Source organism: Bos indicus x Bos taurus, chromosome 5, assembly GCF_003369695.1.
Source record: "Bos indicus x Bos taurus breed Angus x Brahman F1 hybrid chromosome 5, Bos_hybrid_MaternalHap_v2.0, whole genome shotgun sequence".
Classification (NCBI taxonomy): Eukaryota; Metazoa; Chordata; class Mammalia; order Artiodactyla; family Bovidae; genus Bos; species Bos indicus x Bos taurus.
Genome location: NC_040080.1, coordinates 22,971,584 through 23,115,762, shown reverse-complemented (window position 1 = coordinate 23,115,762; position 144,179 = coordinate 22,971,584). Strand labels below are relative to the sequence as shown.

Genomic DNA, 144,179 nt, shown 5'->3' with positions numbered 1-144,179 from the left:
CCTAAGAAGCACTAGTTAGGACTTTCTAGAAGCACTGCTATTGAGCTGAAACTTGAGAGTGGAACAGAAGTGGTTATTTGCATAGAAGTTAGGAGGGAGAGGAGAGCAAGCTAAGGGAACAGAATGGACAAAGGTGTGGTACGGCATTTAGGATGCTTTAGGCAGTTTTCTCGGAGAAGGCAATGGCACCCCACTCCAGTACTCTTGCCTGGAAAATCCCATGGACGGAGGAGCCTGATAGGCTGCAGTCCATGGGGTCGCTAGGAGTCGGACACGACTGAGCAACTTCACTTTCTCTTTTCACTTTCATGCATTGGAGAAGGAAATGGCAACCCACTCCAGTGTTCTTGCCTGGAGAATCCCAGGGACGGGGCTGCCGTCTATGGGGTCGCACAGAGTCGGACACGACTGAAGTGACTTAGCATAGCATAGCATAGGCACTTTTCTATGGCTGAGCATAAAGTGGATGCTGTGGGTGTCCAGGAATGAGGCTGAAGGGATACACAGGAGGCAAGTCACCTGAAATTTATTTATTTTGGGGGGAATCAAATCATTTTATTGAGGGGTTTCAGGGGAGGGTTGAAAGGCTGGGAAGACAATGAGATCTGACATCTGTCTGCTGGCCAGGACCTCCCCAGCTTCACAGCCGCTGAAAGAGGAATTTGTTACAGTGCATGGTGGGAGTTGGGGCTTCCCTGGTGACTCAGATGGTAAAGAATCTGCCTGCGATGCAAGAGACCCAGGGTTCAATCCCTGGGTTGGGAAGATCCCCTGGGAGAAGGGAATGGCAACCCACTCCAGTATTCTTGCCTGGAGAATTCCATGGACAGAGGGGCCTGACAAGCAATGCAGTTCATGGGGTTGCAAAGAGTTGGACACAACTGAGTGACTAACACTTTCACTTTTAAGATGAGAGTTAAGCTCATTTTTTTCCAGATTAATCCCTTTTAAAATAGTAATATGTTTTTCTTTTTTAATTAAAAATTTTTTTAATTAATTAATTAATTTTACTTTACAATATTGTATTGGTTTTGCCATACATTGACTTGAATCCACCATGTACATGTGTTCCCCATCCTGAACCCCTCTCCCGCCTCCATCCCCACCCCATCCCTCCGGGTCACCCCAGTGCACCAGCCCCGAGCACCCTGTATCATGCATCGAACCTGGACTGGCAATTCGTTTCATATATGATAATTTACATGTTTCAATGCCATTCTCCCATCCTGCCCTTGCCCTCTCCCACAGAGTCTAAAAGACTGTTCAATACATTTGTGTCTATTTTTCTGTCTCACATACAGGGTTATCGTTACCATCTTTCTAAATTCCATATATATGCCTTAGTATACAGTATTGGTGTTTTTCTTTCTGGCTTACTTCACTCTGTATAATAGGCTCCAGCTTCATCCACCTCATTAGAACTGATTCAAATGTATTCTTTTTAATGGCTGAGTAATATTCCATATTACACAGGAACACACAGGAATACATTCCTGTGTATATGTACCACAGCTTTCTTATACATTCATCTGCTGATGGACATCTAGGTTGCTTCCAAGTCCTGGCTACTATAAACAGTGCTGCGATGAACATCGGGGTACACATGTCTCTTTCATTTCTGGTTTCCTTGGTGTGTATGCCCAGCAGTGGGATTGTTGGGTCATATGGAAGTTCTATTTCCAGTTTTTTAAGGAAATCCCCACACTGTTCTCGGAGAAGGCAATGGCAACCCACTCCAGTGTTCTTGTCTGGAGAATCCCAGGGATGGTGGAGCCTGGTGGGCTGCCATCTATGGGGTCGCACAGAGTCGGACACAATTGAATCGACTTAGCAGCAGCAGCAGCCACACTGTTCTCCATAGTGGCTGTATTAGTTTGCATTCCCACCAACAGTGTAAGAAGGTTCCCTTTTCTCCACACCCTCTTCAGCATTTATTGCTTGTAGACTTTTGGATAGCAGCCATTCTTATTGGCGTGAAATGGTACCTCATTGTGGTTTTGATTTGCATTTCTCTGATAATGAGTGATGTTGAGCATCTTTTCATGTGTTTGTTAGCCAGTAATATGCTTTTCTATAGATGAGTTATTGCTCTGTGTCTTTTTCTTTCCTTGATCTGTTACTGTTGTTTACATCTACTTCTAGAAACTCTATTCTATTTTACTTATCAATTTACCTTTTTAAATTCAAGATAATATTATTTTGAAAATCATTGCCTCATAGTAACATTTTTATTTTTAAAGGAAGAATCTATCATAATCACATTTTCCTGGAAAATTTTACTTGCTTGTTCTTCTGGACAAATCTGACAATGGGAGCTCGTTGGCTGCTGTAACCTTGCTAATATGATCAACTGAAGCTGATTTAAGTTTGTTCCACTTCCTCCTTCACAGGTGTGCACACTTGCACAGAACACCTGGGATCATGTGGGTGAAACATTCATTACATCATTCACATAGAAGCATTGGCCCCACAGGCTCTATTATAGTATAACTTCTTTACCATATGCCTTTTCCTCTGGTGCCACAAAGACTACAGCTGAGTCTACATCCCTTTGGTAACCTAAAGCTTCTCTTATCTCCCGGGACACGGGCAAACTATTACCTTGGTCTCTTCCTTTCCCAGACTTAGTCATTTTCTCCCAAGTTCTCAGGCATTCATAACAATCATTGCAACCTGGATCCTAACCCCTGCTTGTTCTGTATGTAGAGAGGCATCAGAAATCTTCAGGGCTCCCTCAAATCTCAGATATTTGAATAGTTTCATTTTTAGCATGTGTCTTACAGGCGAGAGAATGTTAGATATTGGTCTTCCTTTTTAACTTTGTTTAAAGCCTATGTTTAATAAGAAGAATTCAGTCATTTCACATCAGACATTACAGTGAAGCAAGAGTGTATGCTGCTATACTCTGAAAGTTGATTGTTTTTGTTCTAGTTATTTGCTTTTTAAAAAATAAATGGTTACTATTGAGGGTTTTCAACTTTATTTGCTTTTGAATTAGATGAGAAAATAACTTTTTTGTAGTCTACTTTTCCCCCTAAATTTAGCACTTTAAAAATTATTTCTGGGACTTCCCTGGTGGTCCAGTGGCTAAGACTCCGTGCTCCCAATGCAGGAGGCCCAGGTTCTATCCCTGGTCAGGGAACTAGATCCCATATGCTGCAACAAAAGATCCTGTGTGCTCCAAACAAGACTTGGTGCAGCCAAATAAATAAACAAAATATTATTGTAATATTAAAAAAGCATTTCTGCCTTTACTTTCTTTTTTAAGTTAAAATTTTTATTCTGAGAAAAATATACATTCACATGTAAGGAAGAACACAGAGAAATTCACTATCCTTCACAGTTTCCCTTAATGGTAAAACTTTGCAAAACTATAATAGAATACCACCAGAATCGATGTCAGTACAACCCACCCATTTTTTTTTTTTTTTAAATTTGAACAAAATCTGTATTTTAGTCAGTAGTACTGTATTACATGTTAATTTCCTGTGTTTGTTTTTACAACAGAGTATTTCTTTATATTCTCAGAATTAGATTAGAAGTTTTTCAAGTCTCATTCAGGTTTTTCTATGCTAAAAAAAAAAAAGTTAAACCACCTTTGAAAAATAGGGAAAACAGATTCTATAAGGTAGACCTCTGTGTATACAGTGATAACGTGGGGCTTGAATCCTGAGTCTACATCTCCTGTGTGGTGTTAGGCAAATCACTGAACCTCTCTGAGACCTTACAAAGTTTTCTTGATTAAATTAGAAAATGAACATTGAATCCTTTTGAGATCTAGGAATTTGGGTACAAACCTGAGTTATTGGTACCTTTTTCCAAACCAGTGACTACTTGTGATTTCTGATGACTTTTAAATAGTTCAACTGTTTATACTTTATTATTTTGATAGTATATTATTTATCAGCTGATTTTTTTAATTAGCATATTATCATAGACTTTCTAAGGCTCTCTCATAAATATTTGTATTTTTCAGCTATGGGGCCATTCAAAAGTGATTTTTAACTTATCAACTTATAATGTTCTTGCCCTTTTTGCAACTGTCTTAGATAGCTTGAGTATTCTTGTCTAGCAAATCCTATGGACAGAGGAGCCTGGTGGGTCCATGGGGAACCTAGTCCATGGAGTCACACACAGTGTGACACATCTGACGTGACTTAGCACACACACTCGCAGAGCAGAGAAAGTTTGTTTGCTGAGGAAAAGAAATAAAGAGACAAGACCTGAAAGGCAAACAGAAAGAAAGTCTAAATTTTTATTTCTTGCCGTCCTTCTGTTCCATGAGTCATCCTATATCCTTATTTTTTAACTCCCCTTTTATTATTCAAATGATCTTGATTTGCTTTCTGATCTTTGCAACAGAGAACTCAACTAACCAACACTACAGCATATAAATTTGACTCTTTAACATTAAAAAATAATAACAGACTTTTGGAGGTGTTTATGCAGTACCAGCCAGTAAAGATTCTGCCTGCAATGCAGGAGACCTGGGTTCCATCCCTGGGGTGGGAAGATTCCCTGGAGAAGAAAATGGCAACTCACTCCAGTATTCTTGCCTGGAGAATCCCATGGACAGAGGAGCCTGGAAGGCTACAGTCCATGGGGTTGAAAAAAGTTGGACAGGACTGAGTGACTAACACTTTCACTTTAAGTGAATTAACTGTTTCATAGCCATTTAGGGGTTCTTGGCTGGAGAAGCCCAGGCACGGGGGAGCCTGGTGGGCTGCCGTCCATGAGGTCGCACAGAGTCGGACACGGCTGAATCGACTTAGCAGCAGCAGTAGGGTTCCTCTACCTTTGTCTTCATCTTAGGCATAACAGCACTTTCTTTTCATGGAACATGTACTTTATTTTCCTCATCACAAAAGAAATACTTCTTGTAATAAATTCACATAGTATAAGAACATAGAAAGTTAGGTTTTCCCTCTCCATTTGTTTTCACTCTCCAGAAGTGGCACCAAGGTTTACAGTTTCCTATGCATTCTTCATAATGTTCACAATTATATAAATATGTGGTTATGATTTTCTTTTACAAAATAACTTAGTGTTTCTGGATTGCTAGGCAACATTTTTTCCACTGAAAAAATACGATATAAATATCGTGCTAGTCACTCCCTATCTCCATATATTAGTTTTTGCCCTTTCTCTCTGCCTGCTCTGTGCCCCAGCAGGTTGCCCTACTCACGCTCCATCACATCTGACTGTGTCCAACCCATGGGGAGGTACCAGCAAGAGATGGGAGCCTAATGGGAAAGAAGTAGATCAGAGTATTCCTTCCCTGCTTTCCCTCGCTTCAGCTCTGTCTTTTACAGTACAGGCAGCCCCTCCATACCCACAGGTTCCTCATCCCTGTGAATACAGAGAACCAGCTGTAAACGACAAGACCATCTGCAGATTTTGGTAACCTTAGGGGGTCCTGAGACCAATCCCCCTTGGATACGGAGGGACAACTGTCACAGATTCCCTCATGGGCTATAGTTTCACTGCGTGGCCCTGCCTCTATGTTCCAAATTTCACCACACTCCTTTTATTATTTTTTATTTTAGTTTTTAATCAAAGTATAGTTGATTTAGGGCTTCCCTGGTGGCTCAGACAGTAAAGACTCTGCCTCCAATTCAGGAAACCCGAGTTCAATCCCTGGGTCAGGAAGAGTCCCTGGAAGAGGGCACGGCAACCCACTCCAGTATTCTTGCCTAGAAAATCCCATGGACAGAGGAGCCTGGTGGGCTACACTCCATGGGGTCGCAAAGCACTGGACATGACTGACACTTTCACTTTCATAGTTGTTTACAATGTTGTGCCTATCTCTGTTGTACAGCAAAGTGACTCACTCATACATATTAGGCATTCTTTTTTTTTTTTTGGCTGTAACCTGTGTCATGGTGGTGGTGGGGGGAGTCTTAGTTCCCCAACCAGGGATGGAACCCATGGCCCCTGTATTGGCAGCTGAGTCTTAACCACTGGACCACCAGAGAAGTCCTCTCATTTTTTATACTCTCCATTATGGTTTATCACAGGATTTTGACTATAGTTCCCTGTGCTACACAGTAGGACTCGTTGTTTAATCTATCCTATATGTAATAGTTTGTTCGTGCTCAGTCACTCAGTCACGTCTGACTCTTTGGGACCCGATCTCTGTCATGTCCAGCGCTTTGGGACCCCATGCAGCGTAGCCCGCCAGCCTCCTCTGTTCATGGGATTCTCCAGGCAAGAATACTGGAGTGGGTTGCCATTTCCTCCTCCAGGGGATCTTCCTGACCCAGGGATCAAACCCACCTCTCCTGGGTCTCCTGAACAGCAGGCTGATTCTTTACTGCTTAGCCACCTAAGAAACCCACATGTAATAGTTTACATCCATTAATCCCAAACCCCTAGCCCTTTCCTCCCCCTCCCCACTTGGCAGTCCTTAGTCCTCAGTCAGTTGCTTAGTCGCGTCCAACTCTTAGAGACCCCATGGACTGTAGCCCACCAGGCTCCTCTGTCCGTGGGATTTTTCAGGCAAGAATACTGGAGTGGGTTGCCATTTCTTCCTCCAGGGGATCTTCCTGACCCAGGGATCGAAACCTCATCTCCCAAGTGCCCTGCATTGACAGGCAGATCTTTACCACTGAGCCACCTGGGAAGCCCAATGTATAATAGTTTACATCTGCTAATCCCAAACTCCTAGCCCTTTCCTCCCCCACTCCCTCCCCCTTGGCAACCGCAAGTCTGTTCTCTATGACTGTTTCTGGGAGAATGTTCTCTCCCTTGTGCCTTAAGCCCTAGAATGTAGTAACTTTCCACTGTTGCTAGTCTGTAGGTTTGTCCTCCTCCCTTTGTTTGTTTAACACTGCCCAACCTTTGTAAGTAAACTCTTCCTTAAAAGCTCTTCACTGAACCATCTAGGCTGAGTCCTGTTTCCTTCTGGGACCCTCTCTTACACAAATGTTTTGCTAAGGTGATACATGTAGCCGTCACTCATCCTATGGACAAGTCATGATTTATTTAACCCTTCCTTTATTGATGGACATTTATCACATTTTCTTTCTTTAATATTTATTTATTTTTGGCTGTGCTGGGTCTTCGTTGCTGCGCACAGGCTTTCTCTAGTTGCCGTGAGCAGGGGCTACTCTTCATTGTGATACACGGGCTTCTTGTTGCAGTGGCTTCTCTTGTCGGGCACGGGCTCCAGGCACATGGGCTCCAGTAGTTCAGCACACAGGCTCATTAATTGTGGCATTCGGGCTTGGTTGCCCCACAGCATGTGGAATTTTCCTGAACCAGGGATTGGACTTGTGTCTTCCACATTGGCAGGTGGATTCTTATCCACTGTGCCACCAGGGAAGTCCCTGTCATATTTTCAATTGCACTGTTTACTACAAACAATGGTGCAGTGACCATCCTTGTGTGTGGGTATGTGTATATGTGTGTGGGTATGTGTATATGTGTGTGGGTATGTGTATATGAGTGTGGGTATGTGTATATGAGTGTGGGTATGTGTATATGTGTGTGGGTATGTGTATATTTGTGTGGGTATGTGTATATGTGTGTGGGTATGTGTATATGTGTGTGGGTATGTGTATATGTGTGTGGGTATTTGTATATGTGTGGGTATGTGTATATGTGTGTATACCCTTGGTGAGTATGTTTGTAAGAGAGATTCCTAAAATTGGAATTACTGCAACAAAAGACATACTAACTTTAAACTTGATAAATATTTTCTCTCCCTCCTGGGCAGAGAGTCAACAATTTCCTCTCCCTAGAGCATACTTATATTTAATGAGCAACAAACAAGCGATAGCTATGATGAATGAAAAAGTAAGGCTCTGGTAAAACATGCATGTTTAGGTCGTTAGTCCAAAAGAAATCGTGGATATTTTTAAACCTAAAAATAAAGTAAGTCTTTGTAAAGGAGTTTCTGAATCCTACAGCTATTCAGACAATGTAATCCTTCAATCAGCTTTATTTCAAGGAAAGAGAACAATTTCTGACTGTTTGAACTAATCTGACCAGAAAAAGTTCCAGTAGTCTCTAAGTGTATTAGATTAAGCACATGATTAAGAATAAAATCCAAAGAACATTCTGATGGTAAGTTTCAGAGTACATTCACATAATGTGCTACTTCCATTTGGAGCCCAGATAACAAGGTGTTTGCTGCTACATTCTAGGTTTAAGTTTACAAGATTTACTATCTCAGAAGCAGACATAGATTCAAGAAGTCAAGACAGTCATTGAGCACTGTATGTAATAAGCTAAAAATAATCTAAATTTCCACCAGTCTGGAAATGGTTAAATGTCAGTACATCCATACTATACAATTTTATGCTGCAGTTTTAAGATACACTTCCTCAGGAGGGGGGTTTGGGAGAGAATGTATACATGTATATTTATATGTATGGCTGAGTCCCTCTTCTGTTTACTTGAAACTATCACACAGCTGTACCCAATGCAAAATAAAAAGTTCAAAAATAGAAACATAAAACACTTCCCTGATTATGAGCAAACTGAGCACCTTTCATATATTTAAGGTGACTTTTGTTTTGGTTTCCAACCCCCCCATATACTCCTGTATGGATTATCTGCTCATTATTTCCTTTGTGTATGGGCTTCCCTGGTGGCTCAGACGGTAAAGAATCCACCTGAAATACAAGACACCTGGGTTTGATCCCTGGGTCAGGAAGATCCCCTGGGAAGGGAACTGCTATCCACTCCAGCATTCTTCCCTGGAGAATTCCATGGACAGAGGAGCCTTGCAGGCTATATCCCATGGGGTGGCAAAGCATCAGACATGACTGAGCAACTGAGCACACACACACACTCACATGATCTCTTAAGTAATAGCAATAAATAAGCCACAGTTCAAAATTAATTTTGAAAGGAGATTTTTAAAAAGAGGTCTCTAGTTCAGTAGATGGTTTGACTGAAAGCTGACTCAGCCTGAAAGAGAAGCCACTGTCAGAATAAACAGACAGTGGAGTGACATAGGACATGGGGGAATAAAGGGAAGCAAACATTTGGTGGATGGGTCTTTCTCCTTGCTGCTGAAGCATGTGGTAGGCCAGGGGGAAATCCTTTAGTGAGAAGGATTCTGGAAGGTCCATGCATGCTTTCTGGAGAAGCAAAAGGAAGAAGTCCCCTTGAATCCCTTGACAACAAAGGTCCATGAATTAATGAATGAGGGATGTGATGGTTAGTTTTATGGGTCAACCTGGCTAGGTTCTGGTGCCCAGTTGTTTGGTCAAACCAGTCTAAATGTTGATATGAAACTGTTTCAGATGTGATTTATATTTAAATTGATAGACTTTAAGTAAAGCAGATTACTCTCCATAATGTTATAGAATTGTGATTCTTACAATACTGTTTTTGTAAACAAAGTTGATTTAAATTAAAAAAAATTTTTTTAAAGGTTGTTGGTTTACTGCCCACTGCCAGAACTGTGCCTTGCAGGTAATAGGAGCTCAATAAACATCTGTTGAATGAATCTGTTAACATAGTAAATTAGTCACATTCTCACTAAGACTTTTTTTGCATCTATTCAGTCATGATGCATTATTCATTCAGAATACATCTAAATTAAATCTATTTCTTGAGTGAGTGATTTTTCTGAGTTCCATAAGTGATTGGGTCTGTTTCTTTTCTTATGCTGTCCTTGTCCTCGCTGGTATCAGAGTTAAGTTGGGCTGATGAAATGAATCACATAGCTTTCCATTTCATTCTGTGCTCTGGAAAGGCTTAGAGAGCATGGGAATTATGTTCCTAGACTATGGGCTTCTGTCTATGGGGTCGCAGAGTCGGACACAACTGAAGCGACTTAGCAGCAGCAGCAGCAGACTATTTGGGAGAACTCATTGTAAAACATTTAGGCTGTGTGCCTTTTTGGTGGGTAGTTCTTAGACAACCATTCCATTTCTTCTGTGGTTATTAGCCTGGTCAGGTTTTCTACTTCTCGCGGATTTGGTTTTAAAAATTTAGGTAGTCTTCAATAATTGTTCACTTTATTAAATGTGTTACTATACAGAACACAGACATAGCATGCACGCACATTCACAGCCTCCTCTGCTATCAACATCCACCAGATATAGTGGTATTACAATGGTCCACCTACATTGACACATTGTGTAGTCACTGAGTCCTGTCCAACTATTTTGTGATATGATGGATTATAGCCCGCCAGGCTCCTCTGTCCATGGAATTTTCCAGGCAAGAATACTGGAGTGGGTTGCCATTTCCTACTCCAGGGGATCTTCCCAACCCAGGGATTGATCCTGATCGTTCCGTTTAATCATAATCTAATCAGATTATTTTGTAGTAGTCTTTTATTAAGAGACTCCAAGTTAAATACTTATTTTCCTATTGATGAATATTTCTAATATGTTTCTGATTTTTTTTGCTTTTACTATGCTGTTCTGAATCCACCTGCAATGGGGGAGACCTGGGTTTGATCCCTGGGTTGGGAAGATCCCCTGGAGAAGAGTGTGGCAACTCACTCCAGTATTCTTGCCTGGAGAATCCCACGGGCAGAGGAGCCTGGCAGGCTACAATCCACAGGGTCACAAAGAGTCGGACACGACTGAGCAACTAAGCACACGCTGCTGTGAACATTCTTGTCCAAGTCTTGTTGACTTACTACGCTAAGAGTTTCTTCAAAGTACATGCCTCTGAGTGGAATCCTAGGCCCTAGATTATGTGCATTAAAAACCCTTCTATTTTTTTAATTGATTTTTTAAGAACCCTTCTAGACATTACCAAATTGCTCTCTAAAGTAGATGTATCAGGACTTCCCTGGTGGTCCAGTGGGTAAGATGCCATGCTCCCAATGCAGGCGGCCAGGGTTTAATCCCTGGTCAGGAAACTAGATCCCACATGATGTAACTAAAGAGGCTACATGTTGCAACTAAGACCTGACACAGCCAAATAAATATTTTTTAAAAAGAAGTCATAATACCAATTTATATTCTTTCCAGGGGGTACATAATAGTTCCAACTGTAATTCCATACACTCACCAGCAATTGGTTTCTTCACTTTTATTTTTGCCAAACTGGCTGAAAAATTGAATCACTTGTTTTTATTTTCCTTTTTATGATTCCTAATAAAGTTCATCATCCTATGATTTGTTATTTGGTTTTTCTTTTTTGTGAATTTTTTTTATTTTTTGCCTCTTTTTCTGCAATAGGTTATTTGTATTTTATTGATTTGTAGTTTATAAAATCTGGATACTAATCCTTATGTTATAAATGTCTCCTTCCACATTTTAACTTGTTACAATCAATTTTTATGATGTCTTTTAATAAACAGACTTTTTTTCATTCTACTGTAGTTGAAATGATCAACTTCTTCCTTCGTAGTTTGGGTTTTGGGCTTTCTCTCACCTTAAAAGGCATAATCATAAAAATTTTGTTTTTTTCTTCTAAAACTTGCTTTTCATTTTGGATTCTTATCTGGAATTCATTTTGAGTATATGATCTGAGCTAGAGGTCTAATTATGTATAGAGCTGTCCCAGCATCGCTGATATTTCATCTTTTCCCTATAGATCATGCGTATCAGTTTTATGTAAGTCATTGTTTTCACAGAGAGATTCTGCCTGACCAAGATATCACCTCACTCTGATCCAGCTACTGGGGAATGTAGCTTAGCACAAAAGCCAAATGAGTTTACTAATACTGAACCACAGAATTATATAACCTCAACCATCCAGGTCCAGCCGCACCATGCGGACAGGTTTTATCACATGGATGGCATCCTATCTTGCAAGAAATAGAACTGTGCTTTCTTGAGCTGACTGGCTCCCAAAGAGGAAGGAGAATGAAGCCAATGATGCCCTATTTATTATTCCAGAATTTACCAATCAGATTAAGTCACCCTCTCCAAAAACACAGGAGAGGTACTAAACGTCTTCCCACCTAAGATGTATTCATGCCCTAGTGTCACCGTAACAAACTACCACAAACACAGACTTATTCTCTTATAGCTCTGGAGGTCAAAAGTCCAAAATCCATTTCACAGAGCTAGAGTCAAGGCGTTGGTTGGGCTGGCTCCTTGTGGAGGCCCTCAGGGGAGAATTTGTTTTCTTGCCTTTTTCAGCTTCTATGACCCCTCTTTTTCTTGACTCATGGCTTCTTCCTCCATCTCCAAAGCTCATTATTCCCATCTGCGCTTCTGTCATCGCATCACCTTCTTCTCTCACTCTGAGCCCTCTTGTACCCATCTATCTTATAAGGACCCCTGTGATTACCTTGGGATAACCAGGTAACCCAGAATAACCTCCCTACCTCAGGATCCTTAACTTAAGCACATCTAGAATGTCCTTTTTTGCTGTATAAGGTAACATATTCACAGGTGTGGGGGTCAGGATGTGGACATGTTTTGTTGTTGTTTAGTCGCTAAGTTGTGTCTGACTCTTTCGATCCCATGGACTCCAGTCCACCAGGCTCCTATGCCCTTGGGATTTCCCAGGCAAGGAGACTGGAGTGGGGAGCCATTTCCTACTCCAGTGGACATGTTTGGGAACCATTATTCAGTCTGTGACAGAAGTTTCATTGCCCTCTTATGCCAACTGTTTGCTCCCAGGGACACTGGTAGGAAAGAGATTTTGCTCATGAAGAGTTCCAAAAGAGTTCCCTATTAATTAAATTAATGGTTTAATGCCATTCAGTATCCAAGGCTAAGTTTTCATTCATTTTTCTGTTACTTTTTATTATGCCTATCAATGTAGTCCATATAGCATATCAGAGGATTATCAATGAGATTAAATAACAAACTTATACTAGTCAAATAATAACATGCAAAAGGAAACTTGGAAATAATCATCAGGGAAATGCAATCAAAACCACAATGAAATATCACCTCACACCTGTTAGAACAGCTTTTACCAAACAGACAAGAAGCAACAAGCATTGATGAGGATATAGAAGAATTCAAACCCTTATGCATTCACTGTTGGTATGAATGTAAACTGGTACAGCCACTGTGGGAAACAGTATGGAAGTTCCTCAAAAAATTAAATATAAAGCTAGCATATGATCCAGGAATTTCATCCAGGTATTTATCTGAAGGAAACAAAACACTAACCTGAAAAGATATATGCACTTCATGTTTACTGCAATATTATTGACAAGAGCCAAGACATGGGAGCGACCTAAGGGTCCACCAACAGATGAATGAATTTTTAAAGTGGGAGATAAATAGACTATTACGCTAAGTGAAATAAGTCAGACAAACACCATATGATCTCACTCACATGTAGAATTGTTTTTAATGAATTTATAGACAGAAGAGCCTGGTGGTTGCCAAGGTAGGGGTTGAGTAAAATGGGTGAAGACAGTCAAAGATACAATCTTCCAAAGCTAAGTCTTAAGGGTGTGTATATGACACAGTGACTATAGTTAATAATTGTTGTTGCTGTTTAGTTGATAGGTTGTACCCAATTCCTTTGCCACCCCATGGACTGTAGCCTGCCAGGCTCCTCTGTCTGTGGGATTTCCCCGGCAAGAATACTGGAGTGGGTTGCCTTCTCCAGGGGATCTTCTTGATCCAGGGATTGAACTCATGTCTCCTGCATTTTCAGGCGGATTCTTTACCACTGAGTTGCCAGGGAAACCCATAGTTAACACTGTATTGCATATTTGAAAGTTGCTAAGAGAATAGATCTTAAATTTTTTCATCATAAGAAAAAAAATTTTGCAACTACATGTGGCAATGGATGTTAGCTAGACTTATTGTGGTGTTCATTTCACAATGTCTACAAGTATCACATCATTAGGTTGTACATCTGAAACTAATATGTTAATTATACCTCAATAAAATAAGAACATCAAAGTTTTTCTTATAACCATGTTTTTCATAGTCTTTCTGTTGAGGGGAAAAAAATTTTAACATAAACCTCTTCCCTTTACTAAATTTCTAGGAAGAAATTAACATCCAAAAAATGAGATCAAAATCATGAGATATTAAAGTTCAAAGAAAGTAAAGCTCAATATATAACTTTCTTTCTTTTATGAGTTAAAATTCAAAGAAATTAAAGTCCAAAATTCATCCCCCCCATCTTGCTGTTCTGCTCTCAGCTGGAGAGGATTTCAATGCCTGAGTGGAGTCAGAGATCATCTAGCAATTTAACAATTCATTGACCAGAGACGTATTAATACCTTAATGTTTCAATATTCACTTACATAACAAATACCAGCCAAAAACACAAAGGTGTTCGTTTCTGCAAAAAATCCCCCAGTCAATAATGTGTTAAGCTGCATCTCTTTGGAATGGGGATAGTTCTTACAGGACCTCCCAGTTATAAAATAATAATACCAGCCGAGTCTGTGATGTACCTTTTTTCCCTAAAGATAGATTTAGTAGAACATACAGAAGGACCCAGGTGGTGCTAGTGGTAGAGGATCCGCCTGCCAACTGCCAATGAAGGAGGTGTAAGAGACATAGGTTTGATCCCTGGGTCGGGAAGCTCCCCTGGAGGAGGGCATGGCAACCCACTCCAGTATTCTTGCCTGGAGAATCCCATGGACAGAGAGTCTGGCACACTACAGTCCATGGGGTCACAAAGAGTCAGACACGATGGAGTGACTGCACAGGTAAACCATTACCTGGGGAGGATTTCTCTATTGTATCTAAATAACTAGTTTCTAGTAGCCTTGAGGACAAAAATAGAGGGAATAATTCTTGGGCCACAGGAATTCAAACTAGGTCCATCCACCCTGCCCTCTTTTGCCCTTGAAGATGGTTCAAAACAACATAAAAGCAGAATTTAAAGTAGAGTTGTTTGTTTATCTTTCCTACCTAGGCCTAGCACTAGCACACTGAAAAGTAATCCCTCACTAATGCTCTGTAGTCCAGAGAGAACCCAGCTGCCCCACAGTTTAAAAAATGGCAAATATTTTCCCACTCCTTTAATATCTAAAAGGAGAGTGTATGAAGGGACTGTTTCTTTCTCTTTATAATTGAATCCTTGCCCCAGCTGTAACTGCTTATTAAGGCCTCTTCAGCTCGCTGGCCCCTGCTAAGTTCCTCTCCTGGTTCCTGTGCCCCTGCCAAGGCCACTTACAACCTCTGAGTGGCTTTTCCAAGGTCTTTTTCCCCAGCCACAGCTCTTAAAAGCCAACTGCACCATCATAAAAAAAACAACGACCTGGTCCAATACATGCCTACACAAAGTGCCAAGAGCAAAATGTCCTTGGAGAACAGACTAGTGACTGCCAAGGGTGAGGGGGCTGGGGGAAGGACGGAGAAGGTTAGGGTTAGCAGATGTAAGCTTTTATATATATATAGAGAGAGAGAGAGAGAGAAAATGGAATGGAAAAACAACAAGGTCCTGCTGCATAGCACAGGGAACTATATTCAGTATCCTGTGATAAACCACAATGGAAAAGAATATAAAGAAAGAATGTATAGGGACTTCCCTGGCAGTCCAGTGGTTAAGACTTTGCCTTCCAATGAAGGAAGTTTGGGTTCTATCCCTCGTAGAGGAGTGAAGATTCCACATGCCTCACAGCAAAAAAGGAAAACATAAAACAGAAGCAATATTGTAACAAATTCAATAAAGACTTTAAAAATATGGCCCATATAAAAAATCTTATGTACATATATATATGTATACATATTTGTTGCTGTTGTTCGGTTGCTAAGTCAGGTCCGACTCTTTGGGACCCCATGGACTGCAGGACTCCAGGCTTCCCTGTCCTTCACTGTCTCCTGGAGTTTGCTCAAACTTATGTCCATTGAGTCAGTGATGCCGTCCAAGCATTTCATCCTCTGTCACCTCCTTCTCATACCACCTTCAATCTTTCCCAGCATAAGGGTCTTTTCCAGTGAGTCGGCTCTTCACATCAGGTGACCAAGGTGTGTGTGCATAACTGAATCATTTTGCTGTACAGAGGTAACGAAACAGAACACTGTAAATCAATGTTCAATTAAAACAAACAATCATGATGTCCTGCACACACTCAAGAACGAGACCCCAGGACCAACACCCATCTTTAGCCACTCCAGAAGCCTTGATCACTCCACGTGTTTTCATTTGCTTCTCCCTGACTGTTCTTATTTCTCACTTAGCAGTTTTCTAGTCAGTGCCTCAAACGTGGGAACACTGAAGAAGGGTCCAGTAGAAAGCACCCTTCCTCCTTTTCTGAGTTCAATGCAAATTAAAAAATGAGATAACAGAATGGAAGAAGAAAACCAAATGACCACTTAATTCCTGATAAAGTTGGGTTGCAGGATTCGGTTTACTATGAGAGAAGAGCTTCCTGACACCAAGTCCTAGAATAGGATCTAGCAACTCTGATTAAAGTACACTTGTCTTGATGGGGATGGGAGAGTCAGCTGCTCCCAGAGCAGACCTCATGCTGGCTGGTGCCAAAGAGGGAAGGGGACAAGAATGAGCTGAGCAAGCTCACTTTACTCCCCACAAATCTGCCAATTAAACCATGCTCTCCTTCAGTTCAGGGCAGAGTTAAGAAAGGGCCCCCCAAAAAGCCAAGTGTCACACTAATGCAACTCCCTTCACCCACAACGCTGTGTTTACATTTTCTTTTAAAGAGTAAAATGTAAGTATGTATGACTTGGGTGGAAAAAAAAAAAACAAGACGGTAGAAGCTGCTACCTGGTGGGCTGGGGATGCTACAGTTATAATCTGGAAGTCTAAAGTTTAGATTTCTCTGGCAGCACAAGGAAATGATTTCCTACTCTTTCCAATAGTTTTCTGTGCCTTTATGAAAACACTTGCACTTAAAAACACAATTCACAATTTGTAGCAACATTTAAACACAAGTTTTGCAACCCAATGTTCATGGCAGCACTATTCACAACAGCCAGGAGGACATGGGAGAAGCCTAAATGTCCACCAGCAGAGGAATGGATAAAGATGTGGTACATATATACAGTGGAAGACTACTCAGACATAAAAAGGAATGAAATTGGGTCCTTTGTAGAGACATGGGTGGACCTAGAGACTGTCAGACAAAGTGAAGAAAGAAAGAAAAACATATTGTATACTAATGCGTATATGTGGAATCTAGAAAAATGGTATTCAGTTCAGTTCAGTCCCTCAGTCGTGTCCAACTCTTTACACCCCACGGACCACAGCATGCCAGGCTTCTCTGTCCATCACCAACTCCTGGAGCCTACTCAAATTCATGGCCATTGAGTCGGTGATGCCATCCAACCATCTCGTCCTCTGTCATCCCCTTCTCCTGCCACCTTCAATCTCTCCCAGCATCAGGGTCTTTTCAAATGAGTCAGTTTTTCCTATCAGGTGGCCAAAGTATTGGGGTTTCAGCTTCAGCATCAGTCCTTCCAATGAATATTCAGAACTAATTTCCTTTAGGATGGACTAGTTGGATCTCCTTGCTGTCCAAGGGATTCTCAAGAGTCTTCAACAGCACACTTCAAAAGCATCAATTTTTCGGTGCTCAGTTTTCTTTAGAGTCCAACTCGTACATCCATACACAAAAAATGGTATAGATGATCTTATTTGCAAAGTAGAAATAGAGACAAAGTCATTGAGAACAAACATATGGACACTAAGGGATGAAGGGGATGGGATGAATTGGGAGATTGGGACTGACATACATACACTGCTATGTATAAAACTGAGAACTAAATAGAACCTGCTATATAGCACAGGGAGCTCTACTCGGTGCTCTGTGGTGACCTAAATGGGAAGAAAATTTAAAAAGAGGGGCTATATGTATACTTATAGCTGATTCATTTTGCCATACAGCAGGAAAAAAAAATTGTAAAGCAACTACAATCCAAAACAAATTAATTTTAAGAAAGATTTAAATACAACTTTTTCTCAGTTACAGACACAAATGTTTTTAGCCTTCTCAGCGTCCCTCCATTACCCGTCCTCTCCTTTCTTTTTGCACCCACCACAAGGCGATGAGGGTGTACTGCAAAGCCTACTTTGACAAAACCAACTAGAGTCACTCCCCACTTCCAGATTTGAATGAAGTGGCCACACCACATGGTGTGAAGTTAATTTCCCAAATGGTCACAGAGTGGCCAGATTCTGCCACCTGGGAGATCAGAGGACTTAGGTCTTCCTAGGGTGAACTTTGGCCAAGGGAAAGGGAAATGGGAGGAAGCGGGCTAACAGATGCCCTCTCCTTGCTCTTTATCTTGGACTCCCCCGAGGAGTAGCTTCTTCCTGCAACCTTTCTGAAGAATTCTTGAGTCCTGAGCAAACACCCGAATGAAAGACCTGCTATTCAGACTGCTTTGCATCCTCCCATCCCTTTCCCTCACTCTGACCACCTGAAACCACTCGGGCTATTTAGGGTCATCTTGCTCTTGCCCTTGCCCAGAGGTCTAGCCTCAGCTTCCTGCAACCAGTCTGCCACAGATCCAGTGCTTACTGAGTGTTCCTTAGGGAAGCAAAGAGAAGACTGTTGCTGCTGTTGTTTAGCCGTTCAGTCATGTCCAACTCTTTGCAATCCCATGGACTGTAGCCCACCAGGCTCCTCTGTTCATGGGATTTCCCAGGCAAGAATACTGGAGTGGGTTGCCATTTCCTTCTCCAAGGAATCTTCCCAGCTCAGGGATTGAACTCACATCTCCTGCATTGCAGGGGAATTCTTTACCACAGAGCCACCTGGGAAGCCCTAAAGAGATGACATTACATGTTACAGAGAAAACCTTCCTTTGAAATATTCCTTGAGTTTCTTTCCTCAAAAGCTCCACAGCTTAGAGTTCACCCATCTCTACTTCCTCTTCTCTTAAGATACTAATAATATTTTCTTCCTCATTCTCTGGTGGGTAAAACAATTCGGTCTCCTCTCAGCATTTTAATTCTCCTCACTGCCAATCACCCTGCTTATTTCAACAAAGGCCCTCTAGTGAGCGGAGTGCACAAAGCATTCATTCTTCCTTGCAGACAAGAAGGGAGGTATTGCCAGGACACCCTTTTAAAACATTTTCCCCATGTCACACAGGCATAAAGCAAAATTCCAAGCCAGCAAAGAGCGGAGGGAAGATAAATCTATGTCAGAGTGAAGCCAGCATGGGTCTAGGTAGGGACCAGTTTGCAGTGGTATCTGGTGAAAGGAAAACTTCAGATCAGGAGCATCACTCTTGATGCAGAGCACACGTGACCTAAAACTGGGTTCAAGTGAGGCCACACCACCTGTGAACAGGAGGAGGGAAACGATTTTCAGTAATATTACTGGCAATGGGCACGGTTTAATTTAATACTCAGTAAATCTTAAACTCAATAAACATCACGGGACTTCCCTAGTGAGAATTCGCCTGCAATGCAGGGGACACAGGTTCAATTCCTGGTCTGAGAGGATTCCACACGCCGAGGGGCAACTACGTTCACGAGCCACAACCACTGAGCCCATGTCCTGCAACTACTGAAGCCCGTGCACCCTAGAGCCACGCTCTGCAACAAGAGAAGCCACCACAATGGGAACCACGCCCATGACGAGAGAGCAGCCCCAACTTGCCGCTACTAGAAAATGCCTGCTCCCAGCAATGAAGACCCAGCGCAGCCACAAATAAATAAACTACAAAAATAAACATCCTGTTAAGTTTGCAGCCCTAGAACTGATCCCAGTGGCAATGATTCTGAAAGTGGACAAACAGATACCCTGCCCACAGTTGAAGGTCAAGGGACCAGGAAACCAAGTAGTTCCCTACCCAATATTTTCTCATTATGCTTAAGAAAAATACATTTTCTACTGCCCCTGTAACAAATTACCACAAACTTGGTGGCTGGAAACAACACAAACTTAGTCTCTTGTTAGGAGTCTGACACCCATCTCCTTGGGCCGACATCAAGGTGTGGAATGGGGAAATTCTCATTTTTAAAAATAAAATAAATCATTATTTATTTAACTTGGCTGCACCAGGTCTTAGTTGCAGCATGCAAACTCTTAGTTGAGGCATGTGGGATCTAATTCTGAGACCAGGAATGGAACCTGGGCCCCCTGTATTGGGAGCGTGGAGTCTTAGCCACTGGACCACTAGGGAAGTCCTGAGAATTCTTCTCCTTGCCTTTTCCAGCTTCCAGAGACTGCTGCATTCCTTGGCTCATGACCCTTCCCCATCCTCACAGCCAACGAGAGCAAACTGAATCCTCTCATCACTTCACTCTGACTTCGTCTGCCTTCCTCTTCCACATTTCGGGACCCTTGTGATTACACTGGGTCCACCTGGATCACCCAAAATAATCTTCCTACTTGAAGGTCAGCAAAATAGCAAACTTAATTCCATCTGCAACCTGATCTCCCTTTTGCCATGTGACGAAACATTAGCACAGAATCTGGGGGTTAGGATGTGTGCATCTTTGGGGAGTCATCACTCTACCTACCACGTGGTGAGGAGTACTGTGGAGAAAAACAGAGCAAGGATGCGAAAGAGGGAGGGACCACTCTTTCACTGTCATGTCAACCTCTGACCACAGCTGAAAAGGTTCTCTGTTTTTCCTTTAAGGATTCATTTGATCATATTGAGCGCACCTGCATAATCCAAGCTCTTCTCCCCATCTCAAGATCCACAACACTAATCATGAAACATGAAGACCCTTTCATCACTTATGGTAACATGTTTATAGGTTCCAAGGATTAGAATATAGACATATTTTCATGCATGCCAAGTCACTTCAGTCGCAACTCTGCGACCCGATGGACTGTAGTCTGACAGGCTCCATCCATGGGATTCTCCAGTCATGAATACTGGAATAGTTGCCATGCCCTCCTCCAGAGGGTATTCCCAACCCAGGGATTGAACCCAAGTCTCTTATGTCTCCTGCAGGCAGGTTCTTTACCACTAGCACCACCTGGGAAACCCATAGACCAACCATTATTCTCCATGCCACATCTTATCTGTGATGGAATTTTCTAGGTTTGTCAATGACTCTGAAATTTCCAACTTATGCTGCAAGAGGTCAAAAGACCTTGGAGAGAAGTCAATGGGTAGGTACGACTATTTCAATATAATCAAAAAACAGAAGTTAAAATTTTTTACTATTAGCTCCCTAGACTGCAAAAATGTGTGCATCTTTTCTCTTGACTCAGAAGTGAAGGAGCAGTATGCCTCCATCGATACCAAGGTACAAAAGAGTTGTGTTAGCTCAAGGAATCTCCTAGTGTTGCCTCTGTGTAGCCAGAACATCTTGTCATACCAAGCCCCTAGCAACAACTGATCCATCTCTTTATTTCTGCTTTCTGAGGAAGTTGCCTAAATGGAACCATATGATCTGCAGATCATATTTGGATCTGGCTCCTTGCCCATAGCAAAATGCATTTGAGATTCACCCATGTTATTGTATCTATCAATAGTTTTTCCATTTTTATTGCTGAGTAGTATTTCATTGTATACATGTGCCACAGTGTATCCATTCAATGGTTGATGGACATTTGGGTTTCCAGTTTGGGTGATTATGAATGAAGCTGCAATAAACAATCATGTACAGTCTTTTTGTGTGAACTTAAGTGTTCATTTCACTTGGGTGAACACCTAGGATTACTGGGTTATTTGCTAAGTGTATGTTCACCTTTATAAGAAACTGCCAAATTCTTTCCCAAAGTGACTGTACTATTTGGCACTCCTACCAGGAACAGGAATATATGAGAGTTCCAGTTGTTCAATACCCTTGCCAGCATGTAGTTTTTTGATTTGTTTCAGTTTGATTTGGGTTGGGTTATAGCCATTCTAACAGCCGTGTGGTATTATTTCACTGTGGTTTTAATTTACAATTTCATAATTACTAATGATGTTGAGAATATGTGCATACATTTATTCACCATTCATGAAGTACCTGTTCGAAATCTTTTGCCCAGTTTTAAGTGGGTTGTTTTCCTATAGGAAGTTTTAAAAGTTCTCATATATTATACACGTAAGTCTTCTGTCAGGTATGTGATTTGAAAATATTTCTATTAGCCTGTGGTTTGTCTTTTCATTCTCTTAACAGTGTCTTTGACACAATAAACGTTGTTAATTTTTATGAAGTTCAACTGTGGATTTTTTCCTTCATGGATCATTCCTTCAGTGTCATATTTAAGAATTCTTTCCCTCATCCAAAGTCACAGTGATTTTTCACCTATGTTTTCTTTAGAAGTTTTATAGTTTTAAATTTTACATTTAGATCTGTGATCCATTTTGAGGTGATTTTTGCACAAGATAAAAGGTATTATTGGTTGTGGGTTTTTTTTTTCCCTCCTCCTTCTCTACTTCCTCTTCCTCCTTCCCGATTTCCTTCCCCCTCCTCATTTTTTTCCCATACGGTTGTTACTTGTTTCAACACCATTTATTGCAAAGACCATCCTTCCTACATTAAATTGGATTTGCTTTTTGGTTAAAAACAGGTTGACAATATAGGGATGATCTCTTTGTGGACTGTGTATTCTGTCCCATTGGTCTTCGTGTCTATCCTTTCAATATACATCACTCTCCCAATTACTCTAGCTTTGGTTAACAGGTAAATCTATTTTTTTAATCCAAAAATCTCCATCACTTGAAACATGTCATCTTGAGCAAGTTACACAACTTCTCAGAACCACAGTTTTCTTAACTGTAAAAACAGGATCTTCGCAGGAGCTCTGTGAAACTGACAAGGCATGGTGGGCAAGGTGGTAGATGTTGCTCCTTTTGTTTGTCCAGCTCTCCTCCTTTCTTCCAGGGTCAGCCCCTCCCTCTTTTATGGAACAGCTCTTCCTACTCACTTTAGAACACATACACCAAGCATCGTAACACCAGCCTATGCATCATGTTTCCCAATCATCTTCCTCCATGCCTTCGTGCCTCTGTGGATTCTGTTCAGCCCTGTGGACTATCCTTCTACATTTTTGTTTGTTGGGTTTTGACCAGGCCAATTCCTACCAATCCTCCAATACTTAAAATCACATTTCCTCAGCCAAACCTTTGCAGAGTTATCTTTTCCCGTTGCATACTCTCACAGCAGGTTGTTCAAATCTATTTTGGTGTTCATAACTCATTATACTGTGATTTCACACACACACACACACACACACACACAAAACCACACACCTCTGAGTTCCTAGAAGGCTTAAATAATGTGCATGTGTATTTTTTTACCTAATGCCTAGCATACAGTAGGTGCTCAATACATTTTTTTTTTAAAGATTTATGTATTTATTTATAGCTGTGCTGGGTCTTTGTTGCTGTGTGTGGGCTTTCTCTAGTTGTAGTGAATGGGGGCTACTCTCTGGCTGTGGTGTGCAGGCTTCTCATTGCAGTGATTTCTCTTGTTGCAGAGCACAGGCTTTAGGGTGCATGGGCTCCAGTACTTGCAATGCGTGGGCTTAACAGCTGTGGCTCGTGGGCTCTAGAGCACTGGCTACATAGTTGTGGCCCACAGGTCTAGCTGTCCCACGGCATGCGCAATCCTCCCAGACTAGGGATGGAACCTGTGTCTCCGGCATTGGCAGGCGGGTTCTCTACCACTGAGTCACCAGGGGAGCCCTCAATACGTTTTTATTGAAACCTAAAAGAAAAGGGAAAAAAGAAAACTGACATGACAAAACTTCTCAGATAGATATTTGCCTGAACTTTGTACAAATGGGCCTCCTTGCACCATGTACGGGCTTCCCTGGTGGCTCAGACGGTAAAGCGTCTGCCTGCAACGCGGGAGACCCGGGTGCACCATGTATGAGCACCATGGACATGTTATTTTAGCTCTCTTAATGACTTGGTCATATGACCACAGAATAGATTATGCCAAGCACTAATGCAGCTATATCACACCAGCATGGCCTGGTTCTCATGGTGGCTCAGCCGGTTAAGAATCCGCCTGCAATGCAGGAGACCTGGGTTTGACCCCTGGGTTGGGAAGATCCCCTGGAAAAAGGAATGGCAACCCACTCCAGTATCCTTGCCTGGAGAATCCCATGGAGAGAGGAGCTTGGTGGGCTATAGCCCACGGGGTGGCAAAGAGTTGGACACGACTGAGGGACCCGACTGAAGCACTTTCATTGTGCTCAGAATGAGGCACTGGCCCTAGGAAGCAGGTCTAACACACCAGCCATGAAGAAAACATGCTTCGAATTATGAGCATGGGCCACATTGTATCAGATTATTAAGCAGTGTTACAATACGCCCTCCTCATTTTCGAATTGTTCTCTGTGTTCCTCAAGTAAAGAATAATGTGTAGCCTCCAACCTGAACAGAACCACCAAGGAAAACAAATACAATGCTCCAGCTGCTAAAACTGAATGGAGGGATGTCTATGAATATACTATGCAAAGTAAGAGAGAGAGCAAGGACTGATGGGAATAGATGTGGAGGCATAACAGTGAACAGGTAGGGATATATTTTGAAAAGTTGCCACCCACTCTTTGGGACCCCATGGACTATACAGTCCATGGAATTCTCCAGGCCAGAAAACTAGAGTGGGTAGCCATTCCCTTCTCCAGGGCACCTTCCCAACCCAGGGATAGAACCCAGGTCTCCTGAATTGCACATAAATTCTTTAACAGCTGAGCCAACTGTGTGACCAGACGGTTGGAACTTTCAGTCGCACTCCCCTGACCTATGGGGGAGGGGAGAGGCTCTCCTCTACCCCTCCAACCCCAGACTGAATCAATCACCAATGGCCAATCATGTAATCAATTATGCCCTTGTAATGAGGTCTCCATAAAACCCCCAAAAGATAGGATTCAGAGAGCATCCAGGTTGGTGAACACATGGAAATTTGGGGAGAGGAGCATGCTGGCAGAGGGTATGGAAGCTCCACCCCCTTTCCCCGACCTTGTTCCATCTCTTCCATTCGGCTGATACTGAGTTACATCCTTTTAAAATAAACAGACAACCTGGTAAGTGAAATGTTTCCCTGAGTTCTGTGAGCGGCTCTAGCAAATTAATGGAACCCAAGATGGGGTAGGAGGAGAAGAGGACAACAGAGGATGAGATGGTTGGACGGCATCACTGACTCGATGGACATGAGTTTGGGTAAACTCCGGGAACTGGTGATGGACAGGGAGGCCTGGCGTGCTGCGGTCCGTGGGGTCGTAAAGTCGGACATGACTGAGCAACTGAACTGAACTAAAAATGGGGTAAGATAGATGTCCTCTCCTTGATCTTTTTCCTGGACTCTCCTGAGGAGTAGCTTCTTCCTGCATCCCTTCTGAAGAATTCCTGAGTCCTGAGCAAACCACTCCTAGTGAAAGACCTGCTCTTCAGAGACTGCTTTGCATCCTCCCATTCCTTTCCCCTCACTCTGACCACCTGAAACCACTCAGGCTGTTTAGGGTTATCTTGCTCTTGCCTTTGCCCAGAGGACCAGCCTCAGGGCTTCCTGCAACCAGTCTGCCACAGATCCAGTACTTACTGAGTGTTCCTTAGGGAAGCAAAGAGAAGACTGTTGTTGCTGTTGTTTAGTCACTAAGTTGTGTCCAGTTCTTTGCAATCCCATGGACTGCAGCCCACCAGACTCCTCTATCCATGGGATTTTCCAGGCAAGAATACTGGAGTGGGTTGCCATTTCCTTCTCCAGGCGATCTTCCCAACTCAGGAATGGAAACTGTGTCTCCTGCATTGGCAGGCAGATTCTTTACCACTGAGTCACCAGAGAAGCCCTTAATAATATTAATCATTATATTATTACACGATGTTATAATAATATAATGTCATTAAATTGTTATATACAATGCATAATAATATGTTGTACACTATATATTTAAATCAGAGTGAAAGTGTGTCCAACTCTTTATGACCCCATGGGCTGTAGTCCGCCAGGCTCCTCTGTTCATGGGATTTCCCAGACAAGAATACTGGAGTGGGTTGCTATTTCCTCCTCTGGGGAATTTTCCCGACCCAGGGATCAAACCTACATCTCCTGCATTGGCAGGCAGATTCTTTACCAATGAGCCACCTGGGAAGCTCAGAGGCAGGCCCATAGTAAAAGTCCTTCCTATCTCAAGTCAATCAATCAAGCAGCCAACCAATCTCCTTGTTTGGGCCTTCTCTGGTTCTCCTGCCTTCATCCCTTAAGAAGTGGCTTCCAAATTTTAAAATGTCCAGTGGTAGGCGTAGCCTGCCCCCCAAAGTGTCTACTAATCATAGCCAAGCAGCATCCCTGGTTTTCCTTCTTCCCAAAGCCACTTTCTAAAGTGATACCGTTCCTTCCATCTTGCCGGAGGAAAGACAGGTACAGAGAAACAGCGGTTTTCCTGTAGACATTCCAAGCTTTGTTTCTGTGTCCAGTGAAACAATTATCAAGGATTCGGGAATATCATTTTTCCGTAGGCAGCAAGATATTGCTGGCCAGAAATATTTAATCACAAGACCGTCTTCCAATCTGGCAGAAAGTGAAAGAGAATGATTGGGGATCACGTGTCACCCTGAGCCAGTTGGCCTTGTTCATATTGAGATTATTTACAAGAACAACAAAACACCCTCTAAAGACAGCCTGAGAGTCAGCAGGACCTAAATTTGAGCCTTTTTCAGCGGTTTAATGTGACCTGGAGCCATAGCTCCCAGAATCCGCTTTCTCATCGATAAAGCTACTTCTCAGAATTTCATCAGGATTAAAAGAAATCACGTAGACAAGTGCCTTAACACACACTGCTTCATAAATGTTGGCCAGTTATTATTTACCTGTAGGGAGAAAACCTCTGCTTATCAGACTACTCAGGGCTTTCTCCTGCATGCAGGCTGTAGCAAAATGCACCCAGGCACTTCAGGGAGGTGTGAATCAAAACCCAACATTTGGACTCGTTTTTAATATTTCTTCCCACTGTGAACCGGGAATAATCCTATGTGACTATTATAGTTGAGTTGGTAGAAAGAAGTATGGAAGTTCGCAACCGATGGTCCAGGCTATAGCCTAATATCTATTCAGTTGCTTGCATTTTAGGTGTATTTTTTCCAAAAGAGGGGAAAGAGTGGTAAGACATAATTCATGAGCAAGGATTTTCAGGTAATACTGGGCACACCAGCCCTTCACATGCGGGGGGAGAAAGGCTGAAGGCCACTGCCTTAAGGGACCTTGGCATTTGCGTTATGACTTCTAATTCCCTGTTCACGTCAGATTTAGAAGGAACTTTGGAAATGCCAACCCATTTTTAAGGAAACAGAGATTGTGATGTTGTTAGCACGTCTGGTTCAGAGGAAAGCTGTGTTATTATATAGCTATATTATCATGTTTATAACCCATGTAAACAATAGTTAAACGTCCTCTAATCTAAGAGGTGTGAAATTACCTACCTAACCTCAAGGCGAAAAGTTTACATGATGAGGCAGCCGCTACTGTGTAATTACATGAAGCTCAGAGTAAGTTAACAAAATATAAATTTCCCCCTTTAGAAATTTTTAGCACATAAAATTATCTTTTCTCAGCAAAGTACTCTAAGATGTATTTTTAAAATATTGTTTACAGTTGCTATCCAGTAGTGGATACATTTTGAATCCTGGTTAGACAATCACATGTAACAAAAGTTCCCTTCCTTGAAAATGTCTGCAGGAGTTCTGAAAAGGTGGTCTAACTTCACTTTACTGTAACACTGATACTGTTTTTCCATTCCAGTTTCACTTGTTTCTTTTTAAGACACGGAATAGTACCCATCTTCTCAATCTCCCAAGCTTTCAGGCTACTGGACAAGAGCAGAATGCAAATGACTCAATAACTACCTAATTAAATAACAACTATATAACTGGAGTTGAGCAGAGGTGTCCTGGGAAAAAAGCAAAATCAATGATCCTGTGTAAGATCAATGTGTATTCTCCTCATTCAGAGGCTCTCCCCACAATCTGTCCCCACCTGCCAAGCCAACTTTTATCTCTTTGTATGCCCCGGAACCCCCGCCTCCCCAATCCATCTCTCTCATAGCTACCAATCAGAATCGATTCCTTCCTCAAAACTCCTCAAGGACTTCTGTATCAGTTAAGCTTTGCATTTGGCAGCTAGTAACGGAGCCCAGAAATAAGAGTGGCTTAAGCAAGATAAAAGTTTCTTTTCTTTTAAAGGAATTCTGGAGATAAGCGAAGCAGAGCTGGCATGGCATCGCCTAGAGTGCCTGTATCTTTCTGCTCCACAATGCACCTTCTATCCTCAGGAACAAAGGATGCCTCCTCAAGTTGCATCCATCATATCCACCTTCTAGGCAGCCAGAAGGCGACAGATAGGCACACGTCAAACTTCTTTTCAAACACCTTCGGGGCCTAACACAGTCCAGCATACTTCATGAGCCCTCTTTAAATAACTGCCCGATCCACAAATGAATTAATTTGGCAGCAGTACGGAAGTAGGGCGATTTATCGGTTACAAAACTTCAGTAGATTGTAACAGTATACCCAGGGCATCACATTAGAAACTATAAGGTATAATTGTAACTCTTTAAAATCTCTCTATAACTGGTTTACCACAGTACCTAAAATCCCCAGGTAGAGAATTATTCTGGGTTTTTCCTAATTTTTGTAATTGAAATATAGTTCATTTACAGTGTTATGTTAGTTTCAAGTCAACAGCAAAGTGATTCAGATAAATATGTTTCTGTTGTTGTTTAGTCACCAAGTCGTGTCTCTTCTGCAACCCATGGACTGTAGCCCACCAGGCTCCTGTGTCCGTGGGATTCTCCAGCCAAGAATACTGAAGTAGGCTGCCATTTCTTTCTCTAGGGGATCATCCCAACCCACAGATCGAAGCCAGGTCTCCTGCACTGTAGGCAGAATCTTTACTATCTGAGCCACCAGGGAAGCTCAATATATGTAGAGGGAGAGAGAGAGAGAGATTTATACTGTTGCTGCTGCTGCTAAGTTGCTTCAGTCGTGTCCAACTCTGTGCGACCCCATAGACGGCAGCCCACCAGGCCCCGCCATCCCTGGGATTCTCCAGGCAAGAACACTGGAGTGGGTTGCCATTTCCTCCTCCAGTGCATGAAAGTGAAAAGTGAAAGTGAAGTCACTCAGTCGTGTCCGACTCTTCTCGACCCCATGGACTGCAGCCTACCTGGCTCCTCCATCCATGGGATTTTCCAGGCAAGAGTACTGGAGTGGGGTGCCATTGCCTTCTCAAGAGACTATAATTCCAGTAAAGGCTACTGTATTATGCTGAGGGAGCTGGGAGAGTTCAAAGAAGTAAAAGTCAACTTCTAACATGGGCTTCCCAGGTGGCGCTAGTGGTAAAGAACCTGCATGCCAACATAGGCGACATAAAAGATGGGGGTTTGATCCTTGGGTTGGGAAGATCCCCTGGAGGAGGGCATGGCAACCCACTCCAGTATTCATGCCTGGAGAATCCCATGGACAGAGGAGCCTAGTGGGCTACGGGCCATAGCGTTGTAAAGAGTCAGACGTGACTGAATCGACTTAGCACACACGTACTATGAAAACTTACAGCATGCACACACACAAAGAAGCACTCAACACTACCCAGCATCCTAGAAATGCCAAGGTCAGGAGACATTTCCGAGAAGGATAAAAGCCTACAAACACCTTTTGGTAAATTTGTGACTCAAGTGATTTGTTAGTGCCCTAAAAAGGCCAGAGCAGCTGAGGAAAAGGAGAAAGCCTGCCCCAGAGCTGGTCAGAGAAGTTGCCTGGTGACTGTGCTGAAGGGCCCAGGTTCCCTGAGTGCAGCAGGGGAGACTGGGGGGGGCCAGAAAACCGGGTGACAGGCAACCCCAGAGAGGAGCAGGAAGTACAAGTAAAAATCATCTTTTGCACACTGCAGACCAAGGATAGTGCAGGTATTATACAGGAAGGGCTGAATCCAGGAGCTCTGGGTTTCAGCCCTGCCTCAGTCACCAGCTGACCGGGTAAACTTGGACCACTGACAACCTCTCTGGACCTCAGTTTTCTCAGAGGAGAAGTATGGGCTAGACGAGCTAAGCATTAATGAGCATTAAAATGATCATTACTTGATATTAACATTAGCATATTATGATAATAATATAACTTGATACTGACACTTGTGCTTCAGTCAATCCAGAAGAGGTTATTTAAAGTATGAGAATGGGGATTTCCCTGGTGATCCAGTGGCTAAGACTGTGCATCCAAGGCAGGAAGCCTGGGAAAAAAGATTCTGCATGCTACAACTAGAGATACCACATGCTACAATGAAGATTGAAGATTCTGTATGCCACAGCTAAGACCCGGTGCAGCCAAATAAATATTTTTTTAAAGAAAGTACAAGAATGAATAAAGGAGTGAGAGTAGGTTAGACCTGGGAAAACAGGAGATAGGGGCCACTGTGCAGAGGAAATGTGGCACACCAGAGGCACCTCTTCTGCTCTGCTCCAAAGAGCTGGAGATGTTGTTCTAGAGGTGAGCTTAGAGCATACTCTAGTGAGCACAGGAAGGCCTTCTCTCATGTGCAAGGCTTGTAGCATTATAGAATAATGTAGAATAATAATGTAATAATGTAGAATAATAGCACTGTAGAATAATGCTTGTAGCCTTATTCCAGAGTAAAAATATAATCCTAAAATAGCAAACATACACACAGAGATTATTTTTATGTGGGCCTTGTACTAAGTCCTTCGTTTATATTTTTTTTCATAGAAAGGTGTTAAAATCATCGATAGAGAGGAAAAGCAAGAAACAGAATAAGGTACATCACCGGCTTGGCTCAGGGCCTGGCACTCAGCAGGTACAAATCATGGTTTGCACTGTTGACAGACAAAAGGTCTTACGGAGACAGTCCCCTTTCTTCTACCACGTAACTCCACTCTACATTCTGCAGCATCCTTGGTCTCCATTCACACACAACTCATGTTCCCACGGTTGCACGTTTCCATCGGAAGATGCTAATGGGATTCACAGCTCTTCTCAGGTATATAACCCCAACCCTGGGCCCCAGGCCTCTAGAGCCAGGGAAGGATGAGCTAGAGATAAGAGTTTTGTTCCCTCCTTCTCACTTTCCATCAGCAGTTCTCTCTTTTGAGTGAAGATGTGTTTTATTTTATTTTACTGGCAGAGAGGAGGAAGAGAGGTGAAAGGCAGAAGAGAGGAAGGAAACAGAAGACAAGATGTGGGAGGTATTTCAGGTCTGGGTTTTGGCTGCAGCTGACACTTAGGGCTATTATTTTTCAGAAATATGGAAGCCTAACACCGAAGACAGAAGCAGAAACGACTGTGACTGGGGCTGTTACTTAGATTAGTTCCAAAAGAACCCAAGTTGGGAGCTGAGATAATGAATAAACTGTGCGGAATCCATTTGCTAATACCTGTGAAAGCTTAATGGCCACAGACCAATGCTAGGTTATTATACCAGTTTAACCAGCAGAGGTCTCTGTTTTACTGATCTTCATTGAAGGCAGGGTGGGGGAAACCCGGGAGTTGCCCATTTTTATTATCCCTCTTTTGAAGTCTCTTTTCAAAAACAAACATGTAAATAAGGAATCACTTGGCCAAAGTATTTGTGAACACTGGATCTGGTTGCTCAGTCCAGATGAGCAACAAGATAAATAAATAAAATGCTGGAATATGGAATCATCTCTTCAATGATTTCATATTCATCCCTAGCTGTTCACTAGCTTAGAAGCTTCACACCAACTGTACCAGCAGAGGGTAAAACATGGATTGGCCCATAAAACACATACAACTCATCATGACAATGAAGAGAATGCAAGCTGAACCCCCAGAAGGTGGAGTGGAAGGGGTCAGTTAGTTGATCACCCAACACCAGGCCATAGCACTTGCTTGGGTCCTCCTTCAAAACCAGAAATAAATCAGTTGTGACCAGCACGTGCTCTGATGGTACGAGGACTTCACATCTCTTTTACTTACTGAGAGCAAAGCTTTAAAAAGTTGTTTACACTGTGTATGTTGAGCAGTGGGATTCCCCAGTGGCTCAGTGGTAAACAATCTGCCTGCAGTACAGGAGACCTGGGTTCGATCCCTGGGTCCAGAAGATCCCCTGGAAGCGGGCATGGCAACCTACTCCAGTACTCCTGCCTGGAGAATTCCATGGATAGAGGAGTCTGGTGGGCTACGGTCTGCAGGGTCGCAAAGAGTCAGTCAGACGTGACTGAAGTGACTTAGCAAGCATGCTGAACACCCTCTCAAATAAATACAAAGGTGTGAGCCTGCAATTTTTTCCCCCACACCTATTGGAATGATCCCAGTATGAGACTAAGGGTTTTGACTAGAATGAGACAAAAGGAGGAAGTAAGAGAGTTTCACTGAAGCTTAATTGAAGTCTCTCTTCTGTTATCCAATGGTTCTCCATCGCTTTTGATGTAAAGTCCAAAATTAAAAGGCCATCACCATGTAGACTTGCCCATCACTCCAGTCCAAGCACTTAGCCCTGCTGGCTACATACCTGCCACAAACACCTTCTTTCACATCATCAAAAGCCTTCCTGGATTTGGGGCCTTGGGCAGGGCTCTGCCTGGACCACTCTTCTTTCAACTGGCCCCCACCACTACGTGAGACCCTGTGTTCCAAACAGCATCCTACAGGGCAGCCCCTACGACACAGGGGGCTGCAGAAGCACACACAGAAAGATGGATTTTTAAAGGCTTGTTTCTTTTTGGCAAATACAAGGCGGCCTGGGGCAAGTGTGTGGACTTCTGCTTCCAGTCTGATCCCTCAACTGGACACCTCTGTGTGGAGCACAGAGCAGAAGCTCTGAGGTCCCTTCATTGCACTTATTGTTCAGAACACTCACAGGTAACTGTGGTTGGGATTCCTTGTCCTAGCTTCCTCTAGCTTCATGAGGGCGAGGCTCCTATCTGTCATGTTGAAGACACAAAGCTTGGCCCTTAGAAGAGGCTCCATGATATTCAGGCAGCAGTGAAGCAGTGTTTAGAACCACCAAGCAACCATTACATTGTACCTTCACATGCCTTTTTCTGGTAAAATAATAAATGTTCAGTGTTCAGGGGACTTCCAGTGCAGGGGAAGCAGGTTCGATCTCGGGTAGAGGAACTAAGATCCTGCATGCTGTACCACAACGAAGACCAGATGCAGCCAAATAAATTAACTAATTTAAAAAATACTCTCAAAAAAAAAAATAAAATAAAAAATACTCTCCTCTTTTGCTATATTTAAAATGGATAACCAAGAAGGACCTACTGTAGAGCACGTGGAACTCTGCTCGATGTTATGTGGCAGCCTGGATGGGAGGGGAGTTTGGAGGAGAATGGATTACATGTATATGTGTGGCTGAGGCCCTTCACTATTCTCCTAAAACTATCACAACCTTGTTTGTTAATCGGCTATACCCCAATACAAAATAAAAAGGTTAAATAAATAAATAAATAAATGTTCAGTGTTCAGGCTGCACTCTTGAACTGCTATTTTCCTTCGACTCTGGTGAATATGTGGTTTGTGGCCAAAAAATCAAGAACCTAGCTTCCTGGAAAATAACCTGATCCACAGGGATGGAAAGCGTGATCTGGACTAGGAAACAGGAATCTCTGAATTGTAAGCCAGAAGGAACCTATAAATCATCATGTTTAACTTTTCCACTTTACAGGAAATCATGGATTCAAATGTCCTCATCTGTCGGATGAAGACGGAACTTGGTGATCTCCCATCCCGGGCATTGTGAGATTTCTAAGTTCTGCCCCAGGTCAGTCCCATGGAGAATGACAGCTCAAGACTGGTCTACTCACTTGAAATTTAAAACATCTCCCCAGCACTAGGTGCTAAGTAAGTAAACTACAGCAGGGAGTTGATTTGTTGAATTTCAGACAGAATCCATAACTGTGCCAAAGTTCAAGGAATGTGAGGTTTGGGATAATATTACCAATGGGATCCCATGTGGCAAAAAGATGGAATAGGCTCAATTTTCCATGGCTTGTTAGGTTACCCCTGAGTTAATAGGAATGATATTTATACCTCGCTGATGTGCCCTGGAAGCAAAATCATATACCCAAACTCACACACTTCTCATAACTCATTCACGGATTTAACAATACCTGAAACTAAATAGAAAAATGGAGAGGACATGAATCTAGAAATGCCTTGTTCCCTCCTAATGTCTGAAAAGAGACTGTATGAGACAAAGAGAAACTTTTTTTTTTACAAACTTACTCTGCATTTAAGAATTATAAGGATAGTTTTTTTTCAAATTTGAAATCTCTTCATGTTTTTTCTCTTGTTAAAATCCATTCTAAAAAATACAACCAATAATGAAATGTCTACAGCGAAATCGCTTCATAATCTCATTCTCAAACACGGAAGAGGTAATCTTTCATAGACATGGGTCTATGCACGTGTGCATGTCTGTGTGTTAGTGGCTCAGTTGTGTCTGACTCTTTGCAACCCCATTGACTGTACCCCGCCAGGCTCCTCTGTCCATGGGGATTCTCCAGGCAAGAATACTTGAGTGGGTTGCCATTCGCTTCTCCAGGGGATCTTCCCAACCCAGGGATCAAACCCTGGTCTCCTGCATTACAGGCAGATTCTTTACTGTCTGAGCTACCAGGTATTTAAAAAATATTTTTACAAAAATGGGATCATACTATAAATATTGTTCTGTGCCAGGTTTAATATTATAAACTTTCCCTATTCATACCAATAAAGCTACCTGGGGTGTTTTAGTAGCTGTCATCTGTGTCTTTTTTGTATATTCTATAGTTGGTCCAATCAAATAATCAATCTTGCAATCCTATATCAAAGGGGAGGTTGTTTGGTTGTTTACTTTTTTTGTTTCCTTTTGAAGTTTAATATATAACTTAACAACAATCATTCTGGTAAATATATATTTAGGCACACGCAGCATGTGTGCTAAGTCGCTTCAGTCATGTCCCGCTCTTTGTGACCCTATGGACTGTAGCCCACCAGGCTCCTCTGTCCATGGGATTCTCCAGGCAAGAACACTGGAATGGGTTGCCATGCCCTCCTCCATGGGATCTTCCCTGACCCAGGGATCGAACCCAAGTCTCTTATGTCACCTACATTGGCAGGCAGGTTCCTTACCACTGCACCACCTGGGAAGCCCACATTTAGTCACACATACGATTATTTCTATAAAGTAAATTGTAGAACTGCTGAATCCAAGACTAAACCTACAGTAGATAACATAAAATGCGATATGTATGTGTGTATATGTGTGTGTAGGAGGGATTTAACCCTTTATTCACATGATTAGCTAAAACCTAGTATTTATTCCATAATATTCTCTACTGATGGCGCTAGTGGTAAAGAACCCGTCTGCCAATGCAGGAGACATAAGAGATATGGGTTCAATCCCTGGGTTGGGAAGGTCCCCTGGAGAAGGGCATGGCAACCCACTCCAGGATTCTTGCCTGGAGAATCCATGGACAGAGGAGCCTGGCAGGCTACAGTCCATAGCGTCGCACAGAGTCAGACACGACTGAAGTGATTTAGCACAGCACAGCACATTCTCTTCTTATTTAACATTTCATATTTATCATATAATAAATTCTGCTTGAACCTTTTTACAACAATAGAGAAAGTAAAGGGAAAGCCAGAATAAGGCAACAATTTTTAAGAAACTCAGATTATCCAATGATATACAGCCATTAAAACCAGGAATGAGGAATTCCCTGGTGGTTTAATGATTAGGACTCTGTGCTCTCACTGCCCAGGGCCCAGGTTCAGTGTCTAGTTGGGGAACTAAGATCCTGCAAGCTACATGGTGGTGTGGCAAAAAAAAAAAAATCAAGAATGAATGAAACATGTTGACAAAGGTCGTTGCACCTACTTCTATGGGCAAGGTAAGGTGATGCCAAAAGCCAAAAATTAGATGGTTTGGATGAGAGGGATTTCTCCTCAACTTGAAAGGTGGTCATGGCTTTCACAAATGCAAATTCCTTGCTTCTTGATCTTCAGTGAAGCTGGGGAAAAAACCACTCAGCTTTGGACAAAAGGGAGGGAAGCAAATGTCAAAATCTCAAGAAAGAATAATGGTCAACTTTGCATCCAAGAGATGCTAACTGTAACTCTATTTACCCAAACTCACCTACTCTGCACATGACATATCCTAACAGTCTCAAACTACACCTGAGCATGTCTTTTAAGAGTCTCTTGTATTTCCTTTTCTGAAAATCGTGGTCACATACTTTGCTTACTTTTCTACTTTGTTTGCTTTTTCTTGTTGATTTGTAGAAATTATTTATCAGGGAAACGAGGTCTTCGATATATAGGCTGCCAACATTTTTTCCAGTTTGCCATTGTCTTTTGTATGGGTGTGAGTGTTACTGACTTAGTACCCCAAACAAATCTATACCAGGTCCTTTCCAAGATAATAAATGATGACCCTAAACCTCCCCAGTGGCTTAGATAGTAAAGAATCTGCCTGCAGTGAGGGAGACCCAGGTTCAACCCCTGGGTCAGGAAAATCCCCTGGAGAAGGGAATGGCTATCCATTCCAGTATTCTTTTTTTTAAGTTCTACCACTTTATTGCTACCAACCCATCTCCCTCCACCCTCATGCACACATGCTCAGTCATGTAACCCCCTGGACTGCAGCCTGCCAGGCTCCTCTGTCCATGGACTTTTCCAGGCAAGAATATTGGAGTGGGTTGCCATTTCCTTCTCCCACTCCAGTATTCTTGCATGGAGAATTTCGTGGACAGAGGAGCCTGGCAGGCTATAGTCCATGGGGTTACAAACAGTTGGACATGACTTAAGTGACTAACACACTTTTCAAACTAAACAAATGCCTTTTTGTTTTGTTTTGGCCTGGCCTCGGTGTGTGGTTTGAAGGATCTCATTTATCCCGTCACGGACTGAACACAGGCTATGGCAGTGAAAGCTAATTCTAACCACTAGGCTACCAGGGAACTCCCACATTAAACTCTACCATTTTCACAAGTTTTTACAATATCTTCATTTTATTCATTAAATTACCACCCTCCTCTAAAATCATTTGTTCTTCTTAAGGGTAACAATAGCAGTCATTAAAAATAAGAAAATAAATTGACAAGGTTAGTATAGCGCTGGTTGTGGTTACTTGAGAATCCAAAATAAGAACTGGGTGTCTTGGGGAATTCCCTGGTGGTCCAGTGGTAGGACTCCAAGCTTCCACTGCAGGGGCATGAGTTTGATCCCTGGTCAGGGAACTAAGATCCCGCATGCCACATGGTATGGACAAAAAAACAAAACAAAACTGGCTGTTCTTATTAATTGTATATATTAATACAATGATTATTATTTATTATATACCAGGTACTGTGCTAAATACTGCACACACATTATGCCACCAAACAGTATTAATAATCCTTCGAGAGAACTATAAGCATCCTCATTATATAGCTAGAGAAATAGAAACTATAAAGGATGAAAAGTGTTAGTCACTCAGTTGTGATCAACTCTTTGTGACCCCATGGACTGTAGCCTGCCAGGCTCCTCTGTCCACTCCAGTCAAGAATACTGGAGTGGGTTGCCGTTCCTTTCTCCAGGGGATCTTCCTAACCCAGGCATTAAACCCAGGTCTCCTGCATTGCAGGCGGATTCTTTACCACCTGACCCACCAGGGAAGGTGAAGTTACTTCCAAAATGGTCTTGCACAGAGTTAAGTTGGGTAACTCTACCCTGAAGAGTCTCATTTCAGAGCCTCAAAAAAGATGGGATCCAGAATCTTGTGAGATTCTTTTAGGTGGGACATGGATGAACTTAAAAATTCTTCCAGGGGCTTCCCTGGTGGCTCAGCGGTAAAGAATCTGCCTGCCAATGCAGGAGACACTAGTTGCACCCCTGGTCTGGTAACATCCCACATGCCTGGAACAACTAAGCCCATGCACAACTACTCAGCCTGTGCTCTAGAGCCCGGGAACCATAACTACTGAAACCCAAATGGTCTATAGCCTGTGCTCCGAAACAGAAGCCACCGCAATGAGAAGTCTCTAGAATGAGAAGCCTGTGCAAAACTAGAGAGTAGTCCCCTACCACCACAACTAGAGAAAATTCCACGCAGCTACAAAGACCCAGCACAGCCAAATAAAATAATTTTTTTAATTAAAAAAACAATTAACTATTAAAAAAAATAAAATTCTTTCAGGATGGTCGTCTCTCCTTATCCAGATTTTCAATGTTCTCAGTTTCAGTTAATTTCAGTTAACTGGGGTCCAAATATATTCAATGAAAAACTCTGGAAGTAATTCACAGATTTAAATTGCAGGACCGTCTGAGTAGCATGATGAAATCTCTCAATGGTCTGGCCCCATCCCACCCAGGACAAAAATCATCCCACTGTCTAGCACAGCTACTCCTTAGTTTAGGAAAAAACAGTGTATACAGGGTTCAGAACTATCCTCAGACTCAGACATCCACTAGGATAAGGGGGGACCACTGGAGTTGCATATTTATTTACTATCATAGTTAATTATCGGAGTAGGAAATGGCAACCTACTCCAGTATTCTTGCCTGGAAAAGCCCAAGGACAGAGGAGGCTGGCAGGCTACAATCCATGGAGTTGCAAAGAGTCAGACACACTGAGCCTGTGTGCATACACAGTTATTACAATGTAACATAAGACTTCCCATCTTAACCACTTTTAAGCATACAAAGTCCATTCACATTGTTGTGCAGCTACCACCACCAAGTCACTGTCTTTTGACTTTCTATGGTGAGCTTTCCACACAGAACACTTTTATGTCACTGGATTTATGAATAAGAAGGCAAAACCAGAATAATGTAATGATTTTGGGGAAACTCAGGTTATAGATTTTATATGTTGTGTCATACTTAGAAAGACCATCCTCATTCCAAGATTAAATTTTAAAAATTCTCTGAGATCTCTTCTGGTATGTCTATGGCTTCATTTAAAAAAAAAAAAATTCGCTTTTTAATCCTTCAGGAATTTATCTGGTATGAAGCAGGAAATAAAGATCCCACTTTATTTATATTTTAACTCAATAGGCATTATATTTGCAACTAGACGAAATTCATTTTAAATCCATTGGGTGGGGGAGAAAAGGCAAGGAAAAGAAGCCAGGAAAATTCTGGGGAAAAAAAAAAAAGAAGTATAAAGGTACTGGTTGGGGTGTGGAGGATTAGTGTTATGAGTAATTGTAACTATTCTAAATTTACAGTAATTAAAGTAAAATGGTTCTCAGTGTTTAAACTGATTGGACAATGGAATGAAATAGAATGAGAACTTAGAATTTAGTGCAAAGGTATAAATTTATTGCCATCTTTATCATGTTGAGTATTCCTACCCCAAAATATGGCACATCTTTTCATTTGTTCAAATCTTCTGATAGAGATACAATCTTAGAATGAGAACACTTTCATCTCCCCACCACCCTCCTCTCTGCTGCTAAGGGCTAGTGAAAAGTTACTCATGGAGACTTCATTTGGGGTCTAAATGTTTTTTTTCAGAGTCATGTCTAACATATTGAATTTCTCAGGTTCTCTACATAATGTGGAAAGCTGTGATCAAGTCTGATTTCATCAGACAGTGCATGCTCAGTCGCTCAGTCGTGTCTGACTCTTCCGGCCCCCATGGACTATAGCCAGCCAGGCTCCTCTGTCCACGGGATTTTCCAGGCCAGAATGCTGCAGTGGGTTGCCATTTCTTCCTCCAGGGGAACTTCCCTCCCAGGGATAAAACCTGAGGCTCCTGAATCTCCTGCACTGGCAGGTGGATTCTTTTAGCACTGAGCCACAGAATTGTACCATATTTCCATAGTCTGGGCTCAAAACCAATACTACGTATTAGAGATTAAACAGTAGGTGTCGGGTGCTGGCAGATTTCTTTAAGGGTCCCTGAAGCCACTCTAGGCCTTGATTTAACTTGGGAAGTGAGAATGACAGCTAGATATTACCACCTACTCCTCAGTATTATCAGCCACCGATCTCAAAGATGGGGCTTCAAGTTACCAGGAGTGTTGGTCTAGAACAGCAACGTCCAATGAAAACATGAGTCACATCTATAAACTAAAACTGTCACGTAGCCACACACAAAAAAGGTAAAAAGAAAGAGACGAAATTATATTTAATATTTTAACCTAATAACCAAAAATATGATTATTTCAACATGTAATAAATATAAAAATTATTAATGAGATATTTAACACTTTTTCATACTAATTCTTGGAAGCCCTGAGTGTATTTCACATTTATAGCACACCTCAACTTGGACTAGTCACATTCATGTGCTCAACAACCACATACGGCTTTTGGCTACCACAATGGATAACATAACACTAGAAGACGGTAACGAGGGACTTCCCTGCTGGTCCAGAGGTTAAGATTTTCCCTTTTAACGCAGGGGGTGCAGGTTCCATCTCTGATTGGGGAGCTAAGACCCACATGCCTTTTGGCCATAAAACAAAAGCAATACTGTGACAAATCAAAAAAAAAAAACCCTTTAAAAACGGTCCATATTAAAAAAAAGAAGAAGAAAGAAAAGAAAATGGTAATGAACGAGATAAACTGCTTAATTTAGTAGAAATCCAGAAACTCTAAGACGGGAAACACACTATCTCAAAGGTCTGGAACAGACTTACAAAATCACTAGTCCTAATATTCACTTGCTATTTGAATCTTTCCCGCGATGTCCCTATTAAGGGGCCATGGAGACTAGCGCTTGACTAGTACTTCCAGGAACGAGATCACTGCTTCCTAATGCTAATCTGTCTATTGGGGTGAGGTAGGGGAGGCATTGTAACATCAAAAATTCCTTGCTAAGGGCACAAGGAGATTGGTTGATGGTGGTCTGAAGAGCTCAGGTGGTCTGGGCTAACCTTAAGGGGTTAGTGAGGTTAGGAAGTATTGGGGAAGTTTAGTAGTTTAAAAAAAAAAAAATGGACTGTAGGTTGGACAGAATAGGAACTGTTATACTGAAGGCTGGCGCTGGGTAGCTGGTTAAAATCATCAGGTACACCGCCACAAAAATAACAGGGAAAGCAACTGTATATATGCTAACTTCACTAATCTGAAAATACAGTAATTTGGAGAATAACCCAAATTATTATAAACTTTCAAAATTTTCACATTAAAACACAACTGGGATATAAATTATTGAAGGAGATCATTTGTTTTAGACCTGTATTACAAATAACAGTATCCTACATGGTAAAGAAAGAATTCACTTCAGATTCAAAAATCAAAAGCCCTTTCAGTCTCAATCTCTATCTCGATTTTAACATTTTTCTTATTCAAAAACACCCTAGAAATCAAGAGACAGAAAGCAATTTTTCCCCACAAATTCAGTAAAAAATGGCACTGCCTGAATCTCGAGGGATTCCGAATGGATGACCTTTGAAATAATACATTTTTGCTATAGATGTACTTTTTCGGTTTCTTACCACTGCCCACCCCACCCCACTCCTCAGCCTCCTAGGAAATGAGACGGTCTATTTTTCCCGGCCACCTTCACCTCCCCGCCCCTCGCCCTTCCCGATGCTTCCCCAAGGCAGGGGAAAGGTGCGTCTTCTCTAGGGCTCCTGCCAGCGCCTCCCAGTCTCACTGGCCAGCAGCCGGGGAAACGACGCGCCCTGGACATCCATTAACGTTTTTATACTACACTGTGCCCCCCAGCCCGAGCGTCTCCAGATAGTTTACCGCGGCCCCACGCCCCCCGACCCGCGCGCACACTGTCAACCGCTCTTAGGAGGAAAATTTGGGACTAGAAACTCGGCCCACCAACCCACCTCCCTCCCGCCTACACAAAACCGGCTACAACACCCCACCTCCGGCAGCCGAGGTAGCTTTCATCACACGATCTGGGGCGCAGGAATTTTTTTTTCCCCCCGAGAAAACAAGCGTCCCAAGGAAAAAAAAATTCAAACTGCCCTCGCGGACCAATGGGAAGGAAGCGAGAGGAGGGAGGAGCCAGCGGGGCGGGGCGGGCGCCAGGGCTGGTACCGCAGGGGATGCGTAAAAACACGGCGGGCGCACGGTTTGGGGTTTTTTTTTTTTTTCCTCCAAAACTAGCTAAAAGCCCGAGACTCCGCCCGAAGCTGCAGCCTCTCGGATCCACCTTAAATCTTCAGTGGACTCGGCGCCGGGGTCAGTGGGCGCAGCCAATGCCAATCAAGTTTACAACCACCAGCACAGGAGGGGAAAAAAAAAAAAGAGGAAAAAAAAAATAATCTGCAAGTTCTCGGGTCTGCACACACACTCGCGGGGAGGCACGCACACATGTCCACAAGGACACAAAAGACAGGAGCGGGTGGGGGCCGGGTGCCAAAGAGGGAAGGGGAACGTGTCCGCAGATCTCTCGCTCGACGCGAAGCGCCCGTGGCCCCGTGCGCTCGGGGAAGGCGCGCGGGAAGCGCGGCCCGGCCCGAGCGCCATGATGGTGGCCGCGGTTCGGAGCCCATTTTTTTTTCTGGCGGGGGAGCTACAATGATGCAATCCCCCGGCCCCGCGGTCCCCCGGCTGCGCGCCCTTCTCCCGGCCTTTTCTTCGCCTTCCTTTTGAGGCGCGTCGATGTTTCGCGCCCAGCCCGCCTCTACTCCTTTTTGTACTGTTCACTTACTGACTCCTGCCTCCCTCTTGTGTGTGTTCCCACGCGGGACAGGCCCAGTACGCAGAGAGCACCACCATCCCCCCCACCCCCACTCCACGGGGCCTCGAATTGACGTGCGAAGGCTACACTTTCGGTTCTGCGGGGTCCGGGCTGGCGCTGACCCCACCCTGCCCCACCCCCACGCAAGCCGAGATACAGGCGGTGCCACCGCCCCCATGCCGACACCCGGGAAGGCAGGGTCAAGCGTGACCGTGGACCCTCTTGCCCTCCCCCACTGCGCAGGATTTTCACCTTAATTTTGGCCGGGAGGGAGGGCAGCGAGCATAGGGTGTGGCCCAGGTGAAAGACTTGGCAAACTTAAAAAAAAAACTAATAGTCTGGAAAACAGATAGCAGATCCTAGATGAGCTTTCAAAACACTTTTTTTTCCCAGTCAGAAAAAGCTTCGGAAGAACAAGTGTCTACGCTAACAAGGGTGAAGATGAAATGGCGAAGGCAACGTTCCTCGGCATCCGGGAAAGGTCCCGGCGCGCGGCCGGTGGGCGCACCGTGGCCTGAAAGGCCGCGCGCCCCGCTCCCCTCCTGTAGATTTCCACGGTCCCCTTCGTCTGCAATCACGCCCCTGGACCCACAGTTTCCTAGTTCTTCCCTGCTCTGCCCTGATCCCCTTCACTGGGCAGCGGGGATGCGACCGGGGGACTTGGCAGAGCGGGTGTAAGCGAGGAAGCGACCCCCGCGAGCGGCAGCGGCGCTCGGCTCCTCTAGCGCGCGGCTGCGGCCCTCCTGGGCCGCCGGCGAGCCGAGAAGGCTTTCGAAATGCGCGGGGCTGCGGATCATTGGAGCCTGGGGTGGGGGTGGGAGCGGACTGCTGCCCTGGAGGGTCCACGAATTCGGAAAGGTTCTCCCCTCCGCTCACATCTCCCCAGCGCCCTGGAGTTGACGGGGTACTGATGGGCAGGGTCTGATTGTGGAGAGGAATGGGGGTTTTCGCTTCTTTCTGAGCCCAGAGGGGAGATGATGAGAGAGGCAAGTTTCGGAGAAACCGCCCAGCCCAGCTGCGCGGGCCGAGGCGCAGCCGCCCTTCACGGCCTGCGGGTGCCTGGGGCGCGGGAACTGCGCGCAGCGATCCGGGAGTTGCGGGAGCCGCCGGTAGCAGACGAGGAGCTAGATTTGATAGTCTTTTCTTGCCGAGGCTCCGGTCAGCCCGACCCCGCAACTGCCGCGGCGGGCGATCGTAGGGCTGCGGCTCAGGGCGGAGAGACTACGGCGCGGTGGCCCGAGTAGCGGGGTGGGGGGTGCCTGGGCCGGCGGCCGCATCCCCTCGGAGCGACGCCCGCGGCGGGCCAGGCAGTCTGGGGTCGGGGAGAGAACGGTCAGAATCTCGGGGACACGTTTAGAGACTTGACGCAGAACGGGCGAAGGACCGACACGATGACTTTAGGGGCTGCGTTCCTGTGAACGTGCCTGGCGCGGCGAGCATCCACTTCTTTCTGGCCCTGTACTCCTAAAACGCAATCTCTAAAAATTCGGATTAACGATGCCTCTTGGGGAAAGAAACGGGGGTGGGGGGTAGAAGCAGCTTTTAGAAAAGGATTTTTGCCCCCCATCTGATAGAAACACGTTTTAAAGTACTTTTTGGCTCAGAGAGACTTTATTTCATTATTTCCTGACTCTCCACTCCTTCCTCCCCATTTTGAATTGTTTTTCTTGCTTTCTCAGTCTCTTCCTGAAAAACACCCTGCCTTCGTGTTTTGAATAGAATCACAAAAACACCTTTAGCCTTTAATTAAAATAATACCCCAACTTGGAAGATGTGGCCCAGCCACCAAAGGACCTATTTTTCCCTTCCCGGCAGTCGCAGACAGACAATCCTTTTTTTTTTTTTTGGATAAGCAATTTCGGGTCAAAATAAGCTGAAATCATCTTGTTTAGAGCCCCCTTTGAGGTACAATAAATTAAATGCAACTATTCAAGAGAAACTATTTAATCCAAATCCAGATTTTTGCGATTTAACCATTTGCAGATTCCTAGAAAAAATAATTTACTTTTTACACCTTAGCCACATTTTCTAAGGGAATTTTAAATTAGAGGGATCATCTTAGTAAATCTTACTTTAAGATGCTGTTTAACTTTTTTTCTTATTTAAATAAAAAATAATTTTGCTATGTGGATATGGGACCCCCAAACCCTCAGATTGGGTATTCAGATTAACCAGTTTTAGGTTGTGTAGAGTGTAACCAGGAAATGTAAAGTTGAGGAACTGGTGTGTGATGGCCAGTTCAATTTGAAGGATACCTGTTCTATCTAAATTAGTGTGGAATGCACGCCCCCTGCTAAAGGACCTATATATCTGAATATTTTGGAAGAGAGGTGTAGCTTAGGGGGTCTGAACAATTGCACTAGCTCCTTACAACATTCTGTGTGTGTAAATGCAGAATTTAGAGAAGTCACCATGTTAGTTTCATTTTCAATCCTGCAAGTGTGTGATCAGTCTACACTTATGTAAGAATTTTTGGTTCTGACACATTCATATTCTAGAAGATATAAATATTACCATCTTATTAATATGAAAATGTGGCTTTCCCACTTTCCACTTCTAAAGTTTTGTCCACCCATACAGAACTAAGTGGAAAAGCGTGACTACTACATTCGGTCCTACATAAACATCATCTGAGTGGTAGGCCTGAATTTGAATTATCTAGGTATTTGCCACATCGTATTACATTTGTGGAAACGACTAGAATGCTAAGTCGAACACCTCAAGCTTAGTAAGGTATATTTACATACAGTTCAACTCAACGAATAGCTCTGGAAGTTTTCTTTATTGATTACTTGACGTGTAACAATAATTGGCATCTTTTTCACACATTACAAAAAATTATACTTGGCTCAGTATGCAACCTTTTAAGCATAGCCATATTATTTAACAGAAGAACAGAAGGGGAAAAACCTACTCTACCCAATACAGCATTTACAAATGCACAAAACATGCCACTTTGGCTTGTATATTGTCTAGATTAAAAAAAAAATCTTTTTAACATAAATAAGTTAGTATAATTTTCAGTGTCTTTACAGAGTTATGTACACAGGTACACCTCAAATGGTTTTGTTTCATACACATACACAGGCAATGTAAAAATACTGTTTAAAGATGTAGTATCCATTTCACCAACCCACGGGTGCTTTTCTCTATATGCACTTTCCTTTAAAAATACCACTATCCTTTGGACAAATTAAGAAACAGAATGAGAAGCTGTAAATTAAAAATTATTTCATTATTTTTTATGTCAAGTTACTTACAGATCTTTAAAAATATCCAAGAGTTTAGAATTATTTTGACTGTGTCTACACACCCTGAAGTGAAAAGAAAATTAAGAAATGTTCTCAAAAATCTGATAAAAATTAAATGGTCAATTCTGAGCATTCAGAACACTCCCCACATACATGCCAGAGTGGCCAGAGGTACCTGGAGTGATTACCAGACTGCTGAATACTGGTAAATGCCAATTGTAAGGGATACTAGTGGGGAGCACTGAGTTTTTTGTTGTTGTTAAAAAAAAAAAAAAAAAGCCATTTGCTACTACATAACGGAATCATCAGAGCTCCCAAATGAGAAAAAAACTTCATGTAAAAATAAACAGCAATTATCTGCAGCCAGTGTTCAAATTTGGATGATTTTTTAAATGAAATATCAGTTTTCATTGAAAGGGACATTACATCTTTAAAGAAAATAATTCAAAAACCCTTCCCCCAAACTGCTTCTTTTCATGCAAGTCAAATATTTTTGTCCTTGCTCTAAATCGAAGCAAGCTCTTAATACAACCCCCCATGCCAATTCCTCAGTACCCACCCCGGCCCTCCCTTCCCCAAAGTTTATGTGCTACATAAAAAGTAAAAACTATATACACAGGTAGTACAATGAAGCAAATAAGGAAAAACCTAATTGCACAATGCTACATCCAACGCTTTTAGAGGCAGATGATTTAAGAGTGCCTAAAACTTTAGTGTTATTAAGTCTGTTGCTGTTCAGTGCTTGTAAAGGATGTCCATTCTTGGAGTCAGCGATATGTATTCCAAATTTTTAATTTATATCTTCCTTGCTTCATCAAGCAGTGATGTATCTGATAAACAAGGAAACATACTCTTAGTTCTGCAAAAGAAACAAGGAGAAAGAATTAGAAGAAAAGGCACTAGAATAACATTGTCAATATATTACCGGAATTATTTTGTTAGTTTTAGCTGGGAAATACCTGAGCAATGGGAAAGAACGAACATACTAAAAGCTGGTGACTAGAGTCATCTCCAACCAACATTTCTCTCACTGGCTTTTCACTCTCCCCTGTGCTATAGGCTTTTGTCTGGAACAGCAGTATTCAACAGTGGGTAATTTTGCTGCCTGCCCCTCGCCATCCCCCCACCCCCAGGGGGACATTTGGCAATGTCTGGAGACATTTTTGGTTGTCACACTGGGTATGACCGGAGGGGTTTCTACTGGCATGTGCTTCAATAGATCAGGGATGCTGCCAGAACATTCTACAATGCCTGGGACAGCCTCCTTCAACAAAGAATTATTCGGCCCCAAATGTCAGCAGTGCAGAGGTTGAGAAACCCTGGTCTAGAGAATTGGGGTCAAAGATGAGAAAGAACAGACATGGGAAAATTCAGAAACCAATAACACTTAAGAGTAGCAGAATTTTCTCAGTTTGAAAAATAACTGGCAATGATATTTATAAAGGCTCTCCAAAGAAAATTCTATTCACTTTTTTTTTCCCCCAAAATTTTCTAGTCTTAGTCATATGTACAAATATACACACGAATGCTTATGAATAGGTCCTTACTACGATTTCCTGTATTCTCTGAACTGGCAATATTTACTAACAAGTGCTTCTCGGTATGTGAGAATGGAGCCAGATCAAAATTCAGCAGGTCTGATTTGCTCATCTGACGACCTATGCCACAAGTCACAAACCAAGAGCCGCAGGTGTTAGGGTTACTTCAGAAATCATTTTCATCCAATTTACCTACTTCATATATAGAAGCTGTGATGTAGAGGTTTCATAGCACTGTTTTATATAAGCTCTGAAAAATATCAGGTATATGTAACCAAGTCCTATATATGAGACTGATTTAAAAACACAACCAACTTGAACCTCACCTTCATCCTTTTTAAAATTTTTATAAATGAGGATTTTAAAAGTTAGTGTAAACATTTATTAGGATCTCTTTATATGCTAGGCTAGTGAGAGTGTTTGGAGAGAGAAAGAAGGACATAATTATTGTCAGAAGTTTACAGACTATGAATATGTGTAGTTTGATCCTTAAGAAGACCAATCCGTGTAAAGCTGGGGGCTGATTATTCAAATTAGCTTTTCATGTTGATCATATTTTAGTAAATGGCAAAAATCTCCACTTCTAAAGTTGGGGGTACACCTACCCCTGCCAGCCCTGATAAGTACTCTCCATTTCCTCTACAAGTACCCAGCTTCTCCTGTTATAGCATGATTAGCATACACATGCTGACGTGTTCCTGGATTGCTTACTCTGGCAGAGTCACTCTAACTTCTGCTTTGCAACTTCAGTGTTATCAGAAATTCCGCAGGAACCTTAGTATTTTTGAGCCTTCCATTTCAGTTTTATTTTTTTAAACACACAGGTTCCTTCTCCATCCTCCAAACTTATATGAAGCCAGAGAGTGTGAGAGCATATGAAAATGATAAAGACAAAAGCAAGTCACATATTTCTCTTGTGACATTTCTAACTATTTGATTATCTGGATATGAACCACTTTTTCAGTGAGGAAAAGTGCCTCACTTTTCCCTCAAAGTTCTGAATTAAATCATTTATTTGCCATTTTTGCCCATGTAGAGCTCAAAAGCTGTTACTGAGTCAATGTGGTCCTCTGGGAGATGAATTCTCATGAAGTGGGATGAAGGCAGACCCCTGCTCTTGGTCAGATGGAAAAAGAACCTATTGTTCTGGACATGTTTTGATGGCACCTTCAGGCAACTGACCTTCTTACTCACGGAGCCTCGGTTACAAGTACTTGCCTGGGACACTTGTTCTGATCAGTTGTGCTTCAAAGGAAAATAATCTCAGGAGGTGAAAACCGGGAAGAACTATAGTACCTCCCCACTGATTCCCAGTCTTCCCCATTCCTACCTTTTTGTCCTCCCAAAGCATAAAACAAAAGCCCACAAGTTTTCATCTGCCAGCCACCACTGAGATTGGGTTATCTTGGGGCTTGAAAGCCCACGAGTTCCTGCAACCCAACTGGGGTGTCACTTATTTGCTCCAAGTCATCAACCCACCGAGTGGTTTACGTCTGACGCCTTCTGAGGCCAGGCTTCTTGGGCGTCTGCTCCACTGAACCGGCGTTGGGGGAACCGTCTGAAACATTTTCTTCTGTTCTGTTGGCTCTTTTGTTTTGAGGAGAGGAATCTAAGGGCAAGAGGGAATTTTAAAAAGAACACACACAAACAATCTTTATTAGAAAAAAACAATGGCCGACAGAAGTGAGCCCAAGAGTCAAGGGACAAAAAACCCACCACCTCCACCCACAATCCTGGGTCCGTCATTCCCAGTGGCCTTTAAGGGCACAAAATGAAGTTGTTTTCACATAACAGAAAGTGTATTTTCTATGCTTCAAAGCTCTCTCTCCAAAGCGAAGAAGGAGGCAGTTGATAAACATCCCAACATTGTCACATACCTACCGCTGTCTAGCTGGGAGGAGCCGCGATGTTTTCAGTTAGAGAAATGATCAGATAACACAATCTCAAGCTTCTGACTTAAAAGTCATAAACAGACAAGCAGGCAACTAAATAAATAGCATGTACTCATGTACCTCAGAGTAGCAAAGTGCGCTCCCCCCGCCTCCGCCCCAAAAGCTAAGTCAGAACTCGCTGAAAAGAAAGCTGCGGTTAAAGACCCTCGAGCAGGGAAAGGAGCGCGGCAGACAGACACAGACAGACATTTTAGGCATCGGAAAGGGTCATTACCATCTGCGGCAGGTCGCTTCCTTATCCCAGGGCACTGCTCCGCTAACCCGGTCTGGCTGTCCGGGGCATCAGTCTTCTGATCGACCAAATGCGTGTCCTCTGGGTTTGCCTGAGACCCAAGTAAAGGGACCGCCGGGCGGGCCCCGCTGGCATCCTGGCCTTCCTGCGCCGGCACCTTGCAGGCGCCTTTGGGTGGCCGCGGGGGTCTGTGGTAGAACTCGGGCAGGCTGCCCTTTTCTACCTCCTGCCACTCGTACTTGCCCTCCAGGGGCTTGTGATTCTTAAAATCAAAATTCCACTTGCGCTGGCTGGCCTCTTCCATGTCTCTGCAGTGCTTCTCCAAGTCCCGGGTTAACTCTTCGTGATTGACCGGGCCAAAGAGGTTTCTGCAAGCCGAGGGCTTGGGGTACTCCGCCTGTCTGGCGTCCATCCGCTCCAGGCTCGGACTCCCGTTAGACACTCGCACGTTTGACATCTTCCTCCCGGGGGGTGGGGTGGGGGTGGGGGGGTCTCGGCGACTGAGGCTCTTGCGCGCGCTCTCTCTCTCTCTCGCCAAACAAAACCGAACAAAACAAAACGCCCCGACCCAGCCCGAGCCCCTCTTTATAAGCCCTGCGCCGGCCCCTGGAGCCAAGAGAAACAAACGCGAGCCGAGTCAGCGCCCGAGCGTCTAGGCGCGCACGGGGCTGGGGGAGGGGGCGAGGGGCAGCCCCCCGGGGCCAGGCAGCCCCGATCCCGGCCGTTCAAGCGGGAGGGCGGGGAGCGGAGGGGAGGGGAGGGGAGCCGAGCGCCGCCGAGACAGGAGGGGGCAGAGCCGCTCCGAGTCCCGGCCGCCGCGAGCCCGCGGGTCCCGCCGCCCGAGCGCCCTCTCCAAACCTTGCGGGCGTCGCGGAGTCGCGGAGCGGCGAGAGAGTGAGCCCAGAGGAAAGCGGGGAGGAAGAAAAAAAAACACCCCCGAAAAGACGAGCCCCCTTTTTGGAGTTGCCCAATATGGCGGTGGAAGGGAGGCTGACGAAGGAGAAGATGATTGACACCGCGAGTCTATTTAAACAGAGGAGGAGATCATTGGTCGCGGCGCCGGGAGCCGCCCCGCCGAGGCTGGCGAGCGCGGCCTTAAGGTGGCCCCGCCGCGCCTCCCCGCCTCCCGGGCGCGCCGCCGCCGCCACCGCCGCCGCTGAGCGCGCGGCCGGGACCCGGGGCTGGTCGCGTGACTGCGGGAGGCGCACGTCTTGCCAGCAGACCTGCTCCGGCTGGCCTAGGAGAAATTACAAATAAGACAAACAAGCTCGCCAAACGGCCGGGGAGCCGGGGAGGGGCCTGGGCAGCGGTGCCGGCCGGCGGGTGTTCTGATCCCGGGCGCTGCGCACCTCCCCGGCTCCTCGCCCGGGAAAGCCGGGGAGAGCTCCAAGGTGTTCGGCCGCCAGTGGTGGTACCCATGGCTGGCGATCTTGTTTTCCCCGCACTCGCCGAGCGGGGGATGGGGGGATGCAGTGTGGGAGCTGGGCCCCCTAGCTGGGCTCCCCCCCGGGGGCCCCCAATCGCTCACACGGCGGGGGAGGCGGGGAGCCCCTCGGCCTGGGTGCCTTAAGCTGGGGGTGAGCAGTGGTTAGTTCACCCTTAACCTAGAAGTCTTTGCTATTTCTAGGGGAGGCTAGGGGCTTAGGGGAGAAGCCTAGGAGGACGTCTTTCTACAAATTACCCTTGAATAGATGCAGTCTTAATCATGTATTCTGAACCCAAGGTCTCCCTCAATAAAAAATAAGAAAGGATTGCAAGATCAAAAAGTCAACTGGTCTCTCAAGCCCCTAATAAACTTTGTAGCTGTCTCAGACACTTTTAGTTTAAAAAAAAACAAAAAACGAGGTTAAACCCCTGGCCAGGTTCTTGCCTCCCAAATACAGATGACTGACGCGGGCTGCGTGTGGGAACTCGTCTCCTCTTTGTATTTTTCAATTCTTTGCCGGGTTGTAGCAGTTTCCTCTACCTGAGTCCAGCCGCCAAACACAACAGCTTCTTCCTTCCTCCACCCTTCTCTCCTACCAAACTCAGCTTCTTGGAACCCACCCAGAACACCATTCAGATGCAAGTGAGTGACGCTTTTAAAGGGCGGCGGGTCTTCTAGGAGTGAAAGGAATCGGAAAGTCCGGGTTGCGAAGTGATTTCTAAAGCAACCACAACCGTGTCCTCACGTCTGAGATTGTTCGGTTGGTCAGAAAGTTCGTTCGGATTTTTCCAGGAGATCCTACGGAAAAGCCCAAACGAGCTTTTTGGTCAACCCAGTATTTCGGCATTTCTCTGCTCCCTTTTGCAACTTGAAATTTACCTAACAGTGTGCTCCTGAGCAAGGTGATGGAAGTTAAAACAGGATGCACAGGCTGTTACATCTGAAACAAAGGGTCTTTAACTGCCCTCCCTATCCTCCTTTTGTTCTGGAACAAAGTTACACATTTTACTGGAAAGTAATCTCCGGTTCTAACAGTGCCCAACAGCAATTGTGCACTACAGTTTTCTTAGGCATTTATGCTACAGGTGAGTTTGACATTTAACTTGTTTTCTTAACCCACATAGTATTTGCCCACTTTGTGTGCCTGCCTTGCTTCAGACACTCCAGAATGTAGGAGTTAGGAGGAACCTTGGAAACCCTGTGGTTCAACCTTGTCTTTTAACCAGTGAGGAAACTGAGACTCAAGAGAGGTTTCTCTGGGTATCACCCAGAGTGATTCTCCTGTCTATAGTCTGCAGGTCCTCCTCTCCTATAAATGATTCAAAATGGCTCCTTCTCATGCTCTGGGCTGCTTGCAGCTGTTTTCTTGATGTGGCCTGTGGTCCCTGATGTTTAAATACGACTGTCACTGGCCTTTGGTATGACCTTGCACTTAATATGACTAAAATGCAGATTCCAAAAGGGCAGGGTGAGACCCAGAGAGCAGCAAGAGAGGCAGTGCTTTCAAAGGCCGGACTTCCTACCTGATGGAGAGAAAATATTTCACCTGGCATCTAAGTAAAAGGTCTCATCTTCTTTCTTTCTTTTATTTTAGGTCGAATGCCCCCACTACTGAATTGGAGAAGATGGAGAAGAGGGAAAGAAAAATTAGGGTAGGTCTCAATACCATAATTTATACCCTACTCCTGAAATTATAGATTATTGTTGTTGAAATCTTTACACAGTTGTTGGACTACACCAAAATTCTGTATTCTATATGAGCATAAATTCAGATGCATAAGTACACAACTACCATATCTATGTAAATGGAGACATCCTAGAGTATTACACCTTGCCACAGATGTTGGATTTTATTCGTGGAATTAATATCTTCCAGAAAAGTTAAAAATGGATTTTTCATCCCCTACGCACCCTGAATATTTCTTTAACTAGTATGTAGGACCACCATTTTGTCGCTTTGTTAATCTTGAAAACCAAACGAGTCACGGTGACGCCACCTTAAGACGTCTGGCTGCCAGCAGAAAGGCTGTGCTTACTCCGACCTTGCTATGATCTAAAGTGTTTTGTTTACAGTCAAGGCACCGTAGAACTGCGGGGCAAATAGTGAGAGGGCAGGCGTCCGCTGTAGTAGCGACGAAGCGTGAAAAAAATACGACGGAGTCCCCGAGGGAAGAGAACCCGGAGCTGTGAGCGCCATCCTCCTGTGGACAGTAGGCGGCGGCTTTAAAAGACTGAGCCCGGGAGAAGAATTTCCAATAAACAGCCTAAAGGCGGAGCCTGGGAGAAGACAGAAAGTTACACTCGCGCTGCTCTGATAAAGGGGGTTCGGCTGCCCCCAAGCCCCAGAATCTCGTCCTGGGTGATGTTTTTGTTGTCAGTTTCACTCTTGGTAGTCTTCTCCTTAGAGCTGAGAAGTGGCTCATAAGCCACCCAAGATTTGTGTGTGTCCTTTAACAGCTTAGGAGAGAGACGAAGACCAAAATTACTTAAAGGAAAACACCTGTGTGGTAGCCGAATGTCCCCGCGGGGCGGCTCAGCAAGCTCGCCTCCCAGGTGCAGTTCCTCGCAGGGGGGAAGTCAGGCAGCCCCCAAAACTTCTGCGAAGGCGCACGCTTCCTGGCCCCATTGCCCCTCCCACCTCGAGCACACGATTTTAATCCTTCCTCGAGGATGTTTACGGTGAGGCGACGCTCGCTCAATTTCACTATGCTCCTAAACAGACACATTTTTAGAGTTTGGAAATTTCACAGTCTGTTTCTGACCCTTTTAATTCAATTTAATAAATACTTACTGAGCATTTTCTATTAATTTGCTTATTCTTTCTTTCTACAAATATTTACTGAGTGCCTTGATATCCGAGACTCTGGGAATACAGAGGAAAACAAGCAGATTTACACTAGGATGACGGCTTACACTCTAGTAGGGGGAGAGGAGACAGAAAATACACAGTGATACATGGGTGAAATATACATACCGCGGAAGGAAGTGATACATGCTATGGAGAATAACAAGAGGAGGGGGAAAGAGAGTGTTGTGAGGTTCCAGTGTGACTAGTGTGGTCCAGGAAGGCTTCATGGAGAGAGTGCCCTTGGAGAGATGCTCTGAGGACTCGAGAGAGAGCAGCCATGTAGTGTCCCCATAAAGGGAACAGCAGAGGACTTCCCTGGTGGTCCAGTGGTTAAGACTTCTCCTTCCAATGCAGGGGGTGGGGGTTCCATCCGTTGTGGGAGAGCTAAGATCCTACATGCCTCCTGACCAAAAAAAAAATAAACAACAAAACACTAAAACATAGAAGCAATATTGTAACAAATTCAAAAGACTTAATTTTTTTTTTTTTAATGGAGGATGGAGAGGAACAGCAAACACAAAAGTTCTGAAGTGTGATTTTGTCTTCAAGGAACAAAGGGGAGAGAGGAGGGAGTAACAGCAGCAACATCTGCTCAAACAAAGCGAGGTAGGCCTCTGCAGGGTTTTAATCCATGACTGAATGACAGGAGAGGCCACTGAAGCAGTAGGAGGTTCTGAGCACTGGAATGATGTCCTCTCACCATGGGTAAGGTATTCCCCAAGGTGGTATTCTCAGCAGTGTGGAGAATGAAAGGATGAGGAAGTCACAATTCTTGCCTTTTAGGGAGTATTCATCCTAGAGGGCTTCCCTGGTGGCTCAGATGGTAAAGAATCTGCCTGCAATGCAGGGGATTGGGGTTCAATTTCTGGGTCAGGAAGATCCCTTGAAGAAGGGATGGCTACCCACTCCAGTATTCTTCCTTGGAGAATCCCAAGGACAGAGAATCCTGGAGGGCTACTGTCCATGGGGCCGCAAAGAGTCAGACACAACTGAGCGACTAACACTTTCATCTTAGATAAGGAGACCACCCTCTCCATAGATAGAAAGCAGAATATGGAAGAACTGTGTTCAAAGATGGAGTACAAAGGAGAGACAAAGAGGAAGCTGTCAAGGAGGTGATATGAGTCAGATCTTGAAGAATGAGAAAGTGCCCTTGGAGAAATGCTTTGAGGACTCCAGAGAGACCATAAAAATTATAAAGATGTATTGGCAGGGGTGGTAATTGGGGGTTGGGATCAGACAGTGACAGGCATGGGGGTGACATGCTAGTGAAAAAGTCTGCTTTATTCAGTAAGCAAAGGAGCTTTTGGTGAAGAGAATAACATGATCACTGTTCAAACATGTCTCCTGACCAAGAACAAGCTTGTGCTCTGAGAAACAGAGTCTAGGGACGGAGCCAAATGAAAGGTGGGTGGACAATCCCATTATGGCCTTAATCGAAAGGGAACTGAGTTTTGCACAGAGCACAAATGTGAGGCAATAGGGTAGAAGCATGAGCCACGAGACCAGAGAAAAAGGGCTTGGAACAGAGAACAGGAGGCTGTCTGGTGTGAGCTACTGAGTTACAAAGGCATAGCTGCAGATACTTTGTATGCAGTGATCACCACCTTGACCAGGAGTGGAGGTAACAGTTAAGGGACCCAAGCTGCGTAGATGTGGAGTCCAGAAATGGAGACACAGATGTAGAGAACAAACTAACAAGGGGGTGGAGGGGTGGGATTGACATATATACACTATTGATACCATGTATAAAATAGGTAACTAATGAGAACCTACCTATAGCTTCAGGAACCCTACTCAGTGTTCTGTGGTGACCTAAACGGGAAGGAAATCCAAAAAAGAGGGGATATATATATATATGTAGCTGATTCAGTTTGCTGTACAGTTGAAGACAACATTGTAAAGCAACTATACACCAATAAAATTTTTTAAGTTATTTATTTGGCTGTGCAGGGTCTCAGTTGTGATACTAGGGAATCTTTGATCTTTAGTTGGAATCCTCAGGATCTAGTTCTCTGACCAGAGATTGAACCCGGGCCCTCTGCACTGGGAGCATGGAGTCTTAGCCCAAGGACCACCAAGGAAGTACCTCTAATAAGAATTAATTAAAACAATATAGGACTATGTGCTCCCAATGCAAGGGGCCCAGGTTCAATCCCTGGTCAGGGAACTAGACCCCAAATGCCACAACTAACAGTTTGTATACCACAACTGAAAGATCTCTTGTGCCACAACTAATTGATTTGGTGCAGGCAAATCAATACATGTTTTTTTATTAATTAAAAAAATTAAAGGGCCCCAAGCTGTCTTGGACAGTCAGATGTTTGGGTTCAGAAATGGCATCTGACAGCAGAGTCTAGGGTGGTTGTGATGAGCATGGAGGCACTGACATAGGGAGGTGACTTTCAAGGCTGATTGCAGTTGCCCAAGCAAGAGCTGTGTGTGTGCCAAGTCGCTTCAGTCGTGTACAACTCTTTGTGACCCTATGGGCTGTAGCCCACGAGGCTCCTCTGTTCTGGGATTCTGCAGGCAAGAATATTGAAGTGGGCTGCCATGCCCTCCTCCAGGGGATCTTCCTAACCCAGGGACTGAACCCGCGTCTCTTGCATCTCCTGCACTGGCAGGTGGATTCTTTACCACTAGTGCCACCTGGGCAGCCTAAGCAAGAGATACAAGGGCCTTAAGCTGTGGCGCAGAGGAAGGAATGGAAAACAAGGAATGAATGTGGGTTTGCTTAGGTAGTCAGAACAGATACGAGGGCTGGTGAAAGATGGAGAAATGGGGGATGACTTTAAGGGTAATTGAGAGAATGGTGCCATTAAATAAGAGAAGTAGCACAAAGGGAGGATGCAGCAGAAATGGCTTGCTGTCCACCAAATTCCATTCTCACCTTCTTCCTCAGTATCAGAATTGTAACCAGGCATACAGCTGCCCAGCTACGTTAAATTTCCCACCCTCCTTTGTAGTTGGATGTGGTCTGATGATAGGTATTTTCCAGCAAAATGTAGGAAAAAGTGATATGTGTCTTCCAGCCTAGTGTATAAAACCTATCACATGACCCCTCCCCTTCCGCTTCTCTCTCCCCACTCCCATGGACTGTTAAGGTGAATATCACTGCAACCTTGGAAGCCACACATTAAAGATGATAGAGCCACCATCAATGACTTGACCCAAGAGAAGAAAGCGAATTTCTACTTTGTCGAACCATGTTAGTTTGGGTCGATTTGTTATAACATTTTATAGTCAATCTTAACTAATACAGGAGGGCAGAAAGAGAAGGGGGGTGACAGAGGATGGAATGGTTGGATAGTATCACTGATTCAATGGACACGAGTTTGAGCAAACTCCAGAAGACAGTGAAGGACAGGGAAACCTGGTGTGGTGTGGTGCACGGGTCTCAAAGAGTCAGACATGACTTAGCGATTGAACAACAACTAATACAAATGGGAAAGTCTGGGAGATAAAGAATAGGGAAGATTGAGAATTTGATTTGTTACAGTCAGTATATATATTGAAATGAACTATATCCTTGAGGGAAAAAAGAATAAGAGGTTATGTTCCTTAAGAGGGTAACAAAGGGACTTCCCTGGTGGTCCAGTGGTTAAGAATCTGCCTGCCAATGCAGGGGACATGGGTTCAATCCCTGGTCTAGGAAGATCCCACAGGCCTGGGAGCAACTAGGACCATGCGCCACAACCACTGACCCTACGTGCTGCGACTACTGAAGCCTGCACGCCTAGAGCCCACGCTCGGCAACTAGAGAAAACCATCACGCAGCCATGGGGATTCAACCAAATAATTATAGTTAGTTTTTAAAAACAGGCATTATAATCCCCGCCCCACACAAAAATGGGTAACAGAGATAATATTGGAGACATGAATCTGACACGTAATGTAAAGGTATGGTGTGGTTGGCAGGACTCTCTGAGACCTGTCTGTATTTACAAATATGCCAAAAGTAATCATATGACCAGGTCAGATCCCACATAAAGTTTTCAGAAGTATGGGAAAAAGTATATGTGGAATGTTCTCCATATTTTTCATCACAGTTGACCTGTGCAACACTCTTTTCTTCACTGCCCCACACAACCTTCTCAGAGAGTTTGCTCCCTTAGCCTTTTCTGCTAAGGGATTATATGACATTGCTCCCATTTGCTTCTTGAAGATGACCAGAGAGGGGATAGTTGGTAGCTATCTGATTTGAACTTGGCAGACCAAATCCTCTCTCCTGGAAATTCGAAACCAGGTCTCAAAAACTTCAGTTAGTAAACTGTAAGTTAGAGATGCATAAGGTAATACAGATTCGGAATTGAAAGAGCAGTTTTAAGAAAGCTATCTTTGGCCCATATGTGATGGAGATGGAGATAAAGATTGCTTGCAGTGTCAGAAGAAAGAAAGGGACATTCAAAGAAAGGAGGAGGAGAGAGACTGTAGGTTTTCACATTTATTTATTTATTCATTTGGCTGTACTGGGTCTTCATTGCGGCATGAGGGATCTTTAGTTGTGGCATGTGGGATCTAGCTCCCTGACCAAGGGTTGAACCCCGGGCTCCTTTGCATTAGCAATGCATAGTCTTAGCCACTGGCTCACCAGGGAGGTCCTGAGACCCCGGGTTTTAGAGAGACAAATAACACTGAGCACCCTAAACTCCCCAGTTTCTGGATCCTGCAACTCGGGAGGTCCAACTACATGGATTTCAGTTCCGTGGGACAGCCTGTGTTTGTAAAACAATTCCATTTTGCTCCAAGCTAGTTTGTTACTGGTTTCTATTAGTAGAACCCAAGACATCCCTGATTAATACTTTACATATTTGAAAGCAGCTTCTTTGATTTCATCACATTTGACCCTCATAAGACCACCATGGCAAGACAAATGCCATTATCCTCTCTTGCAGATGAGGCCCCGAGATTAAGAAGACTGAGTGTTCTGAAGCCACAGAAAGGTGCAGGCAAGGCGCTAGGACCAGTGTGCCTGCCCTTCGGAAGCTGAGTCCAGAGTCCACTGTGCTGACCCTTGTAGATGATGCAATGACTTAGTGAGTTTGTAAATTTTATCACTGAAGTTTCATTGGCTTAGTCTACCTACTGTTCATCAATAGAAGGTTCTGGAGAAAAGGAGATTCGAATTTCTAAAAAGAAAAATAGCATCTTTGAAAGAAACGACTCAAAAAAGGTTTAAAACTGAGCTAGGTCAGACTTTAGAGAAAAAAAAATTCATGAGGTATTTTTAATTAGAGAAAAAATTCTCATTTTTAAGCAAAATATAGTAAGAAAATTCAGTATTGCTGATTTCATAAGAAGGGGAAATAGCAAACTCTGGTTTCACGACCTTAATTTCCATGATTGAAACATAAATGGACAACTTTCATGAGTAGAATATGGAATTTGGAACAAAAAACATATTCACCACCAACTCACCATTTTCTACTACATTCATTGAGAAGATATGAAGGAGAAAACCTCTCTCAATGACCATCTCAGTCTTCAGTTTGCACAAACTTACAGCTAAAAAAATACTGGAAAGTGCTCATTTTCTGTTCCTGACCACTCTCTGAATAACTGTTCACATGAATATTTGTTCATTCCTTCATTCATTAAATTTTTAATGAGCTCTTACCAGATGCCAGACCCTCTGGGGACACAGCAGAAAACAAAGACAGCCAAAGTCCTGCTTAATGGAATGGAGTTAATACTCAAGTGTGGAAGGCAGACGATACACAAATAAGTAAGCATAGGGTGTCATGCCATTAAAGGTGCTCAACTGGTGTCATTGAGGGTGCAGAGAGTAATGGAGACAGGTGCTATATTAGGAAGGACTCTCTGATTAAATGACATTTGAAAAGAGACCTCAATGAAATGAGGGCATGGACTACATAATTTTCTGTGTTCCAGGCAGACGAAATAGCAAATCCAAGAGCCCCGAGGAATATGCCTGGGATGCTAAAGAACGATAAAGGGACTTGCAGGTTAGAGTATGTAGGGGCTGAGAGGTAGGAGATGAGATCAGAAAGAAACTAGAGCCCTGGATCATGTATACTTTACAAGATATGATAAAGACTTTCAATATTATTCCAATTGAGGTAAGCCATCTTTGAGTGGGGAGTTTTGATTTGACTTTGGCTAATTTTGATCACTTTGCTGTGTGGAAAGTTCTTCAAAGAAGCCTGAGAGAAGTAGGGAGACCATTGCAGTAATCCAAAGAGGTCGTGCTGATTCAGACCAGGGTGGTAGCAATGTATGTGGAAAAAAGTGTAGAGTTATGATATTTGGGTTTTAAAATTTTTATCTTATTTTTAGTTGGAGGATAATTATTTTACAATATTGTAAAATATTGTTTCTGCCATATATCAACATGAATCTGCCATAGGTATACATAGATCCTCACCCCACCCCCACCCACCTTGAGCCACCCACCCTCCTCCCTTCCTATCTCACCCCTCTAGTTTGTGACAGAGCACTGGCTTTGGGTTTCCTTCGTCATACAGCAAATTCCTACTGGCTGTCTATTTAACATATGGTGATGTATATGTTTCCATGCTATTCTCTCAAATCACTCCCCCGCTCCTTCCACCACTATGTCCAAAAGTCTGTCCTTTATGTCTTTGTCTCCTTTGCTGCCCTGCAAATAGGATGGTCAGTACCATCTTTTTAGATTCTATATATATGCGTTAATATATGATATTTGTGTTTCTCTTTCTGACTTACTTCACTCTGTATAATAGGGTCTAGGTTCATCTACCTCTTTGGAACTGATTCAAATATGTTCCTTTTTATAGCTGAGTAATATTCCATTGTGTGTATGAATCACAACTTCTTTATCCATTCATCTGTCAATGGACAGATATGTTTTTAAAGATATAGCCAGCAAACTTTGCCAAATGATTGAAAATGTAGAGTGTATGGGAAAGAAGGGTCCGTAATGACCCCAAGGCTTTTTGGCCTAAGCAACTGAAGAAGGTTTGGCCATATACTGAAGTGGGGTTGACTGAGGGAGGAACAAATTTTGCTTCGAGTGTGCTAAGTGTGAGACAGACATGGGCATCCAAGTGGAAACATTGAGTAAGCAGTTGTATATATGAGTCTGGAAGTCAGGCAAGAGAGGTTTGTGTTGGAGAAACAAATTTGGAAATTTTCAGCATTTATATTATATTAAAGCCTTGGGACTAGATAAGATCATGAAGGGAGTGAGTTTAGATAGAGAAGAGGCCTGAGCATTACAACCTTTAGAAATCAAAATGATGGGAAGTCTCTAAACAGAAGAGAATATAAAGGAGCCACTGATGGAGTGGAGGAGAGCCAAGAGAGAGGTGACTCAGAAGCCAAGTAAAACAAAATGTTTCAAGGACGAGAGAGATCAAATGGTTCAAATGTTGCTGGTAAGTCAAGTAAGATGAGGACTGAAAACTGACCATTGGATTTGGTCATGAAGGTCATTGGTGATCTTGATAAGAATAGTTCTGGCCAAGTGGAGGATATGAAAGCCTGGCAGGAGTGGACTAAAAGGTAAGTCGTGTAATGTCCCTGCGTGCTGTATACCCACATGAACAAAATATGCACGCATATACCTCATCTAAACAGAGAGTGGCTAGGTTCTAATAGCAGGAGGCCAGTGTGGCAGCAGGCCTGGGATGGGGCCTGGGCACTGGCAGATAGGGAGCTAAGCATGTAAAGAAGGTGCCACCCACTGACCACCTCTGCTTGTTTCTCTGTATGGTTTCACATTCTATCATTCCTTCAGTGTGTTTTCTTAACTTTCCAGAGAATTGTCATGTTGATAAATTACCTTAAACCTCTTGGAAAGGAATCGCTTTTGGAGGCTGTGCTAAGAGAATTAGCACTGAATGAGCTGTGCTTGCGAATCTCATATTTCACCCGGCTAATGTTCTGCTTAGAAAACCATCGCTTTATTGTAAATTCTTAGCATAATAAAAGGACATTGAGTTGTGTTTCTGTTCTTGACAAAAAGCCTTTTCTGACGTTGTCATAATGGTATTTTTCTCCGAACCTCAGTAATCTGCTTAAGATCTTCCTGTATCAGTGAACCAATTACATCTCTAGTATCTAATGCAATTTGCAATTTGTTGCCTTTTTCCTTAACTTGGGATTTGATTTTCTGACCTAAATGTTTCAGAGTGGTTTTCCATCTGGCTTCCTTCACCAAAGAAACAGAAACATCCAGAATAGTTAGGCCCTCTGTTGCCACATGAGGACAGAAGAGGGTAAGTAATAAGAATTCCCCCGCAGAGCATTCATGAAGCAGGAATGTAACTGACCTGCTGAGCTGTTTAAACAGCACAGGAGGGCAGCACAAGGCCAGAACTCTCGGCCCCAATCTGGCAAATATTCCAGACCATAACCATACTTACAGCCTACGTTTCTAAATGCAGACAGAAAAGTTTTAAACCCCACCAAATTTAACTGAACTGTAAATCTGCATAGACTCTACCTATTGAACGTTTTCAGATCATTTTCATACATTACTCACATAGTTTGAATTTAACGTTAATGTAGTTTATCACAGCAGAGTGTTTTTAATAATTGCGTGGTCAAGGTAAGTATTATAATCCTTAACAAGTGAGTAAGTAGAAATGAAGGAAAAAGGTGGGGACTTCCCTGGTGGTCCAGTGGCTAAAACTCTGCGCTCCCAATGCAGGGGGCCCGGGGTTTAATCCCTAGTCTGGGAACTAGATCCCACATACTACAACTGAGAGTTTGCATGTTGCAACTGAAGATCTGGTGTGCAGCAACAAAGACCAAAGATACCACGTGCAGCATTTAAGACCTGGCCCAGCCAAATAAGTAAATAAATACATATTTTTAAAAAGATAAAACGTAATTTGTCTCTGGTCACATGCAATTGGTGAAAAATAATCCACGTCTAATCCTTTTCCACTAAACTACTCTTCAGAAAGACACACCCCCATCCCTCTAAACACACATAGACATATACACTGCCTCCATGACATATTCACCTTGACTTCAGATATAAACATATGGCTTTCTTTTCCCTCAGGATTGCTTTGGCAAGTCTGGGTCTTTTATGGTTTCATGTAAATTTTGAAATTATTTGTTCTAGTTCTGTGAAAAATGTCATGGATAACTTGATAGGGAATCACATTAAATCTGCAGATTGCTTTGGCTAGTACGGCCATTCTTAACAATATTAATTCTTTCAATCCAAGAGCATGAGACACTGGACCAGACTTTTAATTTCGATGAAACTGCTTTCAATTGGAATCAAATGTCCTCAATGACCTACATGTCCAAGGAGAAAGCACATGTCCCAGGGTTAAAGGTTCTAAAGCAGCACTGTCTGGCAGAAATATGAGAAACATGTACAATTTTAAACTTTCAAGTAGCTATATTTTCAAAAAGTAAAGTAAAAAGAAACAGGTGAACTATTTCAACATATAATCAATATAAAAATTATTAATGAGATATTCAACATTATTTTTTCATAGCAAATTTGGAAAACTCAGCAGTGGCTACAGGACTGGAAAAGGTCAGTTTTCATTCCAATCCCAAAGAAAGGCAATGCCAAAGAATGCTCAAACTACTGCACAATTGCACTCATCTCACACGCTAGTAAAGTAATGCTCAAAATTCTCCAAGCCAGGCGTCAGCAATATGTGAACCGTGAACTTCCAGATGTTCAAGCTGGTTTTAGAAAAGGCAGAGGAACCAGAGATCAAATTGCCAACATCCGCTGGATCATCAAAAAGGGAAGAGAGTTCCAGAAAAACATCTACTTCTGCTTTATTGACTATGCCAAAGCCTTTGACTGTGTGGATCACAAGAAACTGTGGAAAATTCTGAGAGAGATGGGAATACCAGACCATCTGACCTGCCTCTTGAGAAATCTGTATGCAGGTCAGGAAGCAACAGTTAGAACTGGACATGGAACAACAGACTGGTACCAAATAGTAAAAGGAGTATGTCAAAGCTGTATATTGTCACCCTGCTTATTTAACTTATATGCAGAGTACATCATGAGGAATGCTGGACTGGAAGAAGCACAAGCTGGAATCAAGATTGCCGGGAGAAATATCAATAACCTCAGATATGCAGATGACACCACCCTTATGGCAGAAAGCGAAGAGGAACTAAAAAGCCTCTTGATGAAAGTGAAAGAGGAGAGTGAAAAAGTTGGCTTAAAGCTCAACATTCAGAAAACGAAGATCATGGCATCTGGTCCCATCACTTCATGGGAAATAGATGGGGAAACAGTGGAAACAGTGTCAGACTTTATTTTTTGGGCTCCAAAATCACTGCAGATGGTGACTGCAGGCATGAAATTAAAAGACGCTTACTCCTTGGAAGGAAAGTTATGACCAACCTAGATAGCATATTGAAAAGCAGAGACATTACTTTGCCAACAAAGGTCCATCTAGTCAAGGCTATGGTTTTTCCAGTGGTCATGTATGGATGTGAGAGTTGGACTGTAAAGAAAGCTGAGTGCCAAAGAATTGATGCTTTTGAACTGTGGTGTTGGAGAAGCCTCTTGCGAGTCCCTTGGACTGCAAGGAGATCCAACCAGTCCATTCTAAAGGAGATCAGTTCTGGGTGTTCTTTGGAAGGACTGATGCTGAAGCTGAAACTCCAATATTTTGGCCACCTCATGCGAAGGGTTGGCTCATTGGAAAAGACTGATGCTGGGAGGGATTGGGGGCAGGAGGAGAAGGGGACGACAGAGGATGAGATGGCTAGATGGCATCACCGACTCGATGGATGTGAGTTTGAGTGAACTCCAGGAGTTGGTGATGGACAGGGGGGCCTGGCGCGCTCCAGTTCATGCGGTCACAGAGAGTCGGACATGGCTGACTGAAGAGTCAGTCACGTGACTCTTCAGTCACAGCTGAAGAGTCGTTCACAGCAACTGAACTGAACTGAAGTTTTTGAAATGTGGTGTATATCTTACACTTACATCACATCTCAATTTGGATTGGTATATTTAAATGCTCAAGAGTAGAACTTCCCTGGCGGTCCAGTGGTTAAGACTTCACTTTCCAGTACAGCAGGTGCAGGTTTGATCCCTGGTTGGAGAGGTAAGATCCCACATGCCTTGAAACCAAAAAAGCAGAACATAAACAACAGAAGCAATATTATAACAAATTCACTAAAAGCTTAAAAAATGGTGCACATTAAAAAAAAACTTAAAAATGCTCAAGAGCCTCACATAGACAAAACAGACAATATAGCTCTAAAAGATTACTGTGATGTTGAGAACACCAGAGGAGATTTAATTGTGCTGATATTTTTCATTAGCCTAGTAACTTTTATGGTCCTCAGGTAACAAAACTGCATAGGTTTTGAGTGGTCTGTTCCAAGCTTGTATTTTCTCTAAGTCCTGTTATTTCTAGTGTGCTGTTTAAAAAAAAATACTTTTTTTTTACTGTATATACATACTTTCCTACCCTTCCTCCCAGCTAGAGGTAATCATATGACATAGTTCTGAGCAATGAGATGTGAGGGGAAGTCTGTTAAGTCATATGGGAAAGATTTTTCACCCTGATAAGGGAGGACACAAAGAGAAAGCATTTTCCTCTTTTTTTTCCCTCCCTCTATCCCTTCCTTTCTCTTTGAACATTTCATATGAGAACATGATGTTTGGTGCTATGGCAGCCATCCTGAGACTGTGCCTGCTGCTGCTGCTGCTGCTAAGTCACTTCAGTTGTGTCCGACTCTGTGCGACCCCATAAACGGCAGCCCACCAGGCTCCCCCGTCCCTGGGATTCTCCAGGCAAGAACACTGGAGTGGATTGCCATTTCCTTCTCCATTGCATGAAAGTGAAAAAGTGAAAATGAAGTCGCTCAGTCGTGTCCAACTCTTAGCGACCCCATGGCCTGCAGCCTACCAGGCTCCTCCGTCCATGGGATTTTCCAGGCAAGAGTACTGGAGTGGGGTGCCATTGCCTTCTCCAGAGACTGTGACAGAAGACTACTGAGTTGAGGATAGCAGAACAGAAAGGAGATGTAAATGCAAATAAAGAAGCCAGCGGGGCAAAGATGAGGATGGCAGAGAGCCTAGGGTGGAGTTCTCTAGCTGTGGCAAGAGTATTGTAGCAGAGATGTCCTTAATGGGCACTGCTAAATATTCACAACCAAAGTTCACCCTTTTTTCTCCCATATGCCCCCGCCACCCCGCCCTTGCTAACGATTCCCTTCCATCTGATTGCAATATTCTTTCTTCAGGTGTGACAAGTGTACTAGAATTACTCCCAACACTTGAAACAGTGCAGGGCTAGAATCAGCAGCACAGTTCTCTGGCAGTCCCTTGTTCACCAATAAAGGGAACTGCAGTGCACAAACACTGCAATTTGGCTGTAACATTTAATACTTCTAAAATCTTTAAAATTATGTCATGAAAAAAGTCCTATCACTCAGTTAATAAGATTGAAAGTGAAAGTCGCTCAGTCATGTCCGACTCTTTTCGGCCCCGTGGACTTTATAGTTCATGGAATTCTCCAGGCCAGAATACTGGAGTGGGTAGCTGTTCCCTTCTCCAGGGGATCTTCCCAACCCAGGAATCGAACCCAGGTCTCCTGCATTGCAGGCAGATTCCTTACCAGCTGAGCCACAAGGGAAGCAATAAGTAAGATTATATTGTATTGATTCAACAAATTTGGGGTAATTGGGAATGCATAGAAGATTCCTTGTTCAGCAGTTCCTTATGTTGGGGGTCACAATAATTCAAGAACCCACGTTTACATAAACATGTGACTACAAAAGGCAGCAGTTTTTTCACTGCCTTACAATGTCAAGGTAATTACAGGAGAGCATGCTCAGAATGCTGCTAAATAAATAATATGGATAGCTATTTTTTTTCCATGGATAACGTTTTTAGCTACTGATCGTGGAAATTCTGGAAGTCTACTTCCTGAGTTGCATGACAGACTGAATGGGTAACCAATTCCTGGTGAGTTTCTTTTACTCATTAAAAGATTTTTTTTCAGTGAACAAAGATAAAAGTTTTATTTGACCAGTTACTGGTCTTACACTAACATTTTCATCACATGTAAATACACCAGTAGTCTCAAAGGATTGGTAGCTCTGTATCAACTCTTCATCCAATTTCCATTCTCTATTTCCATTAGCACCATCTCATCATGTGCAATAAAAGCATTCAGTTTCTTTTACAGTTGTTGACTGCCTTGACAAAGTAAGCAGTGTTTATGAGTCAGTCTTAATCACCTTAATAAGTGAACAAAGAATCAATTCAGCTTATCTACATTTCTTTTCCTTCACGAAAAAAAACGTCAATTCAATCCTGCTTAGAAAACTGGCTATCACCTTACCTCAACCAAATGAGTGCAACCCTAGATAATGGAGCAGGACTTTAAGTTCCTTCTGACTTTGGCACCAATTGTTGCCTTAAAAGTAAGTATCCAAATTGCTACATTTACTGCATTTTACTATCATATCAAACAGAAAGAGAAAAATCTAGAGGTTAATTTTTTAACGTTAAGGCTCTCTGAGAACCATGGTGGAAGTGCCCAGAGCATTGAAAATTTGGCCCCGTTTGCACACATGTACATACTTTTCCCTTACTTAATTTCATGTGACCTAAAAATCTCATCTTCCTTTTGTAGAAAGTTTCTTCTATTACAAATTAAAGTCTTCAAATTCATTTTTTGAAACCTAACAAATAGTCCAATAAAACGTCCAAATTGTAAACATCAAAGATACAGATACTATTATACAACTCAAAGATGCAGATCTAGGTTTAGCTGAATCTATCAGCAACTGAAGGAGTTTAGAGCACATTAAAATGCATCATTAGAAATTCTTCCATCAAAAACTTAAAAAAAAATTTAACTTGCCTTGTTTTCAAACGGATCTAGTCATATCTATAATATAATCAAAGTTTCACCAGATCTTCTCATCTTGTATCATAGCCTTCTAATCCATTTGAAACTGATTTTGAAGGGAACTTAAAGCCATTTTAAAAAATTTGCTTGTTGGTTGGTGCTTTTTCTGGCTATTGCTTCTAGAGCCACCAGTTTTTAGTTTCAAAATTTGCATGGCTGCCTTCTTGACTCTGCTGCAAGAGACATTCTTAACCATGGAGGTATTGCTCGAAATTTAAGTAAGATGGGCTTAAGCGTTAGGGTTATTTGCATCTTTTCCATTTCAGAGTCTATATTTTTAACAAGTTCCTAAATTCCACCTCCGCTTTGGGGCTTAGAATTGCTGCTTACCACTTCTTAGTTATTTAAGAGTGGCGCTATCACCTTCATTACTTTCAGTTCGACAGATCTGACAAGACAACGGTTTCTGAGCGTTTAAAAGCTTTCATTACCGCTCGTATTTTCCCTGGTTTCAAGCTTACACTTAACCTGTCCTAGTATCAACCTCCTATCCGTGTCCCCGGCTTACAACTACACCCAAGAACATGCCCTTACACGCCAGCTCTTGAGGCGGGACCCAGCGGCCGTCCGAGGTAGTAAACAAAGCCTAGCGCAGGCGCAGTGGCGACAGGCGTGTAACCTGGTTTGCTAGCAGCCAATGGGATTTTTCGTACAGTAAAAAGTGGAAAAACAAGAATCTCCACACCGCTCTAAGGTGATACAGTGGTTGGCTGCTTCTGTTTTTATATACTTCTGACTTTTGTTTCTGAGGAACTTGTGGGGCCTTCGAGGCGTCGCAAGAAGCCCTTCCTAGAAGGGAAAACAGCCGCTGGCGTGTTGCCTATTTCTAGCCTCGTTTGTTCTCGCCGTGGAGTCTTCATATTTTTAACTTGATTACAACATTAAATCACTGCACCTGGTGGAGGGGAGAGGGGAAAAGCCTCACAACACCATTAAAAAAACGCTACTCTCCGGTCTGGCTCAAACATCGCGAGATTTGCCTGCGCGAACAGCAACCCCCGCCGCCCACAACTGTGTGCGGTTGCGCGTGCGCCTGACTTTTTTTTTTTTTCTTTTAAGCGCGAAAACGTTTTGAAACTTTTTGGTAAATAACAGTCAAGCTAGTTAGGCTTGAGAGGTTGAGAAAGGTCGGAGGATAATTCACGTTGACGCGATGGATTCAAGCACACAACACTAGATTCTTCGAGATTTTGCAGCAACTACTCCACATGCTTGTACGGTCGTCCCTCTTTTCCTTACTGTGTGTCTGCTGTGAATTCTCTGAGAATTCAGCGAATCGAGTAGTAAAGGCGTGGACATGGAAGGGCCGTTCAGGCTTTAAAACCAGAGTGATGGGCTTTATGTATTTGGAAAGATAACCCTGGGAGCGACAGAAGGAATACATTTTTAAGGACCGTGAAAACAAAATTTTTTTTTCCCCTGGAGACCAAGAGGGATTGTGAAGTAAGGTAATACTGAGGGAAGGAGAAGATGGGAAATAGAAGCGGTGAAGAAAGGCAGTAACTACACAGACCAGTGGAGAGGGGAAATTAGGAAAACAGGGCTCTTGGTAGTAGTGTTCCCCAACACTATTTTTTTTTTTTTTTGCACCAGGCACTAGTTTTGTGGAAGACAGTTATTCCACGGTGGGTGGGGGACAGGGGATAGTTTCAGGATGAGTCAAAGTCATTACCTTTATTGTGAACTTTATTTCTATCATGATGGCATCAGCTTCACCTGAGATCATCCGGCATTAGATCCCGAAGGTTGGGAACTCCTGCAGTAGAGAACGTTTCCCATCAGACAGTGTGAAGATGTTCGTGTTTGTAAACAGAAAGACAGAAATGCTCCCATATTTAGTTCCTCTTGAGTACGGTAGAAACTGGGGAGTCCCTAAGTGAGCGGGACAAGGAGGATTCTAAAAGCCAGAGTCCTGAGCAAGGGCTGAGGTTGGGATGAGGAAGTAGAGGAGTCAGGAATTCTGGAAGCATCTTAAACTGACTAACCTGACCTCTTTCTCTCTCAGGATACGTGGGACACCTGCACGAGCATTCAGTTTCTTCCTGCAGTGTCTGAAGGTGCTGATGCTGCTGCTGCTAAGTCGCTTCAGTCGTGTCCGACTCTGTGCAACCCCATGGACTGCAGCCTACCAGGCTTCTCCGTCCATGGGATTCTCCAGGCAAGAACACTGGAGTGGGTTGCCATTTCCTTCTCCAGTGATAAAGTATGAAGTGAGTGAAGTGAAGTGAAGGTACTACCCACACCTGAAGTGTCCTCGTCCTGTGGGTCCCTTCAGCCACACCTCAGGCAGGATGCAGTGTGGACTTCATGGAGTGGAGTGGTGGAACTGAGCTATCAAGACACCAGCTTGTTACAAAAATACATACTTTCTGCTTTTAGCCTCCCAGAGTCATTTGGTATGAGAGTCCATTTTGATATTGGCAGCAATCTCTAGTCAACTTTTGATTTTGAATATATTTTGATTTTTTATGGACTGTCTGGAGTACAAGGCAGAGGAACGATGCAATACGTGATTTTAGTCGACCAGCAAAGGAATTGCTTGTAGGTAAGCAATATAGCTTCATCTGTAAGGAAAACTCAGGATCCAGGTATCAATCAATAGAATGGAAATGCTTCATTAAGAAAGGTCCAGTCCTGGTAGTCCCCTATTAAGAAGTTCTCCCTAGAGCAAATTCACTTCATTTTGGCAGCCTACAGTATAGCCTAAGAAATGGCAACCCCCTCCAGTATTGTTGCCTGGAGAATTCCATGGACAAAGGAGCCTGGCAGACAAAGAGACATGACTGAGCAATTAACACTAGGGTAACCTAGTAACTGGGCCACGTGTGTGTCATTCATGAAAATGTTCCAGAAAAAAAAAAAAATCCACACATGCAATAGAATAGGGTTTCTGCATTGATGCCTTCGTATTTTGGTTTTAGGGAGTGGGATCATTCAACTGTAGGAGGTGTGATCTCTCAGTACGGTGTCACAGAAAGGGTATAGAATTGAGAATCAGACCTGGAGTTTGATGCTAAGGTATGACAGTCTCTCTGTGTGGCCTCTCTGAGCCTCGGGTTTCCTCTGTGTCAAATTAGAATAGTAGTGTCTTCTTCATAGGATGACTGTAAAGATGAAACAAGATATTGTTGACAACTGCATGAGTTACTAGCATAACTTATAGTGTATATTTAATAAATAAGAGTGTCTGCCTTGAGCTTCTCACCATTTATGCCTGCCATCTCCTCACCAAAATGTGCATGCTCAGTGTAGCATCTGTATTCAGAGAACCTTAGGCTAGATTCTTTACCTTGCCTGCACATTAGAATCATCTGGGGAGCTTTAGAAATTCCTAGTGCCCAGGCTTCACCTTGGACAATTCAATCAGAATCTCTGGAATTGGAACCCAGATATCAGTATTTTGTTAAAGCTCCTCATTTTGCTGCCAAGGTTGAGAACCACTGCTCTGACTACACAAGTGGTGTTGTCGGTACTTTCAAATGAGAATAATGAGAATCGAAGCTGTTTTTGTAGCCTTTCAGTGGGTAGAGAATCACTTGGACAGGGCGGGATGGCATGTGTGGGTCACGAATTTGAATTTCTAAGAGAAAGGGTACTTTCTTGTAGGTTTCTAGGGATATAAGTAATTCAGAAGTTGAAACCACCTTACTACTGCTGTTATCGATGCCAGGATATTGTGGTTATTGGCAGGCTCGGCAGTGGAGAGTTCATGGAATTAAAAAAAAATACACACTAAGATGTCCATCATTTCCTCTGTCAGCTGCTTCCTCCCTTTCCTTGTCCTTCCTCTTTATAATATCTGCCAAATCTGTTAGAGCGTGTTGAGGGAGAAGCACAAGAACTCTGCTGCATCCCAGTGCCTCCAGCTGATTTGATCTACTTTATATCTGACTTTGTTGTTGTTTAGTCGCGCAGTCGTGTCTGACTGACTCTTTGCAACCCCATGAGCTATAGCACGCCAGGCTTCCCTGTCCTTCACTATTTCCTGGAGTTTGTTCATACTCATGTCCATTGAGTCAGTGATGCCATCCAACCATCTCATCCTCCATCGCCGCCTTCTTCTTCCCTCAGTCTTTCCCAGCATCAGGGTCTTTTTCCAGTGAGTCGGCTCTTTGCATCAGGTGGCCAAAGTATTGGAGCTTCAGCATCAGTCCTTCCAATGGATGTTCAAGGTTGATTTCCTTTACGATTAACTGGTTTTATCTCCTTGGTCTCCTTGAGCTGAGTCGAACTGACTGCCTCCTAAGAATTTGGATCAGAATATTGAGAGACTGGGTCATATGTTTTCTCCCCAGCTTTATGGAAGTATGACTGACAAATAAAAGTTGTGTATCTTTAAGGTATACAATGTGATGTGATATATGTACATTGTGATGTGCATTGTGATGACCACAGTCAAGCTAAATAATACCCCATCTCACATAGTTACCATTTTTGCATGTAACACTTGAAATCTCTCAGTAAACTTCAAGTATACACTGTTATTAACTGTAGTCAACATGCTGTATGTATATAAGGTCTCAAAAACTTGTTTATCTTATAATTGAAACTTTGTACCCTTGACCAGTATCTCTCTCCCTGTAGCGAAATCCCGCAGCCCTGTAACCACTATTCTACTCACTGTTACTATGAATTTAACTTTTTTAGTTTCCACATATGAATGAGATCATGCAGTATCTGTCTTCCTGTGTCTGGCTTATTTCACTTAATGTAAGGTTCATCCATGTTGTCACAAATGGCAGGATTTTCTTTTTTAAGGTTGAATAATACTCCAGTGTGTGTGGGTGTGAGGGGGTGGTATTTGTATATCACATTTCCTTTACTCATTCATCTGTCAACAGACACATTGTTTCCACATATCTTGGCTATTGTGAATGATGCTTCTATGAACATGGGAATGCAGACATCTCTTCTAGACAGTGATTTTATTTCCTTTAGGTATATACCCAAAAGTGGACTTGGAAAGGTATCTAGTAGTAAAGAATCTGCCTGCCAACACAGGAGATATCGGTTTGATCCCTGGGTTAGGAAGATCCCCTGGGGGAGGCCATGGCAGCCCACTTCAGTATTCTTTCCTGGAAAATTCCATAGACAAAGGAGCCTGAGGGGTTCTAGTTCATGGAGCTACAAAGAGTCGGACACGACTGAGCTACTAGACAACAACAGTATACCCAGAAGTAGCCTTGCTGCATCATATTGTAGTTCTGTTTTGAGACTGGTTCATTTAGATAGAAGCATTGAATTTGTAAGGTCATGTAACTTGCAGAGAGCTGAGCCCACTATTTGTGCATCAGTAATCGGAACAAGCTGATTGCAAAAGAGAAGCAGGTGAAGGCTGCCAATTAAGAGAGAGAAAATGGGAGAGAATAGGTCTTGTAGCCTCAAGAGATGGAGAAGGCGATGGCACCCCACTCCAGTACTCTTGCCTGGAAAATCCCATGGGCGGAGGAGCGTGGTAGGCTGCAGTCCATGGGGTCGTGAAGAGTCGGACATGACTGAGCGACTTCCTTTCACTTTTCACTTTCATGCACTGGAGAAGGAAATGGCAACCCACTCCAGTATTCTTGCCTGGAGAATCCCAGGGATGGGGGAGCCTGGTGGGCTGCCGTCTGTGGGGTTGCACAGAGTCAGACATGACTGAAGTGACTTAGCAGCAGCAGCCTCAAGAGAGAAAGAGATGGAGTCGGTGGCTATCTCAGCTCTGACAGCTTTCTGTCCCTTACTTCAGTCCCATTTTTGGTCTCACTGCCACTTCCTGTTCTTGAGTTCCCTGCAGTTCTTCTTCAGAATCTTTATAATAAATCCACCTCCACCCCAGTGGCTTTCTTTTTTCCCCTTAGATAGCTCTCTAACGTGGCTAGTTGTGTTCTCCCTTTCCTCCTGCCCTTGGGATTAATAAAACCACAGTTTACCACAACAGGAACACACACATATGCAGCAGGGACACTTACTTAACTCACTACTGCTCAAATATGTCAAGAAAAAGTAGTTCTCTTCGTTGTTTTCTAGAGTTTTCATGTGGGTAGGTTATCTGTTATTGCATAACAAAATTCCCCCAAACTTAGGAACTTAATAATAAGCATTATCTTATCATTTTTGTGGGTGAGGAATTTGGGAACAGTTTAACCAGGTAGTTCTGACCTGGGATCTCACAAAGTTGCAGTCAGGATGTTGTCTGTGACTTCCCTAGTGGTACAGTGGATAAGAATCCACCTGCCAATGCAGGGGACGTGAGTTCAATCCCTGGTCCAGGAAGATTTCACAACGTAGAATACGTGCATGCTCAGTCACTTCAGTCGTGTCCAACTCTCTGTGACCCCATGGACTATGACCAGCCAGCTTCCTCTGTCCATGGGATTCTCCAGGCAAGAGTACTGGAGTGGGTTGCCATTGCCTTCTCCACTGCAACGTAGAGTAACTAAGCCTGTATGCCTCAACTACTACTGAAGCCCACACACCCTAGAGCCTGTGCTCTGCATAAGAGAAGCCACCGCGAAGAGAAGCCTTTGCATTACAACTGGAAATGAGCCCTCCCTTGCTGCAACTAGGGAAAGCCCATGCGCAGCAGTGAAGACCCAGCAGAACAACAACAGAAGATGTCCTGTGGACTGCAGTCACTTGACTAGGGCTGGAGGATCTGATATCGGGGTGGCTCACTGCCCTGTTGCTAGTTGGTGCTGGTTGGTGAGAGGCCTCAGTTTTCCATGAGTGGACCTCTTTACAGCATTAGTGTCCTAATGACACGGTGGCTGACTTCCCCAAGAATGAGTAATCCAATAGGGAGAGAGCCAGGCAGAAACTGTCCTTGCGATGATCTAGCCACAGGAACTACAGAGAATCACTTCTCCCACATCATTTTAACTGGAAACGGGTTGTAAGGATGGCCCATGTTCAAGAGAAATATTATTAGGTGTCATCATTTGAAGGGAGGCATATCAAAGAATTTGTGGACACATTTTAAAGCCACCCCAACTGTTTGATTACAGAAAAACCAACTAAGTGTCCAGTTCAGTCTCAAATATAGTTCAATCAATTTCATTATTTAAGTGGTTCCTTTAAGTAGCATAAGTCTTTTTTGGATAAAAATGTGTCCTATTTCACAATGTTTCCCAAGGAGGTCCTGACATCTCTGACGATAACGTCCATTTGTATGAAGGGTGGGGAGGGTAACAGATACATCCTTGTGGACTCATGAGTAAGGGGTATTCCCTGGCTTCATTCTGGACCTAGTGTGTGCACTGGCAGGGTTCTCGCATGATGCCCCTTGCTGGCCTGATCACTGGGGAACCTGCTGGCCTGTGATGCTGAAGCCTGGATCTCACGAATTCATGGCCCATTTTTGGCTTCAGGCAAATCTCCCAGGGAGGAACAGCCTCTCCCCTTTAGAGACTGCTTCTCCTTGGCTCTTGCTATCGAGTCACTTCACCTGACCACAGCAGGCCCTATGGCTGTTAGTTCAGCATCCATGCTTCAAAGGAACAGGAAACGCTTGGGATGGTCAGCTGCTCTGTATGCCTGTGTACACTGTAGAAAATTTGCCATTGGCCCAAATGGCCGTGCGAAGTTCAGGATGAGGTGTGAGGGGCCTTGGCAGCTGTCTCCAGAGGGGAGCAAAAGCAGAGATCTTTTGCCCTGAGTGCTCCTCTCAACCTGGAGGTAACTTACTGTGGTATGCAGAGTTGGGACACCTATAGATATTCACCCTAGTACTCAGACCCTGTGAATATGTTACCTTCCAGGGTAAAAGGGACTTTGTAGATATGACTAAGATAAGGCCTTGAGAGAGGAGATTATCCTGGATTATCTCGTGGATCCAACCTAGTGACTTTCCAATCTGAGGTCGAAGTCACAGGGAGTGACTCTGGAATGGCTAAAGTTACCATTACTCTGTGACTGGAGTAATAGTTAAAGAGATACAAGATGGTTGGTTTTGAAGATGGAGTAAGGGAATTACAAGCCAAAGGATGGAAACAGATTCTCTCTCTGTAGTCTCCAGAAGAGAACACAGCCTTGCTGTCACCATAATCTGAGCCCTAAGACCCATGTTGGATTTCTGACCTACAATACCATAAGACAATAGATTTGTGTTTTTTGAAGCCATTGTTTGCAGTAATTTGAAAGAGTCACCAAGAGAAAATGAATACTCTCATATCCTTCTTTGGTCTAGAAGGAGTCAGGTCCAGTGACTGGCTGCTTTATTCTCCTTTATCTCTTTGTCTCTGAACCTGAGATCTAGAGGGAAAGACTCTTACTCTCTGTGTGGCGTGTCCTTGTCCACCACAGAGCAGAATTTATTACTTTCCATTTTCATTCAGACGACAGAGTTGAAAGTACAGTACAGTAAACACCCACAGACTCCTCAGCTAGATTCGCCTGTTGTTACTTTCCCTTTCTGATTTTTTATGTACGTGTTTTTTCTTGTTTAACCACATGTGGGTAACTTGAATTCATCTTGACCTTTCATCCTTAACTTCTTCAACGTCTCCTAAGAATAAGAAAATCCACCGGTTAACTACAATTCCTTTCTCACACCTAATAGAAATAATGATTTCATGACACCATCTAATACAAATCACAAGACAAATTTCCCCAACTGTCCCCAAAATATTTTAGAGCTACTTTATATATTTATATATATATATAAACTATTTATATATTTTAACTATGTATTTTAACTCTCCCTCCTCAGTCAGCATCTCATCAAATTATGTGCTTTGCAATTGGTTTTCTTTAGTCTCTTTAATCTGTCAAAGCTCACCCTTCTTATTTTAAAACAATGACCTTCTGCTAAGTCCAGACTAGTTCTTTTGCAGAATATTCTATATTCTCAATTTGGTTGATTTTTTTCTTATAATGTCTTTGATTTGTTTTTCCAACTACTACTTTCCCCACCCCTCTCCCCTCCCTGAGAGGCACACTGTATAGAGGTTTGATTATATTCAGATAAATGTTTTTAGAAAGAACATTAGTAATGTTGGGTAGGTTACATTGCTTTACATTAGGCACTAATTTCAGGGCGTCCCGTTTTAAGTGTGCTCAGTCACGTCCGACTCTGTGCACCTGTGGACTGTGACCCACCATTGCTAGTGATGCTAAATTTGGTCACTTGGTTAAGACGATGACCCCCTCTCCCAGTCTCACCATTGAAAGTTTATAAATAATCTACAAACAACCTATTCCCAACAACTTTTCATCTCATAGTTTGAATATCTGTTGTGGTCCTTGCCTGAATCATTTATTACAGGGGGCCTGCAAAAATGGTGTTCAAAATATTATATTCTGCATTTATTAGCTGGCATTCTTTTGTAAATAGAGCTTTCCTTTAAGAGAACTTGTTTTAATGAATCTCTCAGTGGACAATTGGATAGTGGTTTGCTTTCAGCTTTGTTTAAAGTAGTTGGAGAGCTCTTGTTTTTTAAAAGGATGTGTTAACTCAAGTTAACTAATATCTCAATAGCATCCTCAGTGTTTCCAGTTGTTTCCTTGCTTGGCTCCCAGGGGCTTTTTAAAATCCAAGCAATTCACCATGGTAGGATTTGAGGTAAGGTGGGTGAGAGGTTCACCAGTCTGTGGTAAAAGGGAAGAAAAACTTCTAGATGGGAATCAAGAACCAGCATGATATTTCGACTGCAGCAGTTCACAGGAAGATCAGTTTGTGGAAGTTAAGGATCTAAAAATTATTACCCATAGAACTGGCTACAGACTCTGGGACCCTTTGGAAAATGTTTGCCTGCCCCAGTCTGAAGGCCTATTCTATGGTACCAGACAATCTGAGCAAAGTCTTCTATATTTGGTTGATGACAAATAAAGGAATTTTGAGAATGGCTTTCAAAACAGTAGCTTGGATTTCAAGCCTATTGTCTTGCTGTACACTCCTGTTTTAAATTTTGGAAGCTGAATATTTATTCCTTCTTTTTTTCCCATCACTTTGGTAACTCTGAAGAGTGCCACATTCTCTATCCCCAAGGCCAACTGATTCCCCAGGCAGGCAGAGGAGAAAAAAAAAATCACGTAAGTTATTTTCAAAATATGACCCCAGTTACACAAATATTACGGATTTGTGGGATTTTATGGGTTTGGATGGAAGACAACTGTTTTTTCAAAAAGGCTGGGAATAAGTTTGGTGATTATAAATATATTTTTAATAGAATTAGTATATTACATAGCATTTTATAGTATTAATATTTCAGATTATGATTCCTTATGAAATAATTTTTATTATTTTATCATTAAGCTATGATGTACATGTGCGGTCATTCTAAAAAGAATGAATAATTTGGTCTTTTTTTGCTCTCAAATGATTTAAAGCGGTCTTTCTGATTTCTTTTGTCAAAGGCCTATAGTACTGAATCACATCAGTCATATTAAATTAATAAGTTATTTTAAATGAATCCATTATTTATGATATAGAATAGTATAGTGTACCTGCTCTGGGGTCAGACTAAATAGTCCCAAGTCCTAGCTCCTATGCTAACTAGTGGTATGATTGTGGGCATATTACTTCTCCCTAAGTTTCCTTGCCTGTAAAGCAGGAATGTTAATAACAGTACCTGTCTTATGGTTGGATGTGCTCAGTTGTGTCCAACTGTTTGCGACCCCATGGATTGTAGCCCGTCAGGCTCCTCTGTCCATGGGGATTCTCCAGGCAAGAATACTAGAGTGGGTTGCCATGCCCTCCTCCAGGGGATCTTCTTGACCGAGGGATCCAACCCAGGTCTCCTGCACTGCAGGTGGAATCTTTACCGTCTGAGCCACCATAATTTGCTGAGAAACATAATACATCACACCCCACTCCTGATATTTTTTTTTTACCAGTGTGATGAATGTTTTATTAAAAATACAATAATTTCTTTTACCAAGTCAGGCTAAACCTCCAAGGAGTCTATTCAATAAATGAGAAAAATACAGTTAAGTTTTTCTCTGGTTGGATAGGAGGGTTAAATGAGATCATGGCTCATGATAAATAATTAGCTGGTTCTGTTGTTGCTGTTATTATTATTCTTATTATTCACTAAGAAAAGAGAGATGATATTAAGTCACCATCTGACTAACTCTTTTAAGAATTTCTTCAAATACATGTCCAACTTTCCTGATAAACTAATTTTCTGAAAGGGGCCAGTGTTAGAATTAACAGAGTTGAATTTCTCTGAGCCTTACATGGAAAAACTAGAATTAACTTGATTCTTATCCTAGAATAAAAGAAGTAAACATGTCTTAAGCTGTGGACATTAGGCCAGGAAAGAGCTTCAATTTCATGGAATTATACTGGAGCTTCTCTATGCTACCTCTTTTCTTAACAGAATTTGCATTACTGCACATTGAAAGTCAGTATTTCTACCTGAACCCCCCCATAGAAATACAGTATTCAGAATTGCTATGCTTAGAATTCTGAGTTAGAAATAAACAGGTTATGTGTATGCCTAAAGAGACAAATGTATAGATTCAGTTCCTAACTTGGGATAGTCCAAATGTTATACAAGGGATTGACCTTATTATTCAAATTGTTCTTTATTTAAAATAATCCAGCAAGTCACATTAAACAACATTTATCTTTTCTCCTGTAAACTCATAAAGCATTCACAATTGTTCCTAGTTCAGGTGTAGGTCTAGTGTATCTCCCACTTAAGACTAGATAAATGGCCTCACAAAAGCCAGAAGCCGCAATCCAAGAAGTATGTTTCCTGTGTTCTTCCACCCCCCCACCCCCTCACCCCAACCCTGCTTTCTGATGGCACACCACAGTCGTTCTGTGAAGCTGGCATTTTCATTGTGTTGCACCTAAATAGATTTTTAAGGAAAGAAGCAGTGAAGGATGGAGGGAGTCACCATCACAGTGTCCATACTAATTCCTAGAATCCTTTCAAGATTTAGGGTCAGCAACAATTCAGTAAAGGAGGGGCCCATTAGGTAAATTTGGCTCTGAAAATGCTCATTGAAAGTCCTCCTCTGCAATTCAGTTCTGTTCCCTCTTCCTTTCTTTAGTCAGCAGGGTCCCATGGTGACTGGTTCTGAACGCAGTCATCCCCTTCAGTGGTTACCTAGCACCATGGCAACCGGGACGTCAGCAAAGCAGGAAAGACCCTGCACAAAACAGCTCCTACCAGACTCGCTCTCTGCCTCTTAACTCAGCCCTGCCTGAGGCCTAGGGATGGGGCTAAAGACATCTGAACATGCACACTCAAGAAACCTACATATTTCTGTGGTTGTGTCTGTGAGCATAGATATATGGGCATATGGTAAACTGTGTAATGAGAATTTCCTCTCCACCTCCAAAACACGGAGCATGTTTAAAGGGTGTGGATGGATGGTGGGATGGGGGTGGGAAGGTAGACATTTGATGATATGTAAAAATTATATTTGTGTTTATAAATAACAGTAAGTTGACATTAGAGGAAGTTGGAGTCCTACTTATATATGGCAAGGTGTATATTTAGACACAGAACCTCAGGGAAATATTTTTTAAATGGTTTTATTTACTCGAGAGTGAAATAGACAAATGAGCGCTGAGGGGGTATAATGCTGTCCGTGGTGCTGAACACTTGATTTTTGTCAGATATGCCAAGGTGGCTCCGGAGGGAACTTAGGGAACACCTTGCCAATTTAAAGTACAGACAACAAGGAAGAAAGGGAGGGCTTGGGGAGAAAGCATCCTTTCCTTCCCTTCCAAGCAATTCTGCATGTCCAGGATAAAATGTTCAGATGAGAAATAAAAAAGAAAGTGGAGAAGGCTAGAGGTTTGGATGGTTGAATCTTCCCCTTTTCATATGGAGATTTTTGGTTAGAGCCAATCAGGTCGGAGATTTCTGCCTCTGTGCTCCTGAAAGGAAAAGTGAGGGGGAAGGGAGAGAGAAGCTGGCCACATTCTCCTCATGAGCCACATGATCCATTTCCCATGTGACACATTCCAGAGCCCAGGAAAGGAGAAGGGAGGGGCACCAGGAGAGTGGGGCTGGGGGCGGGAAGATGGTTTAACAGTCAACCCTGCACGGCGTCATCTTGTCTTCCTACCAGGAAGCAGGCTGTGAGCCAAGGGGAAGGCAGAGGACAGATATGACTGTGTTTCCAAGCTTCTGTGGTGGTTTATGGCATCCTCCAAACTCCTCTGCAAGGGCTGATCCTGACCAAGACGACCCAAGGAGACCGTCTCTGAAATCAAGTCCAGATGAAGGTATGTGCTAGAGACCCCGCGGTTTCGTGGCTGAAATTTGGCTCAGAGGATATGATACCTTCTGTTTTCCAGGCCATTCAGAGATTTTGTCTTGGCTTACATGCTGGTTAAGGGCTTTTGATTTGTCACAGGTCCAGAAAAGATGCCTAGGTAGTTCTGTAAAATGCATAATTCACCACAGTAACTGCCTATTGAAGAAAAATGAGATGGACATTGTATACAGTGATAATGAATAAAACAAAGCACTCCCTGCTGAAACAGATTTTTTTTTTCTTTGAATCCTGGAAAGAGGGAAAAAATAATATTACTGACACTAGCCAGATTTCATATTGTCACTACAATCAAATCCTGCTTCATGCTTTTCAGCTGCTTATTCTGTGTCCATGTTCACAAAGGTAATTGGCTGTGGCTGAGGGAGCCTGAGTGGGCTAGCATGCTGTTTCTTTGTGCTGTGTGATCGTCTTCCTTCTCATGTCCCTGATACCAGGATTGCTTGTGATTGTTTTCAGCTTTCTGTTAGGGATGGTAGGCTGTCCACCCAATCTCGTATCTTTCAGAATAGCTACCAAGAAGGCTCCCAGGAAGTTCTCAAAGGAATCTTCCAGAGTTATAGGCTAAAAGAATCTGCCATGCACTCAAATCTTGATCCTTTTGGTTATTTCTACCCAGCACAAAGAGAGGAACTAGCAAATTTACATTTTATTTTGTCTTTATTTAACAAATACTTATAAAGTTCTTGCTATGTGTAAGGCATCATTCTAAGCACACTCAGTTATTTAATCTGTATAATAACCTTCTGTGGGAGTTATTATTAGTACCCACATTTTGGAGATGAAGAAACTAAGGCACAGAGAAGTTAAGGAACTTTCCCAAGGTCACACAGCTATCAAATAGGAGAAATGGGGTTTAGACTGAAAAAACTTGACATCAGAGTCCATGCTGTTAATCACTGAACTATGTTGCTTCCCTGCTTCCATTATTTTAAATGATGTCAACAGTTGATTTGGCTACAAATTGTGTTCAGCTGACACTACTAGAACATTTAATTGGCTTGCCTGGCTAAAACAGATCCCCAGTGCAGTCTGTATTTAATTTTGAATTATCCCACTAGTCACATTCTGTACCCCCAAATAACTCAGTAAGTAATTGCCTGTTCTTCTCTTCCCTTGTGCTGTATAGATATGTGGTAGTAAAACACTGTGTTGCTATGGTGACCAAATGATATCTAAAAGGAAAAAAGAAATCTAAAATTACATCATGGTTGATTTTTTTTTTTTTTTAATCAAACCCAGAAACATTCTTCCATCCTCAGGACCTAGTAACAAGACCAGCCTAACCATATTATCTTTAACAGTACTTACCTGGTTTTCAAAATAAAATAAATAAATTAAAAACTTATAAAATTATAAACATAAACTATGTTTTATCAAACTGACTAGAGTTATTGCTTTAAAATAACATTATCATACTTTAAAATAGGGAATAGACCTCTCTTTTACAAATTATCTTAGGTTTTATGGGAAAAAGAGGGATTTTTTAAATTTCTGGTTTACGTCCTCTTGGTCTTTGTCATTTCTCTTCTGGCCCCTGACAAGAAAAGATGACATCTCATTCTTATATGCTGTGGGAAAACTTACAGAAGTTACTGGATGGGTCAAAGATACAGAGAGAAAGAAAAGGGGGGAAGGAATTCAAAATTTCTGAAATTCCTTACGGTATAAGGTGTTTCCCTTCAGGCTTTCACTGAAAAACGCTTTGAGAGGAGGGTGTCTCCCTGACACCTTGAATTTTATTGAACTTTAGTTCTTAGATTAAGCCTTTGATCCTTGCTGAAATCTACATTTCCCTGGAACAAGTACACTTAAGACTATCATAGGCATCTGAAGTCAGCTTCTGGACAGAAGGGACCCACTTCTTCCATCTCTGGATTTCTAGCACTTAGCACCTAGCTTGTTTATAGTATCATCTCAATATGCACTTGTGAATGGAGAATGGGAAGACTGAAGACTCTGACAGCATTCTGGGGTCCCATATCTATTTTGTTTTGCATGCTTTTATGGGGAAGGGTATTAAGGAGGTTAAAGTGTAGTAGGAGAGAACTTGGCAACAGTTAAAGTTATGTCTGAAATTTACATATGCTAGTCAGACCAACCTTGGAGCAGACTAGAGTTCAAGAAAGATCCATAAATTTTTTTCCTGGTGATTACCAAGCCCCCTGACATTTTATTTATATTTAGAATGTAGTTCTCCTGATACTTGTATTTGCATCTAGGTGGAGGCACCCTGAACAGTCTCATTTTCCTCTGATGTTTTTTTGGCCTGGCATCATTGAGATAGTTCACCTTGGGCCAAGAGAGAATGCCTTGAGAAGATCAGTTCCTGCCCCAGGCCGTCCTGTCCTAACCAACCATCCCTCCCATTCCCTAGGACATTGCATCAAGATCCCATCCCACTGGACTACAGGACTCCTCCCTAGAGAACCATGGGATCTTCAGAGTCAGAATGGATTGAGCCAGATTGCCGTTTCCATACTGTGGTGACTAGGAGCTGAGTACAAGAGATTGTCTCGGAGTATCTTTAAAGGTTGCTTGGGATTTGAATTTAAGTTATCAGGTTAATAACTAGGCTTAAAATAGTTACCCCTCCTGGTAGCATAAACAAATATAACCCGTTCTATTCTTTTTCCCGGCTTTGCTAGTGGCTCAGTGGCAAAGAATCTGCCTTCCAATGCAGAAGCCACAAGTTCAATCCCTGGGTTGGGGAGACCCCTGAAGAAGGAACTGCAACCCAAGCCAGTATTCTTGCCTGGGAAATCCCATGGACAGAGGAGCCTGGCAGGCTACCGTCCATTGGGTCGCAAAAGAGTCAGACATGACTTAGGACTAAACTACAATTCTTTTTCCATCTGATTAAGGATCGTTAAGAACATGAAGAGTGGGGTTTGTGGATAAGGTGTGTGTCCTTTAATCCTGTCTACTCATCCTCCCAGCCTTCAGTGTGGCCTGGAGTGAATGAGTTGTGGAAGAGAAACAGCCCTGCTGGAAACACTGTGCAGCTGGGCCGGTGCTGCTTGCCCACTGCACGGTTGCTGGCCTCCTCAGATGAGCAGGGCTGTGCGCACAAGAGGCTTGGATCTAGAAGCCTCTCTGGGTTTCCACTCATCCCTCTCAAATCTAAAAGGGGACAGTCCTCTCAACCAGCTGAACAGGAGAGAAAGTGGAGAGGCTCCCCTGGAGGAGAGACCTTGCCAAGAACACTTTCAGCTTGGAGGCTGGAGATGAAAGAAGAAATACGAAGAGGAATAGTAAGGGTTCGTGAAGCTTGTGAAAGTGACACCTGGGTCCTGCCTTTCCCTCACAGTAACTTCCGGCTGTTAGTCTGCCCTGCCCACCAGATTATCAGATCCTTTCCTAGGATGTGTATGTGGGGAGGTAGAAGGAATAGAGACAAGGATCAGTGTATGGGTGCAATTTCTCCTCTGAGTCCAGACAAACAGTGGGTTGAGATGAGAGGACAGTTTAAAAACCAAAAGGGCAGTCACCATCATGAATATATTTCCCTGTTTGTAGCATCATTTTTCCTGGGCCCAACTTGGAAAGCGCTCATCTCTCAGAGCCTGTCATTCAGTATATTTCCAAGGCACTGAATGACTGTCATGTTTAATCTTGATGGAAGCTATCTGATATGCGTTACTAGACCCAATTTCTGATCAGGAAGCTGAAGCTCAGGATAACTAATTTGCCCAAAGCCACACACAGCAAATAAAGCCAGCATCTGAATCCAGGTCTTTCTGGTTCCACTATGTCCCAAAGGAAAATTCTTTCCTCTAGAGTAATAATAAATACAATTCTAGAAAATTTGGAAAATATAAAGACATATAAAAGAATAATGAAAATAAAAATCAGTTGTGGTCTGGCCACCTAGAAACAACTTATTTTTAATTTTTGGTGTTTTTCTTCTCAGTCTTTTTCAATGCATATAGTGATAACAAAAGTAAACATTTGTTAAGCTCTGGCTTTGTTCTGGACATTGTTCTTAGCTCCTTTTTGTGTCATTTTTTTCTCACAATAAATCAATAAAGTGCAGAGACTGTTACTGTTCTAATTTCACTGGTCAAGACAATAAGCACGTAGATGTTAAGTAACTTACACAAGTCACAGGTGATTTGAAACCCAGGCAGGTTGGCTTGAGAACAAGGTTTCTCAGCCTCAGCACCATTGGCATCTTGGATCAGACAGTTCTGTGTTGGGAATGGAGCATTTGTCCTCTTTACTGTAGTATGTTTAGCAGCATCCCTGGCCTCTACCTACGAGATATCAACACTTTCCTCCCTGAGTTGTGAAAATCAAGAGCATCCCAGTATTGCCAAATGTCCCCTGGTAGGCAAAATGACCTCTGGACCACTAGTCTAAGAGCCTGTGCTTTGAACCATGTATGGTGGTTGAGATAACATAGCCTCTTCATATTTTAAATGTGTTTCGAGTATTTTCTTCTACATGTCAAGAAAGAAATACACCTTTGAATTTGGATACAGGCTATGAAACCCGCCTGGGATGTCAGTGGCTTTAAAGAGCATAGGTAGGAAATTAGTTACTTCCAGAAAAATGCTCATTAGTGGACTTTTGTCACAGGTTTATCTTATCCCACCATTTCCCAGTGTGGAGAATGTGTTTCTCTCATTACTTTTTCCATGGTTCTGTGCACCTTTAGCCTTCAGGAATTGGGATTTCAAGCGTACACTTATGGTATAGCAGGGCAATGCTTATCAACCAAAGTGTCAAAATACGTCCCAAACAAAGGGTGTCTGTTGCAAATAATTTCTAGCTCAATAAAATACCAAAGTTTGCTGGTTATTCATTTTTTAAAAAAATTATTATAATAAATTTAAGGATGTCAACATAATTTTTTTTTTTTTTCTACCTGACTACATGACTTCTTGGCTTGAAGACTGTGGTCTGAGTGCCAAGTGCTGCATGTAATTCTGGATGTGTCTGTAGGAGTGCATCACATGTATGGACTCAATGTCACACCTGCCTCCGAAGAGGAAGTTGAAAATTGCTGGTATTGGTGATTTCGGTCAGTCATTGCTTATATGCAGAGAGGGTTAAAATAAGCACTGAGAAGTGATAGCAGTAGCATTTTAACTGATAAAATGTCTAAAAATATATGGCACTAAGATATGTTATTAACCATGTGAAACACATGCAAATACGTGTTCAACCATATTTTTAATCACATCTGACCACAAACGTAGTTGCATAATTTGTCCATGAAAAATACATGTGCTGCACATTCAAATCTAGCTTCTCCATGAGCTTGAGGGTAGCTTTCTTGGAAAACCATGATTGAGGACAGTGGTGCAAAATTTACCCAGAGTGTTGATGTGAACTTGATGTGAGACAGCATGTAAATGCTTCTGAAAGAGAAGTTTTTGGTAACTCACTATTCAGTGCTTATACTCAGTTCTTAATGAATCCTTCACCTGCTTTTCAAAAGGCTGTAGATCGCATCCACTGTTCAGCTCTTTGCTTTGAGTGTCATGAATCTGGTCTTTGCCTCCCCACATCTCTCCTATTTCAGTCTCATGACTAAAGATGTTGGTACTGAAATCAGAGATTGGAAATGAAATTGAACATTTCTCTCCCAAACTTGAATTCAACGAGCACACAGCAGCTGTTCAAAAAATGTTTGTTGTAATAAGCTGAGTTTACTGAAGTGCAAATTCCTTGGCCAAATTATTTTCTTCAAAACTTGAAAGATCCCATTCTAGGAAGAGAGGTGGAAAAATTGGTAGAGGACAGTCAGGGTTTCTAGCAAATATTTCTCCTCCCCAAGAAGTCTGGTGTTACCCAGGATGGGAAGCAAACACAGGTGGCAGGTTTTCTTAGACCAGACCACTTCTGGTGAGGAATCTTCTCTAGGAGATTGTTGGCACATCCAGGGTAACTACTGGAGAAGGCAATGGCACCCCACTCCAGTACTCTTGCCTGGAAAATCCCATGGACGGAGGAGCCTGATAGGCTGCAGTCCATGGGGTTGCTAAGAGTCGGACACGACTGAGCGACTTCACTTTCACTTTTCACTTTCGTGCATTGGAGAAGGAAATGGCAACCCACTCCAGTGTTCTTGCCTGGAGGATCCCAGGGACGGGGGAGCCCGGTGGGCTGCCATCTATGGGGTCGCACAGAGTTGGACACGACTGAAGCGACTTAGCAGCAGCAGCAGCAGGGTAACTACTGAGGAGGGCTAGGCTGACCCCTCAGTACAATTCATCTCTCCTTTGGAGACCGAGACTAGTGACCTTGGACTGGACCCCAGCATCCCTTAACAGATTCCCTTTCCTCCCATCAGAGTGCACTTTCAGGAGGCGCTCTCCACCAGCTGAGAGTGGTGGCTTATAAGTTAAATGAATGCGTGTTGCTCGTTATGATGTCTGCCTGTCAGTTTTAGTTCATACAGCGAACATGACCTTAGAAATTATCTGGACCAACTCATTTTTGTTGCAGACATGGAAACAGAGATTCAGGGAGATTAATTTACTTGAGGTCCGTACACTGATATAAAAATAAGACCTGGGTCTCTTAATTTGCTGTTCAGTGCTTATAATCAGAATTATAGCTTGGGTTTCTCGGCCTACAGTCTAACATTAAAGGTGAAGTAGAAAGTACTACGTTCTTTAAGATTTGGAGAGTTTCTGATATCCTAGATACTGGTAGGGTAGTGGAAGGTGATAGAATGGCTGGTATGAGTTTCATTGTTCACACTCAGTTTTGTAGCAAATTGGTATTGAATGTTTCTGTTGCTGCTGTCACAAACGAACACAAACTTGGCCAACACAATTGCAGCCATTGATTATGTAACAGTTCTGCAGATCAGAAGTCTGGGTGGGCTTGGCCGGTTTCTCCGCTTAGAGTCTCACAGAGTTTCAAGGTGTTGACAGGACAGCACTCTTTGTAGAGGCTCCAGGGCTGATTCCCCTTCCAAGCTCCTATCTGTGGTTGGTAGAATCCCGTGCCTTATCCTTGTAGGACTAAGGGCACGTTTCCTTGATGGCTGTCAGTTGGGGGCCACCCGTAGCTCCCCAAGGCTTCCCCCTGGTTCTTGCATGTGGGTCCCTCCACCTCAGAGCCAGAGCAGCATATCAGTTCCTTCTCACTCTTAGAATCTGTCTCTGGCTTCTATTGTAGCTCTCTGCTATCAGCCGAGAAAGTTCTATCTCTGAAAGGGCTCATTAGTTTGGGCCCCCCTGGCTAATTCAAGATCATCTTCCCATTTTAAATTGCATAACCTTGATTGTATATGTAGAGTCCCTTTGCTATTTAGTGTAACATTCACAGAGGTGGAAGTATGGACGTCTTGGTGGGGGGGGGGGTGGCATTCTGCCTGCTATACACGTCGTCTGAGTGTGTGCTAAGTCGCGTCAGTCGTTTCCAACTCTGTGTGACCCTGTGGACTGTACATGTTAGTTCCTTTAAATAATGGCAAGGCTCCATCCTACCAGGACAATGGGAAAGTTGGTGCCAAACATTAGTAGGATTCTCATCCTCTTTCTAGGACTCGGGGCTCTTACACACTACAAAAAGATAGGGTGGCCCCTCTAGGCTTGGATCCCCTCTGATTATAGCAGAGATGTATTTATGGCCTGAACTGGTGTGTGTGCTTGAAGGCTGGTGAAGCTGCTGGATCAGTATAGCCCCCTGCCCTACCCCTGACCTGGAGCAGTGGCCTCTTTTCCAGCTGGGGAACTCCATTCCTTGAACCCACCTCCCTAACTGCAAACCTCCATCACCATCTGTCCCTTACCTGGAGCACAGTGAGGAAGTGAGGCAAGGGTCCCAGGCCTGCCTTTTCTTTTTAATTGCTTTATTTACATGCCATAAAATTCATTTGTTTTAAGGGTACAATTCAGTGATTTTTGTTAACATTTACAGAGTTGTACAACCATCACATAATCCAATTTCACCTTTTCATCATCCTCAAAAGATCCCTTGTGCCCATCCAGGACTCCCCTTTGCAGGACTCCAGGGGGCACAGCCACACTCCTGTTTCAGAGGTCCTAGTTTCTCCCTCCTCCCCTGTACAGAACTGCAGAAATTCCACCCCCTCCCCCGCCAACCAGAGAACCCAGCATCCAGAAAACAAAAGCCAAGGAAACAGGCTTGTCTCAGGCCTGGTGAGAAACTCTCCTCTAAGAGAAAAGAGTGCTTAGCCCTGGGTTCATTCTCAGCAGAGGACAGGAAAAAAGTCCAAGCAAGGAGCACAGTGCGTGCACATCAGTATCTCAATGACTTAACCTCTCTCTATACCAGGCAGTGAGGTCTTCCGGTTGCACTTCCCAGTGGGCAGCCACTGGGAGCAGTGACCTTCAGAGGGGTGTCAGACCTCTCTCCTCCCTGATTCCTTACCTCTCTTTGCTTGTAGAGTACCTGATGGGCACATACTGGGGAGTAGGGAGGGAGAACGGGGAGCCCCTCTGTGGTACCAGAGTGAAAGGAGGTACCCAGAAGTACTCTGCCCCTCCAGGCCCCGCTTACTCCTTTCTGTCTTCCCTGCCCCCATGTGATGGGGCAAAGAATTCTGAGTCACCTTAAGAACAACAGCCTGTCACAAGAGCAGTCCTAAGGCTAGGCCCCAAGGAGCCTGAAACATTGTTCCGGATCTGAAAGGAAGCTGGGGATCCAGTGGTGACTGGATTTCCTTGGCCTGTGTACTGTCTGCAGCAGGAGTCCTGGCGAGTCTACTGCAGAGGACCCTGGCCTCTGTCCCTGCTTCTCCTGCCTCCATGACTTCCCCAGTCTCGAAGCCCAAGAAAGGGGCCTCCTGCCAAGCTCTTACAATAGCTCTTTTCTTTCATACAACTTTTAACAACTTACTGTCTTTTTGGGGGGTTGTGCTAGGTTTTCGTTGCTGTCTTTCTCTAGTCTTGGAGAGTGGGGGCTACTCTCTGGTTGGGGTGCGCGGGCTTCTCGTTGCAGTGGTTTCTCTTGTTGGGGAGCACGGGCTTTAGGGAGTGCGGGCTTCAATAGATCTAGTGCGTGGGCTCAGTAGTTATGGTGCACGAGCTTAGCTACCTCGAGGCATGTGAGATCTTCCCGTGCACGCGTGGTAAGTCGCTGCAGTCATGTCCGACTCTTGGCAATCCTATGGACTATAATCTGCCAGGCTCCTCTGTCCATGGGATTCTTCAGGCAAGGATACTGGAGTGTGTTGCTGTGCCCTCCTCCAGGGGATCTCCCCGACCCAGGGATCGAACCTGAGTCTCTTATGTCTCCTGCATTGGCAGATGGATTCTTAACCACTAGACCACCAGGGAAGCCCACAACTTACTGTCTTTATTTGTGCTTATTTCTTACTCTTCTCTCCACCCCTCCACAACTAGGCTATGACCTTCATGAGGGTAGGGACGCAGTTTTGTTTGCCATTGTATATCCAGTTCTTAGTACATTCTGGCGCATTGTATGATCTTACAATATGTTTATGGAACGATGAATGAATTAATAAAAATGGGCAAAGAATCTGAAGAGACATTTCTCTAAACTTATATGTCCAGGTGCCACCTGGATAGCTCTGCTTGAATATCCAATAGGAATTTAATTCAGCCAAAATAGAATTGCTGATTTCCAGTTCCCCAAACTTTTTCTTTCTTCGTCTCAGATCCTAAACTTAAGAATCATCTCCATCCCCTACCCCGTCACACATCAGCAAATCTTGGTGGCTCTTTCTCCAATATGTTTTCATTATCCATCTACTTTTTTCCACTTACACTGCTACTGCCCTGGTCATCATGTACCTAGGTAATTGTAAGAGCCTCTTAACTGTTCTCTCCTCTTCTACTCTGAACTACCCACACAGCAACTAAAGTTGGATTTTTAAAACACAAATCCAGTAATACTCATATTCGTCCATTGCTTAAAGCCTGCAGTGGATTTCACTGCAATAAGAATAACACCTGTGCCCTACAGTGCTATATGTGACCTAATCCCTGCCCATTTTCTTTCTTGAGCTATGTGAAGCACATAGCTCAGTTGGTAAATCATCTGCCTGCAATGTAGGAGACCTGGGTTCGATTCCTGGGTGGGGAAGATCCCCTGGAGAAGGAAATGGCAACCCACTACAGTATTCTTGTCTGGAGAATCCCACGGACAGAGGAGCCTGACAGGCTACAGTCCATGGGATTGCAAGAGTTGGACATGACTTAGAGACTAAACCACCACCACCACCACCATTTTCTTCCACATTCATATACTCCAGCCTCACAACAAGCTTGTTCTGCCCCAGGACCTTTGGACTCATTCTTCCTTCTGCCTAGAATGTGTTCTGATTTCCACATGGCTGGCTTCCTGTAAATGGGATTTAGCTCTAGTATCATTTCAGAGAATCCTTCTCTGATGACTATCTGAAATAAGATCCTGCATTTAGAGGCAAATAACAGAAAACTAGAGTCCCTTGGACTGCAAGGAGATCCAACCAGTCCATCCTAAAGGAGATCAGTCCTGGGTGTTCATTGGAAGGACTGATTTTGAAGCTGAAACTCCAATATTTTGGCCACCTGACGCAAAGAGCTGACTCATTTGAAAAGACTGATGCCAGGAAAGATTGAAGGCAGGAGGAAAAGAGGACGACAGAGGATGAGATGGTTAGATGGCATCACCGACTTAATGGACATGAGTTTGGGTAAACTCTAGGAGTTGGTAATGGACAGGGAGGCCTGGCGTGCTGCGATTCATGGGGTCGCAAAGAGTCGGACACGACCAAGCTGCTGAACTGAACTGAACAGAAAACTCAAAAGGGCTTAAGACCTCAAGGACTACTTAATAAGTAGTCTGGAGGCAGGTGTTCTGGCAGCTCCGTAATGTCAGAGCACTGTGTGGTATCTTTGAGAGTCTTAGGACGTCCCTTAACCTCATAAGATACCACCAATTGCACTGATATCATTATGTGACAGTTTACAAAGGCAGAAAGTGAGGGATAGCCAGGCTCATAAGAAAGAACACTCCCGACATGCCCTTTTCCTTTTATTAAGAAAGATTTTTTTCGCGAGCCTCCCAGCACCCTACAAGGAGGCTTTCTCTTGTCTCAATGGCCAGAGGAGATGATGTTGATATGACCACCCCTAGCTACAAGGGTTGGTAGAAGGTGATTATCTTTCCTTGTCAGCCTCTGGAGACAAGGAAGGCAGGGGAGGTGTTGGGAATGGCCACTGGGTGACCAGCCAACCACCCACTTGCCATCCCTTTCCTGCCCATTCTGGACCTTCATTCTGCTTTGTTTTTTCCCATGGCACTAACCATTTATTAATTGTGTACTTTTTCTTATTTAGCTATGTAATATTATTTCTCCCACTAGAGGAGAGCTCTAGTTTACCTCTGTATCTCCAGCAATTAGCCCAATCCTGGCTTCTCCTAGATGATAAAAAATATCAGATAACATGTGATTGAGGACTGCTGTGTATATATCCTGTCATAACAAAGTGGTCATTTCGTAGGGTGAAGTTTATTGCTGTTTGTTTCTTTCGCATTTTATCTGACCACAGACTTTGTGAGAACGGTAGAGAGACAGAAGTGTTATTCAGGCTTCCACATAGATCCGTACTAAGTGGCAGCTGGGGTGGGAAATACTGGATCGTGTCATTTATACATTCCCCCAAAGAGGAGCCGGTACGGCCTAACATTTCCTCCTGCAGCTAGGTCTACAGAGAGTCTGGGGAGGATTGCCCCTGTCATCAACGTAAACCTCCGTGTGGGTGAAGCCTGGGCTCCTTTCTGTTGGACTTCTGTGGGTCATGTATCTCTCCAGTGCCAGCCATACCCACACAAAACTGTCAAGTCGATGGCGTTTATCTTCTTCAGCTTCAACCTTTCAGCCTCCACCCATCCCTTCCCACAATGTGACACCCCACCTTCATTCTCTCCAGATCCTGACTGTTGCTTGTGGCGTTGGCTTTCTGGCATCTCTTCTGTTTTCATTTTCACTAAGATCATAGCTCTCCAAGATAGAAAGGGTCTCAGATATCACCACTGTTATACTGATAATATGTTTTAAAATTTACTCTTTCAGAAGCATTTACATTTTAAGTGGCCCTTTGGTGCTCACTTAGCAGCATGTATACTAAAATGGGACTTTGACCCTAAAAGAAGGTTGCTCTAATGGTGAGAGAAGCAGAGGGCATAGAAGCCCTCCTGATTTCTGGAAATCACACCAAGAATGCTGACTCTGTTTATTTCTAATATTTTCAAATTTATGTGAAAAACAAAAAAAAAAGGTAAAGGTAATGAAAGAAGAATCGTGGTGGTGGTGGTTTAGTTGCTAAGCCATATCTGACTCTTGTAACCCCATGAACTGTAGCCCACCAGGCTCCTCTGTCCATGGGATTTTCCAGGTAAGAATACTGGAGTGGGTTGCCACTTCCTTCTCCAAAAGAAGAATATAGTTCCTTAACTCTAGATATCTAGAATTTCTCACCAGCAGTGTCATTATTTTGGGATATTTTGTGATGTTGTGTGTGTGCTTAGTCGCCCAGTCGTATCCGACTCTTTGCAACCCCATGGACTGTAGCCCACCAGGCTCCTCTGTCCCGGGGATTCTCCAAGCAAGAATACTGGAGTGGGTTGCCATGCCCTTCTCCAGGGGATCTTGCCAACCCAGGAATCAAACCCAGGTCTCCTGCATTTGTGATGTTAGAAGAGGCTTTTTTGAAAACTCTTTCCTGTTCAAAAAAAATCATGTTCTCCTTGAAAGCAGAACAGATATTCAAAAGAGAAAATGTGCCACATCTGATCTCAGGAAACTGCTTGATCTCAGTTGGGAAATAGATTGAAAAGCTCAGACCTGAAAATATTATGGAGAAATACTTGTATATATTATAGAACCAGAAGAAAGAGAGAGGGGCATTAGGGAAAATTTCAAGCTTATAAGTCACAATGCCAGGAGTCTCAGATGGTGGAGAAGAAACTTAATTTTCACTGGAATTATGAGGTTCTTTTGCAATTATTCAGAATTATCTAAAGGAAATAATTTAAGCAGGATAGTGTCTGTATGCTTTTGAGAAAGACACAGTCAATCTAGTTAGATTATCAATACATATTTTGGTTCAGGGTATAGGAAAAAGTTTCATCTGGCAAAAAGAAAGTGAAGTCACTCAGTCGTGTCCAACTCTTTGTGACCCTGTGGACTATAGCCTACCAGGCTCCTCTGTCCATAGGATTCTCCAGGCAAGAATACTGGAGTGGGTTGTACATTTCCTTCTCCAGGGGATCTTCCCGATCCAGGGATCAAACCCAGATCTCCCACATTGCAGGCAGATGCTTTACCCTCTGAGCCACCAGGGAAGCCCTCATCTGGCAAATATGTCACACACACACACACACACACACACACACACACACACACACCCCCAACAGTAAAGAAACTTGGAGAAAGATTATGTTTGTTTATTTGGACCTCAGTGACTTTCCCCTTAAAAGCAGTGTTGTCAATGATGAGGTATTCAGGCCCTTGACAAAAGCCATTCATCCTTAACAATCCTAAATTATATGACCAATGTTAGTAATATGACTCTAGGGTGTGATGTGTGCTGTGGTTACTAAAATTTGCTTGTCATATGGCTTAGAAGACTTTTATGGGCTAACAGTAGTGCTAATATTTTCAGCACTTGCTATGTGTCAGATACCAAGCTAGGTGTGTTTTAGAACTATCGTAGGATAACACTTACTGAGGGTGTCGTACCAGACAGATTGACTTGTAATAACTCATTTAACTCCTGAGCATATACTATCTCATTTAATCCTCATAATAATCAAATGAAATAGGGACTAATTATCCTCATTTTCTGGGCTTCCCAGGTGGCACAGTGGTAAAGAATCCACTGGCCAGTGCAGGAAATCCAAGAGATGCAGGTTCAATCCCTGGGTTGGGAAGATCCCCTGGAGTAGGAAATGGCAACCCACTCCAGTATTCTTGCCTGGAAAATTCCATTGACAGAAAACTGGTGGGCTACAGCCCATGGGATCACAAAAACACGACCGAACAGATTCTCATTTTACAGATGAGAACACTGGAATCAAGAGGGTTAGATAACTTGTTTGGGTCACACAACTAGATAACGAGTGACAGAGATAGTGCTCCTACTTCAGTCTGCTTTAAAGCCTATACAGATAACCACTTGGCAATAACCCTATACTGTGAGCTGAAAAAGAAGTGTGTCTCAGCAGATTATGTTCTAGGTGTGTATGTTTGTCAGATTTAGGTAATAAAAAGATAGGATGGGACATAGTTAGGTTAAAAAATTATGTTATTTATCTGAAATTCATGCTTAACTGGGCTTCCTGTGTTTCATCTGGCAACCCTGTCTGTGTGGCACATTATGAGAACATGTCTTGTCTCTTTCTGGTTTTCCTGTTCCCCCACCACAGTCATACTGGTAGCTACCTGGGCCTTACGTAGTTCTATAAAGTGCTTAGCTCAGTGTCCACACCAGAGCCATAGCTCAGAGCCAGGAAGCAAGATAGGAACTCAGGAAGCTTCCAAAGAACCTGTGTGACCTCCTTAGCCATTTGTAAAGTCAGGGATGTGTGTGAGTTCAAGACTTTTGGATAGGTTGGTCTGTGAACTGCCCTACTGGAAGTGGTGGGCTGGTAACTACTGGCTCTGCAGGGAAAGAGCCTATTTGTGGTGTTTGTCAGTCTCATGGTGCGACTGTTCCTACCTTGGCTGATTCATGATGGCAACATGATGTCATTGAACTTGGAATTGGGAAGGAATGTGCTCTGAGGAGCCCCATGCAAGCTAGTCCCAGCCCATCTCTGTTCCAGTCTTATTTCATATGTAGGCAAATCAAGCCTACAAAACAGTGAAGGGTTTAAGGAAAATATCTACCACCATCATATTTCTTAAATTACAACAGTTAAAATTTAAAAGAGAATTTCCTACTTGGGGTGATACTGAATTGTTCAGACTTTTTCTACACTTCAATTCAAACTGAAGTCTAGAGTTCTGCTTTCATTCTACATTTAAAAGGCAGAAGTCAATCATCTGATAATGAATTTTCAACACTCTCACATTCTTTATTCTGAAGAAAGGCTGTGTTTCCAGACCAGCGTGTCTACTGCACTTTTGATGCTAAGCCTCCCTGCAGAATATAGTGGGAGTGATTTTCCCCCCAAATGTTCACTGTGTCACATATTTCTGAGCTAGCATATTGAACAGATGTATCTGTGGGTTGCAAGAGTCTGTGGGGGAATTTTATATTCGTGTTTGATTGAGAAGTCTGTGTCCAGCCAGTTTGACCCTCCAAATTTAGATCAGCCCATTGTGGCTCCCCTGGGAGACGAAGTGCCAGTGGTGGTTAAAAGCGTGGGCTTTGGAGCAAGGCCGTCTTGGGTGACCACTTTCCAATTGTATGACCTTGGGGAAGAACTTCAGCTTTTTCATTTGAAAAATAGGGCTAATAATATTACCTCTTTCTCTGGAAGGTCTCTGCATATGAAATACCTGACAGATAAAAAGCACACCACAAAAAAAGTACTAACTCTTGGTGGTATTGATGCTACTATAACTCCTGTCTTCATTGCAGTTAATCTCACTGCTCATTAGCCACAGGCTGTGTGGCTAATTCTACAGAAAATGTTTCCATTCATTTTTTTCCCAACCAAATCATATGTAAATTTAACATAAAATTCTAATTTGCTGTAATCTTCCTGTATTATGGGAATATCTCTGAATCTGTATAATTTCAGGAGGGAAAAATAAATCAGTTATTAGGGTTTCCTGAGTCTGGAAGAAACCTCCCCAGCAATGATATACTTATCTGGGAATAGCCTCTGGCAAACTGTGAAGTTTATCGTCTGTGCCCCTCTGATTCTTTTCTGTGGTCCTCTCATTAGTATCTAATCATTCATATACCCATCAAAATACAGTTTTCCAAAGGTTAAAGTCATGGTTCTCATTCATCATGATTTTCATTCAAGCATAGAAATGAACATAATGTCAAAAATTCATTAACTTATTACTGAAGGAACAGATGAGATAATAAGGTTGCTTCTAAGAGCATTTGAATAAATGGATATTTATAGGGATTGAGGGGGGTGTTCCTATTTTTTTCTTTCTTTAAATAATGTGAGCATAAGATTGCTAGGAGGCACAAAACTGGTTATTGTCCTACAGGGCAATAAATCTATGACCTTTGGGGTTATTTTTTCTACTAAACAAATCTGCATGTTTACATGTAATATCTGGGTGCTAGTCATATTGTAAATAGCAAAATCAAGAACAGATACATTCTTCCAGAGAATTAAATAATCCTTGGGGAATCCCATGTAACAGTGTCCTAGCATAATATTAAAAAATTATGCTATGCTCTCTGTGCCCTATTTTCAAATAATGGATAATTTTTCTTAACATATCTACCCATTTATTTATTCAGTAAACCTTTATTAATATCTATGTGCTGCAGGGATATAGAAGCAAAGACACAGTCCCTGTCCTTAAGAAATTCATAACCCAACAGGGGGAGACAGCACTCAAAATAAAAATTACAATATGAAGTGACAGACATATCATTTTATATATAGACGCAAGCCCGCATCGTTACAGAAGTCGCTCACTCCCTAGCTCTATATCATGTCAGCTCATGTCCACCATTTTCCCCACCTGTATATTAAAACACATCTCTTAGAGCCCAACAGATGGATAATTCCTCTGTTAGATAATACATAGATGAAAGTACAGCCACTATGGAGAACAGTGTGGAGATTCCTTTAAAAACTGGAAATAGAACTGCCATACAACCCAGCAATCCCACTGCTGGGCATACACACCAAGGAAACCAGAATTGAAAGAGACACGTGTACCCCAATGTTCATCGCAGCACTGTTCATAATAGCCAGGACATGGAAACAACCTAGATGCCCATCAGCAGATGAATGGAAAAGAAAGCTGTGGTACATATACACAATGGAGTATTACTCAGCCATTAAAAAGAATACATTTGAATCAGTTCTAATGAGGTGGATGAAACTGGAGCCAGTTATATAATCAGAGTGAAGTAAGCCAGAAAGAAAAATACCAATACAGTATACTAACGCATATATTTGGAATTTAGAAAGATGGTAACAATAACCCTGTATACGAGACAGCAAAAGAGACACGGATGTATAGAACAGTCTTTTGGACTCTGTGGGAGAGGGAGAGGGTGGGATGATTTGGGAGAATGGCATTGAAACATGTATAATATCATATATGAAATGAATCGCCAGTCCGGGTTTGATGCACGATACAGGATGCTTGGGGCTGGTGCACTGGGATGACCCAGAGGGATGGTATGGGGAGGGAGGTGGGAGGAGGGTTCAGGATTGGGAACACGTGTACACCTGTGGCGGATTCATGTTGATGTATGGCAAAACCAATACAATATTGTAAAGTAATTAGCCTGTAATTTAAATAAATTTAAATTAAAAAAATACATAGATAAAGGTTTATATGAATAGGGACCCTCAGTCTCAACTCAATCCGCTGTGTCATGTGGTAGTCTCAGGGCTGGTTGGGAAGAGACAGGATGAGCTGGAAAGAGGTGAAGACGGCTTTCCTGTTGTTGCTAAAATTCCTGAATATGGATGACCCAGACACAACTACTAATTACGTAGCCTCTGTATTTCAGAAATACTCCCTTAAAGATATATTTATTTCCAAATTAATGGAGCAGGGGAGAGCTTTCTTAACATTTACTTTAGAATTCTAGAATTTAGTTAGTTATAACATGGCAGACCATGTTTTCTGCGAGTGGGTACAGGAGGCTGTCTGAGGTCGCCTAAACTGCCTTTACTCGCCCTTAAACGAGAGTTGACCTGGGTGACTTCAGTTTCACCTGCCCTGCTCTTGTCAGGAGCTGTGTTTCCCCCTGTCACCATGGTCGCCAGCGTTCCAGCTCTCTGAGAACACACAGTGATTTTGTATCTCTGCTTTTAATTCTCCTAGCAGAGCCACCTAGAGTAGGAGGCCTGTATTTCAGCTCTCTGTCTTTCTGAAGTCAATTCATTCAATAGCTAATAAGCGATTATTAATGTAAAGAACTTCAGAGGAAGCAGTGGAGCATAGACAAAGAATAACGCCCTTTTCCCAGGACCCCATAGTTAATGGGAGAAGACAGAAATGTGGAAGCAATTCTAAAGCAGTGATTGTTAATCCGGGCTGCACATGGGGATCACCTGGGGAACTCTTGAAACCTCCTGATGCCTAGGCTGCACCCCAGAGCAATTAAATCTGAATCCCTAGGGAAGGACCCCAGCATCAGCATTTTGTAAAGCTCCCTGGGAACATCCAGCATGGCTCTAAAGCAAAACAAACCGGGAAAAGGAGTAACAAAATGCTCTATGAAAGAGGGAACCATAGCCATTCTGCATATGTTAATGTTCTCATCCACAGGGTGACTACATTTCAGCCCATGAATGGGGAAAATGTAATTTCTCATTGTAACCACAGGAAAAATGTAGGTCAGTTTGATTGTAGGGCATTTAGAGACTGTATGGTCTGGGCAGTATGGTCTGCAGAAAACTATACCTCTAAGAGTCTCTTGGACTAGAAGGAGATCCAACCAGTCCATCCTAAAGGAGATCAGTCCTGAGTGTTCATTGAAAGGACTGATGTTGAAGCTGAAACTCCAATACTTTGGCCACCTGATGCTAAGAGCTGACTCATTGGAAAAGACTCTGATGCTGGGAAAGATTGAAGGCAGGAGGAGAAGGGGATGACAGAGGATGAGATGGTTGGATGGCATCACTGACTCAATGGACATAAGTTTGGGTAAGCTCCGGGCGTTGATGATGGACAGGGAGGCCTGGTGTGCTGCAGTCCATGGGGTCTCAAAGAGTCGGACATGACTGAGCAACTGAACTGAACTGAAGGGGAAAAGGGCCCCCAAAAGGTCAGCCCTAGAAGGATGACCCCCAAGTTATTCCACATGCTCGCTCTCTCCCTTGGAATGTTTGGGACTTTTTTTTCTTTTTTAAACCCCTGTCTTCCTGAAGAAGGGACCTCTCCTCCAGGTCCCTGGCTTACACCTTGGTCTCCTTTGTGAAGCCCTTCCTTTTCTTCCCTTTTCCAAGCAAAATTGGGTCCCTGTTTTTCTCTGCCACTTAGCTCCTTATCTGTTAATTATAATTATTTTAGAATTTCGTTATAATATGGCAGACAGCTTATTTACACATTTACCCTTTTACTGGCCTTACTTTTCATTGGTTTTCCTAGCACCTAGCATAGTTTCTTGGTGTACTGAATGAGTAAACAGAGGTGCAGCACTTTTAGATCCAATCAGAAAAGTCATGCCATCAATCAGGTGAGACCTAGACTCAACAACTCCTCAGGCTGTCTTGTCCCATTTCTTTTTCTTATTTGGCCACACCCCACAGCTTGTGGGATCTTAGTTCCCTGGAGAGGGATCAAACATGCTTCCCCTGCAGTGGAAGTGTGGAGTCTTAACCACTGGATCACGAGGGAAGCCCCTCCCTTGTCCCCTTTCCAGGAGGGTATGTGTGTGTGTGGGTGGGGGTGTGTGTGTATGGCGGGGGTCGGACACACTTGTAAAGCTGCAGGAGGAAGGGACAGAAGAAGGCCCCTGCAGCGCATCAGTGGTGGTGGTGGTGGTGGTGGTGGTGATTTTGAGTTTTATCTGCAGAGTTTTGCTATGAGAGGAAGAAAGAAGCAGAAGGAAGTTCAGAGGCTTCAAAGTGTGTGTGGAACTACAGAAAAGTGCCCGTGCCACCAGCTCCTATTTTATTTAGGCCACAGGCATTCCCCAACAAATTTAGAACAGCCCTATCCCTCTGGGAATGTTGCTTGTCTCTTGTATTTTTAAGCTTTCAGTTCAGTTCAGTCACTCAGTCGTGTCCGACTCTTTGCGACCCCATGGACTGCAGCACGCCAGGCCTCCCTGTCCATCACCAACTCCCGGAGTTCACTCAAACTCATGTCCGTTGAGTCATTGATGCCATCCAACCATCTCATCCTCTGTCATCCCCTCCTCCTCCTGCCGTCAGTCTTTCCCAGCATCAGGGTCTTTTCCAAAGAGTCAGTTCTTTGTATCAGGTGGCCAAAGTATTGGAGCTTCAGCTTCAGTATCAGTCCTTTTAAACTTTAAATCTTTAAAAAAAAATTTAGTTTTTTTTTTCTTTTTTCAGTGTTGTAGGTTTTACGCACATAAAGGTGAAAAGATGATTTTGATTTTGTACGGATGACACATGCATTACAGATTTTCAAGGACAGTGCTAATTTTAGATCTTACGTCCCATTTTCAGACTGTGTCCTGATTTTTTATATGGAAAGTATGGTTGCTAGTCTTACGACTTACTGTCAACCAGCCAGGCATACTTAAAGGTCTTTTAGTTATTAAAATGGCTAGTTAACCTATGTTTCTCTTTAAGAAATTAAGTAGGGCTGCTTCATGGACAAAAAAAGCCTTGAAGGGAACATGGACCTGGCCATTTGTACATCACCCTGAGCTTCAGACTTTTGTTGAATGGGGTTTCTTGGTGAGGACAATATATATTAACATCCTCTCCCTACCACAAATCACTGCAAATATCCTTCAAGGCAAAATGGGTCATTAGGAACTGCCCTTTGACCCCACAGAAACATTTCTTTGTGAGGTGTAGTGACAGCCGCTCCCGGGGAAGGGCAAGAGGCAGAGCCTGTTGCTGGGGCGCCCTCCCCTGTGCCCCAGCCCTGGTTATTATGGATTCGGTGGCTGTGCTTCCTCTTTCTGCTTACTAGATTCAGACCAAATTAAACCTTAAAGATGACTGCAGCCACAGTCACCTCAATTTTAATTGAATGGCTCACAATGATACAGTGTTTTTCCCTGGTAAAAAGTGTAACTTTTTCCCCCTAACTGAATAGTAGTAAGAAAAAGTTAAAATAAAGGCTGGGTAAAGCTAGAGTAGATTACTTATAATTATCTCAATGCCATGAGGTTTCTAGCAGCCTGGTTTTACATTCTTTAGGAGACATCTTGCACATTCTCAGTCAGTGTCATTTTATGAAACAGTAGCAACAGCAGCATCAAACATGTCATCAATAGGTGGCACATCATTTGGGGAAAAATAGGCTGTGTTTTTGTGTCATTAAATGAGCTCCTCCGGCTCACGTGAAAGTGTTAGGTTTGCTCCATGTTCCCCACGATGCTTCTGTAATAGGAATTCTGCAGTAAGTGAGGACAAGGTCCTTCCCAGTAGCCAGCCAGTCTGCATTCGGATTCCTGTTAGCTGTTTCCATAGCTGACGTCTGTGTTTCCATCTGCCCAAGTTTTCCTCCCTTGCAGCCTCACTACTTTAGTGTTAGGACATTCAGGAACTTCTCATGTGCTTCCCAGAATTCCAGCAGTTCATTTGGGGGTAAACCCTAAAAGTGAGCCAGATCTGAGATCCCTACCCCTCTGCGATCCCCAGCACGTGAAGGGAACAAGCGTCAGGAGGACTGGGCTTGCTGTGCGTTCCACCACATTTGACGAAGGTCAGGAGAGAGGGGAGGCCAGGGAGACCCTGAGCTGGGCTCAGCTGAAACAGCCCTAAAATGAAAGAGAAGCAGAGCCAGAGCTTTTTCTGGGTAGTAGTCATGTTTTCCTACCAATGCACAAGTCCTCCTTGACAAATGACAACTGACCTAAGCATCCTAAATCATTGTTAGCCTTAGGAATCAATCCTTGTAACACCATTTTAACAGGAGGCCTCATTCTTCTTTCCTTATCCAGAACTAAGAGGGGAAAAATGAATATGGTTTTTGCTCACAGAATGGATAACAGCAAGCCACCTTTGGTTGTTCCTACACTGCTGGTGCCTCTTCACAACCACAGCTGCGCAGAGACGACCACCCCTCTGCCGAGCCGAGACCTGACGGAGCTCTCCCCAGAGCACAGCTGGAGGAGCAACAGAACAGATCCACAGTACGGACCGAACCCTGGGGAAGTGGCCACAGCCAGCATTTTCTTTGGGGCCCTGTGGTTGTTTTCTATCTTTGGCAATTCCCTGGTGTGTCTGGTCATCCACCGCAGCAGGAGGACTCAGTCCACCACCAATTACTTTGTGGTGTCCCTGGCATGCGCTGATCTTCTGGTCAGCGTGGCCAGCACGCCTTTTGTCCTGCTGCAGTTCTCCACCGGCCGCTGGACCCTGGGCAGCGCCATGTGCAGGGCGGTGCGTTACTTTCAGTATCTCACCCCAGGTGTCCAGATCTACGTGCTCCTGTCCATCTGCATAGACCGGTTCTACACCATCGTCTACCCACTGAGCTTCAAGGTGTCCAGAGAGAAAGCCAAGAAGATGATCGCCGCATCCTGGATCTTCGAGGCGACCTTTGTGACCCCTGTGTTGTTCTTCTACGGCTCCAGCTGGGACAGCCACTGCAACTATTTCCTTCCCTCCTCCTGGGAAGGAACCGCCTACACTGTCATCCATTTCTTGGTGAGCTTTGTGATCCCGTGCATCCTCATAATCTTATTTTACCAGAAGGTCATAAAATACATTTGGAGAATCGGCACTGATGGCCGGACAGTGAGGCGGACCATGAACATTGTCCCAAGGACAAAAGTGAAAACAATCAAGATGTTCCTTATTTTAAATCTGCTCTTTTTGCTCTCCTGGCTGCCTTTTCATGTCGCTCAGCTGTGGCACCCCCATGAACGAGACTATAAGAAAAGTTCCCTTGTGTTCACTGCTATCACGTGGATATCCTTTAGTTCCTCAGCCTCTAAACCTACTCTGTATTCCATTTATAATGCCAATTTTAGGAGAGGCATGAAAGAGACTTTCTGCATGTCCTCGATGAAGTGTTACCGAAGCAATGCCTATACTATCACAACCAGTTCAAGGATGGCCAAAAAAAACTATGTCGGCATCTCAGAAATCCCTCCATCGGCCAGAACTATAACCAAAGACTCGATCTATGATTCGTTTGACAGGGAAGCCAAGGGAAAAAAGCTTGCTTGGCCCATTAATTCAAATCCGCCAAATACTTTTGTCTGATTTCTCAGAATTCTTTCAATTATTATTATGCACCAGAGGTTAAAAATTTAACTATAAAAACAAGCTATTTATGTATTTTTTCAATCAATTTTCTGAGGGAAATGTTTTATTATGTAGAATGCATTCACTATTGATTTTAGTTTTTGTCTTTTTTAATTTAGTTGCTTTTTGTTTTAGAGGAAGCTTTTCACCTTGAGCTTATTTATGGTCAACAGTCCCTTTACTATATTAGTTACATGCATAAAAAAAAAAAAAAAGAATGCTTTCTGACTTTTTATTTACTATTAGGTCCAAAAAGCATAACAGTCTTTGATTGATGATTTAACCTGATTTTATTCTGTTTCCTTTTTCTCCTCCCTACTGAATTTTTGTTAACTATAGGCTTCTGTTCCAAATCAAATCTCCTGTGTGACACATTTCAGAGACTTGTATTTCTTCTGCTGAGCAACATTTAGGAAGTGTTAATATTTTATATGTTTTTACATTACCTTCTGTCCAGATCTGTTAATGGAGAGCACTCCATATGTTAGAATATACTAGAACTTGCCCAGGTAGCTTTCTGTGATTGAATTTTAATGAAGATGCTTAGGGAAAGAAAGCTTATCGGTTGGCCTATTTCTGTCTCTTTCTGTCTCTCATTCTCATTCGCTCTTAAAACCAGCTGATGATGCCTTGAAGCGTTTGAAGTCGCTGTGCTGTTTTCCTCACATCCAGGTCCATCTCAGCTGTGTCCAGGATGCCTGCCTCCCTTCTGAGTCAAATTCAAGCAACGCACAGGGAACCTGGCTGGGCAAGCCCAGAAACTGCCAAAGGGAGTCATGCAGATGCCATTTCTCTGCGCTCTGCCATTCAGGCAGACACCTTCGGCTGCCTGGCGCGGCCCCCAAACTCTGGGACAGCAAGGGCAAGGAGCAGTTTTTTCTTTTTCCTGAACATGTAGACATGAAGCCGCTTTTCCAGCCAGTACTTCCTGTCCCTCATCTCTCTCTCAGGACACATGATCATACCCTTGCCAAGCTCACACTCTTCTGTGGCCGAGGTAACTTGAAATTTTCTTCTCTGGTTGTCGGGTCTCCATTATTTCAAATCCAGGACGAGCACATTTTAAAAATGTTTTGTTTAAACAATAACAGGTTTACAAACAAGATTGGTGTGCATTTTCTCACCCTAGTTAACAAGAATTGCAAATAATAATATCAGTAGTTCAGCAACTTTACCTGTATTGTCTCATGTTATCCTCTTAAAATAGTCTGTGATGTTCTTATGATCATCTCTGTTTTCTAGATGAGGAAATCGGACCTCAGCGTTATGGGACTTGCTTAAGTCAGAGCGTGGCTGAACTGGTTTTCACACTCAGTCCCCTAGCTGCAGGTCTATGGCTCTTTCCTTGAAATGACAGGTGTCTCTCTAGGGAACACTTGAGCAGTCAAGCCCATCCAGACCTCTGTGGGCCTAACAGCTGCAGCCTGGGTGGAAATCTGAGGTCTTAGGAGAGCATGATGTTCTTAACAGGAGAGCCTAGAAATTTGGTGAGCTGGCCCCCACCTTTTCCTTGACTGTGGCTGGGTTCCTGGGCTTGTGGTGCTGAACATCTGAGATTGGAAACAAACTGGTATATCCTGTCTCGCAGACACAGGGAAACAAGACACGATTGGGCTTGGTTTTGGGGGGCAAAGAATGAGAACAATAAAATATTCTATCCACAAAACATAGAGCTGCCTTCAATCAACCAGGTCAAAAGATAAAAAGAATGCCTTGTATTTTTTCTTCCTTTTCTTTCTCCTCCACATATGATATTCGAAAATGACAAAGTGAGTCAGAGCTTGATGTCACTTGGCCCTTGACTTTTATGATTCATAGTTGTTAAAAAATAGAAGAGACCCTGCAGTGCTTTTATTTATTTTTAAAAGTTAAATTGTAAAAAATAAAATTTGATTTACTTTAATTTTATTTATGTATATATTTTTGGTCTCGGTTAAACTGAAAATAACTAGATGATTACTAAACTCTATTCTGTCTTTAATGTTCTGTGAGTTACCCCAGTGGGTGGAAATTCAGTGAGAGGATCTTATGCAAAGTCTTACTGAGATTAGTTTTTTAGAAAAAAATCCCCCCGAATAATAACAAATAGAGTTAATCAAATCACAAAAGCAAGAGCTCTAAAGTCTCAAGACCTATGATAATTCAGCTATATTTTCTCAGCATGTTGTTAATTCACTGTACTTCTTTAGTTTAATATTTAGGAATCCTGTTGTCTCACTTGATCCTGAATTTGGAGGAAACTGGATGTAATATACAGATTAATAAAGATTTTCATAAATCCCAGCAACACAAGGGCTTCCCAGGGGGCACTAGTGGTAAAGAACTCTCCTGCCAGTGCAGACTTAAGAGATGCAGGTTCGATCCCTGGATTGGGAAGTTTCCCCTGGAGGAGGGCATGGCATCCCACTCTAGTATTCTTGCCTGGAGAATCCTATGGACAGAGGAACCTGGAGGGCTACAGTCCGTAGAGTCACACAGAGTGGGACATAAATGAAGCGACTTATCATGCATGCACTCAGCAATACAAGAAAAACATTCACCATAACTCATATTTACCTGCCAAGCACCAGTCACAGGGAGGCAGGCTATTGTGGGGAGTAAGAAAATGACTCCAGTCTCCTTACCAGGCACATGATGAGGTGCCTCATGAATATGGATTCATATGGCCTCAAAACAGGAATTCAAGAAAGCTAATGATGGGGAGTGAGAGGGCAATGGCATCCCACTCCAGTACTCTTGCCTGGAGAATCCCATGGACGGAGGAGCCTGGTAGGTTGCAGTCCATGGGGTCGTTGGGAGTCAGACACGACTGAGCGACTTCACTTTCACTTTTCACTTTCATGCATTGGAGAAGGAAATGGCAACCCACTCCAGTGTTCTTGCCTGGAGAATCCCAGGGACGGAGGAGCCTGGTGGGCTTCCGTCTATGGGGTCGCACAGAGTCGGACACGACTGAAGCAACTTAGCGTCAGCAGCAGCAGCAATGATGGGGAGCAAGGTTCCGAGGAGAGCAATTCCCTGGAGCCAATTCCAGGTGCCCATAAACTCAGAGGAAGGGGCAGGGCCGCAGCCTTTGAGGTAGGATTCGGATTTCTCCTAATCTTCAGTGAAAGCGGTAGTCCCACCAGCCTGCTGCTCCGAGTCCATCAGCTTTCTCATGGACCTTCCCTCACAGGTTTCCCCAGGGTGCCAGGAGCCGGGGCTGGAGCTCTGGCCAGTGCTCTCAGCAAGGACAATTTTACCCACTGGGCCTCCACCAAGCATGTGGGGAGCAGAGTCAGTTGCCAGATAAGGTCGGCACTTCTGCCTCTCCTGGTGGGCATAGTGCCTCCCTTCACCCTCCAGCCTTGCTGCCACCTGCCAAACTCACTTTGAAGCAACAGAAGCAAGATCTGTTAGAGCTTCTGGACCAGAGTCAGCTTCCAGGTTATGCTCCTCTATGAAAACCACATGTGAAAAAAAGCAAAGAATTAGACTTGTAGAGTAGAAGGAATGGACGCTGGGAGACCTAACCCAAACTCCTCCATTGTTTAGAAGAGAAAATTAAGTCCAAAAGAGGTCAAATTAGGGGGAAACTACAATGCCTTCTGCCAACCAGTCCAACATTCTTTAAATTCACCATCCTCCTGGCTGTGGCATGGTGCGTTCATTGGAGGAAAAAAAGTCTTCACTGTGTTGGGAAGAATATGAAGAGAATAAACAATTCCCCACTGTTCAGTGAACCTGCTGATTCTCCGGAACAGAGATGACCTTTGTGTGGTAAGTTGCTTTTGTCGTGTCCAACTCTGTGCGATCCTATGGTCTGTAGCCTGCTATGCTCTTCTGTCTGTGGGGTTCTCCAGGCAAGAATACTGGAGTGGGTTGCCATGCCCTTCTCCTGGGGATCTTCCCAACCCAGGGATTGAACCCACATCTTTTAATGTTTCCTGCATTGGCAGGTGGGTTCTTTAGTACTAGCGCCAACCTTAGAGAGCTGTGATTCAGTTCAGTTCATTTGCTCAGTTGTGTCGGACTCTGCGACCCCATGGACTGCAGCACGCTAGGCTTTCCTATCCATCACCAACTCCCGGAGCCTACTCTAATGTCCATCGCTTACAGCCGTGGAAAACTTGGTCCCACCGTTTTACAGATTGACCACTTGGTGGCGCTGTGGCCAGTGGGCACACCCAGCAGCTCTTCACAGGACCCATCACTCTGGCGATTTCGGGCAAGTCCTCATCTCCTAGCAACAAGACAGTAAGAATTGCTGAGCACCCAGAAGCAGCTGCAGATTAACTAATCAGTCCGTGTGTTCAAAATACAAAGCATCTAAACACTGCAGGACATTCCAAACTAATTAATACCCTTTATAGGCGTGAAGTCTTGTCAAAATATTATTTTAAACTCATTTTACAAATGGCGGCATTTTCGAAAACCTCATTGTCTCGCAGCTGCACCACCCACGCTCATCAGGGGCCTCTCTCTTTTTTCCTTTTATCATTTGCGAATTCATGGATTCCACAGCAGTGTAACCTAGACTTTCCCTAAAAGGAAACGTTCTTGTGTTCCTGGTAAGTAGGCAGTTAAATTTATTTTAGGTTAAATTTATTTTCAGCCTGTCTCACTTCCCTTAGATCCTCTTTAATTTTTTGAGCCCCTACAATCTGGGCCATTCTGAACTTTTTGCTCAGCTGGACATTTCTGTTCAAAAGCTGTCTTCTCAGAAGACGCCTCCTTATTATTTTAATGGAAGTGTGTTGATTTACAATGCTGTGTTAGTTTCAGGTGTACAGTAAACTGGATATGTATATATTCTCTTCAAGATTCTTTTCCATTGTAGGATAAGTTATGGTAAGATATTGCATATATCTTACATATCTATCGACCATACAGTAGGTCCTTATTGTTTGTTTTATATATAGTACTGTGTATCTGTTAATCCCAAATTCCTAATTTATCCCTCCTCCTCCTTTCCCCTTTGGTAATCATGAATTTGTTTTCTATGTCTATGAATCTATTTCTGGGTTTTTTTTTTTTAACTTAAAAATTTTTATTGATAATTCCATTTCACTTATTGGATTAGAGTCAGCTTATTTAATTTTACTTATTGTTTTATTAATTTTTATTGTAGTTGCTTTACAATGTTTTTATATTGGAGTATAGTTGATTTACAGTGTTACGTTAGTTTCTGCTGTACAGCAAAGTGATTCACTTATACATATATTTATTCTGTTTCAGATTCTTTTCCCATATAGGTTATTACAGAATACTGAGTACAGTTCCCTGTGCTATACAGTAGGACCTTGTTGTTTATCTATCTTATATATAGTAGTTTGCATCTGCTAGTCCCAAACGCATTTATCCTGCCCCATCCCACCATTCCCCTTTGGTAACCATTTAAGTTTGTTGTCTGAGTCTGCTTTTGTTAGTCAATACGTTCATTTGTATCTTTTTTTAGATTCTACATATAACTGTTATATAATTGTCTTTCTCTGACTTACTAGAAGTTTATTTTTTTAGAAGTTTCTTTAAAAGTATTGCTTTAAAAACTAATCAACCCTAATGAGTCATGGAATTAGGATTCACCTATAATTTGAAGAATGTGTGATTTTAGTTCTGCAGGAAAATGACCCCCAGAAATGCTGGGCTCTGGTGACGAGTGCATGTGTAATGTATCTGGCTTCAGGATTGTGATGCCAGTCTGGAAGCTTGAGAACATCATCTGGTTTCAGCGACAGGCAGTCACTAGAGCAGTTCCAGCTATTTGCCCACAGCAGGTAGACATGAGATGAAGGGGGTTTTGAATGAATACTCTCTGTTCCGTTTCCCTGTGATCTCTCCCAAAGAACAGTCTCTTTAAGGAGACTGTGTTCTGCTAGTAGGACCCTGAGTGTGCTAGACAGACCTTGGCTAGGATAACTGGGCAGCAAAAAGGTAGATGTGAAGAGTTGTAAGGTGGAGAGACTGGAGGGGCACACTGTGGCCCTTGTGTTCTTGAGAAGAACGGATTTATGCGCTGTTCATCAGCTCAGATTCATTTAAACTTCTGGGCTATCTGATTCTCCAGGCAGATGCACTGTACTTGAATGACCCTTTAAAAATTAGTAGAAATTGGGCACAGGACTCCAGTGACACCTCCAGACAGCAACATCTTCCTTAATCACAAGTATGATGGTTGTTTTCAAGGGCTCTTCAGTCAGCTTCTGTGTTGAAGTTCAGGTTCTGCTTACCACCTATTAATCAGCAAATTATTCTCAAACCCCAGCATCTCTGTTTTTAAAATGGGGGAAAATAAATGTCTACCTGTATTAGGGTTCTCCGGGAAAAACAGAACCAATAGGACATAGATGACAGATAGATGGATAGATGACAGTATTTTAAGAAATTGGCTCTTATGAGTAAGGGGGTTGGCAAGCTGGAAGTTTGTATGGTGCGCCAGCAGTCTGGAAAATCAGGTAGCTGCTGTAGTTTTAAGTTTGAAATCTGTAGGGCAGGCTATTAGGCAGAATTAATGCTACAACTTTGAGGCAGAATTTCTTCTTAGGGAAACCATTTTTTGCTCTTAAGGGCTTTAACCAATTAGATAACCATATTATCAAAGATAATCTTCTTTAAGTCAATTGATTGCAGATCAAAGGGCAATTACAAAATACCTTCACTACAACGCCTAGATTACTGTTTAATTAAGTAACTGAGTGCTCCTGCCTAATAGAATTGTAGTAATAAAATGAGCCCAAATCCATGTCAATCATTCATTCAGTGCATTACTAAACACATGGGAAGCCCTCAAAAAAGGTTTTCTATTGTTATTTCAATTTAGTCATTGCTAACCCAATGGATGTTTCCATTTTCAAGTTATTTAGCACCTATTGCCATGTGCTAACTCTTGTAGAAACAGGTTTTTAATACCATTCTCAGATTGTGGCATTATTTTCCTTCTTTAGCTGTTTTTTTTTTTTTTTTTCAGCCTTGCTAGGATTTTGCACACTGAAGGTGGAAAGAATTGGGAGAAGGAACTTGAATGGAAAGCAGGGAGGTGGCAGAACTACTTCTATTCACTCACCCCAAAGGGGATTTTTTCCGCCCTAGAACTATTTCTTAAGAAGGTACTTGTGTGTGCTCAGTCGTGTCTGACTTTTTGCAACCCCGTGGACTGCAGCCTTCCAGGTTCCTAAATCCATGGGATTTTTCAGGCGAGAATACTGGAGTGGGTTGCCATTTCCTCCTCCTTCTGGACCCAGGGATAAACCTGAGTATCCTGTGTCTCTTGCATTGCAGGCAGATTCTTTACCACTGAGCCACCAGGGAAGCTCTATTTCTTAGTAAGTCATGGTCTAAATTCAGGATATGAGAACACTTGAGAATGTAGACTTCCATCATCAGTCTTCAGTTGGGATCTCCACATATACAACAGAAAGAACTGATGGAGGGAAATTAGTTTCAGCTGTTATTCATTCTAGTAGAATACGAAAAACCCATGAAACAGGACTTAAGTCACTCTTGGCCATAGTTAATTGTAGGCAACTCTGTAGATAAAAACATGTAACCATTGTATATTTTCAGTGGAACTGTAAGTGAATCACACTGTAATTAGAAAAACAAATTTAAATGAAATCAAGTGAAATTTAAGGTGTTGTTTTTTGTTTTTTTTTTTTAAGCTATTTGGTAACTGGAGTGAAAGGGCAAAGAAACACAATGAAAAGCCAGAGACTGAAACTTATCAACACCAATATTGTAAGGAACTTTTAAGTTTATTTTGAAGAAAAATTTAAACCAGCAAAATGATATATGGCTTTTTTTTTTTTTTAAAGAAAAGATATGTGAGTATGTATACTATTGGAAGGACAAAGGGGAAAAATACTAAAAGAATATTAGTTTTGTGGTTTAAAGGAACTCTCAACTAAAAAAGACCACATATTAACACTCAGTGTAATTTCACAGACTAGGTAGAGATCTCTAGTAGCATCTGTTTCTGTTCTGTTTATCTGAGCTGTCACACCTTCTGGAAGGTGAAAGTGAGACTTTGCCCTTTGGCAGCCAAGATTGCCCACAGGCTGAATGGACCATAGGCTGGAGGGACTGGCATTCATCACCTGGCCTCAAAGAACTGCTGATGATCTTAGTGTGATTGTCCCAACCTGGCTTCACCCCCCCAGAATAAATTCTATAGACTAAAGTTGACTCCTCTCCCTAGTCATCCTCATAGGAGATTGAAGTATATTAACCAGAAGCTAATATATTCATTTACAAGGGGGTATAGTCCTTTCCAATGACCAGAAAGCTTAGATGACTTACTGAGGGCACATTCTTACTAATTTTGGAATTATTGGGAACCTGGAAGTATAACGGTAAGTTGCGTGATGAATAAGGGATCTGAAAAAAGAGGAGTGTGGTCATTGTTTTTGTTTACTGTTATTTTGGAAGATATTTGAAACTAGCCTATTTTTATAAACTGAGTATGAAATCTGCATTTCATATGGAAAAAAATGAAAAAAATTATGTTAGTTATTATTGCATATGTTTATGGCTCAGTTGCTAGTTGTGTCTGACTCTTTGCAGCCCCATGGATTGTAACCTGTCAGGCTCCTTTGTCCATGGAACTTTCCAGGCAAGAATACTGGGGTGGGTTGCCATTTCCTGCTTCAATGGAACCTGCGTCTCTTAGGTCTCCATTGACAGGTGGGTTCTTTACCATCAGCGCCACCTGGGAAGCCCCTATTAGTGCATATCACCCCCAAATTTGGCAGATTAAAATAAAAGACATTGTTTAATCTCATAACTTCTGTGGGTCAGGAGTCTGGACATAGCTTTGATTCCCAAAGCTGTCGTTTGATTCACAAGGCTGCAATCAGTGTTGGCCAGGGCTAGGGTCTCATCTGAAGGTTCAATGGATGTAGAATCTTGCTTCCAAGCTCATGTGATCTTGGAATTCAGTTCATTAAGGGCCTGAGGTTTGAGAGACATCATTATTTACTTTTCATCATGAACCCTATAGCTTTTGTGAAATAAGTAAGCATGGTCTTTATTCCATTGAAGTGACAAAATCCAGAATTCACTATGGGCTTTTGGCCTGTTGATTCTGCGCACAAGAAGTAGAAATAATCTGAACTATTATCCAAGGCTACCTAGTGGAGGTGCAGGTGTCATCATTTCTAGTCTGCTGACTTGATTGGGTTTAGGGCTGTAAAGCGCTTGACATTATTTTCCTCTCAGGAAAGGGGCACTGAGGCACAGCAGGATTGAACTGGGCTCTGCTGGACCTCAGGAAATTTTCCCTGCTCAAATATTTACCCTCCTGCAGAGTCAAAATAGTGCAAAGCCAGAGCATATTGTCAAACTGCAGCCTAACCCTCAGCCCAGGAGCAGTGTCACAATCGGTAAATTAGTTCTATCACTTTGACCCTAAGGCTTGCTTTAAGAAAGAATTCAGCTGATTTGCCTCCTAGTCATTTCCAGAATCCAGCTGGGTATTTCTCTGCAACCCAGAACAGTTTCTGAGTCACAACCATCATCTATCTGTCTTGTAAGCTGAATCTGATATGGACACCAAGCTGCCTACAGACTTACAGAGTCCTTTAAGCTCCACGTGTCCTCCAGTCATGTAGTTTGGGGGCCTCAAATGTGCCTGCTCTGATCAGGGCCATTCCAGCCTACACCAGGCCTTTTTCAGTGGTGTGCTAAAAACCCACTCTCTGGCCGGGGAGGGAAATGCCTGATTTCTGTGGTGTCGATACTCCCATCATTACTGATTAAAAGCTGCCCATCTGATGTCATTCAGCATGCAGTTAGGTTAGACGCACACCACTGGCTTTCCTCTAGGGCCAGCAGTACGCCAGCTGCAGCACACAGCTGTTCTGCACGTTTTAGAAAAGGTACCCTCCGGGTGAAGAAATTAAGAAAAGCTCCTCTCCAGGCAGACCCACACCACCTGTATGCCCTGGTGAGCAATGGCAGGTACCCTTTCCTGCACACGTGGCTTATCGAAGGGAAGGTGATTTTAGGCCCATCACTTCCTCAACTGTGTGCCCTTGTGCAGTCCACATTCTGTAGCAGTCCTGGCTTCGATTCACGATACTCTGTGATTAAGTAAAGTGCATGGAATAAGGGAAAAATGAACCAGGTTACCTAGCAGCCTGAAAACCTGCTCTATGCAGATGTTACTGCCAGGTGGAACATTAATTGTTCCTTAGTCTAATCAGTTTAGTCGCTCAGTGGTGTCCAACTCTTTGCAACCCCATGGACTGCAGCACTCCATGAAGGCTATTATTGCTAAAAAGAGCCTCCAGCTACACCATTCCAGGGATAGACATAATGATATAACTAAAAAGGCTTCAGAAACATAATACCTACAACACTACATATTTAGATTCTAGTCCATTAAATGTTTATCTTTAACGAATGACATTTTAACAACAGTCAAACCCAGGCACACTTAATGTAGTTCTTTACTAAAGAAGCAGTTTCTCATAACTCTATTTAGCCTATCAAATTAACTCTGGAAAATCATCCTTCCCCTTTTTTACAGATGAGGAAACAGTCTGAGAGATTAAATAATTCAAGGTGACTCAGAAAATGGATTCAAGACCAGTTCTGCCTAAATCTCTTTTTACTCTGCTTATACAGATACACCCCAGTACTATGAAACAGACAACCTGAGATAGCTGTGGTGAAGATATTTTATTTTTCATAAAAATATAATTGTACAATGCTCTTCAGAAAAAGAAGGATTCCTTCAATGCCCCCAAATACCATGTGGTTTAGAATTAAATTTCCTCTCTTTTAAAACTAAAAATGTAATTGATAATATGCAACTGATTTTCTGATATATCACATTTATGTTTTTCATTTTTATTAGCCTTTAACTAAAGGTGAGCCCAGTTTAAATCTATACTTTTTATAATGAGTCAAATCAAGCCTATTACAATTCAAAGATGATAAAATGCTAAATGGTGATGCTCATAAATACTGTCAATTAGCTGGTAAAGAGTGATATGAATTTGCTGCAGCAAGATAAGATTCTGATTCAGATATATTAGAAAGATTTTAGATAAAATAGAAAAAAATTTAAGAATGTCAACTATATGCTAAAATTTGACCTAGTCAAACTTATTCCATGTTATACTCAGTTGCTCTAATACACAGCAGGTCTGTGCTAAATTAATGACAGAATATGACTGGCCTAAATACATAAATATATCTCCCTCCTTACCTTCCTTTGGGAAAAAGGAAAAGTGCTCTGTCTACTCAGAGAGGCCTGAGTTCACTGACTCCCCCCTCTTTTGTTCTCTTTCTGTGTGTCTGTTGTCCTTACAGGTAAGTAAGAGATGCCAGGATTTCAGCTTGCTGCCCCCTAACTGGAATGGGGCGAGAAATGCTCCAGCTGTCTTCATCAGCGACGTTTATTAACGTGCTTCAGGGGGCCCAGGTGTGCAGCCTGCACAGAACCCAAAGCAATTGGAGCTTTCTTATTTAAGACCAATGAACTTTCTCTTGGTTTGATCTACTGCAAGATACCAAATAGACCGGTTTCAGAATAAACTCAAATAAATTATAATTTACTTTCACCCAAAATTACACATCCTCTACCTGAGGACAAAGTCAGTGCTCTTTCTTGTAAAGGGCAGCAGGGGAACAGCTTAAAGGAGCCAGTGATTTAAAATCACAACCAGAGAAGAAACACTTGGAGCACAATGGAGACATTCCATAGAAGAGCCACATTCATTTGGAATGTTTGCTTTGAAAACAACTCTTCTGGGGAATTCAAAAGGTACTGAACAAAGCAACAGAGTTAAATCTTGGGTTGTTTTGCAAAATAAAAATATACATTTGAATAGACCAGATGGCAAAAACATAACCCATTACAATCTGAACACTGTATTTAAAACATTTAAATTCTCAAGTCCTGAATATTAACAATCTATCTATATTTATGATCCAAAAAAGACATTAAATACTCTTAAACCCCTAGTCCTCCAGAACAGAGAGACCCAGCAGACTGGGCTAGTGGTTTATCAGCTGTCACAAAGGACTGGACTTGGGATCTGAGTCTGGGACCTACGCACGAGAGCACTTTAGGAACTCAGGGAGGCACTTAATTCCAACGCATGGCCTCAGAGAAGGGACGGAAGTACCTTGTCACCTGAAACTACGTGGTCCGTCTCATGTTCCGCCTCACAGACAAGCTAGACTAGAATGCCTCCTCCTAAACTAGTTTGTGACAAAACACATTATATTTGGAAACCAAATGTTTGCTTCCTCAGAGCAAAGAACAATTACAATTTAGCAGCAACGGAGACCACAACCTCCTTTTTTAACTACGCGAAAGAAAAGAGAGAGTGTTAAAGTGTCTCAGTGGGGACGTCAAAAGATTCCCAGGTCTGAGTGTATCATATGAGTGTGATTCCTCAACCATCATTCCACTTGGTAGCCAGGAAGAAAGCAAAGGCAGCTGTGATGGGAATTGGAGAAAACGCCTCTGCCCTCGCCCCTCCCACCGGGCCCCCTGACTGGCGGTGCTGGGTAAGACTCTGGCTCCAGTGCTTCACTCCGGAGCGGAGGCAGGGCCAGGGCCCAACCGGAGGCACAGCCGCAGTGTATTTCTCTCTGGCTCAGAATACATTCATAAGGAAACTCAAGTCAGGGAAGAAACTAAGTGTTCTGGTTATAGCTAAAGCCATTTGACCCACCAGCAATGTGTCCCTCATTTGGTTCCGGATCTCCTGAGGCAGAAACTCCCATCTCAGCAGCTAATTTCATCCCACTGTCTTTAGAACAATTCTCCTAATTAGTTGACTACACAACGAAATGTGTGTGAACATTCACTCCTGCCCTCCCCCATATACATACAGAAACACATACAATAGAAACGCACACATACATACATACTCTGGGTTGTCAAGATGATATATGCTGCTGAAATGCCTAACAGGTTATTTCTTATTTCAAAATAAAAAGTTTGACTGATTATTCTCCAAGTATGGATCAGGCCCTAATAAACTTGTATAAATACAGTTTGAAAAGACAGCAATTAAAGTTTTAAATAGAAGCTATCTTAAGGACTTTCTTGATGGATTTTGTTAATGTGTACATTATTTAAAACAGGCATATCATTATGGATTACAAAAATAGAAGTGTATATATTTGTTACTATATATTCACAGCTTATGCTGGAATGGCTCACAGGAGAAATCATGGTTCATGCAGAAAATAAACATGACTCAAGTAAATATAAAGAAATCAGATTAGGTCCATAAAAGGCTGAGGACTTAGTAGTTAGTCATCAGCCCATTTGGTTTCTCTTTGTAGGGCAATCAAGAACATGAAAGGAAATGACACCCAAACACACATACAAATACAATTACATGAAGTACATGGAAAGAATATAAATTAACCAGTAAAGCAATGTGGAGTTGAGGTGCAAAAATACAATCTTCACTCACTCTTTCTTTTCTTGTGCTTTCAAGCATCGCAACATGGCAATACCAACCAGAACGAGTCTGAATGTCTGTAAATTTTCTAAGTGTTGAAAATCAAAGCAAAATTCTTTGAGATCTATGATCACACATTTTGGTAGAAACTGCAGATTTACAGAGATGACTGAGCAGTAGGTAGTAAATGGAGCCAAGAAGCACAATCTTGCCTATTCATCCTCCATAGGGTCAGAATATTGGCTTCAGTCACTGACTCATCATTTTATATGATCTTCACCCTGAAAAGTAAAGTTACTAATGTAAGAATGTTTTTAAAGAGGTTTGGTTAATCTGTTTTAATACGCATTTTTAAAATTTAGTATCTACAGGAAGACTATTTTTAAATATAGACTGAAAGAAAACTGAACTGAGTTGCTTTTTTCCCATTAATTCCATTTAGATTAAGGCAAATATTACTTCATATAATAAAAGTGATCAAAAAGCCAATCCTTCAATTTCATAAAAAATTCTAAAAATAATTTTATTTATGTATTTATTTTTGGCTATGCTGGGTCCGTGTTACTGTGCGGGCTTTTCTCTAGTTGCGGTGAGCAGGGGCTACTGTTTGTTGCAGTGCACAAGAGTCTCGTTATGGTAGCTGCTCCTGGGGAGCATGGGCTCTAGGGAGGTCAGGCTTTAGCAATTGCGGGTCCTGGGCTCCAGTGCACAGGCTCAACAGTTATAGCCCAGAGGCTAAGTTACTCCACAGTATGTGGGATCTTCTCAGATCAGGGATTGAACTTGTGTCTCAGATTCTTTACCAGTGAGCCACCAGAGAGTCTCTTCGTAACAATTTTTTTAAAGGATAAAAAATTTATAACATTTCCTTATAAAAAACAATCACAATGATGAACAAATCAACACATGACACCTTCATTCTAAAATACAGCCTCATCAACAAATGGTGCTGAGACAACTGTTATCTTCACATGCAAAAGAATTAAGCTGGACTTCTATCTTATACCACATAGAAATATTAACTCAATAGATCAATGATATGTAAGACCTAAAAGCATAAAGCTCTTAGAAGAAAACGTTGGGGCAAATTTTCACGACCTTGGATTTCACAGTGAATTGTTAGATAGGGTACCCAAAGCATGAACAACAAAATTAAAAATAGATAAAATGGACTTCCTCAAAATTAAAGTCTTTTGTGCACCAAAGGACACTTATCAAGAAAGTGAAAAGACAACCTATAGTATAGGAGAAATATCTGTAATCATATATCTGATAAAGGTCTAGAATCCAGAATATATAAAGAATTCTTACAACTCAACAACAAAATGAAGAACAACTCAATTAAAACATGGGCAAGGGACATACACAGACGCTTTTTTCAAAGATATACAAATGGCCAGCAAGCACATGAAAAGTTGCTCAGCATCATTAAGGAAAAATGGAAATCAAAACCACAATCAGATGCCACTTCACCAGGAAGGCTACATTTTTCAAAAATGGAAAATAAAAAGTGTTGGCAAGATGCAGAGAAATGGGAAACTTCATATACTGTGGTGGTAATGTAAAACATTTCAGCTGCTGTGGGAAATAATTTGTAGTTCTTCTAAAAAATACATAATTACCATATGACCCGGCAATTCCACTTCTGGTATACACCCAAAACAATTGAAAACCGGCACTCAAATGTATACTTATACACGCATGTTTATAGTAACACTGTTTGCAACAGCCAAAGGTAGAAACAAATATCCATCAATGGATAAATGGATAAATAAATTGTGGTATACATGTATAAGAGAATATTATGCAGTCATAAAATGGAATGAGATACTGATACATGCTACAAAGTGGATGAACCTTGAAAACATTATGCTAGCTCATTCAAGAAGCCAGACACAAAAAAGTCACACACTTATGAGTCCATTTATACAGAATATCCAAGAACAGGTAAATCCACAGAGACAGAATGCAGATTCATAGTTACCAGGACCTGGAGGGAGGGTGATAGAGTAACCACTAATGAGTTTAGAGTTTTCTTTTGCGGTGATACAATGTTTTCTAAATAGACAGAGGTGGTTGCTGTACAACAGTGTGAAAATCCCAAATGCCTCTCAATTGTTACTTTAGAATGATTAATTTTATGTTATGTGAATTTCTCCCTAACTAAAAAAAAATCCTTATGGTGATGGGCTACTGAAATATATAGAGCCTGAGCTAGGTGAGGACAGGTTCTACCTACAGCTGTGTGACCCTGGGCACCTTACCAAGCTCCTGTACTATTTCTTTATCTATAAAGTAAAAAGTACAATTATACTTAACACAGTGATTGGAGGAAATAATTAAGATAAATATAAGTGAAAGTACTTTGTAAATCAAAATCAAAATAAAAGGTATTGTTATTATTAACAATAACTAGGGGATTCCCTGGTGGTCCAGTGGTTCAAACTTGGCATTTTCACTGCTGTGGGCCTGGGTTCAATCTCTGATTGGGGAACTATTATCCCACAAGCTGTGCAGTGAGGCCAATAATAATAATGACAACTACTAGAATGGTACACTCTCATTTATCGACGAACTCTACTTTTTAAAATTGCCATGAATTTATCAGCTGCTCTTTATAGACCCCATGTATAACACATTTCAATATTTAGAATATAATGCAATTTCACTTGGTTACCAGTGTATTACAAATGACATCGCCATTTTATTTTATTTGAAAACACAGCAAGGGAAGCGGTCAACAGAAAGCCTATTTTGAGTCACTCCTCTGAAGATAAACTCTTCCATGTACCGTACTCACAGGAGTTGCTGTTAGCGTCTGTCTTCCCAGCTTTCATGTGCCTGCTTGAGTTCTGCTGAGATTTGCTCTGCTCTTCTCCAGTGAGTAGGGCCTTTATTTCAGAAGGGATTTTACCTTGGTCCATTGCCATGCACCACTGCTTGTACTGAAATATGTAAAATATAATTGAGTAAAATTCTACTAGTCAGGTAGAAAATCCTAGACAGAACAACTCCCATAACTAGAGGTCAAACTGGCTGCTGGCAACCCCACCTTCTACTGTATTCCTATTCATGACCTAGGACATGGATGAGGCCTGCTATCTTCAGAAAGGAGGGTGAAAAACTACCACTGAATTTCCTTGTGATGTGCTGGAGTACTGCTCAGATGTAAAAGGCCCCTCTGGCTAAAATACCACCTCCCTGTGGAGTGCCACGGGAGAAGGCAATGGCATCCCACTCCAGTACTCTTGCCTGGAGAATCCCATGGACGGAGGAGCCTGGTAGGCCGAAGTCCACGGGGTTGCTAAGAGTTGGGCACGACTGAGCGACTTCACTTTCACTTTTCACTTTCATGCATTGGAGAAGGAAATGGCAACCCACTCCAGTATTCTTGCCAAATTTAACTGGAGAATCCCAGGGACAGAGGAACCTCTTGGGCTGCCGTCTATGGGGTTGCACAGAGTCGGACACGACTGATGTGACTTAGCAGCAGCAGCAGCAGTAGAGTGCCACACATCAAAATTCATCTCTTTGTGCTGACTGTCACATTATTATTTCCACTCCTAAAGTAAGTAACTTTGTAATTTCCTTTCTCTAGTTCATAAATATTCACTAAACATCTACTTTCTACCAAAGTGTATACTATAGACTTTGGGGGTATAAAAGATTAATCAATCCAAAGATTAAGTCCTCCAGTGGCTTACACTGCAGGAGGTAAAAAAATAATTTATAAGTTAAATTCAGCATATTAAAAAAAAAGTCTCCTGAATAGTGTGCATCTGGACTCTCGCCATGCCCCAACCTGACCTTCTAAAAAGCTGGGGCAGCCTGTCCCCATGTTAATGATCATGTTAGCTACATCTTTCTCTCTTCCAACCTATCACCTCCTCCCCTGAGCTTACAGTACTATCGAGGTTTCTATTCTCTTGAAATCTGAATGAATGAATAAAAGCAGGCCTAATAGTATCGTACAATGCATATTGTTACATATTGTTATACTGCTTTTTCCACTTAGCAATATGTTGTGTCTTTCCATATCAGTACATACATATGTGCACTGTGATTTTCATGGCTACAAAGTAGTCCAATATATGAATGTAGTATGATTTATTTAACCAATCCCTGACTGTTGAGCATTTGGGTTATTCTCCTTTTTGTCTCATATCGTAAATAATCCCTTAGTGAAATAGTCACTTTCTACTCCCACCAAGAACGTATGAAAAATGAGTATTTCCCTACGTTCTCTCTAACAAATAAATATTCTCTCTCATGTTCATCAACTGTATAGCTGAAAACTCGTATCTTCAGGTTTTAATACAATTTAGGTTGACTGTTTCGTACATTTACTGACAGGCTTTCTTACCATTTCCAGTTCCTCTCTAAGAGCACAAATGGCTCTTTCCCGGCTGGATACCAATTCTTCCAAATACTGATACCGCAGTTTTTTCCTGGCCCGGCATTCTCTTGCACTCTGCCGGCTCCTCTCGAGTTTTGCCTTCAAGTCAATTTTGGCTGGCTTTCGACCACGTTTGCCGGGCTTCTTCACTTTACCTCCAACCACCTTCAGCAAGAGAAAGTAGTAGTCATTTTTTTTCCTTAGTTCTGAGTCTAGGAAAGTGACTGTGGCTGCATATTAGCAAGGAAAACATTTACAAATAAATAAATAGAGCCCACGGAACTAAGAAAGCACGATCCCATCACATGCCTTATGATTCTTTGCTTCATATTTTTTTCTGATACTTTTCACACCAAGAATAGGGAAGAAACAGTGTAAGTGTTCATTATTTCTACTAAACTTTTTTTCATAATAAACTTTACATAGCTTTATAGTCAACTTTGGGTTTCTCTGGTGGCACAGACAGTAAAGAATCCACCAGCAATGTGGGAGATGTGGGTTCGATCTCTGGGTTTGGACGATCCCCTGGAGGAGGGCAAGGCAACCCACTTCAGTATTCTTGCCTGAAGAATTCCCATGGACAGAGGAGCCTGGCAGGCTATAGTCCATGGGGTTGCAAAGAGTCGGACACGACTGAGCAACCAAGAACACACTCATAGTACACTTTATGAACCATAAGCAGCTGGATAACAAGAAACTGCCATTACACATTTTGTTCACAAATTATTTTTATTAAGAAAGTCATAAGTAAATAAAAATCAGTATTGAAAAGTGTAAGTTCAGTATGATCTCAATCTCACAAAACAACACATAGAAGAAAGGATCTTAACCAAAGGTCAGTGAGGACTTTTCCAATAGGTGTGATTAGAAAAAGCTTCTTTCTCATCTGTATTTTTAATTATTTTCAGTATTTATAATTAGAAAAATATAAAATTTCTATTTAAAATTGGGTGTATATATAAATAAGTACGTATCCTAAGCAATTTGGCTCTCAATTCCCTCTTCAAATTTGTTGAGCCCAAAGGAACACACGGGAAGACCCTGACATTTTCGGGATAATTCTCTCCTGCCATTAGAAGTCTATAATTATAACCCTGGGACTGTCTCAGGAGATTCTGCCTGCTCCCACTGGTGTCACAGACATCCTCTCAATACCCCTGCTGTTCAGTTACCTGCACAGGCATGGTTTTTTGGTGACTGGCAAAGTAATCTAATCTTCTTCATTGTTTAGCTTTGGAGTTTCCCCAAGTTCTTACACAAGATATAACTATGAGATAAAGGTAATGAATTTTAAAATACATGAACCTGAACTTATACATCAAATGAATTTCCTTTAAAGGAGTCACTTTGAAAGGGGTACATTTACTCCAATGAATAACCTTTCTTGAAAGCTGCTTTTGGAGCCAGTTTCTTATAGGCCACAACACAATACACCATATTACTTTCAAGTAATACATTATTCTTTAAATCCCCAAGCAATCTGATTGTCCACTTTGTTCATCCAATGAGGTTACAAATGATGTCTAGTTCTTTCTGAAGATTACCCTCAAAGAATAAAAATGTTACAACTTCAGTATACTGAAAGGGATATTACTGAGGCTTTAAAAGTTAAAGTTAAGTCGCTCAGTTGTGTCCAACTCTTTGCGACCCCATGCACTGTAGCCCACCAGGCTCCTCCATCCATGGGATTCTCCAGGCAAGAATACTGGAGTGGGTTGCCATTGCCTTCTCCAGGGGATCTTCCCGACCCAGGGATCGAAACCAGGTCTCCCGCAATTGCAGGCAGACGCTTTAAAGGCAATTTTAAAAGAGAAGATGAAAAACTCAAACACTGGCAAATCATTGAACTAAATGTAGAAGTCTTAACTAGGTAACAAAACTTAAAGGATCAATCTTCATTTGGATATTAAAACTCTGATTTGTTTGTATGCTTGAAATCACCATTAATACTATACACCAACAATGCCCAGTACCTTGTAAAGATCAGATCACTGCTTAGTATCATGGTGAGATCAGGAAAACCAAATTTCATATGTGAGTCGGCTACATTTACCAAATCCTGTGTCACAATATGACAGCTAACCATTGCATCCAGCATTTTATAGAGTGGCTCTGAAATGAGACTGAATACTCCGAGGCTCTTGGAAAAAAAATCTTTCCTTTCTACCACCATCTTCAAAGCTAACTGCTTCAGTGCTACTCCCAAATTAGTTTGAACTTTTCAAAAACTGGTCTTTTAAAGCTTTCCTATTCTGTATCATCACGTTTTTTAAATTTCAGTATAATAATATACACGCCTGGGAACTTTTCTTCACAGTTAAGTATACAATTAGCAATTGCTGGGTAACTAGCTGATCCAAGTATTACTATGGGCTAAATTTTAAATTATGCTTATCAACTGTGCAATTTTAATGAAGTATTTTGAAATCACCCTTCAATAAAACATAGTATATTTGCTATTGATAGTTTTTAAAAAGCAATATGCTGCTAAGTTACTTCAGTTGTGTCCAACTCTGTGCGACCTCAGAGACGGCAGCCCACCAGGCTCCCCCATCCCTGGGATTCTCCAGGCAAGAACACTGGAGTGGGTTGCCATTTCCTTCTCCAGTGCATTAAAGTGAAAAGTGAACGTGAATTTGCTCAGTCGTGTCCAACTCTTAGCGGCCCCATGGACTGCAGCCCACCAGGCTCCTCCGTCCATGGGATTTTCTAGGCAAGAGTACTGGAGTGGGTCGCCATTGCCTTCTCCCAAAAAGCAATATATTTATAGCCTAAACCCATGTCCTTAGTGAAATAAACGGTAATCACATCTATTCTTTATATAGTAAAATGAGTCATCAATCACACACCATTACAAACCAGTATCTTCATATATTGCTGTTTTTAATTAATTAATTCAGGAATGGAATTCAGGAATGGCGCCTTTGAGAAGTCAGAAGGACATAGTGTACTGCACAAACTTCACTGATTTTTTTTACACAAACTTAGTGTAGTCATAAAAATCAAACAAAAGGTATAACCCTTTGTTTAGTTTTCACGGAAGTAAAATATTTAAATTGCAACTATTTCCTTTTTTTTTTTAATTAGAAAGGCAGAGTAAATAAATCCAGGGTTCCTGTACTTTACATCATCTGTAAAATTACATTTAAGACCACATAACCACCACTTCTCTAGCTTAATTTTTCCTCAGTCAGTAATAAACTGAAATTTTGGCTTTTGGTGCCAGCTAAAATCTGATTAATGTACCAGTTTTCAAGAGAGTCAAGCACATCACAGGATTATTGTAAATCTTAAGTAAAATAATGTATGAAAGCACTTTGTTTAAAAAAGGAGGGGATTATCATCATACAAACGCAGGTTAGTATAATAGTTGCCTTAACAACTGAACTTTACGTATTTCATACGCCATAAACCTTGGGGGATGGATAAGGGAAGTTAATTAGAAATGAGGAACCAGGAACTAAAACTGAAATCAACCCCACGAATTCCTTAAATATGTCTGAAACAAAAGTTATTCTTATTAATGCTTCTTAAAATTTTCATAAATTCAAAGGCAACCACATACTCTCATTCTCTGAGGAAGCACATTAATGCGGCTAAATAAAAGTACTAATTTGTGCACAACACCGACTCCAAAGAAAACTATTAAAATAACTCTCCAATTTAACTTTTTTTCCTGTTCTAATTTTACTTCTACTAACACAGGACCACATAAAAGTTTAAACAGCTGTTTTAAAAACAGTGTACTTTATCCACCATCCATTTTACCTCCTTTTCCTCCCCAAGACATATTTGTTAGCTCAGGACAGAAGGTCCTAGGGGAAACACTCACAAGGCCTGTGTCCCTAACACCCAGCATTAAGAAAAGCAACCTGCTAGCCAATGCTTTTTCTTGCTCTGCACAGCAAACTTATTTAACAAAGGCAGGATATTAGGGATGTTAGATTTCAGTTTTGTGTTGCATGCGCTCAGTCATGTCTGACTCTTTGCAACCTCACAGACTGTACCGCCAGGCTCCTCTGTCCATGGAATTTTCCAGGCAAGGATACTGGAGTGGGTTGCCATTCCCTTCTCCAGGGGATCTTCCTGGCTCAGAGACTGAACCCACATCTCTTGTGTTGCCTGCATTGGCAGGCGGATTCTTTACCACTGAGCATTCTTTACCACCTAGGGTTTCACAATGAGTTCACAATAAATGTTTAATAAATATGACAGATAAAACACAAAAGACAGACTTCCCTGGCGGTCCAGTGGTTAAGACTTCACATTTACAATGCAGGGCGTGCAGGTCTGATCCCTGATTAGGGAACTAACATCCCACATGCCACGCAGCCAAAAAAATATATTAAAAAATAAATAAAAATTTTAAAAAACCCACAGAAGACATTCCTAAGTAACCAATGAGTCATAGAAGAGATCACAAGGGAAATCAGAAAAATACTTTGAGATGAATGAACAGGAAAATACAACATACCAAAACTTTTAAGATACAGCTAAAGCAGTGCTCAGAAGTAGCTACAAACACCTAAATTAAGAAAGATTTTAAAGGCAATAACCTAACTTTTTACCCTAAGAAACTAGAAAAAAAGAGCAAATTAAACTGAAAACAAGTTGATGGAAAGAAATAATAAAATCAGAGTAGATATAAATAAAACAGAGAATGAAAAAACAATCAAACCAAAAGCTGGTGCTTCAAAAAGACCAACAAAATTGACAAACCTTTAGCTAGACTGATCGAACAAGAGAAAATGTTCAAAACCCTAAACTCAAAACTGAAAGAAAAGACATCACTATTACCTTTACCAAAGTAAAAATGATTACAAGAGAGGACTATGAAAAATTGTATGCCAAAAAACCAGATAACCTAGTTGAAATGGACAAATTTCTAGAAAGATAAAAAGTAGCAAGAGTGACTCAAGAAGGAATAAAAAAATCTAAAAAGACTTATGACAAATAAAGAGACTGAAAGAGTAATCAAAAAATTTCCCATAAAGAAAAGTCCAGGTCCAGGTGACTTCATTGGTAAATTAACCAAGCATTTTAAAGAATTAACACTAATTCTTTACAAACCCTTCCAAAAAAACAAGAGGAAAGAACATACCAAGTTCATTCAATGAGCCAAAATTAGCCTGATAACAAAAAACCAAGATATAAGAAAACTATAGACCAACATGTCTTAAGAATATAGATGGAAAAATCTTCAATAAAATACTAGCAAACTAAATCTAACAGCATATAAAGAGGATTATATACCATAACTGGATGATTTATCCCAGGAATAAAGGTTGGTTTAACAACCAAAAATCAATTAGTGTAATATACCATATCAATAGGAGAAAAGACAAAAATTACATGTTCATCTCAACAGACTCAGTAAAAGCACTTGACAAATACAACACCCTTATATTATTTAAAAAAGCAAACCTTCAAAAAACTAGGAATAGAAGGGAACTTCAACCTGGTAAAGAGCATCTATGAAACAAACACCCACAGCCAACATCATGTAGAGGTGAAAGACTGAAATCTTTCTCCAAAGATCAGAAACAAAACAAGGATTCTGTCCTCTCCAGTCATGTCTATTCAACATTGTGTTGGAGGTTCTAGCCACAGCAATCAAGAAAAAGAAAGAAGGCATTCAGATTATAAAGGAAAATTTCTATTTGAGGATGATATGATCTTATATACAGAAAATTCTAAGGAATCTGCAAAAAAACTATTAGAACTCATGAGTTGAACAAAGTTGCAAGATACAAGATCAAGATAAAAATATCAGTTGTGTTTCTATACACAATGAACAAGCTGAAAATGAAATTATGGAAACATTCCATTTAGAATAGTATCAAAAATAAAAAAATATTTAGGAATAAATTTAATGAAAGAACTGCAAAACTTGTATACAAAAATCACTGTAAGAAATTAAATAAGATATAATAAAAAGACATTCCCTGTTAATGGGTTGGTAGACTTAATACTGTTAAGATGAGTACTCCCCAAACTGAGCTACAGATTCAACACAATTTCTATCAAAATTCCAGATGACTTTTTGCATAAATTGACAAGATAATCCTAAAATTCATATGGAAATACAATGGACCCAAAATAGCCAAAGCAATCTTTTAAAAGAACAAAGGCAGAGGACTCCCACTTTCTGATTTCAAAACTTATTAGAAAGCAATAGGAATAAAGATAGTGTGGTACTGGCACAAGGACAGACATAGAGATCAATGGAAAAGAACTGTAAATCACATAAGAGACATACCCAGAATACAACACTCACACTCAACAGTAAAAAGATAAATAATCCAATTAGAATGTGGGCAGAATATTTGAACAGACAGTTCTCCAAAGACATATGCCAATAAACATATGAAAAAATGCTTAACGTCATTAGGGAAATGTGAATCAAAATCATGAGATACCTCTTTAAACCCACTAGGATGGCTGCTGCTGCTGTGTAATCAAAAAGACAGCCCAGAACAAGTATTGGTACAGATGTGGAGGAATGGAAGCTTCATACATGGTTGATGGGAATGGAAAATGGCGGCCACTTTGGAAAACAGTTTGCCAGTTCCTCCAAAATATTAAACACAGAATTACCATATGACTCAGAAATTCTATGTCTTGTTTTATCTCCAAAAGAAATGAAAACATACATCCACATAAGAAATTGTACGCAGATGTTCAGGGCACCATTCATTATTCATGATGGGTAAAAAATGGAAACCAACCAAATGTGCAAAGGTTGATGAATGGGTAACAAAATATGGTGGATCCAAACAGTGGAACATTGTTCAGCCATACAAGGGAATGAAGTGCTGATACACGGTAAAACATGACTGAACCTTGAAAACATGCCAAGAGAAAGAAGTGGAAATACAAAAGGGTGTATGATTCCATTTATACAGACTGTCTAGAGCAGGCAATGTACAGCAACAGAAAGCATATCAGTGGTTGCTTAGGGCTGAGAAGGGGAGGGAGAGAATAGGGAGTGACTGCTAAAGGGCTTGTTGTTTGTTTTTTAAATGAATAGATTGTTTTTAAGATCTGTTTTAGGTTTACAAGAAAATTCAGCAGAAAGTACAGAGAGTTCCATATATCCTCTCTCTCTGCCCACACAGTCTCCTCTATTAACATCCTGCATTAGCATGGTACATTTGTTACAACTGATGAGCCTCATGTTGGTATTAATAAGTAAAGACCATAGTTTACTTGAGAGTTCACTCTCTGTTGTATAATTCTGTGGGTTCTGACAAACCCATCTGCCACTGCAGTATCATACAGAGTATTTCCACTGTCCGAAAACCTCCTGCACTCTACCTATTCCTCCCCCCTCACCCTGAAACCTTGGCAAGCACTGACTTTTATTACTATCTCTATAGCTTCGCCTTTTCCAGAATGTCATGTAGTGGAGTCGTACAGTTTGTAGTATGTAACCTTACTCAAACTGGCTTCTTTCACTTAGCAATATGCATTTAAGTTCCTTCACACCTTTTTGGAGCTTAATAATGTGCTTCTTTTTAATCACTAAATAATATGAGTAACTTCCTCCATTATATGGATATACCTCAGTTTATTTATAAGGGATTCTTTTGGGGGTGATGAAAATGTTCTAGAATTATCAATAGACAGTGGTGATCACTGCAAACTCTGAATAAATACACTAAAAAAAAATCACAAAATTGTATATTTGTAAAGGATGAATTTTATAGTATGGGCTATTTTTAAAAATGACATGAACCTTAGAGAACAGAAAACAGCAGCAAAGGAAAAATGAAGGTGCCACAGAGACACAAGCAGATGAGGAGGAAAAAAACATGACGGGGGTGGAAGGTTTGAGCATGCTGCTGCTGCTGTTGCTGCTACTAAGTCACTTCAGTCGTGTCTGACTCTGTGAGACCCCAGAGACGGCAGCCCACCAGGCTTCCCTGTCCCTGGGATTCTCCAGGCAAGAACACTGGAGTGGGTTGCCATTTCCTTCTCCAATGCATGAAAATGAAAAGTGAAAGTGGAGTCACTCAGTCGTGTCCGACTCCTAGTGACGCCATGGACCGTAGCCTACTGGGCTCTTCCGTCCATGGGATTTTCCAGGCAAGAGTACTGGAGTGGGGTGCCACTGCCTTCTCCGACCGGCTCCCCAGTCAGTGGGTTTAATTTCCGTGGAAAGAGGAGGCATGATTTAGGTTTAAGTCCTTCAGGGGCTTCTTCAAAAAAGAAAGACTCCAGTGTCCAGAGGAAGTCCTATTCCAAAGATTTTTGTATCATTTTACTTTCAGTGTTTTCAGAACAAACACAAAAACAAATTCAGAGCCAACTCAGGGTGTGCAGGGAGACAGCACTCATTCTCTCTGCCGACAAGCCCTAACCCTAACCCTCCACATGGCAGCTCACATTATTTCACACCACTGGAGGGGAAAACTGTTATCCTCACCTTTTTCAGTTAAGGTGGGGAAAATTCATTTATTTATTCAACAACCATTTATTGAACACTCACTTTGCCCCAAACACTGTCAAACTCTAGAAATGTTAATACAAGAAGATAGGGTCCTTACCTTTAATGTATTTTGACTTGTGAAATGCAGCAGACATATAATAACATTATAAAGGGCAAGATATCAGAATACACAGAGATGCTGCTGGTAAGGAGATGCACATGCATGCGTGCATGTGTGAGCGCATGCAGGCACACACACAACACACACGGTGATCTATTTCATGGATGACCCAATGTTTTTATTTTTTATTGAAGGATAATTGCTTTACAGAACTTTGTTTTCTGTCAAACCTCAACCTGATCAGCCATAGGTATACATATATCCCCTCCCTTTGAACTTCCCTACCATCTCCCTCCCCATCCCACCCCTCTAGGTTGATACAGAGCCCCTGTTGAGTTCCTGAGCCACACAGCAAATTCCCGTTGGCTATCTGTATTACACATGGTAATGTAAGTTTCCATGTTACTCTTTCCACACATCTCACCCTCTCCTCCCCTCTCTCCGTGTCTGTAAGTCTGTTCTCTATGTCTGCTTCTCCACTGCTGCCCTGTAAGTAAATTCTTCAGTACCACTTTTCTAGATTCCATATATATGCATTAGAATACAACATTTAACTTTCTCTTTCTGACTCACTTACTCTGTATGATAGGTTCTAAGTTCATCCACCTCATTAGAACTGACTCAAAGGTGTTCCCTTTTATGGCTGAGTAATGTTCCCTTGTGTATATGTACCACAACTCCTTTATCCATTCATCTGTCGATGGACATCTAGGTTGCTTCCGTGTTCTAGCTATCGTAAACAGTGCTTCAGTGAACACTGGGTACATGTGTCTTTTTCAATTTTGGTTTCCTCAGGGTATATGCCTAGGAGTGGGATTGCTGGGTCATATGGTAGTTTTATTCCTAGTTTTTTAAGGAATCTCCATACCGTCTTTCATAGTGGCTGTATCAATTTACATTCCCACCAACAGGGCAAGAGCGTTCCCTTTTCTCCACACCCTCTCCAGCATTTATTGTTTGTAGACTTTTTGATGATGGCCATTCTGACCAGTGTGAGGTGATATCTCATTGTAGTTTTGATTTGCGTTTTTCTAATAATGAGCAATATTGAGCATCTTTTCATGTGTTCGTTAGCCATCTGTATGTCTTCTTTGGAGAAATGTCTGTTAGGTCTTTTCCCCACTTTTTGATTGGGCTGTTTGTTTTTCTGGTATTGAGTTGTAAGAGCTGCTTGTATATTTTGGAAATCAATCCGTTGTCAGTTGTTTCATTTGCTATTATTTTCTCCCACTCTGAGGGTTGTCCTTTCACCTTGCCTATAGTTTCCTTTGCTGTGGAAAAGCTTTTAAGTTTAATCAGGTCCCACTTGTTTACTTTTGTTTTTATTTCCATTACTCTAGGAGGTGGGTCATAGAGGATCTTGCTTTGGTTTATGTCATCTAGTGTTCTGCCTGTTTTCTTCTAAGAGTTCTATAGTTTCTGGTCTTACATTTAGGTCTTTAATCCATTTTGAGTTTATCTTTCGGTGTGGTGTTAGGAAGTGCTCTAAACATGTAGCAGTCCAGTTTTCCCAGCACCATTTATTGAAGAGGTTGTCTTTGCCCCATTGTATATTCTTCCCTCCTTTGTCAAAAATAAGGTACCCATAGGTGCATGGGTTTATTTCTGGGCTTTCTATCTTGTTCCATCGCATGGATGACCTAATTTTAGTTCAAAGATTTTCAACATCAGAGCAAAGCCTAGAACCCAAGTCCCCTGATTAGCATCATAGCAGCTTGTCACAAGATGACTATCATCAAGCATGACTATTTCCCTTCTAGATTCCCAGGTAGGACTCATTAACCTGAACACCTAATTCCCTGAAGAGACTAAAACTGACAGATGCTTTATACGCACTGCTATATTAATGCTAAATAGTCACTCATTTAATGACTAGATTCATTTACTCCAACTCACTAGTCACTTGATGGGGGGAGTGGTGAGGAGATTAAGTAACAAATGTTTTCACTTTATGCTTCTTTGAAATTTCCCTCAACTCTCCATGCCCACTCACTGAAGTCATGCCAATTTACTCCTTTACAAAATCCCTGATTTAGTTCTTCTTTTCTATTCCTCCTACATCACTACCCTACTTACAGACTATTACCACAGGTTCCTGGCAGGTCTCTCTTCCATGTCTCCATGTCTGTCCTTAACTTCCTTGGTTAATCTATCTTACAAAGAACATCCAAATTAACTTTTCTTTTCCACTTATTAAAATAACTTTAGTGTGTTTTTCTTTATTGTGAAAAAGTAATACCTAATCATTACAGAAATGAATAAACTTTAAGGGCCCCTAGATATTCACGACCCAAATAATCATGATGGTGTGATCACTCACCTAGAGCCAGACATCCTGGAATGCGAAGTCAAGTGGGCCTTAGGAAGTATCACTACAAACAAAGCTAGTGGAGGTGATGGAATTCCAGTTGAGCGATTTCAAATCCTGAAAGATGATGCTGTGAAAGTGCTGCACTTAATATGTCAGCAAATTTGGAAAACTCAGCAGTGGCCACAGGACTGGAAAAGGTCAGTTTTCATTCCAATCCCAAAGAAAGGCAATGCCAAAGAATGCTCAAACTACTGCACAATTGCACTCATCTCACACGCTAGTAAAGTAATGCTCAAAATTCTCCAAGCCAGGCTTCAGCAATACGTGAACTGTGAACTTCCTGATGTTCAAGCTGGTTTTAGAAAACGCAAAGGAATCAGAGATCAAATTGCCAACATTCCCTGGATCATCGAAAAAGCAAGAGAGTTCCAGAAAAACATCTATTTCTGCTTTATTGACTATACCAAAGCCTTTGACTGTGTGGATCACAATAAACTGTGGAAAATTCTGAAAGAGATGGGAATACCAGACCACCTGACCTGCCTCTTGAGAAACCTGTATGCAGGTCAGGAAGCAACAGTTAGAACTGGATATGGAACAACAGACTGGTCCCAAATAGGAAAAGGAGTACATCAAGACTGTATATTGTCACTCTGCTTATTTAACTTATATGCAGAGTACATTGGAGAAGGCAATGGCACCCCACTCCAGTACTCTTCCCTGGAAAATCCCATGGACGGAGGAGCCTGGTAGGCTGCAGTCCATGGGGTCGATAAGAGTCGGACACCACTGAGCGACTTCACTTTCACTTTTCACTTTCATGCATTGGAGAAGGAAATGGCAACCCGCTCCAGTGTTCTTGCCTGGAGAATCCCAGGGACGGGGGAGCCTAGTGGGCTGCCGTCTATGGGGTCTCACAGAGTCAGACACGACTGAAGTGACTTAGCAGCAGCAGCAGCAGCAGAGTACATCATGAGAAACACTGGGCTGGAAGAAGCACAGCTGGAATCAAGACTGCTGGGAGAAATATCAATAACCTCGAGTATGCAGATGACACCACCCTTATGGCAGAAAGTGAAGAGGAACTAAAGAGCCTCTTGATGAAAGTGAAAGAGGAGAGCGAAAAAGTTGGCTTAAAGCTCAACATTCAGAAAAATTAAGATCATGGCATCCGGTCCCATCACTTCATGGCAAATAGATGGGGAAACGGTGGAAACAGTGTCAGACTTTATTTTTTGGGGCTCCAATATCACTGCAGATGGTGACTGCAGCCATGAAATTAAAAGACGCTTACTCCTTGGAAGGAAAGTTTTGACCAACCTAGACAGCATATTAAAAAGCAGAGACATTACTTTGTCAACAAAAATCCGTCTAGTCAAGGCTATAGTTTTTCCAGTAGTAATGTATGGATGTGAGAGTTGGACTATAAAGAAATCTGAGCGCCGAAGAATCGATGCTTTTGAACTGTGGTGTTGGAGAAGACTCTTGAGAGTCCCTTGGACTGCAAGGAGATCCAACCAGTCCATCCTAAAGGAAATCAGTCCTGGGTGTTCATTGGAAGGACTGATGTGAACCTAAAACTCCAATATTTTGGCCACCTGATGCAAAGAGCTGACTCATCTGAAGAGACCCTGATGCTGGGAAAGATTGAAGGCAGGAGGAGAAGTGGACGACAGGATGAGATGGTTAGATAACATCACCGACTCAATGGACGTGGGTTTAGATGGACTCCGGCAGTTGGTGATGGACAGGAAGGCCTGGCGTGCTGCTGTTCATGGGGTCACAAAGAGTTGGACACGACTGAGAGACTGAACTGAACTGAGGCTGTGTCTCTTTGCAGCTCAAGAAAAGACCTCTGGCTCAGCTCTGCTTACTAGGTCACCAAATCCAGTTTCCTGTGGCTGCTGTAACAATTACCACAAACTTGGTGGCTGAAAACAACAGACATGTATTCTCTCTGTTCTTGGCAGGACTGCACTCCCTCTAGAGGCTCTAGGGGAGAAGTCATCCTTTGCCGCTTGCAGGAGCCGCTGGTGGCCATGAGCATTCCTTCATCTGTGGCCACATCAGTCCAATCACTGCCTCTGAGGTCACATTGCCTCCACATCTGTTTCTCAAATAGCCCTTGGCCTCACTCTTAGGAGGACATTTATCACTGGATTTACAGCTCATTCAGAGAATCCAAGGTACACTCATCCTCTCAAATCCTTACCTAAATCACATTTGGGGCCATCTAGTATTCCCTCTTTATCCATATAAGGTGATATCCACAGGTTCCAGGGGCTAGCACGTGGATATATCTTTCTAGAGGCCATTCTTCAACATGCTACATCCAGGCTCCCACTCACCAAGCCATTTTTCTCTTTCATTTACCCCAGCAAGTCATGCCAGTGTCCTTAGGGACCTCACCCTGCCCCCTGAATTCCTACTTGTCCTCACCAATTCTCTAAATGTTCCCTCTTCACACCGCCCACCCCCATCCCACCATCCAAACCCGCAAATACTAAGCTTTCTTTGGTTACAGTCAGCCCTGGCCCTCATTCTGCAAAGCTCTTGCTGACAATCACTTCTGTCCACATGTTACTTTTCTTCTCCATATTTCTGGAACATACAGTCAATATCACACTGAACTGTATGTTATAGTGGCCTCACAGATTTAAGTTCTGTTGCCTTCAGGCGATGTGAGCACCTCGGGCACAGAAGCTGTGCTATTTCTTCTCCAGTCCCCATTGCATCTGGCCCAGAGACAGACATTTATTCAAAGACTGATGACTGAATGAATAAATGCAAAGAAAAATTAACAATATTTCGCAATTTAATTTAAATTGGTATTACTATGACCACCACTACCACCAGCCTATAAAAGTTGTAATTTTTTTTAAAAAAAGAGAAAAAAGAAAACGAAACCTCTCTCATAAGGGATATAAAATCTGAAAAACCAATCAATAACTCTTATTATTTTACCACCCCTCTTGCACTTATTTCCATCCTAATGCTCTAATTCTTAAGGCAACTCATCAAAGTTTCAAGTTGTTAAGTGTACAAGAACTACTGTATTTACATGAAGTGGTAGCATCAACCCCAGCTAAGAAGGAAAACAGCAGGAAAGCCTGTTTCACTTTTCTTTTGAAAACATAAAGTGAAACCTTATCTGCCATCAATTAAAGAAAAATAAGACACATATGACTGTGGCCAGACACTGCGCTTTACCACTTTAAAGAAAAAAAACAAGCAGCTACACTTTCATTTGGGGTTAAGGCTCCTTTAACTTCCTTCACAGCTGTTGTTCAGGCTTTTTCTCTTTTATTTACCAGCTCTTCCGAAAGAGAGAAAGTCTAATCCCATCTTCCTGCTGCTAACCTCTCTGCCAGGTTTTCTAGTCAACAGAGGAGAAACAAGATAAAGCAGGCATTTCTGACTGAGTGTTCACCCCTGCCTCTCCTCTCCTAACCCTTAATCCTCCCCTCCCCTTGCTGTTAACTGTTTGAAGCTAAATGTAATACGATTATACATATATTTTAGCAATCCCCAAAACTATTATAGACTGACTCAGTAACAGTGGTCTGCAGACATATCTCATTTCATTGTGCTTCACTTTACTGCGTTTTTTTTTTTTTTTTTCACAAATTGAAGGTTTATGGCAACTCGGCATTGTCAGACGATGGTTAGCATTTTTTAGCAATGATGTACTTTTTTTTTTTTTTAAAGAGATCATGCTATTGTATACTTAAATAGCATACTTTAATAACATACTGTCATACTACTACTAGCATACTTAAATAGCATACTTTAATAGCATACTTTAATAACATTATACTGTTATACTACACAGACTACCGTCTAGTGTAGACATAACTTTTATACTCATTGGGAAACAAAAAAATTTACGAGGCTTGCTGTATTGTGGTATTCGCTTTACTGCAATAGTCTGTAAGTGAACCTACAGTATATCTGAGTCGGCCTGCACACTGTATTCAACTCTCTTTGCTTCCTTCCCACCCACTTTCCCTCAACCACTACATTTCGGCTTCAGCGCCATCACTCTGTTGAAGCTTCTCTTGCTAGGTTCACAAACCACCTCCTATTTTTGAAATTCAGTGGATACTTTTTCCCTACTTCCTTTAGATGGAATACTAATCCTTTTTGTGTGTGTGTGTGTGTGGATCTCCTATATCACTAACCTCTTCTTTTCAGTTTGTTGAATCCTATTCCTCCACCTCTTCTGATCATTTTATAGTCTGCCAGGGTTCTGTCTCTAGCTCTCTCTCCTGTCCACCTTCTTCACCCTTCAAGGATTTTATGCATGCTGCATACACCTATATTCTAACAGTCTCCAGCATCGTCTTCAGCTCAGGTCTTTCTTGTGAGCAGTGTAACCAAGCTGGTGAGGAGGAGTCACACAGAACAAGCATTTATTTTGAACCCCTTATGCACTATGTTTTTTTTTTTCTAATACATGTAACATTTCATTCTTAACTCTTACACTAACTCAATAAAGTTAACCCATCTATTTTATAGGTAATGAAATACAGTTCTGATAATCTGTTCAACATAAATCATAGCAATATTTTCATTGATCAGTCTCCCAAGGCAAAAGTGTCCCAAAATAAAAGCAAAAATAAACAAATGGCACTAATCAAACTTTAGAGCTTTTGCACAGCAAAGGAAACCAAAAAAAAAAAAAAAAAAAAAGACAACCTTGAGAATGGTAGATAATACTTATTAACAATGCAAATGACAAGGGGTTACTATCCAAAACATAGGAACAGTTCACATAACTCAGTATCAAAAGGTAAACAATAAATGGGCTGAAGACCTAAAGGACACACAGATAGCCAACAGGCACATGAAAAGATGCTCAATGTTGCTTATTGTTAGAGCAATGCAAGTCAAAACCACAATGAGGTGCTTACCTCACACCTGGCAGAATGGCTATCATCAAAAAGTCTACAAGTAACAAATACTGGAGAGGGTGTAGGAAAAAAGGGAACCCTCTGACACTGTTGGTGGGAAGGTAAATTGGTACAGTTACTATGGAAAATACTATGGTGGTTCCTTAAAAACAAAAGTAGAGCTACCATATGATCCGGCAACCCCATTCCTGGGTATATATTCAGAAAAGAAGAAAACTCTAACTCAAAAAGATACATGCATCCCAATGATCATAGCAGCACTATGAAAGTCCATAACCAAGACATGGACATAACTCAAGTGCCCCTCAGCAGACTATTGGTTTAAGAAGATATAGTGTGTGTGTGTTTGTGTGTGTATGTGTGTATAATGAATATATGTGTGTGTTATATATATATATATATAGTATATATATATATATATATATAATGGAATATTAGTTATAAAAAATAAAAGAAATATTGCCATTTGCAGCAACATGGATGGACCTAGAGAATATTATACTTAGTGAAGTAAGTCAGAGAAAAACAAGTATTATATTACTTAATGTAGAATCTAAAAAATAATACCAATTAGCCTATATACAAAAAAAAAAAAGACACACTGACAGAAAACAAATTTATGATTACTAAAGGGAAAAGGGAGGTGGGTAGGGATAAACTAGGACTATGGGATTAATAGATACACACTGTGTTTAGTTGTTCAGTCATGTCCAACTCTCTGTGACCCCATGGACTGTAGCCTACCAGGCTCCTCTGTCCATGGGGATTCTCCAAGCAAGAATACTAGAGCGCGTTGCCATGCCCTCCTTCAGAGGATCTTCCCAACCCAGGGATCAAACCCAGGTCTCCCACATTGCGGGCCATCTGATTCTTTACTATCTGAGCCACCAGGGAAGCCCAGGAATACTGGAGTGGGTAGCCTATTCCTTCTCCAGTGGATCTTCTCGACCTAGTAATGGAAATGGGGTCTCCTGCATTACAGATAGATTAAAATAGATAAGCAACAAGGCTTTACTGTATAGCACAGGGAACCATATGCAATATCTTATAATAACCTATAATGGAAAATACTCTGAAAATATATATATATAACTGAATCACTTTGCTGTATACCTGAAACTAATGTACTATTGTAAATCAACTATACTTCAATTTAAAAAATAATCTGTCCAAAATCATAATAGCTTGAAAGTGGTAGAAATCAGATTTCCCAAATTTCTTAGCTTAACTTGCCAAGCAAATCCTGATCGGGCACCTGGTTATCTTTCCATCCTTGTCTCTGCCCACATCTCTACTTGTGCCTTATGCTCAGCTCAGGGATCAGCAAACTTCAGCCCACCTGGCCGACTAAAGTCAGCCAGCTGCCTGTTTTGGGAAATAAAGTTTTATCAGAATACAGCCACACCCATTCATTACGTTCTGCCTATGGCTGCTTTCACGTTTCAATGGCAGAGTTGAGTAATTACAACAGAGATCACATGGCCCACAGATATTTACTATCTGGTCCTTTACAGAAAATCTCCCAACTCCTGCTCCAGCTTGTACCAAAATACTTATTTTCCAGTGCAATATGCTTTAGTATAGGATGTTCCCTCTTTCCCATTTTCTGGGGCACTTCTATTCTTCCTGACAGATTCATGCCTACTGTGTGAACCCATGTCTGACAGACCCAGACAGGCATCCATTCTGGGTGCCCTCGAAGCACTTTGCTGTCACTGCCCTCGTTTCTCACCTCACCACGCAGTAGTTATTTTTCTGTATGTTTATCTAGTCCACTGAAACATCAGTTCCTGAGAATATTATAAACTCTTACTCATCTCTGAATCTCTACTGTCTAGCACAATGTCTCGTACATATTAGGTGTCCAACAAATGTTTGATGAAGAATGGAGAAATGAATAAATGAACAAACTTTTGTGAAAATCTTAAAGCACAAAACATTCTGAATAAGGTTATTTAAACTTCAATTTCAACTGATATCTGCAGAGGTACCCCAATGTACATGGGACCTAGACAGGAAAAGGGGGCACATTTAAAATGTTAACAAGCTGTCTAGTTTGGCAAAGGAGCTGGCTCTTCTGCCTTGGTCTTGTTGAAAGCATGGATGGATCAGGAGGACAGAAAAGGTAGAAAGTGTCTGAGCTCTGTCACTGCCCAAAGAGGGCAGTTCCAGCTGTAGCAAAGGATGGCTAAGGGGCCAAGAGGAGGGACTTTAGGGGCCAAAGGACAGCTCTGGTTTGGTTTATTCACTACGTCGTATCTGACTCTTGTGACCCCATGGACTGCAGCCTACCAGTCTCCTCTATCCATGGGATTTTCCAGGCAAGAATACTGGAGCAGGTTGCCATTTACTTCTCCAGGGTACCTTGCTGACCCAGGGATCGAAACTGGGTTTCCTGCATTGCAGGCAGATTCCTTACCAACTGAGTTCTGGGAATGTCAAAGAGATTTTTTGGCCAAGTAAAAATTTTTGTGAGAACCAGCACTACTCAGAACAACTGAATGGAACAAAGACATAAGGGGTAAGGAAGGTATAAGGCATTTTAAGATAATTGTGCGGAGCTCAGGTGGAAAGGAAGTATGCAGAAGAACAGCAGCTCATATCAGTATTCTGAGGCCAGAGAGGGACTTTCTCACCAGTCCCTCAAGTGGAAATCGATGCCCTAAACATATCGGAGAAGACAATGGCACCCCACTCCAGTACTCTTGCCTGGAAAATCCCATGGACGGAGGAGCCTGGTAGGCTGCAGTCCATGGGGTCGCTGAGGGTCGGACACGACTGAGCGACTTCACTTTCACGCATTGGAGAAGGCAATGGCAACCCGCTCCAGTGTTCTTGCCTGGAGAATCCCAGGGACGGTGGAGCCTGGTGGGCTGCCATCTATGGGGTCTCACAGAGTCGGACACGACTGAAGCGACTTAGCAGTAGCAGCAGTAGCAGCAAATGTCATATAGGGCATTATATATTATACATTATATATTATAGTTAGGCTATACAGAAATGTCATCTTTTATCAGCTTTGTCTGTGGCAGGAACGCAGCTATCTAGGGTATTTCAAGTCACTCATTCATTCATTTGATAAACATGAAAGTCAAATATAAAATTGGAAATAAGAACTCTCTATGATCAAAGCCCCTGAAAATGACTCCTTTCAATTTTCTTTATAATTGAATGCAGCAGGTTAGGGAGAAAAGGCTTTCATAAAAAGAAACACTTTTCTCCAGTGGAGGACACATAGGTGGGCTCAAGAGACTACCATTCTCACACAATCTGACAGGGAAGGGCCATTTCACGTCCCATTCCATTGTTCCTGTCCCATTTGGGGGCATCATTAAGAAAGGAGGGTAGTATGGGGGAAACACAGCTGCAAATATCACGAAAGAGCACACACCTAATAATGACTACAGTGAGCATCTCGGGTGCCTGCTGCACTGTGCAGAAGACCAAGGACATCGCTGCCAGGTAATGTAACAATGGTAACATTTCTGGGTGCCTAGTATGTGTTTACTCTGTACTTGATGCTTCCTATGCATGATCTCTGATCCTCAACAAAGCCTGGGAAAAAGGCAGTGACCATTTAACATAAAACAGAAGCTCAAAAAGGTTAACTCAACCAAGATTTTTTTTTTTCCTTCCTAACTAGGTTAAGTAGAGATCTGCTCAATCAGAATTTGAGATCTGCTACTCAGCACTTCCCCAAGCCCTCAGTCTTAGATACCCACTCTGTCTCTTGCGTTCTTTTTCCCGTTTGCTGTAGTCTGTATACTCTGGCTCAGCAGAGCACATTGATGAATATTAATAAATCCCAGCTACACCTCGAGCAGTCTCCTTAATGCCTCTCTGTTCCAATCCAGCTTAGTCTTTGTGAACCAGTACTCTATGATGTAATGTACCAGGCACATTGCTAGACACTTGGGAGGCAAAGCTGCACCAGCCATTCCAATCTGTCCTGCTCTGACTCCAGGAAACCAGACAGCAGAACATGCAGCGCTCTTGCAGACTCACTCATCACCACTGATGAAAACAACTCAGAATACAGAATCTTTATAAAGAGAGGTCGTCACAGTGTCATTCTATTTCCTGACCTGTTCATTCAAACACTGCTTCTCTCTGACTGCTGACCCTGCCCACTCTGTCCTCGTCCTGTTGCCCTGGCCTTTCTGTCAGTCGGTCTGTCATCTTTTATGCTCTCACCGGCACAACCACACTTCCAAGCCCCAACCCTCGGCTTCCCTACTGTAGCTTCCCTCAGAACCTGAGACTCCATCACCCATACATAATGGGAGGGAAAATGTGTTGTGTGTGTGAGCCTGGATGGATATACTGGGAGAACAATACAACTTCGCAGGACTGTAACAATTAGAGCACAGGGAAAGGCAGGATTGGGAGCCTTTTAAAAAGGCCGTTTCATACCGCCTGACTCCTCACAGAGTAGTCCAATCTTGCAGTACATGGCATTTAAATATTACTCATCCATGGCTTCGACATGTATTCAAAGTGAAAGTAGTATATTCACAGAAGCAATATCCATCCACATACATCTGAAATGGATTTCCTTTTCCAAAATCATTAAAGAATAAAGAAACTGCTGGTTTCTGCCACAAAAACAATGAATTAGTAAAGAATGAGAACTCAATTCATTTTGCTTACCTATGAACCATCTAAGAAGTTACTTGTGAATCGTTATGAATAGTCTACTTGCAAATTTTAACCTCACTCTTTTAGGCAAAACCGTAACACCATACCCTCCACTACAGCTTGCTTGTTTTAGAAATAAGTTCTATGTGATTTATAGGCAGGTAAAATAACTCAAAATCCTGTGTTTTTTTTTTTCTTGAATTTATTTGAGATTACTGAAGACTTTGAGAAAGTTATTAAATATTTCAAAGGTTTGAAAAAGAAACAACCAAAAATTCTGTAGAATATACCATGAGAGTCTCCAACCACGGAGACTAAAGACTATGTTAATTTGGCATCCTTTCCCAGCCAGCCGTATCTAGGAAAGACAGTGGATACAGTATTCGGATTTAATTTCAAAATTAACACTGAAAGATCAAGCTGGCAAAGACTGTTATGGAAAATTACCTTCTGATTTTTCTAGAAAAGTTTTAGAACTCCCTGTTTCTGACTTGGAAATCCCACTTCCTATTAGGAGGGCTTTACCCCTTTCCAAGTAAAGGTTCCTAGAGGTGAGTCCTACTTCCAGAGCAGTGCCCTGGGCTGTCCCTGCTGTCACTTTTCTCAGAGCCTCCCACGGGAATAGGAAGAGGAGATGATGGAGAGTAACACAAGCAGCACAGAGAAGATGGAGATTTTTTTCAGCCTCTCTGAGGATGTGTCAAACAAAAACTTAATAGCAGCAAAGTGTTACTGATTAGGTGGAGGGGGAAAGGGTACCCAAACGAAGGAAAAAGCTCTCAAAAGCAGCATGCCAGAGACAGTGGAAAGTAAAGCAGAGGGAAGGAGTATCTGCTTTGAAAACTGGCAAATTCTAGGGTCTGATGCCTTAAAGGAAAAAAAGGCGAACTTTCTAAACATTCTAAAACATCAATAAGCTGATGATCAATTAACTGGGCATCACTATCTTCATGACACATAACTAGATGACACTAACGAGTAAAGACAGGAAGGTTATAAACAAACTATATGAATTAACCAATAATGAATATTGTCTGTTATCTTAACGTCGCAGGGATAAGTGACCAGCATAAGCGAAGAGGGAGTGGGCATAGATTAACAAGAAGGAATTCACTTCTTTTCTTGAAGAAGGCTTTCTAGAGGTTAGATTCCAGGCTTTGGACGAATAGCAACAGGAGATTAGCAGAGTGTTCCAACCAACCACAGGAAAATAGCTCAGAGGGGGAGTGAACAGATTATATGAATGGGGCATTGAGTAAAGGAGCCTGAGAGAAGAAAAGGGGACGGTCTAGGGGAACAGGGCCGGTTCAGGGTGCCCTAGTTTAGGTCTCCGATGTGGAAAAAGGCTGGTTGGGGGCAACGGAAGGCAAAAAGAAAAAGCACAGTAGCTTCTTCACTTATCTCGGGAGCACTAGGGTCTGCACCACCTGGAAAAGCTGACCAACAAGCTTGCCCTGAGTGTGATTTTTCCGGAGTGGGCCCTTGTTGGAAGAACGCAGCCCGCTGTTCCCTCAATTCTTGTCTGGGTACCTGGGGTCATAGCTGGAGTCGCAGGGGTGTCTAAGGCAGACGTCTATTGGGTGCTGGGTGGACGGGGCTGAGGCTCAGCGGCGGGACGGGCACTTAGCGACAAGCAGGCGGCGGCGGCAGGGGAGCGTGCAAACCCCAGGACTTACCTTACTGTCATCCATCTCGGCAGACAGGCCGGCCCTCCCCCGGCTCAGCCGGCCTGGTCCGGCCCGGCCCCGCCCCGGGGGAAGAAGGGGATATGGTTCTGACCGCCTCCTCTCGCCTAACAGTTCGGTTCCCTGATGCCACAGTCACGGGGACGAGGGACCAGTTCAGGAATGGCAGAGCGGACCCTGGAGGCGGCCCAGAACGCCTCCCTTCGCTGCCGCCGCCGCCTCCTCCTCCCCCTCCATGACAGGCTCTGGCTGTGTTTACAGACGCCCTGGAGAGCAGCCCAGACCGGAGGGTGGGCTGGAGCGCGTCGCGCGGATTGGCCCGCTCGGCTGCCGTAGCACCTTAGCATTCTGGGGATTGTAGTTTCCCTCCCCGCGGTCTCTGCGCGGTGGACTGGAAAGGAAACTACAATGTCCACAGAGCCTCAGCGAGGCGGCGTCCGTTTTTCTGCCGAGGAGCGCCGAGGGGGCGGAGCTGAAGCTAGGTTTCCCACAGTGCGCGCTCATAAATGTTTGGGTCGGTGGTTTCCAGCGGCCTGGGGACTAGGAGGGGATCGTTGGGACCTAGCAGAGGCAACCCTGAAGGACGGTCCCTGGGAGCAGGCAATCCTCACGGACCCCGAGAAAACCATGAAGAT

At 42.5% G+C, this 144,179-nt stretch overlaps 3 protein-coding genes across 4 annotated transcripts; 1 reads left to right on the top strand and 2 right to left on the bottom strand.

Annotated features, from left to right (window-relative positions):
- Window positions 1-45,075: 45,075 nt before the first annotated feature.
- Window positions 45,076-50,353, bottom strand: CDKN1B (cyclin dependent kinase inhibitor 1B). The gene is made up of 3 exons (XM_027541377.1): window positions 49,268-50,353; window positions 48,581-48,710; window positions 45,076-46,422 (listed from the first exon to the last, which is right to left on the bottom strand). The coding sequence occupies exons 1-2, from the start codon at window positions 49,740-49,742 to the stop codon at window positions 48,589-48,591; spliced, it is 597 nt and encodes a 198-aa protein (XP_027397178.1). The 5' UTR covers window positions 49,743-50,353; the 3' UTR covers window positions 45,076-46,422; window positions 48,581-48,588.
- Window positions 50,354-68,443: 18,090 nt separating this feature from the next.
- On the top strand, window positions 68,444-105,509 carry GPR19 (G protein-coupled receptor 19). Of its 2 annotated transcripts, XM_027541376.1 has the most exons (5): window positions 68,444-68,875; window positions 69,433-69,972; window positions 80,439-80,595; window positions 83,023-83,178; window positions 102,332-105,509. In XM_027541376.1, exon 5 carries the CDS (start codon window positions 102,348-102,350, stop codon window positions 103,599-103,601), a length of 1,254 nt encoding a protein of 417 aa, XP_027397177.1. In that variant the 5' UTR covers window positions 68,444-68,875; window positions 69,433-69,972; window positions 80,439-80,595; window positions 83,023-83,178; window positions 102,332-102,347; the 3' UTR covers window positions 103,602-105,509. The 2 variants fall into 2 exon arrangements, with proteins under 2 accessions (XP_027397177.1, XP_027397176.1); XM_027541375.1 differs by lacking the exon at window positions 83,023-83,178 and having other exon boundaries at window positions 68,445-68,875.
- Window positions 105,510-114,280: 8,771 nt separating this feature from the next.
- CREBL2 (cAMP responsive element binding protein like 2) lies at window positions 114,281-143,846 on the bottom strand. The gene is made up of 4 exons (XM_027541374.1): window positions 143,536-143,846; window positions 121,413-121,610; window positions 119,850-119,994; window positions 114,281-117,330 (listed from the first exon to the last, which is right to left on the bottom strand). The coding sequence occupies exons 1-4, from the start codon at window positions 143,548-143,550 to the stop codon at window positions 117,326-117,328; spliced, it is 363 nt and encodes a 120-aa protein (XP_027397175.1). The 5' UTR covers window positions 143,551-143,846; the 3' UTR covers window positions 114,281-117,325.
- Between the last annotated feature and the right edge of the window lie 333 nt (window positions 143,847-144,179).

What these genes read in the sequence shown, in the direction of transcription:
- CDKN1B (XM_027541377.1), bottom strand. Translation starts at nt 49,742, where the DNA reads ATGTCAAACGTGCGAGTGTCTAACGGGAGTCCGAGCCTGGAGCGGATG. An exon ending in GAAGCGACCTGCCGCAGATG is followed by an intron (nt 48,711 to 49,267) that starts GTAATGACCCTT and finishes TCTTGCCCTTAG; the next exon opens with ATTCCTCTCCTCAAAACAAA.
- GPR19 (XM_027541376.1), top strand. Translation starts at nt 102,348, where the DNA reads ATGAATATGGTTTTTGCTCACAGAATGGATAACAGCAAGCCACCTTTG.
- CREBL2 (XM_027541374.1), bottom strand. An exon ending in TTAGAGAGGAACTGGAAATG is followed by an intron (nt 119,995 to 121,412) that starts GTAAGAAAGCCT and finishes TACATATTTCAG; the next exon opens with TACAAGCAGTGGTGCATGGC.